Source organism: Theobroma cacao, chromosome 9, assembly GCF_053813885.1.
Source record: "Theobroma cacao isolate CCN51 chromosome 9, ASM5381388v1, whole genome shotgun sequence".
Lineage (NCBI taxonomy): Eukaryota > Viridiplantae > Streptophyta > Magnoliopsida > Malvales > Malvaceae > Theobroma > Theobroma cacao.
Window position 1 is genome coordinate 7,580,567 of NC_142647.1, and position 107,021 is coordinate 7,687,587.

The 107,021-nt window shown below is 33.9% G+C and overlaps 11 protein-coding genes, 1 non-coding gene and 1 pseudogene across 22 annotated transcripts; 6 read left to right on the plus strand and 7 right to left on the minus strand.

Annotated features, from left to right (window-relative positions):
- The first annotated feature begins 10,395 nt into the window (after positions 1 to 10,395).
- Positions 10,396 to 17,320, plus strand: NTMC2T2.1 (Calcium-dependent lipid-binding (CaLB domain) family protein). 2 transcript variants are annotated; one of them, XM_018127368.2, is made up of 12 exons: positions 10,400 to 10,754; positions 10,837 to 10,992; positions 11,100 to 11,220; positions 11,786 to 11,907; positions 12,601 to 12,702; positions 13,480 to 13,554; positions 14,444 to 14,523; positions 14,626 to 14,776; positions 14,890 to 15,120; positions 15,660 to 15,956; positions 16,282 to 16,395; positions 16,849 to 17,320. In XM_018127368.2, exons 1-12 carry the CDS (start codon positions 10,650 to 10,652, stop codon positions 16,993 to 16,995), a joined length of 1,701 nt encoding a protein of 566 aa, XP_017982857.2. In that variant the 5' UTR covers positions 10,400 to 10,649; the 3' UTR covers positions 16,996 to 17,320. The 2 variants fall into 2 exon arrangements, with proteins under 2 accessions (XP_017982858.2, XP_017982857.2); XM_018127369.2 differs by lacking the exon at positions 15,660 to 15,956 and having other exon boundaries at positions 10,396 to 10,754.
- A 186-nt stretch (positions 17,321 to 17,506) lies between these two features.
- PAP26 (purple acid phosphatase 26) lies at positions 17,507 to 25,038 on the minus strand. 4 transcript variants are annotated; one of them, XM_018127371.2, is made up of 10 exons: positions 24,878 to 25,038; positions 23,524 to 23,708; positions 22,735 to 22,935; positions 22,355 to 22,466; positions 20,861 to 21,087; positions 20,147 to 20,285; positions 19,723 to 19,943; positions 18,949 to 19,070; positions 18,641 to 18,802; positions 17,507 to 17,902 (listed from the first exon to the last, which is right to left on the minus strand). In XM_018127371.2, exons 2-10 carry the CDS (start codon positions 23,695 to 23,697, stop codon positions 17,827 to 17,829), a joined length of 1,434 nt encoding a protein of 477 aa, XP_017982860.2. In that variant the 5' UTR covers positions 23,698 to 23,708; positions 24,878 to 25,038; the 3' UTR covers positions 17,507 to 17,826. The 4 variants fall into 4 exon arrangements, with proteins under 4 accessions (XP_017982860.2, XP_017982859.2, XP_007013583.3 ...); XM_018127370.2 differs by having other exon boundaries at positions 23,524 to 23,719; positions 24,878 to 25,037; XM_007013521.3 differs by having other exon boundaries at positions 23,524 to 23,800; positions 24,878 to 25,036.
- Positions 25,039 to 29,262: 4,224 nt separating this feature from the next.
- Positions 29,263 to 30,698, plus strand: LOC148760668 (uncharacterized). Its single transcript, XM_088809360.1, has one exon. The coding sequence runs from the start codon at positions 29,361 to 29,363 to the stop codon at positions 30,540 to 30,542; it is 1,182 nt and encodes a 393-aa protein (XP_088665486.1). The 5' UTR covers positions 29,263 to 29,360; the 3' UTR covers positions 30,543 to 30,698.
- Positions 30,699 to 34,676: 3,978 nt separating this feature from the next.
- On the minus strand, positions 34,677 to 38,884 carry TOC90 (Avirulence induced gene (AIG1) family protein). Its single transcript, XM_007013524.3, has 3 exons — positions 38,570 to 38,884; positions 38,160 to 38,297; positions 34,677 to 37,449 (listed from the first exon to the last, which is right to left on the minus strand). The coding sequence occupies exons 2-3, from the start codon at positions 38,290 to 38,292 to the stop codon at positions 35,189 to 35,191; spliced, it is 2,394 nt and encodes a 797-aa protein (XP_007013586.3). The 5' UTR covers positions 38,293 to 38,297; positions 38,570 to 38,884; the 3' UTR covers positions 34,677 to 35,188.
- Positions 38,885 to 44,524: 5,640 nt separating this feature from the next.
- On the plus strand, positions 44,525 to 48,202 carry LOC108663216 (mRNA-capping enzyme subunit alpha-like; annotated as a pseudogene).
- A 2,109-nt stretch (positions 48,203 to 50,311) lies between these two features.
- On the plus strand, positions 50,312 to 55,507 carry LOC18588844 (putative transporter C405.03c). The gene is made up of 8 exons (XM_018127726.2): positions 50,312 to 50,579; positions 51,822 to 52,220; positions 52,630 to 52,847; positions 53,088 to 53,158; positions 53,242 to 53,343; positions 54,625 to 54,742; positions 54,834 to 54,969; positions 55,193 to 55,507. The coding sequence occupies exons 1-8, from the start codon at positions 50,499 to 50,501 to the stop codon at positions 55,253 to 55,255; spliced, it is 1,188 nt and encodes a 395-aa protein (XP_017983215.2). The 5' UTR covers positions 50,312 to 50,498; the 3' UTR covers positions 55,256 to 55,507.
- Positions 55,508 to 55,824: 317 nt separating this feature from the next.
- LOC18588845 (ubiquitin C-terminal hydrolase 22-like) lies at positions 55,825 to 61,584 on the minus strand. Of its 3 annotated transcripts, none has more exons than XR_001929520.2 (4): positions 60,061 to 61,584; positions 59,755 to 59,879; positions 56,854 to 57,881; positions 55,825 to 56,541 (listed from the first exon to the last, which is right to left on the minus strand). XR_001929520.2 is itself a non-coding variant. In XM_088809607.1 (4 exons), the coding sequence occupies exons 2-4, from the start codon at positions 60,921 to 60,923 to the stop codon at positions 57,091 to 57,093; spliced, it is 1,779 nt and encodes a 592-aa protein (XP_088665733.1). In that variant the 5' UTR covers positions 60,924 to 60,964; positions 61,075 to 61,584; the 3' UTR covers positions 56,660 to 57,090. The 3 variants fall into 3 exon arrangements, 2 of the variants coding, with proteins under 2 accessions (XP_088665733.1, XP_017983214.2); XM_088809607.1 differs by lacking the exon at positions 55,825 to 56,541 and having other exon boundaries at positions 56,660 to 57,881; positions 60,061 to 60,964; positions 61,075 to 61,584; XM_018127725.2 differs by lacking the exon at positions 55,825 to 56,541 and having other exon boundaries at positions 56,660 to 57,881.
- A 3,691-nt stretch (positions 61,585 to 65,275) lies between these two features.
- Positions 65,276 to 67,692, minus strand: ARPC3 (actin-related protein C3). Of its 3 annotated transcripts, none has more exons than XM_088809608.1 (5): positions 67,454 to 67,692; positions 67,012 to 67,094; positions 66,779 to 66,887; positions 66,425 to 66,571; positions 65,276 to 65,832 (listed from the first exon to the last, which is right to left on the minus strand). In XM_088809608.1, the coding sequence occupies exons 2-5, from the start codon at positions 67,012 to 67,014 to the stop codon at positions 65,690 to 65,692; spliced, it is 402 nt and encodes a 133-aa protein (XP_088665734.1). In that variant the 5' UTR covers positions 67,015 to 67,094; positions 67,454 to 67,692; the 3' UTR covers positions 65,276 to 65,689. The 3 variants fall into 3 exon arrangements, with proteins under 3 accessions (XP_088665734.1, XP_017982014.2, XP_007013592.2); XM_018126525.2 differs by having other exon boundaries at positions 66,425 to 66,694; positions 67,470 to 67,690; XM_007013530.3 differs by having other exon boundaries at positions 66,425 to 66,694; positions 67,454 to 67,689.
- A 3,204-nt stretch (positions 67,693 to 70,896) lies between these two features.
- On the minus strand, positions 70,897 to 74,632 carry MGD2 (monogalactosyldiacylglycerol synthase 2). Of its 2 annotated transcripts, XM_018126533.2 has the most exons (8): positions 74,002 to 74,632; positions 73,120 to 73,292; positions 72,467 to 72,628; positions 72,229 to 72,370; positions 71,907 to 72,131; positions 71,762 to 71,824; positions 71,594 to 71,668; positions 70,897 to 71,483 (listed from the first exon to the last, which is right to left on the minus strand). In XM_018126533.2, the coding sequence occupies exons 1-8, from the start codon at positions 74,317 to 74,319 to the stop codon at positions 71,223 to 71,225; spliced, it is 1,419 nt and encodes a 472-aa protein (XP_017982022.2). In that variant the 5' UTR covers positions 74,320 to 74,632; the 3' UTR covers positions 70,897 to 71,222. The 2 variants fall into 2 exon arrangements, with proteins under 2 accessions (XP_017982022.2, XP_088666476.1); XM_088810350.1 differs by having other exon boundaries at positions 72,229 to 72,628.
- A 4,336-nt stretch (positions 74,633 to 78,968) lies between these two features.
- Positions 78,969 to 79,042, minus strand: TRNAR-UCG (transfer RNA arginine (anticodon UCG)). The gene has a single exon. It is a non-coding gene; the product is annotated as a tRNA-Arg (tRNA).
- A 1,756-nt stretch (positions 79,043 to 80,798) lies between these two features.
- On the plus strand, positions 80,799 to 84,990 carry LOC18588848 (uncharacterized). Its single transcript, XM_007013536.3, has 3 exons — positions 80,799 to 80,979; positions 81,893 to 82,251; positions 82,492 to 84,990. Exons 2-3 carry the CDS (start codon positions 81,905 to 81,907, stop codon positions 84,758 to 84,760), a joined length of 2,616 nt encoding a protein of 871 aa, XP_007013598.3. The 5' UTR covers positions 80,799 to 80,979; positions 81,893 to 81,904; the 3' UTR covers positions 84,761 to 84,990.
- A 3,548-nt stretch (positions 84,991 to 88,538) lies between these two features.
- On the minus strand, positions 88,539 to 92,028 carry LOC18588849 (uncharacterized). Of its 2 annotated transcripts, none has more exons than XM_007013537.3 (4): positions 91,748 to 92,028; positions 89,980 to 90,023; positions 89,493 to 89,763; positions 88,539 to 89,132 (listed from the first exon to the last, which is right to left on the minus strand). In XM_007013537.3, exons 1-4 carry the CDS (start codon positions 91,803 to 91,805, stop codon positions 88,843 to 88,845), a joined length of 663 nt encoding a protein of 220 aa, XP_007013599.3. In that variant the 5' UTR covers positions 91,806 to 92,028; the 3' UTR covers positions 88,539 to 88,842. The 2 variants fall into 2 exon arrangements, with proteins under 2 accessions (XP_007013599.3, XP_017982069.2); XM_018126580.2 differs by lacking the exon at positions 91,748 to 92,028 and adding an exon at positions 91,624 to 91,645.
- A 6,159-nt stretch (positions 92,029 to 98,187) lies between these two features.
- LOC18588850 (pyrophosphate-energized vacuolar membrane proton pump) lies at positions 98,188 to 103,673 on the plus strand. Its single transcript, XM_007013538.3, has 8 exons — positions 98,188 to 98,587; positions 100,267 to 100,841; positions 100,943 to 101,322; positions 101,407 to 101,493; positions 101,576 to 101,906; positions 102,416 to 102,826; positions 102,967 to 103,026; positions 103,128 to 103,673. Exons 1-8 carry the CDS (start codon positions 98,326 to 98,328, stop codon positions 103,332 to 103,334), a joined length of 2,313 nt encoding a protein of 770 aa, XP_007013600.3. The 5' UTR covers positions 98,188 to 98,325; the 3' UTR covers positions 103,335 to 103,673.
- Positions 103,674 to 107,021: the final 3,348 nt, after the last annotated feature.

The following is a 107,021-nucleotide window of genomic DNA, read 5'->3' on the forward strand; positions in this document are numbered from 1 at the left end:
GTTTTGGCATCGACGGTAGAAACGGAGAAGAGAGGGAGTTGGCCGGCGATAGAGAGCAAAGAGAAGTCGTCGATTGGTGAAGGGGAAAGAGAGGGGACGATTAAAGCTAGAGAGAAAGAGGAGAGTGCCGCTACTAGAGAGAGAAAGTGGGGAATGAAAATGAAGAGAGAAAGAGAGAAAAATGGGTTAAATACCTAGGCTTTGGGTTTCAAAACGGTCCCGTTTCAAAGTTAGAATTTTTAAAGGGGAAAGCGTCAAAACGACGTCGTTTCGAATGGCTTTGCAGGCACCAAACGATGCGTTTTGAGTTCTGCCTTGTGGGCCTCAAGAAGCAGGCTGGGTGTAGTAGATTTAGGCTTCTACGGGCCACCGAGTTGGGCTAATCCGAGCCTAGAAAGGTAACCCATTTTCCTTGGTTTGGGCTCATTCCAATTAATTTTGGGCTAGTCCATTTTATTAAATAAATTACAATTTTTGGTTGTCATGATTTAAAATATATTAGGAAAAGTTATTCACATATGTATATATATATTATGAATGCTTATATTTAATATTAGAAAATAAAAAAAAATAATAGTAATAATAAAAAATAATGGTAAAAATGCATAGTTTAGAAGAATATATATATATATATATAATAAGTAAATAAATAAAAAAAATTCATAATAGATTTAGTTTTTTTAAAAAAATAAATAAATAAATATAGTAATAATGATAAGTAAATAAAAAAAATGAATGAAATGATTATTTGAAAAATTTCATCTAAGAGAGGTAAAGAGTCGCCTCTTCTAAGTGGGATTTTTTGAACGCGAAATTCGAGATGAATTTTCACCGAAGCGTCAGGATAAATCTGAACTCCAAACTTCAATACCCATTAACTCCAATAATTGTTGCTAAAATAATAATATATATTGAGAAAAATAAATCTACATTTAAATCTAAGTTAGTGTAGTTAGTTAATTAGAATTAAGTTAACCATTAATTTAATTAATTGTTTATTTGATTAAAAAAGGAAAATAATACATAAGATGGAATATTAATTCACTATGCTAGTTAAAGAATATAGATTTAGATAGGAAACTCTAAAAAAATCATAATAATAAATAATTAATAACAAATAATACTAAGTATATAAACAAGGTGATAAATATTTAAATACATAATTTGGTGAATTATGAACCACCTAATTCAATAAACGCGTGCATGTAGACATCAACATTTTATCCTGTCATAGCACGTCACATTTATCTTGCAAATGGTGCGGGAGTTCCGATGATGGGATTTCCCCGAAGAGCTTGTAGAGACGAGTTTTTCTGGGGATATCTCTAGGTGAGAAAAATTTCGAGACTTCACCAAAGCGTTGGGATGGTCTTCGAATGATTTTTCAATAAAAGATTATTGGCCCCATTATTTAAAATAAACAAGTCATGACATCATTTTACGCTTGCATCACGTGCATACGTAAAACCGAATAAAAGACTCTGTCATTTTAAATAAAAAATTTAGTTAATAAGTAAGGAATAAATCAAAAGTAGGCTATAATAGGATAACTTAAGATTAAATGGTATCGTTCATGGAACGGGGGTCACGGAGGTGCTAACCCTTCTCCATGCATAACCGCACTCCCGAACCCATCTCTAAAAAAAATGTGGATTAGTTCCCGTTCTTTCGACGGACCTAAAATTAATTTAGGACTTCGTCGATTAGAATCGGATTAATAGGTGACCAATCACACCTAGATAAAAAAGATTGGTGGCGACTCATAAACAATTTAATTGTCGTCGACGTTTGGCGGACGAGTTCCCGAACCAGCACGTTACGATAGACAAGAGTTAAACGGCCTGCATAAGATAGGGATGATGCCTTTCATCCACTCAGTCTGCTTTTAACTTTATCAACAAGATACTTATAGATGTTAACACTTTTCTTGGCTTTCAATAAAGGAACTCCAAGATAGTTGCCCATATTTTCAGCATAAGAAAAGCCAAAACAAGCCATCAATAGATTAATTACCTCTTTGGATACATTCTGTGAAGAAAAGAAAGTTGATTTTGTAATGCTCACCTTTGCTCCTAAATAGGCACAGAAGTCGTCCAGAACGTCTTTTATTACCTCCATTTAAACTTCTGAGGCTTCTGTAAAAAGTATGAGGTTGTCAGCAAAAAATAAATGAGATAAGGTTGGTCTTTGTCTACTCAAACTAATCGATTTCAACATTTTCTGGTCGACAGCTTGTCTGATACCATGAGCTAGTCATTCTATGCATAGCACAAATAGATAAGGGGCTAATGGATCTCCTTGTCGCACTTCTCTCGAAATGGAGAATTTATCCAGGTGCCTCCCATTCCATAATATTTGAGTGTTACTATTGTTCCAACTCCTAATGAGAATATCAATAATAGTATTTGGGATTCTAGCTTCCACGCGTGAATCATAGATGAATTCTCACCCCAGTTTGTCGTAGGCCTTCTCCAAATCAATCTTAATTATCATCCAACCCTTTCGTCCATTTTTTTTTTTAAAAAAGAGTGCACTGCCTCTTGAGTAATAATTATATTGTCGACAATATGTCTCCCGGGAATAAAGCTAGTTTGCGTATCCTCTATCAATAAGCTCATATACGGTTTTAATCTATTGGCTACCACCTTCATCAAAACTTTAAGAGCAACTGGTAATAAGTTAATGGGTTTGAACTGTGATACATGTTCAGGAGCCCCAGTTTTGGGTACCAAAACAATCAAGGAATTACACATACTATGACCAATCTCTGCGCCATTAAAAACATCATGTATATATTCCACTAGCTTTTGTCCGACCATTTTCACTGTGATTGAAAGAATAAGGCGGGAAAACCATCCAAACCTGATGTTTTAAGGGGTTTCATCTTGAACAACACTTCTCTAACTTCCTCCGTGTCAACCGGATGTCTAATAAATTCATGAGCTTCAACAAGTAAAATGGAGAATTTGTCCCGGATAGGATATGGTGGGAAAACATTGCCTTCTTTAGAATATAAACTTTGAAAAAAATCCACAACATGCAACTGTAATTGCCTTTGATCATCACACCACTCATCATTTAAGATTTTGAGGCGTATGGTTTTTAGCTTGTAGCTTCTTTTCTTCACTCAAAGATAAAAGTATCTGATGTTATGGTCGTCGAACTTCAACCAATCTGCCTTAGATTTTTGAAACCAAAACGCTTCCTCTTGCTTTAACACAGTTTCATATTCCAAGCGTAAGTTGAACTCCAATTCTCTAAGGTAACTAGAAGATCTAAATTCAAGTGCTTTCTTTACCCCACTCAATCTTGCTAGCAGTCTTTTTTTTCTATAAAAAATATTTTCAAAAACCTATTTATTCCATTGTCTTGTTTTTTCAGAAAAATTCACCAAAACGACATGAATGTTACTCGAATTGTCCTATCCTTGCTTCACAAACTCATCAAAGCCCTCATGAATCAACCAAGCAGCTTGAAATTTAAAACTTTGTGTCCTGCTTTCAACTCGGGCATCTCTTGTGGAAATTAGAAATGGTCTGTGATCTGAGCCTACCCTTGGCAGATGATGAACGACTGCATCACTAAAAGCTAATTGCCACTGCATATTGCACACTGCTCTGTCGATTCTATCAGAAACTGCACCTTTTAGCCAAGTAAATTTAAGACCTTTAAATTCGAGGTTCATTAGTTCAAATTCATTAACCAAATTTTGAAAGTGCAAACAAGGCCGACTACCCCTTATAGAGCCTCTAGACTTTTCATGTGAAAATAAGAATGAGTCGAAGTCACCAGCTATCAACCATGGCTTTGGAAACAGTCCTGGCAAACCTCGTTAATTCTTCCCACAAACTGTGCTTGATAGACTGGATCAGATGACCATAAACAGCAGATAGATTCCAAGAGTTTCCCATTGGATGTTCAACTGTAATATGAATACATTGAGCATGATTCCTATCCACATCTATTTTGACAGCCTCCTACCAAAGTATCCAGATACCACTTGAAAAGCCATCAGATTTCATTATATGTGATCATTCATAACCTGTTGAATTAATCACTCTTTCTGCATTAAACCCGCTGATCCTTGGTTCCACCATAACAGCCATGGAACAGTTATTTGTTTCACAAACTCTCTAAACAAATTGACAAAATTATTATCCCTTGCACCTTGACAATTCCACACCAAAAAATTAAAAGACATAGATAGGAAATTAAGTGTACTGACCTTAAGTAGGCCGTAAATTCTCCTCCGTGTCATCACCCAAAATGGTCGAAGGCTTTTCAAGATCATTAATTGCAACGGGCTGTTGTATTGCTTCCACCACAGTATCTTCGAGGGCTAAATTTAGTCCACTATCTTCTAATAAACTGGACATTGCATTTGAATGCATTGTGGTGATTATGGGTTTAGCTCTAACCCATTTTGTAATCGACATACCTTGCAAACTTGTTAATATCTTCTTATTGGTAGTTTTAAAATCTTTCTCATGGATTGCGACCCCTCCAACTTTTGCGTTCCAAGTCATCAACTTACGTGTATGAAGACCTTTTTCCACCTTATTAACCACCATTGTTGCAACAATATGTTTGTTTGGATCCAGTATGCTCCTTTGAGGCAGTATGTCTCTGTTTTTTCTAGCATCGTTTAAATCTGCTTCATTACCTTTTAGCACCAGAGGAGAGATTCGTTTGCCTGTCGAATCATCCATGGGTGAGGACTCTCTCATTACTTCCTCACCTACCAATGCCCTTTGAAACAGACCATTATCCTCTTGGGTCACAACACGATTCTCTTTTCCTCCATTTGCCTGTCCTGCATTATCTTTTGTGCTATGACTTGTGTCTCTTAACTGATCTACTGTATTTACTTTCTTGTTAAAAGATTCAGTCTTTTTTTTTTTCAGCAAAATTCTACTTTAAGGTTTGTTTCCCTGTTGCTATACTCTGGTTAGGAACAACGTCCTCTTCCTCTTTATCTTTTAGGAGCATAAAGCTCGACCCTTGAGTTTTTTGCTTACCACCATTCTTTTTCCGTGGTTGATACTGCCTGCCCTCTTCATACCTATTTTTACTCCTTGACACCAACATCCAAAGACCAAAAGGAGAAGGTTCCGATTATGCAACATCTCCTTCTTTCGAACTGTGAGTTGTTGCTGGTTGTTTACTATTCTGTTAAGGATAGACCTCCTGAACATGTCCATAAATCCCATAATTGAAACAAACCCTTGGTAAACCCTCATATTCCACCTGTTGCGGTCGTCCATTAAGAAAAAACCTCGGGCATAGCTGTTTTGAGTGATCAAGTTCAACAACAATATGAGCAAATTTTCCCTTTTTTTGAACATCTGTGTTATAATTTATCTTTATCAATAGATGCGATCTTTCTCAAAACTGACTTATGGTATAAATGTAATGGCATTCCAGGAAATCTAATCCAAGTTGCTATTGTCGTAAAATCTTGCATCTCTTTGTGGTAGAAGGGAGACCAAGGTCTCACAATCAAATATTGTCCCTGCACCATCCATGGCCCATCCAGTAATGCCTTAAGGTAGTCCTCTACCAAAGATAAATTAACTAGAAAATTCTCTTCATCAAGGTCGACCACTTTGTATTGACCTTTGAGTAACTATAAGGAAATAATCCTATCACAAAGCACCCTGTAAGAAATAGGATGGCCTAAGAGGCGAACCACTACTGATCTTTTCCATTTTCTGGCAAGCTCATGTCGTCTCTGATCTGAGATATCAAGGGAAGGTTCACCCTCGCGAGTCCTAAATGTGTAATCCGCATCACGATCCCGCTCAATCTCTGATGGGTCACTCCCAGAATCTTCCATGTTGGTGTCTTCCAATCCGATCTCACCTTCTGAATCCCTGTTATCCTCCGAAAATAAGTCTTCACCTTCATATGACATCAAGACATCCCAGAAGGAAAGATTATGGTGAATCCCTACTTGATCCCTTTCCTGTCCATCCCCTTTGATTCTTACTTTTTTCCTGCTCCGATCATCAAGAATTGGAGGGGAAAGAGCCTTGGAAAGTAAACCCTTGGTGGCTGCTTGCATTTCTCTCAATGAAAGGTATTTGTTATTAATTTATAAATACTTGTGTATGTATATAAATCATAATTATAGTAATTTAATTTTAGTTATATATTTATTTATTTATAAATCTGTATTAATATAAAATTATAAGTTATATATTTTAAATTATATAACTTATATGTTAATATTATAATATATAATAGTAAATATTCTACATATTAATATGCTATAATTATTACATTTTAGTAATATTTCGTAATATAAAATGTTATGAATATATATATATATATATAATTGTATAAACATGATATATATTTAATTTTTATATTAGTATTATTATAAGTTATAATAAACTTTATTTATATAATTACACTTAATAACCTTATTAATTATTACCTTAGTTTTTATAACATATTGTTTATAATTAATTATTATTTATACAAACTTTAATATAAAATATTATAGTATATAAGTTGTGTCATTAATTATATATATATATAATAAAGTAATATGTTATATATATACATGTATTTAATTTATAGATAAGTACTACTATAACTTATAATAGATTTTATTTATATGATTACACTTAGTAATTTTTTTAGTAATCGTTTTAATTTTTATAACATATTGTTTATAATTAGTTATTATATATACAAACTTTGATATAAAAATTAAAATATTATAACATATAAGTTGTGTCATTAATTTCACATATATAATAAAGTAATATATTATATATACTTATATTTAATTTATACATAATTTGTATATATTATAATTATAAATGAAATTTATAAGTTTTAATATTATAATTTATTAAAAAAAGTAATAAAATTTTAGTCTATTGATCCAAAACCAAACTAATTCTATATTTGATCTACCTTTTAAAAATGTTTGATCCACTTAGTCTTTAAATATGGTAGTCTAAGCCACCTAATTCACTAATTTACTCAACCCTACCCGCAATCCAGTCGCAATCATATATGTAATGTGCTGATTAACGTTGTAATATCAACTAATCATGGCAATTGTGCCGCTTGATCAAAAAAGTGATTTCCTTGTTGAAAATATGCTTAAAGTAATCTTAATTTGAGGAGCCATCATGCGACCAGGCGGCTATTATCAATTTTCTAACAATTTAAACAATTTAAAGGTTATTATGAAGTTCATACTTCGCAATAAGAAAAGTACAAGGAATTTTCAAAAAAAAAATACAAAAAAAAGAAATTGGCAAAATCGAATTTTGAAAAATATCACGGACGAATTTAATTAATTTTCTTGTAATTTTCAGTTCTAAATTGAATTCAGTTAATTTTCTAACTCATATGGAAGCCATGGGCTTGTGATTTCGAGTCATAATTTGGGTTTTTGATTTCAATTTCAATTTCAATTTCAATTGTATTAACTTTTTTAGTGGTAGAGAAGAAACAATTTGTTAATATCATTGGGTGGCTATTACCATTGTATAAGGGTTTATATATTAATCGGTTGGATATTGTTTTTTATAATAATGGAAATGCGCAACATAGAATTGTTTGTCTTGAAGAAATTAAAATCACAAATTTGGCCTTATTGTGTTTGAAGAGACACCAATAAATTATTCATTAAATAGCAAGTATACGTGCTTTTGTTATAGAGTCATCTTCTCGATATTCACATGTGAATTTTTTGCATTTCATGAACAAGAAATATGCATGACTCATATTATGTAATTTACAAATTGTTTTAAGGTTTATTTCTCATTGATTAAATACTTTGTTTATGGCAAATATGAAATAAACATTATTTGAGATTACTTCACTTCAATTAATGGAGAAGTTATATAATTTCATAGTAATTTGTTAATTTGATGGAATTAATGTCTCATATATTCCATGACTTGGACACAAGCTTTATAGTTGTACGTGGAATCATGATTGTTCCTCAAGGCATGAACCATGGTGGTGATGGCTTTAGTGTCCCATGATTAAATAAAGTCACAATTAATTTATCCACCACATAAATTGGCATAAAAGTCTCCAAAGGAGGCTTTAGAAGCATGAGTTTACTAAAAAAATAATAATAATAATATTGAGAGTGATTACATTTGATATATTACTCATTTATGTATACTATCATGTTAAGTCGAGATAAAAGTATTGAATATTTATAAAAGATATATCAAGGTAATATATGTTTGTCAGTAATCTTTCTCTGAGGGTGGATAGTCGTGGTGACAATCAATGTCAACTAGGGCAAATCTAGGATTTTGAATCAGCCAAAAAATGAGGACCTTTTTTATGACAAAATTACGAGCAAGGCAGCTTCTCACTTGATTCCATTGCCCGGTGTGTATTCACCTAACAATGCACTTCAATTATAATTATTGTAATAAAAAAGAAAACCGAGAAGACAGGAAATCGTACGTTACCATCATTGTGTCTCCAACCATGCTGTCCAGGAATTCAATTCTTTTCATGACGGTTAGGCAGTGGCCGTGTGGGGATTGCTAATATGAGTTGGCAAAGTTATGGGCCTTGCGTCACGAGTATCTCACTGCCATCAAATTTTGGCAATATAAATACAGCAACTACTTCTATATTTGACATGTGTTGTTCAAGAGTTATAACGTGCATCTTTGCTGTGATTTCGACTAGGAATACAATATCCTTTCGTTGTGCCACTTTAACCCAAATTGTTAATGATGATATTTCACTTGCTGCTGTCGTCCCAAAAAGTAAACCAGAAAAAGGATAATGGGAGGATCGATGAATGACATCCCTGTAACTTTTGTCCCAATGATGGAGGCTGGATTCTACTGGGAAAGGCATGGGGTGAAAGACACTAACAAATTGGTTAAGAAAATAAATTAAAAACTAAGGAAACCAAAGGCAAACTTAACTCCTTGGGATGATGGGCTGAGGTGAAGTGATCATTTTGGCCTGATTCCATAGGATATATGACAGCAAACAGTAGCCTGCCCCATGCCTAGATTCACCCCAAATGAGAACCACGCAGCTGGGCTTCAACTCAACTCAACTCAAGGCCTTCTTTCCATTAGCTGTAGACCTGTCAACATGGGCCACCCCGGCCCTAACTCTTATGGGTTGAGAAAATATGATCCGAGCCGGATCAGTTCATTTTTTAAATGGGCTGTCAAATCCCCAACCCAGCCCACCCCTTACTAGCCCATGGGTTGGGTTGGGCCAACCCATTTTTTATTTTTCAAAAAAATTCATTCTTATAATTTTAGTTAATAAAATTTCTATTAATTAAATTATTTATGATTTAATTCATTAATTAAAATTATTAATTTGATAAGTAAAGATTAAATACATTAAAATATATAAAATAAATAATATTATTAATAATTAAATTATTAATTTTATATAATTAAATATATAAAATTATTAAATTAATTAAAATTATTTTTTTAACCCATAGGGCTGGCTCGCTCCAGCCCACCCCAACCTACTAATTTGGTGAGCTGATCCATCTAGGTCCGATTTAAATATGAATCTAAATTTTCATGATCCAATCCACTTCATATGAAATAAAAAATGAGCTGACCCAATGGGTCAAACTCATTTTTACAGATCTAATTAGCTGTTTAATTCGAGCCCACCAAGCCAATTAAACAATTTGAGCAAATAGAAAAGGGAACCTTCGAAAAGAAAAGGCAGGAAATCTAATTTGATCCACATCCCATCAACACATCGAACGTCCAGGAAAAAGGTATGTATCATTTTTTAGGTATCGTAATCCGCACCCTAATATTTGATAATATAATAAAATTTTATAAATATTCAATTAATTTTTTAGATTACTATCCAAATATCTTATCTTAAAATTATTACTCGAATTCTTCTTAAACCCGTGACTGTTAATAACTTTATTATCAAAACTTAATTATAGAAAGTTCTAATTTTATTTAATCAAATCAAATAATAAAAAGTCTTGATTAAAGGATACCCATGAAGTACACTGTTGACGCAGACTAATCTTTATTATTCATAGTCATCGTAACAATATGTAAAAATATAAAAACTTTTAGGTTTCTTTTTAATAAATCAGAAGAGAAAAGTTATCTTTTTAGTAGTCTAAGATAACACATTCAACTCCCTATAGAAATAAAATTAGTGGAAGCAAAAGAATACACGGATTATTATCGCCACATGTCAGATTCAGCCAGTTTAAAAGAAAAAAATATAGGGAACAATTAAGAACAAAACCAACCTGGGAGACCCCATCAAAAATCCAAAGCCGACGTGTCGCAGTCTCATTGGTAAACATGGGCTAATAAGCCAAAGCACCGCACACCCAAAAGGATCGCCTTTGTGTCGGCAACGACCTTTTCACTCACATTCTTGCATCCATCCCACCCGATTTCTCCGCCCCCCCGAATCTTATTAAAGTCTTAATCATCCATTTGTTGCCTTAATTTCTCAATTTTGCTACTTAAGCCCCTGCTAAATCCTCCACTATTAACCTTTTTTTCTTTTTTTTTGGGAACTTTTGAAGTTTCTCCATTATTGCACTCTTAGACGAAAAGAAGAAAAATAGTAGTAATTCTTTCTCGTCCTCTGCAATTCCAATCTTACAGTAACTTCTCTCTCTCCGTGAAATGGGCTTCATTGTCGGACTCCTGATTGGTCTCGTCGTCGGCCTTGGTATTATCGTACTCTTTGTTCGGTCCGAGAACTCCCGATCCAAGCTTCGAAATGAGCTCGTTAGTTCTTCTACTTCCTTCTTCTTCGAATTTCATTTTTACTTTTTCTTTCTATTTTAAAATTTTTTTGTTGGGGTTGCAGGCAAAGATGGTGGCTGCTTTTGCAAGAATGACAGTGGAAGATTCTAGAAAGATCTTGCCGGCACAATTCTACCCTTCTTGGGTGGTGTTCTCGCAGCGCCAGAAGCTGAATTGGCTTAATCAGCATCTTACGAAGATCTGGCCTTACGTTGATAAGGTAAAGCTTTTGTTAATGAATAAAACAGAGGAAAAAGGAAAAGGAAGATATTGACTTTTTTCTTTTTCTGAAAAAATAAAAGTCCTCTAAATTTGGTGTTATTATAGGCAGCATCTGATCTGATAAAGGCTTCGGTGGAGCCGGTGCTTGAACAATATAGGCCGATTATATTGTCATCACTAAAGTTTTCCAAGTTTACTCTTGGCACTGTTGCACCACAGTTTACGGGTTAGTTCATGGAAATGATTTCTACATTTTGAAAATTTTAATTCTTATATTTTCTTATTGGGTTACCGTTATTTTTGGGTTTTGAATTGTTAACGGTCTTTCTTAATGCCATTCGTTGTTGCCATTTGAATTTTATGGATGGTGATTAATTCTAGCATATGACTAAAATAAAAAATCAATTTAAACATAATTGTTCTACATGAAAGCAAAATCATGTATTTTGTTATTGATGAAGATTATTTTTAATAAATTTCAAAAATATTGTTTGCTTTTGTTTTTTGTTTAAATCAAAGCATACTTTTTGTTCTTTTTCTTCTGGAAGCGAAGGAAAATAGTAAAAACCAAGCGGAGCCTTAATATATCCATATTAGGTATGAACAAATTTAGACCTTTCTTCCTCTTTCTTTTTTTTTTTTGGGGGGTGGGGGTGGGGGAGTGGGAAGTGGGAGTTGGCCTCAAAATGATACTTTTCTGGGTGAATAGCCGGATGAAGATTCTAAAAATTGGTTGGGTCTGTAGAATTTTGATTATCTTCTACTTCTTATGAAGCAATGTTATTCTTTAGGAGTGAGTATTGTTGAAGATGGAGCTGATAGTGTTACAATGGAGATGGAAATGCAGTGGGATGCAAATTCAAGTATAATACTTGATATCAAGACTTATCTCGGTGTATCACTACCTGTGCAGGTGATTTCTGGCTTAGTTTGCATATTTGCTATGGTTTCTCGCATGGATTCCCATTAAATGTGCCATTTAGATTTATGTATCGTTGCTTCTAGAATAAAGAACTACAATATTCTTCATCCCTAATGTCAGAAATTTGTTCTATGTGTGCTCTGCTGCCAAATTTCTGGTTTGCCATTGTTAATCTTATTGAAGGGTTGTAAAACATGTGCCTTATCTCCTTGCTTTATTTTTATATAATGTGATTGGAAGTATAACTTTATTGAATGGTGATCCTAAAAACTTCAGTGTTTTGGGCATTTGTTGGGTAGTAATCCAAGAGTTTGATCACTAAGAGAAATACAAACCAAGTATGTGTAGTATTTTGGGATCTTTTTAATATGCCTACAATCTAGCAGACATTGGTTTGTATGTATCAATCAATGTCCACTTACATTCCTAGAACTATTTGATAGTAAATATTTTGTTGTTGGGAAATGTTCCACCCCTCGCCTCCCGTTTGGTATTGCATGAACAACTATGCTTGTAAACAGCTCAAATCTTGTGATATGGTGAACAAATTGTATTCTTTTTTATTGAGGGTTTACTTATCATTGGCACTGGATTTAAGCTTACATAACAGCATCATGTCAAGTTGTTAAGCTTTTTCTCCAGAATGACATCACTTGATTTTAATTCCATTTTCCTTTGACTTAGGTGAAAGATATTGGATTCACTGGAGTTTTCAGGTTTATATTTAAGCCACTGGTGAATGAGTTTCCTTGTTTTGGAGCTGTTTGTTTTTCTCTGAGAAAAAAGGTACACTATTTCTTTCCAATATTACTAGTCAGTGCATGTTGAGCACACATGTTTACCGATAGAGAATGAGCTTCAATTGTAGGTGTAGAAGGAAATGTGATTGAGATGCAAATTTACTTATGTACTTTGGGCTATAGACTTATAGTGTATCAGGGAGGTATGTGATGCATATAGTATTTACCTGAATGCAATTTATGTTGTAGTCCTGAATGTGATGCTCAAAGAATCTGATGGAATTTTCTTACTGGTTTGCTATTCAATTAATCATTGAAGTAGGTTTATAACACTGAACAATACAATTGTCCTCACTCAATACATAAGCAGATCTTAGTTTTGTTGGTTTCCTTATAATACTTGTAATTGGCAGATTGACTCATGTTTCCGGTCCCTGTGTTTTTTTTGCAGCACCCCACCCCCGACCCCCCCCCCCCCCCCCCCCCCCCGCCCCCCGGACTCTTTCCAAGATGGAAAGTTTGCAATAGTGCTTAATTTGATTGCTAAATAGGAACCATAAGATTGCTGAGTATAAAATTCTTGGTTAAAACTGATGTATACCCATAGCTTCTGTTGAAGTTTGTATTCATGATATTTAGAAGTGTATTTGTAAATAACAGCAGTGGTTCCAGTGGAAGAAAAATTTATTATTTACCTAGCCTACTGAAGGTGTAATATTTCGCCCTTGCATGCTTGGTTTAATTACACATACACTGCACACTGGCACCAAAGATATGCAAGCAATCAATATAACTAGGTGAATATGCATCTTTGGCCTTGCAGAAAAAGCTGGATTTCACCCTGAAAGTTATTGGTGGTGACATATCAACTATTCCTGGACTTTCTGATGCTATTGAGGTATGTGTGACTTTTGACACTCAACTATTTTACTACATTCAATAAATGATTTTTTCTGTTGTATCAATCACCTTCAGAGTTTCTTCAATGATCTTAAGTTTTGCATTAATGTTGCCACCGAGCGAAACTTTTTGCTTCTGGAGAGAATTTTAAATTTCAGTTCGAGATTTTCACTTTTGGTTTTCATCTGCTCAACATAACACAGTATCTTAGAAATTTAGTTTGTAAAACTTCTTAACATGCTAAGAAATATGACATACCTTGATACAAGGATGACTCCAGAAAGTTATAATTGTGCTGAGATTCAGGCCAAAGCTCCCATGTGCAGGGATTAGGTTTTAGATGCATCAGCTGAACTAAATTACAGCAAAAAGTGAAATTGGGGGCAGGTGGAAAGGAGAAAGCAATCATAATACTGACTTGTGAGTTCTTAAACTGTTGGTACGTTACAGGATGGTCTCTAGCACAAAGGAAAGAGATCTTAGTGCCATGATCATCAAGTCTCAATGGACCGATGAAAAAGTTAGGTAGTTCTTTTATTAGGCATTTTATCATGTCCATGGTACTTGTTGCTAAGCATGGTATGGTGTAACTTGCTTTCATCTGAGTGGGAATTTTTTGAGAATTTCCCACCAAGATTACCATCTCTTTGTGCTGTCAAGGATTATGTTACTAGTGATGATTATATTATGGATGCTGTATGGCTTCTCTTAAATTATTAGGTGTGCTTACTCCTGGACAAGTTAGTGATTGATCTATCACATAGGTGTCCATTATTCGCATGGCAATGTACACTAAGTTTTTATTTTTCAATGCTGAGAGATGGAAGGTGTTATTAATATGTCAAACAGATTTAAGTTATGTGCTTATTATACTGTTTCCCATACAGAGCACAATACGGGATGCTATTGAAGATTCTATCATGTGGCCTGTCAGAAAAATTATTCCCATTTTGCCTGGTGACTATAGGTATCTCTCTCTCTCTCTCTCTCTCTCTCTTTCACTTTTCCCCCAACATCTAAGGAGTGGAAGGGCTGATGGTTGAAGAAGCTAATGTCTTTCTATTTGCAGTGATTTGGAGTTGAAGCCAGTTGGAATGTTAGAGGTGAAGCTTGTCCAGGCACGTGACTTAACAAACAAAGATATCATTGGAAAATCGGATCCCTATGCTGTATTACATGTACGCCCTTTACCTAGCAGAACAAAAAAAAGTAAAACTATTGTAAGTCATCCCTCTCCTCTTTGCTTCCTCCTTGTTCTTTCCTTAGAAAAGAAAATTTGTTTCAAATATTTTCCAGTAGGTTTAGAAGAAATGTTTTGTTTTTTTTCCCCCAGAACAATGAGTTGAATCCTATTTGGAATGAACACTATGAGTTTATCATTGAGGATGCAACAACTCAGCACTTGGTGGTAAAAATTTATGATGATGAAGGGGTTCAGGCAGCGGAGCTCATTGGATGTGCTCAAGTACAGCTAAAGGAACTTGAACCTGGTAAAGTGAAGGATGTCTGGTTGAATCTGGTTAAAGACTTGGAGATCCAGAGAGATACTAAGTACCGGGGAGAGGTGAGGACGTTGATTACCCTACTTTAGTAGAATGAGATTCTTGCATTTGTGTGCTTGCATATATGTTTTCAGCTAAACTGAATTAAGGGAAGGGAAATTAATTTTTAGAGTAGCTTTTAATTCTTTCAAAGTGTAATGCCTGCAGTGCAGGTTCAAAGTGCTATTCATGCAAGTGCTTGGCCTGGTCTTTTCATAATCAAACCTCTTTAATAAGCATACTTTATTGGAATTCAAATCTGATTTCCTTGTATCTTTCTTCCCAATTTACATCAACATGTGTTCCTTCCATGATGGTTAATAAAGATATTTCAAACCTTTAGGAAGCATTTTCTTTGGTACTTTGTATCTGCCTGTTGTGGTTATAGCTCACTTGTTTGAAAATCAATAGTTACTCTCTCACATAAACTCATTCATTCAGTTATAAGTTATAATTTTCTTATGCTGTATTTTCTTAGGTTGTTTATCCTTCAAAGAAATTCTGTACTTGTATAAAATTATGGTATTTATGTTTTGCTTGAAATTGTTATTTTGGTTTTTAGGTGCACTTGGAGCTCTTGTACTGTCCGTTTGGTACAGAGAACAGTTTTACAAACCCCTTTTCCTCTAACTTTTCAATGACTTCTTTGGAGAAGGCTCTTAAAAGTGGAGTGAATGGAACCGAAGTTATTGAAAATGAAAAAACAGTCACACAGAAGAAAAAGGAGGTTATTATTAGAGGAGTACTGTCTGTGTCTGTGATATCTGCTGAAGATTTGCCTGTTGTAGATTTAATGGGGAAGGCTGATCCCTATGTTGTACTCACTATGAAAAAATCAGAGGCGAGAAACAAAACTAGGGTAAGATTTGATTGCCCAAAGGTGGAAGTTGTTATCCTTCTTTATTTATTTGTTGATTTGGTGGTTAAGTTGACTACCATTTAGCCAACACGTATCTTTGTTATTTTTTGAGTGTTTTAAAGGATTCTTTTAGTTATGATTTCCTTAAAAAGGTCACCTTTTCTTGGACTTCCTTTTTGTTTTTGTCCTTTTGCTCTGCATAATATTATAGCAAATTGCGAGTTTTAGCGAACCATTCTAGGCTCTTCTATGCATCTATTAATTTTTATCTTCAGGAATGGGGGTATAAAGGTTCTTTGGTCCTTATAGTTGTTTTCTTTGTCAGGTTGTGAATGACAGCTTGAATCCCGTTTGGAATCAAACTTTTGACTTTGTTGTTGAGGATGGATTACATGATATGCTTATCCTTGAAGTCTGGGACCATGACACTTTTGGGAAGGTAAATTATTTGCTTTTACTGTTAAATTGTTCTCTTTACCTGTCATAAATTTACTAATCAGGCAATGTAGTAGTATATTTTAAGCTACTTCCTTCAGTTAAATGGGTTTGAAGGTTGGGGTGATGGAATCCTTCTTCCTTGGGGCCTTTGGATGCTAGATTGCATCATTTTCAATGCTTTATTGGTAGTTATGAAATTAGATTATTTGATTTTGAGTTTCTATGATCAATTAACTGTTCCTCTTTTCTTTCCTTTTTCTTTTAGTTTTGAAAATGAATCACTTGATGATTTCTTGACACTGTATACTTTGCCATTTGGGTTTGGCTGATGTGGTTGGGGTGAGAGTGTAAGTGAATTGGGGTATAAACTTTACATTTGAGCTAGCGTGTGCAGGCACCAATTTCAAATTTTGGTAGTATATGCTGACATAGTTTTTGTTTTTCAATCTTGCAGGACTACATGGGGAGGTGCATTTTGACATTGACTAGGGTTATACTGGAAGGGGAATACAAAGATAGCCTCCAGCTAGAGGGAGCTAAATCTGGAAAATTGAATCTGTACCTCAAGTGGATGCCACAGCCGATTTTCCGTGATTCCTAAGTGATCCGAAGGCAAGTTCTGAGTTATAATTGGAGAGAGCCAGGTCTGCATATTTGAGATTGCAACTCCAGTCAATGCCAAAGCCAGTTTATTCTGATTCCTGGGTTGGCCATATTCAGTATCATAGAAAGTGAAACATAGCTCTGAGAGGATGTTGTACCCACCCTGCCGATACACTGGGTAAGGTATTTATGGGAGCTAACACTTAAAAACTGTGTACATAAATTATTTAACGGCTCTAGGCTTTGTGTAAAGTTTTGAGTTTTGGGATACTATACCAATCTTTACATGAGAAACTGGGATTTGCCCAAGGCTTTAGCATGCAGAGTGGGATACTGTCACTCAACTTTTTCCTTTGCCCTTGTTTTCCCATCAAAGTAACGATCTCTTTTGATCTTACTGTTGCTTACCAGTTTCCTCCGAATGTCTGATGCAAGCCGCAGGTAATCCACCAAGCATTTTGCGACAAATCTTTACTCGATGTCTCAAAATCTCTCATGTATAACTCATGTAGAGCAAGCAAGCTTCCTACAATCCTGTTTATTTTCAATGGAAATGTGAGCAAATGCAAAAAAAAAGTTTACCCTTCTCGAATGTTACATAGAATCAAAGTAAACCACCCCAATTCTTGAATAGTGATTATTTTAGAGATTTTACTACAGTTTCTCAACTTATTAACCATTTCAACGTTACATATTCGAGCACGAAGTAGAAGAAGACGATCACTCCATGCATCTCCAGTAAGGTGTTTGCATTTCATCATTGTTGGCATTTTCATCTTCTTACTGAAATTACATCAAAGCAATCATGGCAGAGGTGCTAGTTATCTTCTCAATAAGAAGCAATCCGCCCAAGCCCACTCCTTAAATAATGCTTCTTCAGTTTTCTTCGTCTCAGATTGCTTGACCTGCAAGAAAAACCTCGTCTTGTAAATTCAATAACATATCTGCACCTCAAAATTTTGTAATTGTTTAGTTTTTTCCCAGTTTTCTGTGGATTAGATTTCTATGTAACCATGCTGCTAAGAAAGCCTGAGAGCCTAAATGTATTGATACTCTTAACTTATTTTTCCTACTGTAAATTTTTTCCCAGATGCAAATATCTCAATAAGCTAATAAGTCCATGCAAATGCTCTAAAAATATTTAAATATTTAGTTCTAAGAATGCTTCATGTGATTGTTCAACTTGAGCAAAATTAATTGATTTTGATCATTAGTTCTGGGTTTCGCTGCAGACTATGATGCTTCCTCATCTAACATACAGCCGTACACAAATTAATATCTCTCTGACTGATAAATCAAAATGATGTGCATATTTTTTTTTTTTCAAATGGACTACAAGGTCCCACTATAGCTAGTGTCAATAACGATGACCAAAACCCCACAATGTGTGAACAGAAGTATAGATAAAGAACTAGAGTTTTGTCCATGATTTTGTGCTTTTGTACACTCTCTCTGTTGCAAATTGAAAAATCCATTTATATCAGAAAAAGGTGGTGGTTGCAATCTTCATGTCCCAAGTAACAGATAAGATGGGAACCTAGCTTGTGAATTCATGTAACTAATGAGGTTGACAGGTCAAATACCATAAACTTGCATGTTGCACCACCGGCTAACCAGAGCAACAAATGGTTAATTGTACTTACCAGTACTGATTGTGTAATACAAACGAATCAGTTGCCACTTTTTTCCCATCATCATTGCGGTTCCAGTGGTAGAATGCATGTGTCCTATTTCTGATCTCCAGCGTTGAATGGCCATAACTGGCTTCTCGGAACGCAGAATACTCTGGTTGGGGATCTCTAAATCTACATAACCGAAAAACATGTGCTAAAAACGATGAGGAATGTTGTTACTTATGGATTAATTGTAAACGAACTGTGAATCATCATTGCTGTTATTACTATTGTTGCTTTATGCAGGCAGAAATTTTCAAATCTCCCATCTGACTAACCTTCCTGCTAGACCTTCTTGATTTCCACCATCTCCAACAGTGATGTAAACAGGAGCTGATTTGTCTGGTACGGGGAATCGTTCTCCACTTGATACATTGTACCTTATATTTGAGATTCGATACTGAAAGTTCAGCAGGAAAAAGTATGAGCATTCCTTTCAGAAAATAAACCACCAACTATAATAAAATATAACCATATCATGTGAGAACATAGTAGGTATCACTCTAGAGTTCAGTATCAGTATGATTATGAGGGCTCAATGTCGCTATTTCAGAATTATTAATGTTTCAATCATGACAATCAGAATGGATTCCTCTCACGATCCAGACTTCAATGAAATAGCCAATTTTTACTTTTTGAAAGAAAAATACTGGAACTTGTGGTTTTTAGTTCCAAATTTCCAATAGAGAAAAGAGCTCTCATTCATTATTAACAAAATGGAATTTATAAAGGCTTTTATCTTTCTTATCATTTTAAAATAAACATATAAATAAAATAAATATCTAAAACAAATGGAGTCCCTGATTGGCTTATTTTTCCATTGGAAGGAAATTTTGAATTATTTCATGCAACAACTTGCCCGAATTGAGTTGTTTTATGACAGAGGAAAAAATTCCAAAAACTTAATTTTACTACTTTGACAAAATTATCTTCAGATAAACATCAAATTAATCATTTAAAAAAAATTTACCTTGAAAGAGTTGGATAATGCAAAATAAAAGTAATGATAACAAGGAAAAATGAAAAATGACATTATAAGGAAAGAACCATACAGATCTTTCATAAGCATGAACGTGACCAGCAAAGACTACATCAACTTTGTGATGGATGAACCATTCTTCAAAGACTGCTCGCATGCTTTCACCCTCCATGAAATGTGCTTCATTACTGTTGTAGATTGGAACGTGCATAAGGACAATGAGCCAAGGGGTCTTCTCCCTGTCAACCCTCTTTAATTCTTTGCTGAGCCACACCCACTGAGGTGTGTATTTCACTGTTATGAAAAGGATAAATCAGGTCTGATGTAAGATGTAAAAAAGACAAGAAAGAAGCAACTGCCCTCTCAGAGGAGAAAATCCTAACTGAGCACTGGGGTAATAGAAGGCTAAGCCAATTAATCTTGAGAAGAGGACCAGAAAGGTCAGGATGCTGAATAGCTTATGAATATAAACAATTGAAGAGGACAAGAAAAGGTACCAAATGGAGAGTAGCTGGATAGCACAACTATATGAGCAGATGCACGTCTAATAGCATACCACATAGGGCTGCTGCTTTTACAAGCCAAATAAGGTGTAGGGTAGCGATGGAGATAGGATTTAAAAGGAACAACTTCATCCTGCACATGTTTTCAGAATTTTGAAAGTTAAGCACCAAACAAGAATGATTATGAATGTTCTACTGCAAAGAGTGAGAACTTGTAAATAGTGTCGTAGCTTTGTTAGACTTCAGTAACATATTATAAATAGTGTCAGCTATGCCATAACTTTTAATATCAAGTCAAGTGCATCTCAAATGGAATAAAACAAGAAAGAGAAGACCTTAAATATCTTCTTCTGGTTAGCTAGCACATAGAAAATCAGCAGTCAGACTTTTAATAGATAAATATGAGATGAGATCTAACAATAATAAAACCAAAATGTTGATCTAGGGAAATCAAAGAATAACCTTGAATCTTCTTTAGGAATACTCTAGGCTTATAAGTTGAGAACAATGGACACCAAAACAATTTTGGCCAACATGGTTGCTGATGAAAAATGCTTCAGGTGGCATGCAAATACTATTACGCATTGCATAATCAGAAGCAGCATGTAAAGTTGGGTGAAGTTCATAGTAGCAGAAAATAACTTATGATTTTTTGCAATAATATGTTACAAGAGAAACCTCAGCAGTAATGCTTGTTCAATGCTTTACCATGTAAGGCATGTATTCTATTTCATGATTCCCAGCAGCCCAGATCCAAGGCTGATATGCAGTACTTCTCTCAACAAAGCGACCCCATGAATCCCACCGTATACCAACATCATTATACTGATATCTATCAGCATATGCAAGATCTCCTACAAACAAGACAGTCTGTGCTCCACTCTGCATGTAATGCTCTAGGGTGGACAATGAATTATACGTCTGACCCAAATCACCTGCAACATATTAAAAACATTTTAATCAACATAAATTCAAGAAAATGAAATGGTATAGAAGAAACACATAAATATGAGTTCATAAAAAGACTTGGCATCAAGAAAGTATGAAATTATCTGATCTAATTAATGTGGATTGAGTTGAATTTCCACAAAAGATGAGAGAGAGACCAGAAAAAATCTGCAGGTATGGCTGATTAAGAAGTTGAATAAGATTAAATGGTGAATAAGGATTTGTGCAGCCAATTTAACTAGTTGGGATTTTAAGCTTCATGGAGCTGACTTCAATTTTCCTATTGTCTTGCAATGTGCTTTTTTTACTTGTTTTCCAGCATAAAAGATAATATTTGTCTTATCTTCAATAAATTACCAAAATTTTCCTTGTCACCAGAAGTAATAAGAGTTCATATGTAGTTGAGCATTTTGTTTTTTTAATCAATTAATGAATTCTAATACACTAAAAGCAGTATTTCTTTCAAAAGTGGTAATGGGCACTTTGCTAATTCTTTTCTGGTCATGATTCAAGAATAACTCTTGGTATAAGCTTGGCTGTGTTTTATGTGCATGCATAAATGATCTTTGTGTTCTCATCCATCTTCATTAGTGCTTGTATGTATAAGTATCCAATTTCTATTCATTTGAAACCAGGAACTTGCCTAACATCAAAACAGCCTGATTCAAGTGAGTGACAGGACAAAATAAAGGAAAGACTGCGGGTATAATTTTAGGAGGGGCAGCAGAGTGGGATTCCTTGTCATTTTGTTGATGTTTGCCAGGGGTGTGATGAAGAAACGTGATGATTCTTGAAGGGGTCAGAGTTCATTTAAAGGTCGATTCTTTCTAGTAGAAAATTTCTTTCCTTCTTTTGAAATTTAGTATGGGTTTTATGGTGAATATAATTGGTGAAGAAAGAGGCAGATAAAGTAAGTGGAAGTGGGATTTTTCTGCTACAGTTAAGAATTTGTGGGTCAGAGAAAGCATTAGCCATTAAGGGGGCATGAAATGTAAACATGAATTTTTTCACAAAGGTGAAAAAGAGGGTATTGTAAGGAACCATAAAAGAATTAATGTTTCGTCATCTTGAATGGATGAAAGAGAAGGAGATTTTGAGCAATGGCTTTTGGCAATTTGGCCCTTTTTTTTCCCCGGCCATGTGGGTGTTTGTTTTTTTTTCTCCCTTCTCCAGACTATTGCTTCTCAAAAAAGAAAAAAAAATTAGTGACTGAAAATACCCATATTGCTTTAGATAACAGAGGAAACAACTCACCGATGATTCCAAATTTGTAAGGAACATCTGGACCAATCTCTGGAGGTGTTTGAAACCAAAATTCTCGTGCGGAATCACCAGTCCCAATCTTGTAATAGTACTTGGTGTCATACTGAAAACAATAAACAAATGATTAAGCAACAAATTTCTTCCTGTCACATTTAGTTAACGACACCAACTATAAGTTCAAATCCAAACCCATTCTTGTAAGTTTGGAGTAATACAAGAGCTAAAGAATTAATTCCTCTGTAGAAAAAAATCCACACATACACTGGCTGTAGAATAAGCTGCTAATAATTACTGGCAACTAAGAATATCTTTCCATGTTGAAGAAGTTAAGCCATTAGTGAAAGTATTACTTTCCCAATAATGATTATTACCTCAAGGCCATCAACAAAAACATGATGAATGTAGCCAGAATTGTATTTGTAAAAGGTGTAGTTTGTCATCTTCCCGTCTGCAGTAAATTCATAATTTTTCTCTGATGTGCCATATTGTACTTTGCTGGGCCCTGGTTCATCAGCTGTGACCCATGAGATAATCACAGCTTTTCCATCATAGTCCCCTTGTGTTATATGCACCTTCAGTTGAAATAACATGCATGTTATAAATAGATGCACAAAGGGATTGGAATAGAAACCAGCATGAAAAGACATAAATGGTATAATGCCCTTGTGTAATTGGGAAAGCATGCTTCATGAGGACAAATTTTGTTGAGTCATTATCAGTGAACAACACAATCTGACAGAAATAATGCATAGATTCGTAATGAAGCCCGCATGTTCCATAGATACAATACGTGTCTGCCTAAACAATTATTCTTGAATGATGGTTCCCTTAATTATCTCAGAAAAAAGGGTAACCTGAAAACTACTTGATACCTAGAAAGAATACAGTCAGTAACAGCAAATGACATGCCTCACAAAGTGGGAGAGCATGGTATATCCAATGCTGTAAGTAGTGAGATAGAGAATATGAAAGAGGAAAACAATCTTCAGTCTTTATTTTTTATTTGAAAAAAAAAAATTGCTCATTTTTGCACTGCCTGATTCTTTTTACAAGCCCAGGTCATGATGATTGATAAAACAAATAGCACTGATGAAGACATATGTTGATAAACTTTGTCTAGCAGCATAATATATGAAAATAATACAAAAAAAAAATCTTACTTGTTGTGGTGCATTATGTTCATTGGGAACTGCAAATACTTCATTATCAAGAGGGATGTCAACCGATGGCCACTCATCCCGAATGAAAACACTTGTGATACCAGCATTCACATTGTTCACAGAGTTCAAGAAAATGAAGGATGTGAATAAGAGTAGAAACAGCAAAGACTGCATCCTAGTGACCCCTGGCATGATGCTTGATCAATCAAACAATAAACATATGGTTTACACCATCCAAGATTAAACACCAATGTACCAAAAATACAAGAAGCAACACCTGCAATTAACAAATACTATTATAAAAAAATTTGACTACATGTCCCAGTCAAGAAGGTTTAAAGTTGCATAATACATTGAAAACAAACCACCCTGTATGTGCTCTAATCCATACATTTAGAACAAACAAAAAAAAAGAACTTTTTTCACTTTTGGAAATTGTTGAAGTAATGAAACAAGATATTATTGAAATATAGGAATAATCATCAAAGGAGCAGAATTTTGTGAAAATAGTTGCTTCTGTTTAAAACTTGCTTGTTAGGTTGTGTGGAAAATCCAGTAAAATCATGACACGACTTAAAAACATGGTGGCAAATACTCTTCAATCAATCTCCATTCTCTACAAAGGAAAGTTGCCAAACCACCCTGCAAAGCAGTTAGAGTCCAACCCATCAAAAGGGGCCTTGTTACCGCACTACTCCCCTGCTTCCATCAGTAGTAGATGACTGATGTTCAAAGTTCAGACCCTTAAGCTAAGTATTATAGGAGGAGATAAAATGGAGCCAGAAACCGAAGCATCTGCTAATAGTCCTCATACTCAAAATTTTTGTCTTGGCTACAAACTAGTTGTTGGCTATCATGGTTGCCATTGCTTTACATAATCTGCAGGTGGCACTAAATCCACTAGGGAACAACTACCTTCATTGGACTATATCAACACCCATCTTCATTTCACACCAACTGTCTAACCCAACAAAGTTCACCAAAACTGCTACATACCCTTTGTCAATAAAAACATCATCTCCTCATTTGAAAACACAAATAAAGTCAAACCATCACAACATACAGAAACAGATAATTGCTGAAAACTATACTCATAGCATCATTGATAAATGGAAAAAAAAAAACTCCATTAATAAACATTGGAAACTATCTACAGATCATTATCACATCAATGTAATAGAAAAGGGGGAAAACTACAAGATTCGGCTAATTTGTTTAAACTGAAAAAGACAGTTACTTTTTAATTCTAACAACAACCCAGAAAAGATCGCCAATTAGAAAAAGTAAAGATCAGAAACAAGAAGAGCTCAAAAATCAACATTTCATTCAAAAAAAAAAAGAGAAAAGAGAGTACCTTTAGGAAATCGTCTGAAGAGGTGAGTTTGAAAGGCAATGATTGGAAATTCGTAGGGATCAGCTATTCAGCTTAATAATGTCCATGGCTATGGCTAAGGAGGAGGGGATGGCGTGGGTTAGTAGGAGACAGTATGGTATGGCCTAGGTGGCGTACGTCAGAGATGACAGTTTGTCGTGTTGCTTTATCGATTGCGTGTTCTTAAGGAATATTCTTCTGATTGACGAACAGTGTACACGTGGCTGTAAGATATTGATGAATGTGTCGGTTGGTCCCACATTAGGCACGTGCCAGTCAGATTAAAATTGATTGTTTCATTGTCATTTTTGGTGAGAATATAATATTTGGCATTACTTTTTATAATACGTCTTTAGTGTTCTTACACCGTTAAAAGAAAATAAGAATAACAACTCGAACAAATATTGAAAAAAAAATCAAATCCATTCATAATCTTAGGTTGTTTTTATTTTTTTGATAATTATAAAATACTTTTTGGTACCATTATGTATAATGTTTAATTTTATTTTTTATAATAATTCTGTTAGATTTATTTTTAATTTGGTAAAAATATAAATCAATCCAATTTGAAATAATTCATATTATCATTAATTTTTTATTTGAATTGCACAGAAAATTTGTATTTCAAGACAAATTTTTCTTTTATTTAAACAAAAATAAAAAGGTCAAAAATCAATTAATTGAATTGAAATTGAGCAGCTAAATTTTGGTTTAATTTAACTTTTAATTTTTACTAAAGTCTTTTGAAATAGTAGTATTTTGCTTGGTGACGTGGTCGTCTATCCAAGCCAATCCTTGCTCGAGGATAAAGGATAAATTAAAAAATATACAACGCTTGACATTATTTGGAGGATATTATTTGAAAAAAAATCATTTATATGCAATTAGGAATGAGGGTGATTAATTGAGTGGTTTAATTGGTATGATCTATCATATTTAAAGACTAAATTAATAAAAAAAACTTTAAAAATTGATTAAAATTGACTAAATATAAAAAAAAAAAACTAATCAAATATTGAATTGATTAGATTAGTTCGGTTTCAGATAAAAAATCAAAATTTTATTGTTTTTGTAAATTATAATATTAAAATTTATAAAATTCATTTATAATTATAAAAATATGATATGAAAATTTGTAATGAAAGTATATATTTTATATAAATTTAAAAATAATATATAATATTATATATAATTAGTTTGTCTTTTGGTCAATTCAATTAAAAAATTTTAAAATTGAGAATCGACCAAATAAATCAATTGAACTAATTTTTTGGACCAATTTGATTAAATTATTTTACTCAAATCGCATTTGATTAAATAAAGTCATTGATCTGGTTTAATTCATTAGATTTGGTTTTTATTGAAATTTTCAGTTGTTAAAACTCATGAATGTTTAACAACTTAATAGAGTATTTTGAAAACTCGGTTTTAATTATTCATATTTATATTTTCTATTTTTAAAAAAATCGGATTTCAATTTTTAAAATAAAAAATATGATAAAGAAACTAAAACCAGTTTGTAATGGGCTTCGTTCGGCTCGATCTAAAATTTGATGGGCTGAATTCGAAACCCCTAATCTCGCCCAAGTGAATCTTCGATACAGTTCGCCTCACCCAAATAATGGCGGGAGCCTTCAAATTTAACTCTTTAAAATAAAGGGCTATAAGCAATTATTATTGGATCAAATGTTTATAATAATTTGATCATTTAAACGATATTTTTTGTCAATAAAATTTTGTTTCAATGGTAACAAGAAAGATTTGGAATTTTTAGATTTCAGATTCAAATCTTATTATATATTAATTAATTCAACTTTATATTGATTTTTATATAATTTGTTTATTATCTAATTTTTTTATGAGTATACTACTTTTTAACTGTGAGTGAAATATGTTCTTGTAATATACATAAATTCATAAAAATAAATATATTTTTTGGGAAAAGAAATACTTGAACCTTCCTATCAAAATTGCAAATTTCATTTTGAATCATTTTATTGCTCTCACGAGCAGTACTCCAGCGGTCTGAATTGAAAGAAGTAGAGACAACTTTGTTCACATCAAAGGAACCTTGTATCAATTTAGACAGCTGGGGAACCTTGTATTCCTATGGCGAAATGCACCCTTTGTCAAGTCTTATAATGAATAGTATGTACCCAACGAAAAAAACAAGTCTCATAATGAACAATGAACACCCATTTCCCTACATGCTTGGCAACAGCAGCACAGTAGGTTGCTCTTATTTTTTGGCATGCAAACTTTCAGCCAGAGAAGTGAAAGACCAAAACCTAGCAGCCACGGATTTGGGCTCTTGCCTTTGTATAATGTCGACTGGACAAAATTAATAAATTCATCTGTCAAACCCCACAAACACAGAACAAATTATTAAATTTGGAGTTTGGTCCCCATGGAAATTCATAACAAAGAAGAACCATTTTCTATGCTAAAAACAAAGTATTTTATTGACTTATTCCTGCTCCAGGATGCTTAGATTCGGATATGCTAAATTAGCTCCATAAAATAATATTATATTATATCATATAGTATGCCAATTTCCTTGGGTTAAGTCATCAACGGGTTTGCATGAGATGAAGGAGGAGTTATTTATTGGAATCAATTGGTCAAATGATCAGTGATTTAAACATGTTCACATTTCTTAGTTGAAGGTGACTAAGCATGGAATGAAATTTAGTTTTTCATATATTAACATTTGGCTTATTGACAAATATACAAATATTTTATTTAAAATGTCAGATTTGGATTTTTATTGTAAAAAGAAAATTCATCATAGTACTTATGGAGATCATTTTCTCCTAATAAATTAGGTTATAATAGATAATATGAACTTCGTTTGATGCTAAAGACATGTATTTTTCCGTTCAAAAGAGTAAGTTAGAATTTCTTCTTCTTCAAATTAAAAAACAAAACAAAAATAAAGAAGATAAAAAAGAAAGGTAAAAATGGGCATTCATATTTCTGAATCAGAATTCCCTAATAAATGTTAATCAAAATATCCAACTATTCAATGGATTTTGACTGATGACTTTCCAAATGTTGTATGGGTTTTGATCCAAAAAATCCAAACACTTCCTTCTTTAATAGGAAAATAAAGAAGCACCAAGATCTTATCTTATCTTTTATTTTTTTTTCTTTTTCCAAATATAAAACAAAATTAAACAGGAAATGAAGAAAAAGAAAGAAGGAAAGAAAAAATAGAGGCCACAATTAAAAGAACGATAAACCAATTATATCATATTCCACATTTTCCACAAGTATTCATCATTCCTAAAGGCATCAAAATCCCAGTTTGCTTGCATAACCATAAATCACCAAACCATTCGGACCCACTGATCAATCAACGGGTTACGCACTTCCCGGCCACGTACCATATTCAAGTCTGTTAATCTCGTTTTAAAAATATATTTTTTTATTTATAAATATTGATATTAAACTATATAATAATAAGAGGCAATCTCTTTCTCTCTCATTAATATTATTCATTTATTTCAAGATTCTAATTTTCAAAATGATGATTCTAATTCTAATCATTCATATCTTTATTATACCTTGTCTTTTTTTTTCCTTTTTTACAAATAGGAAATTATACCTTTTTAATATAATGAGAAAGTTAAATCTTTAACTCTCTTAACAAGATATAATGACCGTTAAATTTAGTTTGTATTATTACATTACGACATTAGTTTGTTGAACAAAAGTTATCTTTTTTCGTTAATATCATTTTTATAATTTTACGTTATGTATTTAATAAATTTTTTATATTAACAGTTTTTATTGTTAAATTTTTAGTTTTTACCGTTAAGATTTAAGATTTAGAGTTTACAAATTAAGATTTTTTTTGTTGATAATATAAAACAGGTAACATGATGTAAAATTATAAAAAGAGTATCAAATAGGGTATCAAAATAAAGATATAAAATTTTTATTCTAATTTGTGAGTGCCTTTTTCATCTTCAATCTAAGTGTTCTCAAGCATTAATCAAGTTTAAAACACCAAACCTTTTTTTCCAGTCCAAACTTTGAGTTGGAATTAAATTAGTACTTAAGAATTACTTAAGAAAATTAAGATTTTCCAATAATTTTTTTGAATATTCAAGAAATGCCAACTAATTATACAATGTATATTAGGTAGGTGAATACATTAATTTCACATGTATAATAATTTGATAATTTCAAAAAGTAACAATGGTAATACAAAATTTATTTCCATATATATGGATTTAATTTAATACTAATTTATAATAATCAAGAAAAACAAAAGAAAATCACAAAGCACACAAAGCGGCTCAAATTCGGAGGCGGTCTTTCTGGCATACACCATATAAATAGAGAAAACCAGGACTGGTCGTTGGGCTCGTTTCTTAGCGCTCTTTCTGCTACTTCCAAGAAACTCAACACTTCGTCTCGATATATATAACATAAAAAACCATCCATTGCTCGAGTAGCCATGGAAGACCCATCATCCAAGGAAGATAACCCACGAGTTCTAAAGGTTCTCGAAGCTCTCAAACAAGCTTCTCACGAGTTACAAGCTCACCCAACTTACAAATCGGCTAACTCCAACTCATCCGCCATTAAAGCTCTCCTCGAGCTTGAAACTGAGTCCGATTCAATCCTCTCCAACGATCCACATCTCTTTACTCTATCCCAACACCTCGCGGACCTCAAAACCCACGTCGAAACCCTGAAACGAACCCGTGGTTACGGACTCAGGAGCTTTTTGACTCGCCGTGTCTCGACTCACTCCATCTCCCGAGTCGCCGGTTCGATTGAGTCCGAGATTCAAGCCTGGATTGACCGTGAGAGCATCGAGAGCTTGATAAAGGGTTTGAAAGAGCCGGGGAAGAACGAGGACGAGTTGGTTCGGTTACTGACCCAGTTCGAAGACCGAGTCTCACAAGGATTTAATTGTGAGTTACAGAATTTAGTCCTAAAATCGAAAGCTTTTTCGGTTTTACAATCGGTCCTTTGCGATCCGAATTGTTCGAAACGGATACGGGAAAGCGCAGCGTTTTGTGTCGCCGCTTTGATTCGATTCAACAAGGATGTTTTTGTCGGGCAAGTGAATATGGGAGGTACAATTCACGCGCTTCTGGACATGAGATCAACCCATTCTCTGAAAGTTTTGTGTGAGTTGATTAAATTTACTAAATCACCATTTGTGGATGAGATCGTGTGTAATGGGGAAATTCCCGAGATTTTAACTTTGTTGGAAACCAAGGATTTGGACATGAAAGTTTTGGCCTTTGATTGCATTCTTGAAATTGGCTACTTTGGACGCAAGGAAGCTGGAGAAGCACTGCTCAAAGGAGGGTTGATAAAGAACCTTGTGGAGTTGCAAAGGTCAGAGCTTGGCGGGGATTTGATTGAGATGGGGAAGTTTGAGGCTGAGAACAAGGAGATTGAGGAGAAGAAAAGAGAGAAGAGAGAAAAGAGGTTCTTAGAGAATCATCCATTTGCAAGCTGTGTGGCAAGGTTTGCTGTGCAGTTAGAGGTTGGGGAAGGGTTGAGGCAAAGAGAGAAAAGGGCTTTTAAGCTAGAGATTTTGGAGAGAGTTAGGGGAGCATCTATTAGTGATGCTGAGGCTGCTACAATTATTGCTGAGGTTTTGTGGGGGTCTTCACCTTGATCATGTTTTGTTACTAGAATTCAGAGGTAGTTATTTGGTTTTTTTTTTTTTCAGTGATTACTAGTAAATTTTTTGGTTTGGTTTATAGAAAATTTTGTTATGTATGTAGTGGTGTAAATCAATTGTTTATACAAATTGAATTCTATTTCTCTGTCATATTGTTTTCCCTTTCTTTGCCCAACATTTTTTGGTTTGGTTTGGTTTGGGCTGAGAAAGAAAGTTTTAGTTCCAAAACTGGGATCGGGGAAGCATTTTCTTTTTGATTCTGTTTTTGGGGTATGTCGAGTTGAAACTGCAATCTTTTGAGCCAGAATTGTGGGGCATCCATTGCCATCACCTAAGCAAATCAAACGTGGGTGAGCTTTGGTAGTTGAGGGTATTTGAGTTAATTTCAATCAAAGAATGGTTTTTTAACTTGTTCTTGGAATACCCGTTTCTACTTTTCAGATGAAAATTGTGCGTTTTGTGCCTCCAAAGGGGGGTGTAAGAATCATTGCTTTTGGGTAAAAAAGTGAACCTTTGGTTATTGCATGTTGGTGCAAGAAAACGGTCTAATGATGGGGACAAAGAAATGTTTCAAGTTTATGCTATGAACGTCATATTGAAGTCAGATTCCTTGTGGAATAGTGATATTTTGAGCTGGAATTCTGATGTCCTCAGCACTTACGTTTTCAAATACATCTTTTTCTCATTTTTGTACAGGCAAGCATTTGTTTTATACGTAAGCCGCCAAAATCGTGCGTCGATTGTCGATTCCTTGCATAGCCGAATCACATGTATTGTTAGTCAATTTCTTTAACTTTAACTTAACCCTCCCTTTCCCTTCCGCGTTGACTAATTTCAACTTTCTTATTACTAATTGAGATCTTTCTCGACAAGGTGGTTCTGGCTGTTAAGGAAGACCATAAAGTAAGAGTTAGATTCACGAAGTTTTACAGATGGGAAAAGATAAATCTTTGTGACACACACCATTTTTTCTTGGGGGGTGCTTTAAGGTTAAACAATGGAAAAGTGGTTGAATTTCAACAATACTATATTGGGTTCGGCTCATTCCCATTAAATCCTCAAATTCCTTAAAAAAAAATTGTAAAAAATAACTCTCTCTATAAGCTTAATTTAAAAATATCTTTTATTATAATTTTTATTATTTTTAATTAATTTTTGACATGATTCGACAATAATATCTTTTAAATAATTTCAGACAAATTAAAATGATTTCGGTTCTCTTTATCTCGAAATTCAGACAAAAATTTTAAAATTAAATTTCTCTTTCTTGTCAAATACTGTCTATCTTGCTATCTCAAAGAACAGAAATGATATCAAAGTATGTATTTTAGGTTCTTTGATTTATTAGTTTATTCATAAAACTTTAAAATTGAGAAGTTGAAATTGATTAGACATATCTATAAATTCGAACACTATATGATTTTGACAACTTAAACCTAACTGCGAGCATGTAAATCAATTAGTTATTAGGTATTGCATTATTGGTTTTTAAGCATTGTGTCACTGATTTTTAGATATAACAAGAATGATTTTTAAATATTGTGTGACTTAATTATTGTGTCTCTAATTTTTAGACATTACGTGAATAGATTTAGACATTACGTGATTGATTTTTAGGTATTTCATAACTTATTTTTAGACAATGCCTAAGTCACACAATGCCTTACTAACTAGTCAAGCAATACCTAAAAATAGGCCACGTAATGCCTAACAATTAGTAATGTAATGCCTAAAAACTAGTCACAAGTCACGTAATGTCTAAAAATTAGTAATACAATGTCTAAATACTAGCCACGTAATACTTAAAAATCAGTTATGCAATACCTAAAAACCACTAAAATTACTAAATTTCATTTAACAAAATCAACAACTTCAAACAATACACTGTATTCTATTTAACAATATAATCAACGAATATGCTTACTTAGCAAAGAATGCTCAAAATACTCAAAGGTTTTTTTTTCATGTATCAAAAACTACTCCAAAATTCTTAAAAATGTTCAAAACCTTTAAGATGATGTTTGATACTTTACAATGTAATGTGATTGCAAGCAACGTGATTGTAGGGAAAATAACATTACAATGTTTGGTATAAAAGCAAAATAATAATAAAAATACAGGGAATGTAACATTGCAACGTTTGGTTTACAAGTATTTTATTGAAAATGTTATGTTAATTTTCAAAATTATCCATATTTATTAAAATACAATTTCAATACACTTGTATTTTTTATTATTAATTTTTATATAATATCATCTCTTAAATATATTTTTAATGTCATGTATTTTATTTTCAATTCTTGTTATAATCTTATATATTTTATTTTTATTTCTTTAATATATTTTTTATATTATATATTTTATTTTAATTTTTTACCTATATTATATAAATTTTAATTTCTTATATTTTATTTATTTTAATTTCTAATTCTTATATTATATATTTATTTTAATATTTTTTTATTTTAATTATAACATTACAAAATATTTTTAATAAAATAATAAAGTTGAAGGGTAAAAATGTTTTTAATAACATTTCAAAATGTAATGTAATGTGATTGCATTGGTTTTTAACTGTAATCACGTTACATATCTTGGCTATAATATGATTGCATTGTAATCTTATATTATAGTAGTCTATTATAAAATAAACACTATAATATAATTTAATTTGACACATTACAATAAATGTGTTCTTACTTATCTTATACCCAACGTTACTTAAAGATTTTTTTCGTGTATCAAAAACTATTTTAAAATATTTAAAAGTTTTTCTTTTCAATAAAACAAACTTTAGAGATAATAATTTAACGAGAAAAACTCAAAAGATATGAGTTAGTTTAAAACGCGAATATAAATATATGAATTAATTTAATTAAAGATAATTTTATTTAAATTAATTTTTTAACTAAAAATAATTAAAATTATATAACAAACTATTTTCAAAAAACACCTTTATCGGTATTTTGGAGAAGAACCATTTTTGGAATCGTAGATCACGATGATGTTCATTGTTCAGTGAACGTGGCGGGTGCACAAAATTTCTTGGGAAGATGCCCTCTGACCTGGAGGTTTATCATGGGTTGTTCTTGATTCAGAAAAAGAAAAAAAAGAACACATTGCAATTTCTAGAAAAGTGAGATGACAGGTCTAAGGATGAAGATTACATCAGAAATGTTGGCTGCTGCTGGTGATCAGTCGGTCTGAAGCTCATTCAGGTTCTGTCAACCTACAGATGAGATCCCACCTGCACAAACGACAAGAAATGCCAAATGGCCAATGTCACACAAGGGCCTAATAACCAGTTACTGAGTTATTAGTAAATTGGAAGAAGAATTGAAACTTAATACGTCCTTCCACTTGGCAATGCCTGTACGTACGGATTTAATTCTTCTTACTAATCATCACAAATTCGAAAGAATGGAAACATGACAGAAATAAGAAAACAAGCTGAAGTGACAACGAAAGTGGATTAGGATTCAATGAAGATCATCACTCTCTCCTCACCTTGACAGATGGGAAAATTCAAGAGCCCGGGATTTTGAGTGATGGGATGCATGCTGATATTTGCGTGCTGTGGAGACTAGTTTGTCCGTTATGTGGCAAAGTTAAGTTGTTTCCAGAAGAAGCATACGCTCAATTATTGCAGGTAATGAACAAAACGACATTGTCTCGTGTTTGTTCTATCTTCTCTACTGGCTCCAACTCTTCCCCAACGTCACTGTACTGAGAGTTATGGTTGCACAAGTATTGTTTTTACTCTCTTGTTTTTTGTTTCCAATATCCTTTTTGTTACTATGATTTTCTTTTTCTTGTGGTAATGATCTCTGTAATTGCTCAACCCTAGGGAGGTCCGTTTTGCCTCTCTTCTTCCATAAGAAATAAAGGATTGCAGGTGGCAAACGTTAGGTGCCAGCTAGTTAACAAAAGATTAAAATCAAAGCCTACAAAGAACATTTCAACTGGAGAAATGTATATAGAATAGCTCATAATAAAAATCTAAAACTGGAGAAACAAAATTAACCCAAATTTCTAAAGGTGTCAAGTATCAAATTTCAGGCTGGCACATTAGCCATTGCATGTTTAGTTAAAGGAATCTAAGGTTCCCAAATTCAGGAAGAACTCAGCTTAGTAGCAATATCACAATTTAATAAGTAAATTTAACATGAAAAGGTCCACTAGTTTAGAAAGACCACTAAGAAAAATTATGTGTTGGCATTTAATACAACAAAATCTAGCTCAACAACAATTTCAACCCTTTAGACCAAAACAAATAAAAAGGAAGAATTTTGGTCACCCTATTGCAACTATTTAGCGTTTTCCCATGAATCACAAAAATTTTTATCTCCGGTGATTCCCTGTACAATTATTGCCTCGATTGACACCAGCCTCTGCTGCCAAGCCTGGCAGCTCAACTGGGTACACAAATGCTATGGACTCCTCAAGGTAGCGGAGAGACCGAAGTCAACACATGGTCTTTCTCCCATATTTCTGAATTAAGGCATTCAACAAAGTGAGACTATATCCGGAATGACCTCAAAAAATCCTGCATACTATATCATCTGTTTGGATGGAAAGACTATTCCAGATATAAACTGCTTTCTTGACCAGGCTCTCTCTCAACAAGGAAAATCTAGTGCTTAACCACCCTCTAGTGCTTCAATGTCTCTATTTTCCTTTCTACGCCAAAGGGCCCTAAAAATTGAAAAGACAGCAACCAATGCAATCTCAACATGCTCAGAGCTAGCCATCTTCACACAAACTTGCCCCATTTTCTGGCTATTTATGTTGCCACTGACAGACAGCCTCATGCCTCGCATTGGCCTGAACTCAGACTGGAAACCACCACCAAGTACTGTCTCTTTATTAAAGGAGAGAGCTGTCATAGTGAGGCTAACACTGTCATTTCTCACAGGGTAGTCCCTCCCTCTAAAAGTAGCTTCAAAACTCCCACCATATGCCACTTGTCCAGAACCCTCCATTCTTCCAGCATTCAAAACAAACTTCATTCTCTTCCCCACCGATATGGCATCCTCAAGCTTAGCACCAACATAATATTTGTTCCCAAATGATGTGAAAGAGACACCACAATCAGTGACATTGTGCTTGAGGCTCCTCAGCTTTGCATTGCTTTGAACAGTATACATCAGATCTTTACCAGTAGACTGAAGATCAAGTCCTACAGAATAAGTAGGCCCCACAGGATCTACATATGCAGCAGCACATTCAGATTGAATACTGAAATCATGCTTGTCCTTACTCATCTGTCCTGTAATTGAAGCAAAAACATTCTTCTTCACTTCCAGAGCTGTCTCCAAGTTTATACCATCAAAACCAACATCATGATCCCATCCATGGGGATCAAGAACAGGTCTCGCAAGCCATTGGTCATTTGTGACAAGACAGCGATATCTGTGTACTGGGCAATCTGAGTCAAAACTTGGAGGGACTGCCATATCTGGTAATGGTATAGCCTCTGGAGATACCTTGTCATTAGCATCATCATCACCTGCAAAGCTTTTCTCTTTGGAGAGCTTGCTCTCCTTCTGTCTTAGGTTCTCTTCCTTCAACTGTTTTTTCAAATAAAGAGTCTCTCTGTAGTCCAGTTCATCAAGATAGGCTCTTTTCTGTGATTTAGTCAATTTTTTAAATTGAGACTTTGTCAGGATTCGAATTGAAGGCAATTTATCGTACTCCTCTTCTTCTTCCACATCTGAGAGTAGAATCTCATCAACTTTGTTTTCTGGTTCAGCTGGATGTGAGACTGACCGATGACGTAGAAAAGATGAGAGAAGATGAGGCAGAGAAGGCAACCGGCTGTTACTTAATGGTCCTAGTTCAATGCTGTCTTGAAATTCCAAGAGGGTGTTGGCATCACCAAGAACCTTGGTACATATGCATAATAACAAGAATTGGGATTTCCAAACCTGTCCATTTGGAAGTATATTTTGCCCCATGATATTTCTTTTGCACTGAGGGTCATTCTCCACTAAAAGTACAGGGTTCTCAAGCCTTGAATCAGATACTGCCTGGTGTATATATTGCTGCACCAAATCTGTGCAATGGTTCACATATGATTCATAACTGACAGGATACCCATTGGGATCTTCGGGAAGAGTAGGAGAAGAATGTGTCATGACAAGGATGGTGTTAAACCAAATGGCACTACCAAAAACTTTGGTCATAAGCTTCAAAAGGGGGAAATCACTATAACCCATGTTGATGAGGTCAAGCCGCTCAAAATATAGAACAACGTCTGGAGGGGATCTTCTAATGTATCTCTTCACGGATAGCATAATCTTCCTATTTCTTCTCACATTACTTGTAGATGAAGGTAAAAAACCTGGGGTATCAATGAATGTTATCTTAATCCCATTAACAGTTCCCACAACCTCTCTAATGCAATCAGTGGCAGGATGAAACGCATTGGTCTCAGTTTTTGGTTGATCAAAGATAGAATTTATGGTTGCACTCTTGCCAACGCCTGTTTTGCCAAGGACAAGTATTTTAATAGAGAAATCTAATTCTGGCAGCCCAGATGCCTCCTGTTCTCTTGCAATTCCTTTAGCTCTTTCATTTCTTAAGTTCACTCTTTTCAAATCTGATTCCCCTGCTCGTATCAAAGTTGCTAGGTGCATCCTATATAAAACTTTGGCCACCAGAAGATTGTCATGAAATTGCCCCAACCGTTGGAGAAGACGCAAGAATTTTATCTGGAGATCTTCAACTTTTGCCAATGGATCCATCTTTTTTCTATAAGGACTGTCATCTGACAGATTAGAATCTTCAACTAGGATTTGCTGCTGCGAAGTATAAGGGTCATTATCATGAATACAACCAGAAGAGCATGATGTATCAGGACGCACTGACAATGCCACCGAACTGGTGGTGTGAGATGAACCTAATGAAAAACAAGACAATATGCCCAATCAGTTACAGAATTTATATAATCTACTGTGGCCATATTTTAATCAACATGAACCAACTTTAGAATAATAACTGGTTAAAAGACAAACTTAATGAGAGATCCATGGTACACCTCTAGTCATAGAGGTTGTCAATTTCCACATCAAAAGATTACCCAAAGCATTATAAATTAAGTTTTAATAAAGAGTTGATCTAAGCAGAGAAACTCCTAACTATCAATCTGCCTAGTAGTCTGTAAAATAGCTATATCATATCACATTTTTGTTTTTGTCCCTTTTTTTTAAAATTTTAGTTTGCCAATTTCAGTGAAGATAACAAAGCTTCCTTTTCCTTTTTATTCTTTGTCTCTATGTTACATTTATTTCAATATGCTTCTGATTTCGTTAATTTAATAGTTATTGTTTTTCAGCAAACTGCTAAATGTCAATAAGACAGCTACTAGTAAGCAACTTTCTGTCTAGATAAGATCACTCTATCAAGTACTAAGTTCAAGTATTTAGTAATTTACTATAGAGTTTAGTCAATCCCTTGAAACTAGCATATATGCCATAGTGCTTATATCACAAAACTATGTATACCCACTTTCCCAAATTTTACTTCATGAAATTTGGTGTATGAAAAAAGTCTTTTGACTACGAGGATCAAAGTTACTAAGCATACATTGAAAAAGGGAGAAGCTGATACCTTGATCATCATATTGTTCCTCTCGAGACGAAGGAGCCTCGGGAAAGAAACCACCACTGCCGGACAGTGGTCTAGACGAGTCCAAAGACTTGGATAGTATTTGAGTGAAAACCCAGTCTCTAATTCCCTTCATCCTTCCTGAAATTTAACCAAAAAGGGCTCAGCTGATCGCTTATGCCTCATGCTAATACAATTCTTTCAAGCTGGTAATGGTATGAAAAATCCTCACCATAAATCATAAGCTTAAATCAATATATCAATAACTCGAGTATATTTATATTAGTAAAAATTAAGGAATAAATTCAATTGGTATAAAAATGAGAGCATCAACAAGAAATAAAATAACCATTCAATCACAGCAACAAAGTCTCACAGAAATGTAAAAAAAAAAAAGCAAGGTAACTTCATACCTTAAATAAACCCAATTGAACCTTAATAAATCCAAATAAAACAAAATCTCCCGCTAGCATGAAATGGAAAAGCAAGTAATTCGGATTGGCAGGGGCAGCTCCGAGATGGTGGTATCGGGCTTAAATCATTCCAATTTATCTTTTTCCTTCTAAAATTAAAATAAAAAGTTTTTCTCTAAAAACGAGAAGAGAAAAGAAAGAAGAGGCTGAGGAGGAACAAAAATCAGATAAGACAGACGGAGATGGAAGATTTGCCACTTTTTTGTTTCTTTCTTCTATCGATTCTCTGTCAATCTCATGTTTCTCGCCAAGTTTCGCCCTAGGCCCGCTTCCCCCTCAAAAAAATATTTTTTTTTTCTGGTTTGGGGCGTTTTTGCTAATCGAGTACGACCGGGACTACCGTGGTCCACGAGACTGACTTTGCGATAGGTGTAGGTTGATCATTAAATTGACACGTTGTTCACGTGGATGGAGGTGGATGTTTTAAAAGAAAATTAAATATGCAAATAATTTTTAAATCATATAAAAGAAATTAATCTAATTTTATTTTTTTATTACATTCAAATAAATTTTTAAAATTTTATTTTTATAAAATAAATCATTTTCACTACTGTCAACTAATTTTTGTTAATTAATGGTACAATTAGTAATTTTTTATATTAAATTATTTATTATGTGGCATGTTGATATGTTATTACGATAGTGTCAATGTCACATTACAGATGACATGATATAAAAAATTATTGACTTAGAATTAAGTTTTTTCCTTTTCAAATATCTAAAAATTATTATTAAGGATTTAAAATAAAAAATTTTAAAAAAATCTAATTGTTTCCAAACTAATTACTATATTGTTAATTGAAGCTACATTTCCTAACAACAAAAACCCTAATTCAACTTTTTCAATTCAATTAAAGCCATTGTTGTTCAACTGAAAATTAATGTAAAGAAATCTAGAAAACTTAAAAACGATTTTGAGAAGAGGAAGAGAAAAAGGTATAACACACAAAATTTATAATACTAAAACTAGTAAAGATATATAATGTTGTTCTACAATGAAAGAAAGTTAGATAAGAAGAGAACATTCTAATTATAAGATACATTGAGTTTAGGGAATGTTGAAGAAATTGAAAATTTTTTTTTACATAATTTTATAAATTAATGTATTTATATATTTTATTTTACATAATTAGTTTGTATGTAATTTTCAAATGTTTATTTATTTATTGTACATTTTATGGTTATTTATTTAATTATTTATATATTAATTTATATAATTATATATGCTTTTATTATTTATTATTTATTATAATATTGAAACTACTTATTATTTATATAGTCAATTATATATAGTCATCTATTAATATTTTAAAGGAAAGAGAAAAAGGAAATACGAAAGAAAAGTAAAGAAGTGTGGCATTTATGTATTGTGTAAGGATATGTTTGTCACTAAACTATAATATAGAGGACAAAAAAAAAACAAAATTTAAAAAAAAAATAAAGAAGAAGTGAAATTAGGTCATTAAGCGGAAGACCCATCCACCCGTAGTGCGATTGGACACTCCACGGTAGGTACGAGCCAATCGTGCCACACCAAGCTTTGTCAGCATGGTGTTGGCACGATTGGCCCCAAAGGGTGCCAATCGCACCACAATGAACGCGTCAAACGAGGCTTAAGTTCGATTGTTTTTTGATAATTAAGTTATTTTCTAAATTAATTTGAGTTTTTAGTTTAGTTTTAATTTAAATAATTGGGATTTGTTTCATTGATACATGTGTAATTATTTTGAATAGGACTGAATCATGTTATCAACTTATCATCATCTTTAGTTTATAATTTTAGTTATTATTAGCATTTTTTTTACTTTTTTTTTCTCTTTGGCTAAAAGATTAGCAACATTTTGAGTTTTTAAAAATGCAATTCTTTTTATTTTAAAGTAATTTTTTGAGTGAAGGTTTATGATGATGAGCTTATAGTGTCAAAACTACACGAAACAAAATATGGAAATAGACGTATATGATTTTGTTATGAATTAAATTAAATTTAAATGTATCCAAAAATAGGTGTACTAATTTTTCAATTAATAATCCCAGATTTTATTTTTCTCCCTTAATTATTTTGGTTAAAGCGAAGGACGACCATATTTTTGAATTTTGACTCAAACCACATTTTAAAACTTTTGATGTATTTATGTCTAACTTGCTGATATAATTTCATGAAAAAAAAGGAATCCAATAAAAATATTTTTAAAGACAGTAATAATATTCCTTTTCTCCTTTCAACTTTCAAGTTCAAACTACTGGAACAAAACTACTCAAATTGGATCTCTTCCCCGTTGTGTGCATGCGACCATTCCTCTTGTCTTTATATTAACTTGCACAATTTATGAGTCTTCTTTTTCTTACGGCAAGGCTTGCATCTGTTGGCTTTCCCACAATTTGCAAGTATTCTTTCTCTTTAAGACAAGGGATTGATTTGTTGGCTTTCCCTAGTTGCAGAAAATTTTTGTTGTGTTGTGTTGTATCCCCTAGGATCTGGAAACCTTCAATTTACTATTGTCCGGGATTGAAGAATTTGGTTCTGGCATAAACGTCGAAGACTACTTATTGGTTTATTTGGGACAGATTTATTTTAGTATGGACTTGGATCCTTCAGGTGAAGAAAGCCGAAAGACATCACTGAAAATTAGTTCTGGAAAACTTTGTTGCAATACATTGATTGTTTCCATTGGAGCATGCCCTAATCTAAAATGTCAAAGATTAAAACGTATATATTTTGGTTTAAAAGAGTTTATAGAAAAAGAAAAAAATTCTTAACAAAGTTTTTAAAACAAAAATAAAAACAATCTTATTCAACTTGGCTATCCTGCATCAAATAGAGGCCTGAAAATACCCTAACAACTCCAATTACTTTCCATGATGGATGGTCTTGAATAACATAGAATGTGTTAGTGAAGAAGAGGCATGAACTCTTTGTCTTGGTCTATTCACTCACTAATAAGAGATTAAAGTTAAAACTGGGAATACATAAAACATTCTTGAGTATCAGTTGAGGTGTTATTCTAACTGTTCCTATGTGAATAACAGGATCTCTACCATTGTTTGGCAAATGAACAAAGTGATCATTGACTAGCTTAGCTAAAATGAATCTGACTAAATCTGTCTAAAGAATGACAAATGTGAATTGTAGCATCAAAGTCCATGATCCAGTTGTCTTGTTTAATCACAAGGTTACTAACATGTTTAAAACTATATGTTAAGTTATTTGGAGTATTGAAACATGGATGATTAGAGACAATATTTGCAAAAACAGAGTTAATCAAAGATGGTTTGTTTTTATGACTCTTTGGTGAAGAAACCTTACCATCATTGCAAGTGACCTCATTCTCACGCAAGAGTTCCATGAGCTTGTTAACTTGTTTTTTGATTGCTGAAAATTGGGACACAAAACCATTACCAGATGAATCATCTTCTTGTTTTGACTGTATTCCATCCAATTGACTGTCATTCAAGCTCATAACACTGTTTGCCACAACCTTTCCTTTCCTGAAGTTTGTCTTAGTCTTAGTAAACTGAAAATCTTTAGGAAACCTAGCCAACCTATAACATTTCTCCTTGATGTGGCCCTTTTTGCCACAATGTGAACACAGTAGGTTTTTTCTAGCTTTCTTGCTTGTATCACTAACAGTCAACATAACTGATGATTCTAAGGTAGGTTGTGTTTGAAGCATCAAACTCCTCAAAGTTTCCTATCTTAAAACTAGGCTGTAAAGTTTATCTAAACTTAGTATAGGGTCTAGCAAAATGATCTATGACCTTAGAAATTTGAAAACCATATCCTTCCGGTACTGGTCAGTATATCTTTTGAAATAGTTTGCATTGCATTTTTCACATTCACAATGTGGTGGGAGTTTAAAACTTCTCAACTCTTCCCAAACTCCCTTAAGTTCTATAAAATAAGCATCAATAGTCCTTAAACCTTGTATTATGTTCCCCAACATGTACTAGAGGTTACAAACTCTAGCGTCATCTAGTTGAGTAAAATTTTACTTGAGAGTATTTGAGATCTCTATTGTTGAATCCTATAAAATATTCTCAATGCTATAGGCTGTGTGATGGATTCTAGAAACCATGCCACCAATAGGTTGTTACATCGAATCCAAGAAAGGTAAATAGGATCTGCAGTTTTAAGTTTTGGTATTGTACCATTGATGAACCTTGTTAAGTATTTAATTGACAATGCCAGTAAAAATGATCGACACCAAGCCATATAATTGTTTGTGGTCAATCTGGGGGTAATCACAACTAATCTTGGGTGATTGGTGTGGTGTAAGCAATAAAGGAATTGTGAAACTGCAATTGGAGATATTTGTGATCTCGATTCAATGGAAGTTTGTGAGATTTGAGGTCTAGATTTAGTTGGCTCTGACATGATTCACCAAAGAAGCAGAATATCAAAATACAAAGAAAAAGAATGATTCAACTTACTGACAAGTTGAAGAAAGATGAGTGATAAAGGCTATAACAAAGCAAACAGCCATTATGAAATGTTGTGATTTTCCCAAATCGACCTTTGCATGGTCTTTAATGACTCTAATATCATGATAATTAGAGAAAGGTAACATAGAATATGTTTGGGAATGATTGATTCATTCACTTCATCGTAAGAGTACAAGGGAAGGCTTTATATATAGAACCTTCACAAAGAAATAGGAAAAGGACAAAAGTGCCTAACTAACTTCCATTTAAAAGAATGATTAACAGTAACTTGGAATCTTGTCCAAAACGGTGCCGCTCCACTAATACTGAAATGTTCACTTTGTGCATCTTTTTTTCTCCCTTCTGTCTTGTATCAAGACGGTGCGATTCAGGCTTTATTTCTTTTGCCATTTACCAACAACTTCAATTCTTGTATGTTGGAAACCTGTTGTACTTATTTTTCTACTATTTGGATTTCTATTCTTTATGATCTGAGTTGATTTTCTTGGTTAATAAGACTCGAAGAATTATGTTGTTGTTCATCGTACACATGGGCATAATCGAACTAGGTTTATGATTGGTATTTATCTAATGCGTTTTCAACCAATGATGTTTGCCACTCAAGCTATAAACATTCTCTTAAACACGTCCTATTGGAATTTATAAACTAGATTATATTGATGGTTAGATCCATTTTATAATGAAACAAAATCTGGAATGGTTGCCTGTCCACTTCCTTAATGAAAGGATTCTCCTAAATTGAATCTTAATGGAGTCCCAAGTGCAGCATTCAATTGAGAATCATAAACTAGATGCAAGCAACAATGATAAATGATGATGTTTTAGGAGATGACATATCATTCGATTAAATGAAATCACTCATTCTACAAAATGTTGAACCTAAGGGGACGTTTGATACTTTACAATGCAATGTGATTGCAAGAAAAAAAATATTACAGTTTTTGGTATACAAACAAAATAATGATTAAAATGTAAAGAAAATAACATTGCAGTGTTTAGTTTATAAGTACTTTGTTGGGAATTTAATGTTAATTTTCAAAATTACCCGTATTTATTAAAATACAAGTTTAACATATTTGTATTTTTTATTGTTAATTTTTATATAATATAATCTCTTAAAAATATTTTTAATGTCATATATTTTATTTTTATTTTTAATATAATTTTTTATATTATATATTTTATTTTAATTTCTTTTACTTGTATTATATAAATTTTAATTTCTTATATTTTATTTTATTTTTTAATTCTTATATTATATATTTTATTTTAATATTTTTATTTTAATTATAATATTATAAAATGTTTTTAACAAAGTAATAAAATTGAAGGGTAAAAATATTTTTAATAACATTACAGAGCGTATTGTAATGTGATTGTATTGCAATCTAACATTATAGTGGTCTATTACAAAATAAACATTGTAATATAATTTAATTAGACATATTATAAGAAATGTACTCTCACTTCCCTCATACCAAACGCTACCTAAATGTTAAAGGATATGAGAAGTTTCTAAGGTCACACCCAGTTTCTCTCAACAGGGACAGTTTTCAACTTCTGAGGTAACGTTACTATATATTATGCTACTTTGAAAGCTAATGGGACACGGTGTGTGATGCTAATAACTGTTGATGGATGTTACTTAATTGATAAGAGTTTTAATTTCCAAAAAGTCTAGATAAGGTACCCTTGCAGTTGCAGTAAGATCAGGATTTATCATTATGCACTATTTAATAGACAGATGGTAATTGATACGTTGCCAAGCTCACAAAAGAGGGAGAGAAGATACCTCATTTATGATATCATAGCTAGCAATTCAAAGATTGTCATGGAGAAACCATTCTTTGAAAAATGGAACATGCTTGGAAAAGAAGTAATTGAGCCACGAAATAAGGATCGTAAGAATATTTGCCAAAGCAATAATTCTCATTACAGGTGCAAAGAAAAGATTTCTGGTCGCTTTCTATTGTGCCATAGATTTCAAAGGAATTTATCCCAAAGCAATCTTATGAAGCAAATGGTCTTATTTTTCAAGGCCAAGACGATCCTTACGTTCCTTGCACTCATGAATGTCTTCTCAAGTGGAAATTTGCTGAAAAGAACTCAATTGACTTCTTATTTGAGGTGGGTATTGTTGATGATGATTAGAAACTTTTCCTCCACGAAAGTGGGAGAATGAGGCTGATGGAAAGGCATAAGGCTGAATTCATGAATGGTTCAAATCCTTGTTCATACTCTAAGATGAATATTAAATGTTATTGGGACTCCAACAAACTGGTTTGGGTCCATATATGGAAGACGACTAATAAATCAACTCCCAATGATCTCAACACCTACAAGAAGGTGATGCATCGCATAAAGCATAACATCATCGAGGAAATTGTATTAAAGGAGATAAATGAGGTCATTTGCTTGCCTAAGTATATATATCCCGATACTTACCTACATAGCTAAAAATTTTTCAAGTGCTAGAATTTAAGGCAATCTGATGCTTATTGTGCTACTTATTTCAAGATTTCAATTGTCAGAAGTTGGCCATAAACCTATTGTAAAAGGGTTCTTTTGGTTAGGGAGAGAGCATGTGTTGCGATGAGTGAATCGGGATGCATTAAAAGCGACAGAGAGGAAGACTAGAGCAATATTTGAAGTGTAAGTGCTTTAGGTGGTAGGTGATGAGGGATAAGAAAAGGTGGAAGAAGCGACAAATTACGGCCAATGGGAAACCCTATGTTGGAAACACTCCTGAGCACCTATACACTTGGAAAACCCTAGGATGCTTTTACGTTTAAAACACCCCTGGGTGTTTCCATGCTTGGAACACCTTAGGCGTTTCTATGTTTGGAACACCTTTGAGCGCTTCTGCGTTTAGAATACCCTGGATGTTCCAAGCCCTAGATGCTTCCATGGTTGGAACACTCAACACTTGGAATACCTTTAGGCACTTCTGTACTTGGAACACACTTAGTGCTTTTGCTCTTATAACGACCCCAGGTGTTTCCGCGTGTATAACACCCTAATGTAATTTATCTCTAACACAATACCTTAAAATAGTTAGCCAAAATTGGGTATCTACACCTACTTATCTTTAGTCCTCCCATTTCTTTTCCCTGTTGACAACTAACTGTTACTAAATTATTAAATTTTCCCAAAAAATACAGAGCATGCATTAAAAACTAGCCTGACAGTTCTCAAAAGTTTCAATCTAGATAAAGCAACAGTAGTGTATTACTTCTTTGAACACCACATTAACAACCATGGTGAATTCTCCTTTACTGATTAGAGCAACAGCCCCTGCGAAAATTGCCAAAATGGTGGTCACGTGAGAAAGTCCACCAGTTGGGTGGTTTAAATTCAATACCGACGAAGATGCTAGAGGTTGCCCAGGCTTCTTGGGAATTGATGGAGTTATGAAGGAAGATAAAAGGGCTGCTAAAGTGGCCTCCCCTAAAATGGTAGGGTGGGGTGATGCAATTTAATGGAGGTTCTAGTGATATGATAGGCCATAGTTATATTTGTAGCATCTTCTTATGCTTCAATGGGTGGCATTATTATTGAAAATGATTCAAAAAATGTTGTTACTTGGGTGGAAAAGCTAGAGTCTTCTCCTTGGAAAGTGAGGCATTAGTTCTACAGATCAAGGCTCTTAAAAGAAAGGTTCGAGGATAGCAGATAAGGCATGTCCCAAGGTCTAGCAATGAAAAGGCAGATTACCTTGCTAAATGGGAGTGGATAGAACAAATGATTTTTTGTACATGTATCTTTTAACTTATGATTAATGCTTGAGGTACATGGGGGATTTTCTTTAGGTGCTTTTATGCAAAGGGTTGTGAGTGCTAGTTTTATAGTTTTGCTGTCGTGGAGAATTTCTTTCATGCTAAGATCGTTTCTCATTGTTGGAGGAAGGGCAGATTTATTCCTGTTAGAGGTGCTATGCTTCTAAGCATGGGTGGATGCGGATGTGTCCATGCCATCTAGAAGCTACTAAGTGTGCAGGGAGTTGTAAGAGGGGAAAACAGCCCAAGAGGTCCTATTTGCTTCTTTTACTTGGTCTTCATCATCAATGGTCTTATGCCGGACAACCGATTCGGCTCTTTCACATGTGTTCTAGTTGATGTTCATACCTTTTGAATCAATATTTTTATAAATAGGGAGCTAAAGTGCTATGAGGTATGTTTTGATGTATAGGGAATTGACTTTGGCTGTTTTTGGTAAGCCAATCTTTTGACAGTATTCTTACTGTTGTTTATCAGCTGAATACTGCTTCTTTGTATGTAAAAGTAGACCTGACAATTTGTGTTTTCTTGTCGTAAACGTGTCAGACACAATTAGACACGAATTACGTTAAAGCTAAACACGAACATGACACGTTTAATATTCGTGTCTTAAATTTAAAACACGTACATGTATACGTTTAATAAACGTGTAACACGACACAACACAATTAACACGTTTATTAAACGTGTCAATATACGACACGACACGATTAATAATACGATTAACACGTTTATTAAACATATCAATATACGACACGACATGATTAATAACACGATTAACATGTTTAACACAATTAAATAAAAATATTTATAATTAAATATAATTTTAATATTTAAATTTAAAATCTATAATTATAAAAATAATTATAACAAAACAAAAATAATAATAATATCAAATATAATAAAATTTAATATAAATAACATATGTAAAATTCATTATCATATAATATGATAAAATATATCATTAACATCTAACCTTCAAATACAAATAATATAAAAAATCATTCATAATTTTCAGTCGTAATATTTACATTATTACCTTTATAAAATTAAAAAACTTACTAAAATAATTGTTTAAAATTATTTATATAAGGTTAAAATAATCTTTAACTATTAATTTTTAATAGGTTAATAAGCATATCACGATAACACGTTTAAACACGATAACACGATTAAGTAAATGTGTTTAAACGTGTTTGTCGTGTCTGACATATTAAGACACAAAATTTTTCGTGTCTTAACGTGTCAAACACGATTAGATACGAAACACGTTAAAACTAAATCCATAACCTGTTTAACCCGTATCTTCTCGTGTTGTATCAAAAATTATCAAGTCTATGTAAAAAGGTTTCATTGATGCAATGAATCAATTAATTTTTTTAAAAAAAATATATTATCTATAACATATATAAAAAGAAGACCCAAAAATATTTTCTCATTTAACCATGTGGAAGGAAAGGAAAAAAAAAATAAATAAAGATCCGAGTGTAATGCACGGGTCATAGTCTAGTTTCTTTAGAAGAGCAAACCTCCGGAGTCCTGTCTGACACCAGGCCAATGCTACTTGTAATGAGACAAAATATAGTACTTTCGTTCAAATACGAAGCAGCCTCTTTCAAATTCAAATAAAAGCCGAACAGCCCAAAAGAACTAAACCCATGACAGGAAAATCTAAAAGAGGCAAGCCCAGCAGAAGCAACAAGCCTGAAAGGAAAGCAAGCAACACAACAAATTAATCGACTACTGTTACATGGTCAAAGACAGGACAGCTGACTACGTGTAGATAACTAGACCTAGCTATTGCCCTCGACAGATTTTCACATGAATTCTTGACTTTTTTCAATTATACTAGTTAAGCGAAACACGACATTAGCACCTATAATCCCACAAGGCAGTTGTTTTCGAAAACCAAACTTTATCTCTTTCTGAAAGTGGAACAGCCTCGCACACCAACATTTTCTAAGTTTACATCTCTGTCTCTTTGACTCAGTTTCTCACTCATGTCGACTGCTAGCTATTTCTGGCTAAGATTAATCAATAATCACCAATTATTGATCGTATTAATTTTAATGTAATCTTCTCTATACATTTTCTCTGCAGAATCTGTCCTAAATAGGAAAAACATAAAAATACAGCAACCACTCGAACAAGGTCATGCTTTTATATAGAAATGATTATTTATGTACATAATGGAAAAGGAAATGGTGGTTGGAATATTTCAATTTTATTCTAACATTCTCCATTAATGAGTGCTGAGATATTAAAGGCAAGAAAGCATAATCGAACTTTAACACGCACAAAAATAAATGATGTTGGTGTCTACTGTACCAAGATCCACGAAACGTGAGTTTGACACTTGCCCTCAACATGACACAATTGATATGTTGAGCAAATCTTTGCTTTTCGTGTTGTCCTGGACCCAACATGACAAAAGGTAATGGATGACGTGGAGGGCTTTGGTTGGATGCTCTTACATAATTTCCAAAACCTATAATAAATGCCCAAACAATTAAAATATCAATTCCGTCACAATATAAAACCAGGGCTTTTCACAATCTTTGGCAATCCTTCGTTATTGGACAATGGATGTATTAACAATTAATATAAGACGAAGCATTTATATTGTGTAACATGAATTTCTACTTCCTCAACGTATTTCTTCATTTATTTTTTCCTTGATGTAAAGTTATGTAGGTATACCTTATATTTTTAGGTAAGCTCGATAAGAATGTAAAGATTTCCTTTTTCTCTCTCTCTCTATTTTTCCTTTTTGTCTTATTAGTAATTAATATATACAGATGAAAAGGTCAAAATGACTTGCTATTCTACTGAATATAAACAAATTAGAATTCCCAGCACCCCATAAATAAGGTGGAGCAGTCCATTTGTTCTCTTTCAATATTGGACAAATTAGAAAAGATGACAACTTAACTCTTCAATATTTACTGTTTAACTTATTGCCATTGCCTCATTAGCTAAGTTGATTCCACATGAATTACGTACCAATTTTTGTCTAAGAACCAACTCAACACATCAATACACAAATATATTAGATTATATAATTATTAATTATAATTATAATTAGAAGTGGAACCTAAGTGGGGTCGATTCAGAATTGGAATAGATTCTCCAATGATATGCAATTAAAAGTTTAGCTTGAAAATCTTGGGGTTTAGTGCTAAAGTATAATTATTAAAGACCTAAAACTTTTCTTTTCAAAGATTGAAGTGGGTGCAATTAGTCACCCCACTGAAATACAAAAGTGGCTCTTCCAATGAAAAATCCTAGTACTAATGGCCACTATCCGAATAGTAAAATACCTATTTTACCATATTATTGATATTATTCCGTCATTATTAAAATTAAAATGAAAATTGAATATAATGCCACGATCTTTGTTGTTGGTGCAACTGAACCGACCAGTTGCAGAAAGAATCGGTGCCACTGCCCACGCCGATAGTGAGACTGTGACAATGAAGTAAAACTCATCGCTTCCCTTTGGTTTTCCTATATATAATTACGTTTCCTCAGCTGCATTTGCCTAGGCTAGTTTGGACGTTAATGTAGGGAAGAAAATTAAAAAAGAGGTTTTTTTTTTTTTTTTTCCAAAGAGTTTTGCATAGACAGAAGAGTGAAGGGAGAAGAAAGAAACGATGGGTTGGAAATATAGGGGAGGTTTGCTTTTAATTATTGGTGTTGTAATCATGTGGGTTACCTCTGCAGAGGTCACTCAGGTTAGTTCTGATCAGATTCTTCTCTTCCTTCTCACATGCTTCTTTGTTTTCTTCTCTTTTTACTTTTGCAATAGTTTTATGTCGAGTTGTCGACAGAATTTCTTGGATATTTCATGTTTTTATATGCTGTCTTTGTTTTTGAAAGTTTTGACGTCGAGTGGTTGATGAATCTTCCATCTTTTTGGGACTTGGTTTTCGACACTGGCAGTTTGTAGTTTCGTGGTTATCTTTTGTTGCAAAGATATGAGGGATGATCATTGATAATTTATCATAATGAGAACTTTTGTGGGGTAGGTGTAATCCACCCATCATGTCAATTTCTTAGCCATCACCAGGCTGAAATTAAGAATTTTGACACAAAGAGTTTCAAAATTATTCCTAGCTAGGTTGGAATTTGTTAATGTTATCTTGACGCTATCTCCGTTGCTTCTCTGCTAGGAAGTTGAGGTTTAATGATTAATCTGTTGAATCTATGGATCAATATCATCATGTTGCAGTATGTATTCGTTCTTATTTCAAGCTTAGCGTAGCTGTCTTTAGCGTACACACCAACCATCATTGAAATTAATGTGAAAACAGTGAAGACCTTTGCCTATAAAGATGTGTTCATGTTGTTTAAACTGGTTCTAAAGTCAGAAAATTTTTATGCTTAATTTGATGATAAGCAAGAATTTTCTTGATTATCTAATTCATATCTTCCACTGTGTTTGACAGTTTGTCACTATGGGTTTCTTCCTATACTTTTGGATTCAGTTTTTTTTTTCTGGTCATATTTTTAACTTCGCCATTGTTGAAACTGATGATTTCATTTCATCTGCTTTGTTTGCTAATGGAATTGGGAGGTCTCCTGGTTGCTCCTGGGATCTTCGTTCTGGGCATCAGGTTTTCACCCACTTGCCTTTTACCTTCAAATCTTTTTTCTTTCTTTCTGAATGGTTTGGTCTTCTCCTTCAAGCTCATTTGCCACATTGTCCTATGCTTAGCTTTTATCTTCTGATATAAATATCACTATCAATAATTTGCATTCACTTTTAATTTTTATTAAGTTATTAGACATTTTTATGCTAAGATGTTATTCTATCCCAGTTCAGGAGTACAAGTTGAAGATCATTTTCTTCTTACTAAAATTGAATAGTCCATTTTTTTTTTTCTCTTGGAACTTGACTAGTAAGATTCTGTTCTGACGCCATTACATTTTCATTTTTACTTTGGAGTTTTGACATTACTGGTATGTTTCAACAGGGTGTGTTTGAAGACTATAGGCATCCGTTTGCTGTGACATATCTTGGAACCTCTCTTTTGGCACTTTATCTGCCAATAGCATTCTTTAAGGACTGGTTAGTAAAGCATCTGAGAGGTCGCTCTTGTAATAGTACCAAAGGCCCAAAAGGGGTTGACAAGTCCTCTGTAGAACTAAATTCTCCTGTAAAACCTGATGACAACCATGGCAATTTTCAAATTGAACATCAACTATCAGTGCCTGATCAGTGTGTCTTAGACCTTTGTATTAAGGAGGAGGGAAATCCCCTGGTTTCTAGACACAAAGATATTTTGGAAGAACCAAAGCGAGTCAGAATGCTTAGTGCAAAGGAGATTGCTGCATTTGGCTTTTGCATGGGTCCTATCTGGTTTGCAACAGAGGTGTGAATGAAAAAGTTGTTTATCTAATATTCTTTAGCTGGTGTTCAAGTCAAGCATTTGTCTTTAAGCATTGATCATCAAATTTGTTGAAGCCAAAATTTTAATTAGCAAGGATTGCCGTATATTTTCTCTTCCAGATTCCAACATCTCTTTGTTCACATTTCCATCTATGCTTCCACCTTTTATATATGCATCTGTGCGTGCCCCTTTTGCCTGGTTCTGCCACCCATCTCTTTTAAACTTTCATATGCATAGATGTGCTCATTTCATGTAAGTCAGCCGGCCTTTGCTGTATGAGAAACATAATCCCACTGAAATACAGTTGATCCACTTCAGGAAAATCTGGGGCTTACATATTTGGTAGAAATACATTATTGAAGTTCTTTCTAATATTATTCATTGTCTCCAGTATCTTACGAATGCCGCACTCGCAAGAACAAGTGTTGCTAGTACAACATTGTTGTCCTCAACTTCAGGACTTTTCACTTTATTAATTGGGGCAAGTTTGGGTCAAGACTCTATTAGTACAGTGAAAGTTGTTTCAGTTGTCATTAGCATTGCCGGTGTTGCTATGACTACACTTGGAAACACATGGGCTGCAGATGAACCAAAATCAGGCATTAACAAGTATTGTTTTCCTCCACCTCATTTAGCTGTGACATGCTACCATAATTTAGCTTGGACTATTAGCTATGCTAAGGTTATAAATGGGCTAATTGTACGCTTCTATAACTTCTTTTTGCCCCTTTTCTGAGGTGGGGGGTGGGGGTGGAGAAGTGGGTTGCAATTGTTTTCATGGTTTTATTTACTTGATATATGTGTAGCATGTTTTCTTAGAAGCTACTTACAGTTTCCTCCTTTATTTAGAAGTGGGAATCAAGCTCTTCTAGGAGATCTTTTTGCTATCCTCTCAGCTATGTGTTATGGACTGTTTACAGGTTTATACCTTCACTTTCATTTGAATCATATTAGAGTTTTTTTTGATAAATTACCAGTAGAATACTAAAATCATAAGTTGCAGTTTTGCTTAAAAAGTTTTCTGGAGAAGAAGGAGAAAGGGTAGACATGCAGAAGTTCTTTGGCTATATTGGATTGTTTGTTCTTGTTGCCCTTTGGTGGCTTGGTAAGAGCATATTGCTAGTTAGTTTATCATAATTTTTCTGCTCTGCCATATATGTGTTTATGCATTCGTAGTGGGACTGGACCATATGCCTTTCAGCAGGCTAAACTTGAACAAACCAACACCACCACCAAAATCCAAACAAATGAAAAATTTTGGCATAGTTATTATATTCTGTTTTTTCAGATTGACACTGTGGAATAAATTTATGACTTGACTGCTAGGTTTCTTCTCCCCTGTTCCGATAGGCTTGTTAAGAGATGTGAAATAAACAATAGACATTACTGTTTCATCTTGTTCCTGATAGTTTGCAACTGGATATAGTCAGCATGGCATTCTAGGAACTAGTTTAGACTATGCAAAGCAAAATGATGGAATCAATTGCCAGTGGTAAACCACTATTGGAATGATCTGATGTAAAATATGAGATATGTGACCTTGTTGTAGGGGATCACTCCAAAATGGGAAAAAAAAGTTGTAAGGAGTCATATGTCCATGGGACATTTGGAGACCTAATACACTAGTGGCTTTGTGGACATTCATTGTTGATTGCACTAATTTCAGAACAAGAAAATTTTCTCTTTGGATTTGAAATAAAAAGGCAAATTGGTAGCTAGTGTACTGAGATTCTGGGCTGGAAAAACATGCATTTCTCTCTTTTAATGGTACCTGAGATGATGGGCATTATAGGCATATTTCACCTTGGACACAGGTTCTTATATTGCATGCTTGGGATGGTTAAGTCAAAACTTCTCTTGTACTACATTCATTGGCATCTGAAGAAACATAGAGAAATTCAGCATTAGGGCATTTATGAACAGTGTTTCATATACTCTCATTGTTCAAGAAGAAATGAAGTAGATTCTATGTTTATTTACTTCATTTTTTAAAAGCATGATATATCACAGGTTGGCAGTTCAAGCTTTTTGTTTGCAACTAGGAGAAACTAAGAATCCTCCAAAAGTTGCCTGGTTTTTCGAACTATAGTCTCACTTAGAAGCTGTTAGTAGATCCTCAATCTGCAAAAAACTAGAATCGCCTAAGGGACATATAGCAGTTAATAACTATGTATATATCTTTTTGCACTCTTTTTTCTTCTTCAGGCTATGGAGCTGTTTTGGTAACTTTTTAAGCATTTTATAGCCACTAGTTCGATGAATTGCTTTATATTGAAAGTAGCCAATATTCTTCTAACAGCTTCAGTAAATGCTCTCTTAAAGTTAGATAAAAATTGGACACAACATCTGCATTGTGTATGACTTGATGTTTCTGAATTCTTTCCAGCATGGCCTCTGACTGCCATTGGTGTCGAACCAAAGTTCACATTACCTCAATCAGCTAAAGTGCAAGAGATAATCCTTGTAAACAGTTTTGTTGGGAGTTTTCTATCTGACTATTTCTGGTACGCGAATACAACAGTCTAACTAAATTTTCTGAGTTATGAATCTGCATGTTTTTTAATTCCTTCAAGTCAACATCTATCATACTTACAGGGCATTAGGTGTTGTCTGGACCTCTCCGCTGGTAGCTGCACTAGGCGTTTCACTTACCATACCTATTGCAATGTTGGAAGACATGCTAATTCATGGTCAACAGTATTCAATAATCTATATGATTGGATCAGCTCAGGTATATGGTTAAGTAGCAATATTAAATTCAAAAACTTGTCAGCCCATCATCCTTCAATTTTTTTGATACACATGAGCATCTGACCAGATAAATATTCAGTTAATTACTACTCCAAGACTTAATCAAATTGATCAAGTATATATTAGTTTTGATCCTCCAGCTTATGGACATTGCTGCATGGAAGTCCCTTGCTTAAGAAGGATCATATTGTGATGTATTTCAGGTATTCCTGGGATTTCTAATAGCTAATATTTCAGACTGGGTATCAGAGAAGTTGAGATGGTAAAGCTGTAATTCTCCACCAAAGGCTATACAATTGGCCCAACCTTAATGATGCATGGCCCCCTGTAGACTACGTATGTAGTAGTTTTATCATCTGATTTTGCTGGGCCTGCAGAAAGGAAGTCTATTATATTGTGGTATGTACTAATGTTATGATGTTTCCTCACTTGTTGGCCTTTGGCTCTCTTTTTGGGGTGGCAAACTGAATGAAAGTTTACGTGTTACACAATGACAAATTGCACAACTTTATGATTTAGGTATTGGGATAATTATATACAAATCAGTAGATCAAATATTGTTGATGAAGTCAAATGGATGTTGTTTAGTGAATATTATGGGCCTTTTTTATTGCAACTTGTTCCTTCTCTTTTGGTATGTCTATTGCCCAACCAGAAATGGGGTCAAACTCGTAATAATCGCCAAGAAATGAAGCCCTTGGATTATTGAAAATTGATTGTCTTCACTGTGATATCAAAGGGAATCAAAACAGAGTAATTTCGGCAGGAGCAATTCTCCGAGCATGGAAGAGATCATCTTCACCAATCCAACTCCAAGCAAGGCTCTTTGATCTCCTTGTATTTGTATATGACGATAGAGTAATAAACAAGATTTATTTCCTCCTACATCTTTGCCAGAATCTTAACCTTCTTCCTTACCCATCTTCCCTGTCCCCTCTCCTGTTTCCTATTTTGATTTCTTTCTTTGCCTCTCTACCTTCCCATGTCGAAATCTGTCTCTTCCCTTTCTCACCATATTACCCATCTATCAGCTGAACTTACTCCCTTTAGTAGCTTTTGCTTTAATTTTTACTGTACTCGCTTCGTAGTTAATGGTCATTGAATTTTTTTACCGTGGGATGGCCATAGATGTAAGACGTGTTTTTTATTTTTACCTTTCCACAGAGAGAGAGATAAGGATGGCTTTTACATATAAGATTACACAATAGCATTGGTAACACTTTTAAAACTCGATATGCTACTTCTCTAATTGCCGAACATATGAAACGTTTAACCTGGTTGATGGTTACAAATACAATTAGGGATCAGGAGTTGAATGAAGGTACCATCATCCATGCAGGTAAATCACAACCTTAGGCTTAGCTTTCATTGATCATTTAAAAAAGGAAATTGGTCAAAGACAAAGTGACCCCAGAGCTTGAAAACAAGGGAATTACCAGTTCAACCTTTACTGCTCTCGTAAAACGCATTGTACATTTTGGTATTTAAATAGTCAATATGTTTGAAGTGCCTGGTTTATCACTTATCAACTCTCCATATGCCATAGATGATCCTGCAATGAGAAGGTTCTTAGATTTAACTTTACTATTTTCTTTCCTGCTTTGTCATGACACAGACAAAAATTAAACCAACAGTCAGGCTCATGTTAAAGATGGACGAGTGCCTTCCCATTCAGAAAATGAACCTTAGCCTTATGAAAAAGGATAACTGTAAATCAGTCCGTTGGCAAGGATATGTCATGTGTGAAACAATTAGTAAACGATTTCAGATAGGTTTAAAAAGGAAAAAAAAATAATAAATCAAAAGGCCGACACTTGAATGAAAAGGGAAAAGAAATTCAGAAATCATTTTATGGAACCCATACCTTATAAAATTGATTTTCCTGAATATTGGAGTGCCTCAAAAATTTAGGCTCACTTGAAACTCCAATCTGAGTGAAGAGCAGCCCAGTCTTTTACCAATGAGCAGAGCAGCTTGACTAAACTTGTTTTCATGGTATACAAAACTAGGCATGGCATCTGATGAGTGATTCCATATTAACCACCTTCAAATGATGCAGCCTATCTTCGGCCCTATATGATTTGAATTAAAAACCAAATTCTCATCTCTGAACATCATATCCTGAGGCAGCTTGCTTTTCACTTGCTTTATAGTATAGCATCTTCTGTACATAAAACATCATGTACCCTTGTGCGGCTCTCACAATGTTCTCATTAACTCTAGTAATCCAAGCATCGTCACACTTGTACCATTGATTACTTAATCGCAAATAAGTCACATAATGGCCAGCATCTAATCTACCCGAGTGTGTGACGACAGCAAACAACTCAAATTCTGATGATAACTCATTCGATGCATCTTGTTCATCTGCATCAAAAGGGAAGATCCTGTTTCCAAATCGACTCCTCAAGATGGAAGAAGAAAGATATGGAGCCATGTCCAATGAAAATGGGAACTGCAGATACCGGTCAACCTTCCTCGACATCTTTCGTATTGAAGAATGTTCAAATCTTTTAATATGAAAGCACGATACCAATGGAAGCTTTCTTATGGACATCTGCTTAAGAGATTCTTGTCTCACCTGACACTTTTGGCAGAAAAATTTCTGGTCAGAGCCCAACTTCTCAGCTCTTGTAAATCGTTCTAAGCAACCCTTTAAGGTAGATATTCCACAGTTTTGGCTGGAGCCAACGAAATCTGCCTCAACATTGAAAGAATTGTGGGATTTTGTGGATGAAGACTTCCCAGAACCTCCCTGGTTTGGTTCCAAGTCCAGGGAGATATCTACACATGGATCATATGTTGTGGATGTGAAACCACAAGCCATACACATGACATCAGATCGCAGAATACCAGAAAATACTCTGTGTGCAATGCAACAATCTCCACTGCCTGCACCAGCAAGAAATGGGGTCATGAAAATATCCAATCTAGGAGATGTGTTATCACTTAACATTCTCATTCCTTTATGAAGATTCATTCAAACAGTTTACTGACAAACAATCTAGTTATGCGGGCATGCATTCACATTTGAATAACTGAAGCTGACTATATCTTAGTGAGAATGACAGAAAAAGAAAACAGCAACATGCTTCTACAAACATGGTATAAGGCTAACTTCGAATGGAAAGCAACTAGAGTCTCAGGTGTTAAATTTCAACTACAGTTAAGAGATAGCAATGAATCAAAATCCCTTTCCACCTTTCTTTACCAGAACCAGAACAGAGGATGCTAGTTCTGCATTCAACTTGACCAGAAAAAAAGGGAAATATACACAGTCAATGCAAAAACCACTGCATTCCAACTAAAGCTCAACAACAACTTAAACTTAGCATTTGTTACTTCTGTTTCGCACATTTAACTTGGATTTCCAATCCAAAGATCAAATTTCAACACACAAGAAAACCAGAAGCTGCATATCACAACAAAGATGGTTTAAGTTGTGACAACCTTGCAGATAACTAGCCCAAACTTCATCAAGTTCAAAAGAATCCGGATCTCTTCACCCAACCAAGGCATTTGAAGAAAGTTTATGTAGAAACAAGATGACCCAAAAGACAGAAATGGCTTTGATGCAGGTTGTAAAACTAAATCAACTCTCTCCTTTATTTGAGATCAGGATCAACTTTGTCAGAGGATAGAATCCTATACATGGCAAAGGGGAAGTAACATGAGAATTAAGTGAGGCGAGAAATTCCTATGATGAAACCAAGAGGCTAAGGAAGGTTGACTTACTGAAGTAAAGCACTTGACATCATCAAGCCTGCAGTCCTAAATCTGAAAGCACTTGTGAACTCCTAGGGCAAGAAAGAAGAGACCTAAACTCAAGCCCTGCAGTTAAATATTAGGGTTACTTCTTAATCTTTAGCAAAATCTTTGATGATGTTGATTCAAAAAATAAATACTAAAAACAGTAAAGCGAGGGACAGACGGATAGTAGCTGCTCATAAGAGAATCTTAGTTGGTTAATACAGCTGCATTAGTATAGCAGCAAGTTTTAGGCCAGGTGATTTGTGCATTTCACAAAATCCTTCCCCAATGATTTATTCTAATTAGTTAAACAGACTGCTTCTAATCTAGATTCACGTCTGCCTCTTGGTAACTATAATTTGGCCACTTAAACACTAAAACAGCAGACAATCCCATCCTATGCAGACTTAAGGTTCCTAACCAAATTTATAAATCCTAATTAATCTCCTTGCTGTACAATGTTCCAAGCCGACTGATGCATACAAACTTTTCTTTTCCAGAACGTCAACCTAAAATCAACAACTCAGCAAAGTTTTACCATATAATTAGGAATTACAGACAACATGGATTCCTAGTGCATGCCAGCAGTGATACCATTAATACATGATCAAATTCAGAATTAAGATAAATACCTTAGTGACTTTGTTGTTCTACACTACAAAAGAATTCGCATCATTTGATCAACCATAAACATAAAATAAGCTCCCACAACAAGAACCTTTTGAAGAAACTGACAAAAATGTAACCAACACTTATATTACCACTAGCAGAACAAATGTAGCAAATAGTTATATGTCATGATGTATTTCAGAAGACGTGGGCCCAGAATCAAACTCCTTAGATTTGGGATATTCTTAATCTACCGGTTACCATATAAATAAAACAATAGACCAATATAAACTCCCAGTATAAACATACATGCTCACTATGCAATTTCAGCGAGGGACAACACACATCCTAGAAATGCAACTTAAAGTTACTAAGACAACCTCGCAACAACAAGATAGCTAGTCACCTGGACTCTGGGACTTCCTTTTATCCTTCTCCACCTTTTCATGAATTCCATCAAGCATGGAAATGAAAAATTCATGGGCATCCTGCTGCTCATAACTAGCCAAATTTGCCGCATGTTGCCACCAACTGCAAAAACCTCACATCACATTAATCCCACAATTTTTTTTTACCCAAAACCAAATACTAACAACTTATATCAATAGAGTAAAAAAAATACCCAAAAAAAAAAAAGATAAAAGATTAACTTTTTCTTACCCTTCATATTCTCTGTCAAAATTAAAAAATTCACATTTGACCAAAAACTAACCTGTACAAGAACTTAGCTGGACTATAAGGAGTCCGATCCCCCGAAAACACAGCCGAAAACATCGCGTCCATATCACAAGCCAAACACAATCTTGAATTTTTAGTACCATTAAGAGCACCATTCTTTTGCTGACAATAATATCTGTTATGCCGATCGCTTAAGAAGTAGTTTCGCAAAGGCGGCGTATGGAGCAATGCTTGTAAAACTGAATTCATAAAGCAAGTATTCCCCAAATTATTCAATCCGCGTAATCCCCAAGGTAATTCTGTTGACGAAATCGATGAGGCATTGGTCGTGTCGTTGAGAGGTATCGAATGGTTTCCGATGATGACGTGTTCTCTTGAATCTGGGGCCCACGGGCGGTAATCTACTCGACGGCGCTTTCGTAGGTTTTCCGGCTGAGATCCAGCGATGTGGCATTGCATTCCGGTGGATCCGGAGGTGGAGGTGGTGGCGGTGGCGGTGATGGTTTGAGCGAGGACTACGGCGGCGTCGAAGTCGCGATCGTACACCTGGTCACGACACGCGCAGCAGAAGAGCTCAGCGCGGTCGACGTCGACTGCGATCTCGTGGCCGGGGATGGAAAGCGCGTGAGACGACGCGTGGGAGTGAAGTGGAGGCGCGTGGCAGAAAACAGCGGCGCAGGCGACGCACGCGTAGAGCCTGGGACGGGAGGATTCCTCGCACGTACCGCACCGGGGGACCTCGGAGGGTTCCCTCCGAATGGCGGCGCCGCCGCCGGGCGGCTTCACTCGGATGCAGTCTTGGAGGGCGCGAAACGGCTTGGAGCCGTTGCGGGAGCGGAAGTCGAGGATGTGGGGACAGGGCTGAGGCGAAACCTGGCCGCTGATCTTGGAAGACATGGTGGCGGCGGGAGACGATGATCGTGTTGGAAATGGAAACCCTAGATATGAAGGACATAAGGGTCATGGATCAGGGAAGGGGGAAGATCAACGGCTGAGATTGGTTGAATGAGAGTGAGGGAGCATGGAGAATAATGAGGATGAGAATCACCTTGTTTACTTATGTTTATTCTCTGATGAGAGTGTTGGGAAGTGTGGTTTGCTTGTCTGTTTTGAGCTCTCCTTGGAATTCAGATCTTGTCCTTGCTTGGCTTTTTCTACATATTTTATTTCCATAAAAAAATCATTAAATGAATTTAGATTTTACAAATTTTTTTCTATATATTATGTCTTTGATCCAAAAAAAGGGAATGATAGAAGAGTAAAGAGAGTGCAGAGTGAAGAAGGAATTCTTCAATTTTTTATTTTTTTTATTTTTTCTTTTCTGAAATGAGGAAAGAAGCAGAGAGCAGTGAACATTGGGCTTTCTTTCTGCACTTTGTGGGTGCTCCTTTCTTTTTCGGTTTTTCCAAAGTGGGAGATGGCAAAAGGAAAAGGCTAGGTATTTTTGATGGTTGAGATGTGTTGTTTTCTAAACCGTTAGATTCAGAGGCTCATGTGCGCAAGATTAAACAATCTTGATTTGGTGCAGATTGGATGGTTGAGATCTTTTTTTGTAACGAAGAAAGGTCCAAGCTACTGCATCCAAAAAGGCTGTAAGTATGTGGGTAAAATTAATTTGCCAAGCTAGAAAAGCAAACAGTAAAAGGAATTTGGTTCTCCTCTTTTGTCCAGGGATTCATGGCATGTTTCATGGGGCAGACGCTTCAGCTAAAAACTGTATTGACATGGCCACAGGCCTTCCCCTTCTAGCCTTTCAGTCGTTGGCCAATTTCTTTTATATTAATATATATTAATACTTTTTGAGTATAATTAAGTAATTTTTTATTAATATAATAACACCTCAAGCGGAGATGAGTCGAATCCAAGCTTAGATATCACGTTTATAGCTCGATCAAAGTTGAGCCTGGCCCTTGGACCTTGCACGCCACCCGACCCATGGACGTGTCCACCAACAATGACTTCATTTCTCAATTTTCAATAAAAAAAATATTAAGTTTACAACGCGGGAGATAATTTTTTAGAAGATTAATTGAACTAATTTAAAAAATTAATTAGTTTCGATTGATACATAAAATTTGAGATAAACAAGTCATTTATTATATATCAGAACTTATAGATTGAGCCAAAGCTTTTTGATTGGTATTGAACCATATTAATTCATTTGAATTCACAACCATTATGCATTTAATGTAAAGTATTAAGCATGGGTGAAGTCCAAAGATGATGCAAGTGATCGGTTAAAACTCTACATCCAAACAGAGTTGTCTAACTTTGCTTGCACTTTAAAATAAAATAACTCATTTATTAGCATTAATGAAACTTGTTAATTTAATTATCAGTAGCTAAGAGCTTGATTTTGTCATTGATTTCGTTCTAGTACCACAATTTCAAAAGCGCCAAAAGCATATGCTTTAAGGAATTTTCCCTTTTCTTTCATGGGAAGTAAACTAAAACAAAAATTAAGGGGGGACTGCTCCTCTTCTCGTACTTTAGACATCAAAACCTTCGCTACAAAGCTAGGCTTGTAGCTGGAAAAATCTAGGAGATTTGTCGGTAAGGAAAGAAAAAGTACATTGACCCACGGGAGTCCGTGCTTTAAATTAGACATTTCGTTGCTTGACTAAGGCGCACGTGTAGGCAACCTCTTATCGAGGAAATTGTCACTGGGACTTTCCAAACAAGTCCTTGGACTACGGAGAGGGAGTGGAGACTGCATTTTGCTTATACGGGGATCCCAAATTCGAAAAGAGTATTTATTAATTTTGTATTCGTCTTGAAATTTAAAATTATGTGATCTGATATTCAAATTTTACTTTCATTTATCAAATTATATATTTTACTGATTTCGTTAGCATAAATTGTGTGTGATCTTATTACCGTATCTACTAAGATTAAAAATGAAAGTATGTTATATTTTTTTAATTTTATTAATAGAATGTGTTATATAATAAAAGTTAAAATGTTCAATTTTTTTAAAAGTTTAATTATAATTTTATACAAATTTATTAATTTTTTAAATAAAAAATTTACTTCAAAATAAAATATTTCGCTAAACATATAAATTTAATTATTAATCAACTGTTTTGGTTAATTTAATAACGTGATAATATTAAAAATATATTTTTTATTTTTTATTAATTTTTTAAATAATTATTATATAAATTATATTTTTTTCAATTTTAAAATGTTTTCTCTCTTTTACAAAAAAAAAAATCTCTCAATCTTCTTCAAGGGAAAAGAGCACCGATTTAATGTTTCTCAAAGGAGGGAAGCACTAGGATTGATGCTCTCCCAAGAGAAGGGAAGAGAGCACCGATTTAATGCTCCTCAAGGGAGAGGAGCGTCGAGATCGATGCTTTCCCAAGGGACTGGAGCACCAAAAAAGGAGCACCAGATCAACAATCCCCTCCCTTAGGAAGCACTTATCTTAGGTTGGCTAGTCAACGAATGAGAGCATCGTCGATTGACCACATTATTTGAAAGAGAAAAATAAGAGAAAAATGATAAAGAGCATTTTAATTTTTATTATATTTTATATTAATGGTATTTACATTTTTAAGTTTTATTGTCTATTTCAAAAACTAATAAACTCAAGCAAAATTTTAGTTAAAACTTAAAAAGATCTTGGTATTTTATTTTATAATAAATGAAAGTAAATTTTGAGTACCCTATTACATTTTTAAAAATTTTAAATATTAAATTGAACATTTGATTATAATTCGATATCAAATATCTATAACCTAATATTAAAAAAAAAAAACCTCAAATGAGCTCCCCAATGATACCACGTGTGGGCCTGGTCATTAGACACGTGGATGCAAGAGAAGGCTCTTATGAGGTTTGTTTTTTACAAGTTGCATAGATGGAGTGGGTTATTATGAAAGTGTTGTTACGAGATTTGGCTTTGGACGGATCACATTATTGGTGGCCAATATGGATGGTGAATGGCAATTAACAAGACTTGCTAGGTCAAATTCTAATATAATTAAGTCAATCCAAAAATGAGACGAAACTAATGACATCATGAGTACATAATGCAAAATTTATATATCTTATTCTACAATTTATGAAACACTGTATTTGGAAGTCTCTAGTTTTTAATCTGCTGTGAGGTTTTCCATGTAAGGACTAAAGTTATTATGATTGATGGATAAGTGTACGGATGAGAAGAAGAATGTAAGTGGGTCAAATTGGGTGAAATGGACCATCAATCATTTCTGCAACAATTAGTTACTAAAATCTATGCATGTTATAGTTATTAAACAAGTAATCCAGCCAACCATCTGCAAATCACATGGCTCCAATAATTTCACTGGGCATGCGAGGATGCCCATTGCTCCGTCATACTAGTCATTGTCAATGGGGGAATCAGTGACATGCCTCCAAAAGGTGGCTAACCCACCAACCAGCCTCAATAATTCGGTTGTGCTGTAGGTAGGCCAGTTTTGCTGGAACCATTATCGTCATCAAATCATGCGCAACCACCCTTTAACAGACATTTCACTCAGAGCTGAGGGAAAACAAAACCAGTTACATTCTTTTTCTAGGAAACCCACATGTTTTCATGTAACATCTTTACTTGTTTTGGCAAATTCGGAAGATTGCATTCATTCATCCTTTCTGCTTCCCCCAGGATGTTCCCCTCTACTGTTCAAATCCACTTTTGTCTCCAAGAACAGAGAGGATAATGTTTTTTTGACAGAAACTGAAAAGCACACATCCCCTACCGGCCACTGATCATGCTCTGGTTGATATGACTTGGTTTGATGGTGGCTAAAAGCCTGTCTCCAATTAGAAATTTGAGAAGCAGAGCACAACCAAGATAGTAGCCACGTGCCAAATTAAGGAGCTCAAAAGAAAAACAGCTCAACAGCTTCTTGCTAATTGCAAAATTGTGATGGCTGCATAAAAGATGAAATTTAACCACTACTAGTGATTAAGAACCTCTTGCTTGGAATGCTGCAACTACAACAAAATAAGGGCTAGTATTGGCTTTCAAGGCTAGCAATGTTGGTTGAGCCTCACTGCTAGCAATGAATGAGAGTCTGTCAATATTTAATGTCATCAACAGAAAAGAAATAAGGAGTCAACTGCAAGAATGAATCCTCTTAAGAACTAGTACTTGCTAACATCACGGCCAAGATGGACATTGTTATAGCTAAAGGCAGCTTAAAGACCTGTTAAAAATTTTCACATGAGATGTCATAAAGTGCTCTGATATGCAAGATGACAGAACAAACATTCACTCATAGCAAAAGCTAGAGCCAAAAATTGATTGCTTAAACAACATATAGACCAGCTTGGAGTCCTAGGCTTTCATGGACTTTGAAGCCTCAAAGAAGGAAATACATATGTGGTAATGGAAGATGACCTGAGAACTAAGGGTGTGTTTTTACATGCCAGAGGAAGCACTTCCATAATCCTCAGCTCCCATGTTAACTCATAACCAAGCTTTATACCAGCAAGCAGGCTATGACGCCAAAGTGATGCTTTTTCTGCTCGCTTGTCTCATGAAGCAATGAAGACAACAAAATACTAATTTCCATCAAACGAAATGTACAAGTTAACTTCGTTACAGACATTCAAAACATATAATCTTTTCACATCAAAATTCAGCATGCTTTTACAAGTAACTTTTCATTGGATATACAACAGTTATTTTTTCATGAAGCAATGTTGTTCATGAATTTCCTTTTAGCAAATGCTAACCACCATTTATTTGGAGTTCCATTGGGCCTATAGGTGACACTCAACAGTCTCCCACTTGTTTCTTCTCTTATTTGCTTTAGATAATTCCTGAGCAGTTCTGCATTTAAGAAACTAACAAATTATACAATAGCAAATTATCAAAGCTTCAGTAGTCAAAGCAGCGAATATCATCAGAAAGGATAAGGAGCTTTCATGTAGCAGACAGAAACCAATAGTTTTACGAAATATTATAAGCATTGCAAACTTCCTTCAACATTTATTGTGTATTGATCAAAGCAATATTAGAAAACAAACAGAGTCAAAATTTTTTGTTCATCAAAACAGAGGCTTTTAAAACAACTTGATACAATCATGGCAAGAATGCTCTTTAAACAACTTGATCCCCTCAAGTTAAATCAGCATAAATTCAAGAATGACATCAAATTGTTAAGCAAAACTGTAATGGTAAAGAAGGAAGTGCATTTGATTCTCATAATTCTCAATCGTTTATGAAAAAATAATTCAAGTTATTGTTGTGAGATAAGTAAAGACAAAAACAACAAAAAGATTATGTACAGAGAAGCAGCTGAGTGACTAAAAGGATATGGTACTGATACTTTGGACAAGTTTCACAAATAGCCAGCATTTCAATATTCTATGTGACATTTAATGCACTACAAAATGGAAAAGAAAAAAGTAGGGAGATTTGCCTGCTTCCTTTTGAGACTGTGGAAGCGCAAAGAGCCCTGGGAAAGGAAAACCAGATTCTCCAGGCACCGGAACCTTTTCCAAGCCCAAGTTAATGATTGCCTTGGTCCCTTCAGCCAAGGTTCTACAGCCTTCAAGCCTCTTCAGAGCTACATTTATATAGAAAGTCAAATATATAAGGAGCTTATCTGCAGGGCTCTTAATATCAAAGTTTCTAAAGAACACGTTGGCGCGAAAGAATGTGATCGCCTCATCAACAATATCTGTTCTATCTGCAGACAACCATCTTGAATGATCAACTCAAGAATAAGAAAAGAACATAATACCCAACGAAGCTGATAAAACATAAATCCAACCTTGATCTGAAACAGGAGCAGGACCCTTTATATGACTTTTTAAAGGAAGTAAAGGGCAGCCACAGGCTTTAGTAATTCCTTCCTCATCAACAAAACTAGAATGATAAACCTGCCATATAGCAACTATTTTTAAGCGAATAGGAACAATAAATATCATAATTAAAGCTATTAAGAAATACATACATAACACAGCAGAGGAAGGGAGGGGTAAGGAAAGAGATTTATTGGGATACCATTTTCGTTGAATTCCCTTTCCAAATAAACAAAATCAAGAAATTGGATTTGCCCGAGAAGGAGAAAGGGCAACCAAATATTTCTGCAGAGAACAACAGAAGAACACCAAATTACAATCAATGGTAATGATTTTTCCACAAAAGTAAGAAATTTCCCCATCAAAATTATCAAAAAGAAAAACAAAAACTATGAAAGTACTAAATTCATAGTTTTGTAACATGGCAGTAAGAAAGACCTGAAATATTAAGAAAAAATTAGCACAAACAAATTACAGAAGCCATGAAATGCAAGATTAAGGCAAGGCATTATAGTAATGGGAAACCCGATCCGTTCTGTATAATGCACAAAAAGATATTAACATATATATATATATATATATATATATATATATATATATATATATATATCTATCTTAGGGGTCAAATAGGGAAAGAAATATACCAGCAAAATTCCTTACAAGTTTTCTGGTTGATATTGACAAACAAAGATGAACCAGGTTGGTGTTGTTTCATGCAATCATAGGGTGGAAATGGGGGAAAACCAAGAAAAAGCAAAAGATCGACCAACTTACTGCCAACGGACGCTTTCAAGTTTAACTGGGTCCTTGACGCCTTAACAACGGCAAGTCAGCAATCTCGTGCCTTTGCATTGAGCTCAACTAGTTAGCTGGGCCGTTGTGCTCCTGTCTGCCGAGACCAAGAATGAAATGATAACCCCGAAAACTAATACCCGCAAGAAAAAGGCCTTACGCACGCAAGATTGCTCGCAGGCCCAGCACGGTTTTAGGTACGTACCAATTATTAATTGTACATAGAAGTCTCCATTTTAAGTATATTGATTCTTAACTACATATGATTTCTATGGGTTACACTTTTATTTGTTTTTGTATTTACATGAATTTTAGAGGATATTTGAAAATTTTGACACTTGAGAAAGATGGAATAGAGGTAGTCAAATACCCTACTTGGGACTTTTTGAAACTACCGACCGAAGGGGAAAAGAAGAGAAAAGGAAAAGGGAGGGGGCCACCGTTGGAAAGGCCTAAGCCGACGATGGCTACAGTGTCAGGGACCAAGGAAGGGAAAGAAGGTTTAAAGAAAGGGATTGGTTAGTGGTAGAAGATGAAAGAACCTAAAATGAAAAAAAAAATTAATAATAAAAAAAGCTTCTATAGTTAGGGTTAAGTTAGAATTTTACTATAGATCAAAACTACATCGTTTTATTGAGTAGAAAGAGCCAAAAAAAAGACTTGGGCCGGATCAGTTTGGGGCCAAATCCAACCACAATTGAAGTATTTCCTAACCCATTGTTTGACCTTTTAATTTTTTATGCATTGATTAAAATTTAAGAAATTACTTTAAAAAATCTTAAGAATAAAAAATAAAATAATTAATTGAATAAATTTAATAATCACTTACCAAAGTATTGGGGGATCCTAAGATTATTTTTCACAAAGTGAAATATTTCTGAATAATTAGAAAAGCATAGGATTATAAAGTAGTGATTAAAATTGAAAATAATTTACAAAATTTCATTATCAAAATTAATAAATTTTAAAAAGTGTAATTAATATTTATTTCATTTTTAATAAGTTTATGATATAAATTATGTAGTTTATGAATAATTAATTTTAATTTATTACATTTTCTCAATTTAAATTTTATTTCATTTTTAATTTGAATGATCATAATTAAGATATACAAGAATTAAATCTTTTTGAAAATTAAAAATTATTAAAATAATAAATTTTCTCTAACAACAAGGAAGAAGAATTTTTTTTAAATGTTAGTATTTTAACATAATTATCTTTAATTTATTATTACTACTATTATTTATAGTATTTCCAAATTTAAGATTACTCCTTTTACTATTATTACTATTATCTATAATATTATTCGAACATATTGAAAAACTTTTTGTACATTTTGTATCAAACTATTTCTTTACATTTACAAAACATCGATCAATGTGATTAAGCTAAATATATATATATATATATATATATATGGTATTTAGTTTTATTTTTATTTTTCTTATTATATGTTATATACTTTTGTTTTGATTGTTGTTACGATATGTAATACTATTTACAATTATTAACATCAAATGTTGAAAAAATTTTACAAAATTCACATCAATCAAACATTTAAAAAAATATGATATTAGTATAATAAATTTTTCACTCGTTGTAAATCTCGTTGCATAGCGTAGATATGTTCCTAGTTACTACTTGAATCTTTTAGGCATTTGACAAAGGTTAATACTTCAAGTTTGATATCATAATTATTATGTCTCCAAGGAAAGTATAAGGTTTGATATTTAAGTAAAGTGAGTCTGCTATACAAAGTGAAATCCTGAGCTTGATTCAGCTACTATATATACTGTTGCTCTCCTTAGGAGATCATGAAATGCTTACAGGCTTGGTCAATAATCAAGCAGTCGTTGTTGCCAGAAACACAATGAAACTAACTGTCAAAACGAAACGAATGTAAGAATGGAAAAAGAGAGAGACAATAGATTGACATTGAGGTTTATGGAAGCAATGAATTTTCCTCATATAGAGTCAAGAGAGTGGCTGGCTAGGGTTCATCGGGTCTACTCATGTCACATGGCTTTGCATGGGTGACAAGTGTTTGTGTTGTGTGTTGGGTTATATCTATAGTACCATACACAGCACGAGGAGGGAATCGACCAAAATTCTGCCCGAGGCAGTTTATGAGCTGGCCTGGTGGTTACTTGGTCACGACAGTTGTACTTGTTGTGTATCTTTAATTCATACCCTTTGGAGTTATTAAGTATTATATTGCCTTCCCAAGGTAATACTACGCTACTAGTATGGCCAAAAATGAAAAAAGAAGAAGAAGAAGAAGACAGGGTGCTTCAAGAATTGGTCCCTCCATGACCAAAAAGAAAAAGTATTTGTCCAACGTCGAAGCAATCTGTTTGTCGGTGTTTCTCGGAAACAAGTTTTTAAACCCTTTCGAACACTCAGTTGGGTGAGCAAGTCTCAGGTGGAGTTACTCTGACTGTTTGATATCTGTCTGTTTCTGGACTTAATTTAAGGAATTTACCAATTTAACACGGGGTTCATTTCACAACTGATTCCTGTAACAAGAATTGGATCAAAATCAAACCTCTCTGGTGGACCTTTCCATATCCCTTCCCCCTCACATCGCTCCACCAGGGCAACGGTGATGAGTCAAAACAGTCTGGCATCACACCACCAACCAGACACAAGCACAGGCACACAACTCGGTTTCTTTACGCTCTTTATCTCAACTAGGAAAAACTGAAAAACTATACAGCTCATACCAACTTGTAGGCCATCAAGCTTTTTAGGCACATCTCACACCATGATAGGCCTTTTTCAACATGATTTTCTTTCATCTTTGTTAACTTTTTAATAAACAGTCAAAACAACCATTCCCTTTTAGTATCAGAGTCCAACGACCTCAAAAACATTTTTCCTCTTCTTGGGTTTTCCTTATTATGTCACTGTTTTCTCGGTAAGCTCCCTATTAATACTATGCTATTTACTTCAAAGGTATATACACCATTCCATTGGTAGTTGATTCTTATTGGTTAAGAGTCTTCAATGCCTATTGATAGTCATGGAAGTTGACCTGGCAAAGCAGGGGATACACGGTTCTTGGCTTTTAAGAGCTGCCGAAAGAAAAAAAGGGGAGTGATGTTGATTTATACCTCTAGCCAATCAATTCTTATAGGAAAGCTATCTTTTCATGAATAAGATTTTAATTTGCCTTAACTTAGAAGGAAGCTTACAACAAAAGTCATTCCGAGTCTAGCAGACATTTCATTTTACACTTAAACAAGAGTCCTTAGGTAAGACAAAAGACCAAATATTAATAAGAAAACTAACGCCATTTAAGGGGGGAATAGAAACAAAAACCTTGACCATTGCTACATAATGAGTTTACAACAGCTTCAACTTCCACATACACCTAACTTTTCCCATATGTACCCTAAATAATGCCAACCCTTCAAAACACACACAGCTTTTTTTCTTTTCTGTTTTTTTTTTTTTTGGATGAACTTGCAAAACTCGGAGCTTGTTTCAGCAGAATTTTGCGGCTCTTTTTTGGTGTAAAAAACCTCTGAGGCCAAAGAATGATTTAATATTAAAGCTTACCTGTACAGAGCTTACTAGGGAACAAATCTTAGTTACATTAGAAGATGTAGACGCTATCTATTATATTAGGCTTGTGAATGATGATGTCAACACATAAGGAACATTGGCTAGGGGCCCTCTTTGGCAGGCAAGCTCGTGGATATCCTTTACAATATCGAATACGGCCTCGGGTTGTGCTAGTTTAAGAGCATTTTCTGACATTCTCTTGAGCTCATCTGTCTTTGTGCTGAACCATTCAGCCACAATTCTAGCTGTTTCCTTTGGACTTCTGGTGAATACTCCTGCTCCATTGTCTACTACATAAGGTACATTACCCTTTTCCTGCAACCCACAGATGAAGGGTAAATGCCAATAATATAGAGTTAAATTAGAAACTATTAAAGCCATATCGTAACCGATCCAGTTACCAATAAAAAAAGTTGGTTACTAACCTGTCCTGGAATGTAGTCATTGAGAACAATTGGAAGCCCCCTTATCAAGGCCTCTGCAATGGTACCTGGACCAGCCTGCAATCCATAGAGACAGATTAATCTAAGCTATTTACATTAAGAAAGAAAATGTACAAATACCACAATCTAAATTGCAATTCATTTTCTTACTTTTGTAATTATGCAGTCACAAGCTCCCATCCATTTCTCCATCTGAGTCTCAAACCCTCTGACCTACAGTGAAGGGAAAATTTTGTTTAAGGAGTGTTTTCATTTTGCTTATATGTAATAAGTTCAAGTAGTAAAATCAAATTACCTTTACTGGGATCGTCCATTCCTCTGATTCCAATGTAGAGACAAGGGATTTGTTTCGGCCACATATTATGATTAATTGCCCTATTGGTTTCTCTTGATCTTTATCATATAGTGATTCTCCAAGAGCAATGGCCGTTTTCTTAACAGGGCCCATCCCTTCACCCCCTCCCATTAGCAGAACTGCAGGCAAATCGGGATCCATCTCAAGCTCTATCCTTAAGTCATCCTACAAAAACAAGAAAGAAAAAGGTATTACAAAAACCAGAACTCCCTCCAACTAAAGCAAGCATATAGATGAAGTGTTTTGTGTCTACAATCGTCACCTTAGAAAGAACTGCACGGGCAAATGAAGGCCGAATAGGCAGACCAAAAACCTGCATTTGGGACTCCTCAAGTCCATCACACAATGCCCGCTTGGCAACCTCCTTTGACGGGCAGTAGCATCTATTAACCCCAGGGTGAAACCTGAACAGAATTCCAATTGTTAAGATATTCAGTGGCTTGCTACATAAGGCACATGGATATGACAGAAATTCCAAACTTAAGGTTTTGTCAACTGACCATGTCGGGTGGCAGGTATTGAGGTCTGTAATTACAGTGACAAAAACTACTTTCTTTTGAAGGCCTTGCCATTTAAGAACCCAGAGAGGAATGTGTTGCATTAACGGATGCACACTAATGATAATGTCCGGCTTGTACTCCATGAGGCCAGCCTCCACCTCTCTTCAAAGACATTAAAAAAAAAGTTAAAAGTAAGGCCTTGAATCCAGTCATATTTTTATCAGTAAATTCAAACCCACTTATGTCAACTTGTCAAGCTTCAATTTTAAGAAATGATTTCATTTTGCTTGAACAGAAAACAACAATGCCAACAATCACTTTAACTTCCATCAGTTTGATTAAGCGCAAGTGGCCAAGTGGGTAATAAAGAATTCTCTTTCGTCATAGAATTCTCTAGAATAAAAGCAAAAGCATAATCATCAGTGAAAGTGAATAGAGAATCCTGAAGACCTCAAAACATATAATACTAACTGATTATTGATATAATAACAAGACTCAAAATTTTATTACATCTTGGTTACCAAATCAGGGTACAAAGGCAACACTTCCCTTTTTATTTATTTTTTTTATTTTTTGCATCTTGACCTACTTGAATTCTTCAAGTTATGGTGAAAATGGAAGATGAAAAAGTATAGTAAAGATGATTAACCTACTTGGCATAATAAGCAGCAATGGCAGCAAGATAGCAGCTATGTATCCATTTAGGAGACGTGCTGTGAAAGGCGACTTTCCAGAGTTGTACATGTTTCACCATGAACTTGTAGGACCTCTCCATGTCGTTCAATGGCCAGCCTGTATACTCTTTCCAAACATCTTTCACAATTATCTGAAGCAAAAGACGTCATCCGGAGGATCGTGAGAAAACCAATTCACAGGAAAGAATGCTTAATTTAAAATGCAAAAAATCATGAAACAAAATATTATATAGCTAAGGAATCACATGTTATGTGTTTATAAGATGCAGAAAACCAGACTTTTCCAGATTTGGGATTTGGAGCAGAATTCAGATATTAATATAGTTGGAGGAAAAGAGGAGAAATTTCCAAGAACATAGACAGGAAAAAGGAGAAAAGGGGATAATCAAAACAAGGGGAAAAAAGTTGGGAACATGAAGAACATCTTATTTCTTTTTTGTTGCTGAACAATTGATTGCAGAAGCCAAAATTCATTTACTGGGAATTAAATTGGAAGATCTAGATGAACTAAGGTTGGATATATATTGAAAAACTGGACTTATTATGATTATTATAAAGAAGTAGAGACAGGGGACAAAACACAGAAAAATCCAAGAAGAAGAAAATTGCTTGATATTGACAATTTTGCATTAGCTCTACATAAAACAAATTCACAAGGACACAAAATATCATCAAAATCACTCATAAACATAACAAATAAAAACTTGCAGACAAGAATTATTTTTTCTTAGAAGCATTGGATCCTACAATCAAAAGAAAACAAAAACACGAAAGAAACAAAACTAAAACAAAAACAATACAAAAACCATGAAAAAGCAATGACAGAATCAAGCAAATTACCCTGTATTCATCTCCAAACTCAATCCGGAAGGCATCACGGATGGCCTCAGCTGAAGCTCTATGGCCACCACCCGTATCACTCATGAGAATCAGCACATTCTTGGTTCTTTCAGCACCCATCTGCATCAACTGTATGGTCCCATAATCATCCTCGTATTCATCCTCACTCTCATAAGAACACCTCCTTTGATGACGATGATGCTGATGATGATGATAATGGCCGCTGTTGCTGCTACTGCTATAATTCCCATAAACTCTCTGCCATACCTTCTCTGTAATGGAAGCAACCTTCTTTGGCGACGATACTTTCATCACCATGGCTGCAGACGACAAAAAAAAATGTTCCAAAAATAGAAAGCAAGATATCAAGATACCAAAATGAACCCTTTTGGAGTTTAACGGTTTTAACTGTCAACTACCCTTTTCCCGCCACCGAAAAATGGGAGTTTTCCGGTGGAGAGAGAGGGAGGGGAATGGAGGTTTTGGCGAGAAATTTTGATGGCGTAGAGAGAAGGAGACAAGCAGAGGAGAAAAAATAATGATGTTGTTTAAGGTTTATGTTGAGTACAAGTTGGCAAAACGTGGAGGGTTCATAAGAAGCGCGAGGAAGTTACAATTATTTTTGGAGGAATTTTTTAGGTTCTGACGCTTGATAGGTGGGGTTTTAATCAATTTATAACCGTCAGATTCGCATTTTGTTTGGGAATGTTCGAATGATGAGAAGATTCGAATCTTCACTATGTTTTATACTTTTTTTTTTTTTTCAAATAGTAGTTTTAAAAGGCGTTTTCTTTTCAATATTTTATTTTAATACAGTAAATCTTTGTTTTTATTTGGTGTCCCTCTATTTTTGGGTATTTGAAATAAATGGCAGCTGTAACTTGCAAGACATCTATTTGGTCACTAGGATTAATGTATATTTTATTTTTATAATCTTTACCCAAATCACAATTATTATTACGTTAAATTAAGCTCAAGTGGCACGTTGATTGAAGAGATTGAAGTTTTAAGATGTATATCTAACTTAGAACCAATTGATAGTAGGTGAAGATGTCATTTTTATATTTAAATTTTCAAAATATTCACTTTTGTATTATTATTTTACTATTTTTCTTCACGTGTAGAAATAATAAACTTATTATGGGATAAACTATTACTAAAAAAATAATAACGTAAAAGCCATTGCCCGCTTTGATATCAAGTTAAATTTTTAAAAATAATATTTAATTTAAAATCAATTCACAAAAAGTGAATAGATTCTTTTTCAATATCATTGATTACAAGTACAAACAAGTTCTATTTATTTATTTATTTTTGATACATGTACATATAGTTTTTATTTACTAAAAGATAAAGCAATTAATTATTTAAGATGTGATTTTCATTTTCTCAACGAAAGTAATATTTCGAGAAAAATAATTTTATAGTAAATGTATAATTTGTGGTCGCTTAAAAATAAGACACTTTAACATCGCAAATTCAATTTTAAGTGTCACAAACAAAATGTTTTAATATTATACAACCCAATCATTAACCAAAAAAAAGTTAGATACAATCACATAATTTTAAACTTTTTTATCCTATTTTATTTGTGTAAATTCTCATGTTGGTTCTTTGGAAAAGCTTAGTAAACATTTTAATTGATTAGATTACGTACTCTCTCTAATTTTTCCCCTCCTTAGAATTGGTATAAAGTAGGATATGCTTTGGAATTTAATTTTTCCGTCTACTTTTTCTTTTTGGTGCTGACACTTAATCCTTCAACTTTAGTCTAATTAGTTACATCATGTCACCGAAAAAACGTTTTTAGTGACAGCAAAGTACCAAATCAAACTTAGTCTAATGATAGCATTGAACCCTATGCCTATTTTCAGGTCTCTTTAACCCATACCAAACCCCTCTTTTTTTATATAAATTATTTACTCTCTCTGTTCGTAATTTTTTTTTCATTGACTTTCACGTATATTAAGAAAAGAATTTTATTTTCGTATATTCCATATTATCAATTTCAAATTTTTATAACATTAGTGTACAATACATTTTAATGTCAAACGTAAAAATAAAAAATAAAAAAAATCAATTTGAAATATAGATATATGGAAAAAGTAAGAACTTTATTTTGAAACATTTTAAAAAAATAAACAAAGAAAATGAAATTGGAAGAGTATAATTTTAAATATTTAGTACTGTTAAGGGTGATTGAGAAGATTTAGGAAAAGAGAATCCTTAAATTGATTCTGCCTGCTTCACAATGATGGCTTATAAAATCTTGAACCTCCTTTAAACAAAAAGTGCTCAGTTTATTTTAAGTTCATCTATTCAATTATCGTAAAGGGAATTACTTTATACATTGTGAGTGAAATTTTTAAATTTCAAAACGAGATTAAAACATTAATACATATTTTCTTAAAATTTAATAAATTAATATGATAAAAAATCAACAATATTATAACTTTACTTGTAACATATAAAAACTCAACGAAGATTTATAAAATAATAATTCAATAGGTTTTAGAATTAATATTTGTAAATTATACTTGCCTATGCAATCTCATCAAAGACAAGTTGGAGACGTTAAAACCTTTATGACTTAACTTATGATTGGGATGGCCTTTACTTAGAATGAATTTGTAAAAGCAAGATACCTGCAGCACAATCCAAATAATTAGAATAGAAGCATTATTGAATTTAGATTACTTAGAGTATATGAATTCTTGGACCCATAACATTACTTTAGGATAAAATTTAAGTTCCAAGCTCCATACTCAACCTCAATTCCTTCCTATATCTCAGCCTTCTGTGATGGTGAGACCACCTATGGCTATATATCACTCCCTGGGATGGCTGCCTTGAGAATGATTTGTGGAAGATTGAGATGCACCAGAAATAGACCTTTTTCTGCTGGCCTTGAAAGCAAACAGTAGGAAAGAGTTAGAGATATGTGGTGGGGAGAATTGATATTTTGGGAAATTCCACAAACCATATAATTAAGGGGACAATTTGATTCCAATATTGGAGTGAGGGTCGAAGCAAGTTGAGGTGGCCGCCAGGGACCCAGTCAGCCTTTGATGGTGTGGAGAATTACATTTGGGATTTAGCAGCACAACGTTTACAAGCATCTTCTTTTGTCATTATTTACTAAAATATGTGTATTTACTAAATCTTAGCACAATACTAAGTAAAAAATAGTTTTGGTCTATATTAACGTGTAAACTTCACTTTTATATTGTCAATTCTGATTTTCATTTTTTCGTCTAATTTAAAATAATTTTTTAATATAAAAAATATATCATGATTTAAATTTGAACCTAATTCCATTCTTACTATATTGAGATAAATTTAAGTGATTTTCAAATTTAAATACTTTATCTTGATTTTCTTCTTCTTTCGCCATTTCCACTCATACTTTGACATGGTAATAATGGAAAGAACTAGAACTAGAGATTGTTTAAAGTGTTCCAATGTGATATGGAATCAAATATTATGAATCTAGGTCATTGTAAAAAGAGTTCTTGTGATAGGGAGAGGAAGCGTTGCAAACAAGTAAAAGGATGCGTCGGAGGTGACGAAGAGGAAGATTGGAGCAGTTCCTGAAGTACTGAGTGTAGTGGCAGGTAAAATAAAGTAAAAAGAGAACTAAAGAGTAGAAAAGAATTAGAGAGAGAATTTAGAGAGAGAAGCTCTCAAGTTGAGAATCTCTCAAGTTGAGAATATGTTAGCTTTGAGGGGAAGAGCCCCTTTAAATGAATTGTGAGGCTTTATATATAGTGCTAAAAGTGGCGGTTACTCAAGTATAAGCTTTAATGTGCCTAATAAATGACATTATTATGAAAAACATAAATGTGAGTAACCGTTACTGTAATTAGATTTATTAAGACTTATTCTCAAGTAAAAAGTAATAGAAAATTTATATACAAGAAAAGGTACAAGAGAAGAAGCTGTACGAGAATAGGTACAAGAGAAGAAACTGTACGAGAATAAGTACAAGAGAAGAAGCTGTACATAAATAGGTGTACGAGAATAACGTAAGAGGGTGAAATACTTGTACTTCAAGAAAAAGTTAAGAGAAAGACCTCTTAACTACCTCCATATCTGAGCCACAAAATCAAACTCTTTAGAACATCTCAAGATGAAAGCAACCCATGAACCCTGTCACTTATTCCGAGTTACTTTCACTGTCACCCAAGTGAAATGGTTATTTTATTCAAAGTAGCTATTCTACTTGTATTAGTTGTTTCATATAGAATAGTGCTTTACTTATTCTAGTTGTTCTGCTTTAAGTAGTACTCCACTTGTTCTAGTTATTTTGCGTGAAGCAGCGTTTCACTTATTTTAGTTATTCTGCGTGAAGTAGTACTTCACTTGTTCAGGTTGTTTTCTGTACAATATTATATTGTAATATAATTCTTTAAAATAACAGTATTAACCAAAATCAAGTATCCACAGTCATAAACCCTTAAGTTGAAAAACCTTGGTGTGGCACAAAAAAAAAATAGAATTGTGATTGAATATTCTATTATTCTAAAATAAAAGGGTGGTTCTCTTCTGGGTTCTCTTTACTCACCAGTTCTCACATGGCTACCCCATTGTTGAACTCAAAGAATAGCAAATCAATTCATCGTATAACTCATCTGTTACTTCCTCCATCCTACGATTAAGCTCATTATGTTCCAAAATTCTCTTACTTGAATAATAAAAAAAAAGAGGACAAATCCTATAATTTGAAAGGGTGAACGATATTTTTCTTTAACTTTTTTTTCCAACCACTATGACCCACAAATATCATTAATTACTAATTGAGGATAATTAAAGGAACGAAGGGGAGAAAGATTTGGGCTTTAACTGGGCCTCAAAGTACTGTCGCCGAAGCCCAATAAAGCAACCAAGGGGAGAAAGATTTGGGGTTTAACTGGGCCTTAAAGTAATGTCTTCGAAGCCCAAAAATAAAGCAGGAGTTAGAAAAGAACCGACCACAGTGGGAGTCGAACCCACGACCTTTTGATCCGAAGTCAAACGCGCTAATCCACTGCGCTATGCGGTCTTGGATGCGTAATTGGGCTTTTAAAATAAATAATTACGTTGAAGGACATCGACTTCACCCTCAATCCTTCTGGTTAAATCAGGTAATTCGGTTTATTTGTTGAATGATATAGTTGATATTTATATGAAAAATAATTTATCCACTAAATATTAATTTTATAGTTTGTGTGTGTGTGTGTGTGTGTATATCAAACTCTAAAGGCATTTCTTTATATTAGTATTTGTTTTCAACTACATTACATATGTATTTATAACACTAATTAATAAATTATTTAATACTATTAGATTTATTGACAAACATTTTTTTAATAAAAATCATTCAATGCATTATATTTGTTATTTATAAAAATATTATTAATATTTATAACAAATGATACTATTGAAAGCCATTTCATGTGGGTAGAATTCTTATTTACATATTGGATAAATTTTATTAATATTTACAATAAAAAAAGATTTAAAATGATAATTCAAGAAATATAATGAACAAATATCTATGTTTTTGTCAACCAAAAATTTTATCAATATTGGTGCTTCTATATATTCCAATATTTGTTGTTATGTTTAAAATTATATATAAATACAAATATTTTTCAACTGTAAAGTGTGAAATATAAATAATTAAATTTGTAATATTAATATATAAAATATTCATCACTATTAAAATTAAGAAAAATATTTTTTAATAAAAATCATTCAATGCAATTAAAATTCATTAACAAATTTAATAAATCTTATTAATATTTATAATAAGAAATTAAATTTCAATCTTTGTGTGATATTACTACTTATAATTATAAATATTATTTATATAATAATTAAATATTAAAAATTATTTTGAATGATAAATCAGCCTAATAAAAATATAATGAGTACCGGTCTTTGTGAGAGGATACCTCTTTAGCCACGATACTTTATCCAACTCGAGTTTTTGAGTAGTGCCGGAAGAGTATAGAGTAGAACTTTTTATTTTGAGTTATCTTTAACTAAACCGAAGAATTTGGTTTTAAATTTTGGATTTTAATTTTATTTGTGTTTTTTTTAAATTATTCATGTTTTATTTGAATAAGATATCTTAATTTGTGTTTAATTTTTATTTAAAATATAAGATTTTTTTTATAATTGGAGAAAAGGGGATTCGATTTAGACAGATGATCATACACCAACTAATTAGCCAAATGATCGGGTGCTATTTAAAATATAAGATTAAACAAGACAAAATTCAAATTTTGACATTTTTATTTGCATTATAAAATCTATTTTTAAATATTATGAAATTTAAGAGATATTTGATACGAAAAAAGTAAATAAAATTTTTTATGAAGTGATTGATAAAATTATATTATAATGTTTGATAATAAAAAAAATCAATATAATATAACATTATATTGACTTTACATTATAAAATTAATTTTTTTTAATTAATTTCGTTAAGTAAAAAAATTATATATCAATAAATGAATCGAATGTTTAAATGTTAAATTTTTTTAAAATCAATGTAATATTACTTTCTCATTATTTGGGAAAGTAATTTTGTAAGAGTAAAATGCCAAGCTCTTTCTCTTCCACCTAAACTAATATAATTAATTAATGAATTTAATTATTACTTTAAATTACCTTTATTAACTAATTAAGCAGGGCATTTAGCCACGTGTTCCACTCTCGGGGAAAGTCAAACACCGTACGTGCATCCACAAGTACTCCTTACTATAACATGTTCCGATATTATGGTTTCCTTAAATTCCAAAACAACCCCTTCAAGTTTATCCCTGTTCCAGTTCCAACCCTAACCCCGAATTTCCCTATTCTATTTTCCATAACACCCTTCCTCTTCTTTACTTCGATAACCCACTCTTCTTTTTCCTAATTTCTCAAAAACCCCCAAACTTTAGGGTTTCTCCCCTCCTCCGACTCCAAGCCCAGCACTTGCTCAATCTGGTAAAATTCCCCTTTAAACTCTCTTTAAATTTATCATTCAATTTTCTCTTTTTAAATCTAATTGTTATGTTTTTTTTTTCTTTTTGCATGCATTAATTAGTTTAAATTATTTTAATTCTTTTGCATGCAATGGGAATTCTTGAAGCTTAGTGGAAAATGTAATTCAGTTTATCGTTTAGATTGGTGGTTATTTGTTAAAGGTTCTTGCTTTTGATGGGTTTACTGATTGGATGATCATGACCGTTGGTTTGGTTGACTTTGTTTAAAATTGTTTGTCTAGCTGACTAGCAATGGAGGACATTGACCCATTTGGTTTTTGGCAGCTTTTTCATCTGAAATAAGCTTACATTGACAACGCATTTTAGCTGTTTATTTGTTTAACTTTTAGTACTTATTAAAAATTATTGGTTAACTATGGGATGTTACTTGTAAATATAAGTTTTTAGTAAAAGACATTCTTTTTGTCATGTTGTGTATCATATGTTTTTGTTACCAATGGTAGAGATTGTTAAGTGGGTCCAATGGGTTAATGGTTAAAGACAATGTGCTCTGCTATGCTTTTGAGGAATACTTCGATGATCAGTCAATTAAAACATGTGTCTTCCACTTAGTTAAGCGGAGAAGACTTAACTTTCTTGGACTCTTGGTTCTAGCTAAAATGCCAACTCTTGTGTATCTGTTGTATGATAGGGGAATCTGAAAATTTCTATCTATTCTGTAATGTCTGGGTTGATATCTCCATAATCCATTACTTGCCTTTCATGCGGTACTGATATAATGATGGTTGTAGGACCTCTCTGTAATGATTTTAATATTTGGCTTGGTAAAACAAGTTGTATGGTTAAAAGCAGGTAATTTATCTTTTGAGTTTATGTAAAATATTTTTAAAATTTATTGCTCATTTGATTCTCAGAAGTGATTTGGAATGGCGAGGGGAAAGCTGATCTTGATTTGCCAGTCTGGTGGTGAATTTGTGACAAAAGATGATGGATCCTTGTCATATGCTGGAGGAGAGGCACATGCCTTAGATATCAGTCCTGAGACAGCATTTGATGATCTCAAGTACAAATTAGCTGAAACATGTAATTTGGAATATAAATCTTTGTCCATCAAGTATTTTCTCCCCGGAAACAGGAGAACTCTAATTACGTTGTCTAATGACAAAGACCTGAAAAGGATGTATGATTTTCACGGGGACTCAGTGACTGCAGATGTTTTCCTTACAGGGAGAGCAGGCTTTAATCGTCTACCTTTTGACATGCATGCGAACAGGTAATATCTCTCTACCTGCAAATATTAGTACCTCCTAAAATTCGTTGTTTTTCTACTTTTTAGTCGTATTACAGTATAGGTGAATCGCGTTGTCATTGCATCAGCAAGCAAAATGAGCATGTGCTGAAAAAATCCATGTTCTTTGATGAGTGTGAGTGTGCCTCAGTATTGTTGTGCATATTGATTAGTCGTGGATTTTGCAAAATCCAAGGTTGCCTTAAGATCAGTCATCACTTGCAGGCAAAGTGGCAAAACCCTAGCCGAAACTGTGACTACGACGGCAGCTTTTCGACCTGCTGCCACTAGTCCTGCTACATACAAAGTTGCACCTGGCCTGAAGGATGTTCCTGTTGCTATAGCAACCCCTTCTGACTCTGCAAAAACTGTCAACTCAATAATCCGAAGTCCCACCAGAGCAGCAATTACCTCAAAACGTACTGCCCATAGCATTGCTGATGGTCTTTTTGAGGTTAGCGTTGCTGATGGAACTGCCCTTAGCACAGATATAATTGATATGAGTGCTTCTCCTGCTGATACTGTTAAGAAACGAAGGCGCACTGCCTCCTGGAAAAGTGGTGCAAATGGTCTTACCATTGTGACTGTTGCTGACAATCTTGAGAAGGGAAATACTACATCCCGGAAAAAGAATGCCAGGAATCACAAGCTCACTGTGGTAGCTGATAATATGGAGCAGCATATTGAACCCTGGGTAGATAATGCAGATTTTGACTTTGCTCTACAGGACTCTAGTAATGCTTCACCGGAGAAACTGGTTGCCTCATGGAAAAATGGCATTACTGGTGAAGGCCAGGATTTCAAAAGTGTGGTGGAATTTCGTGATGCTCTGCAGAAATATGCTATTGCACATCGCTTTGCATATAAATTAAGAAAGAATGATACTAACCGCGCTAGTGGCGTATGTGCAGCTGACGGCTGTCCTTGGAGGATTCATGCATCTTGGGTCCCATCTGCGCATGTGTTTAGGATTAAAAAATTGCACAGATCACATACATGTGGTGGGGAATCTTGGAAGACTGCTACGCCGGCTAAAAATTGGCTGGTGAATATCATAAAGGATAGGTTAAGAGATAGCCCACATCACAAACCAAAAGAAATCGCTAATGGCATTCTTCGTGATTTTGGGCTTGAGCTGAACTATACACAAGTATGGCGTGGAATTGAAGATGCTCGGCAGCAACTTCAGGGTTCATACAAAGAGGCGTACGGTCAGTTGCCTTGGTACTGTGATAAGATAGAAGAGGCAAATCCTTGTAGTTTTACGAAGCTTCTTATTGGAGATGACAGAAAATTTCAGCGTCTTTTTCTATCTTTTCATGCTACAATTTGTGGTTTTGAAAGTGGTTGTTGTCCGCTTCTTTTCCTTGAGGCCACCCCTTTGAAATCAAAATACCATGAAATTTTGCTCACAGCCACTGCACTTGATGGTGATGATGGGATTTTCCCAGTTGCATTTGCTATAGTAGATATTGAGAATGATGAGAGTTGGCGTTGGTTTTTGGAGCAGTTGAAATATGCATTGTCAACTTCTCGTTCTATAACCTTTGTCTCTGATAGAGATAAGGGATTAATGAAGCACGTGCTAGAAATATTTGAGAATGCTCACCATGGTTACTCAATATACTACTTGATAGACAGCTTCATACAAAACTTGAAGGGTCCATTCCATGGGGAAGGGAGGGCTTCATTGCCTGGAAGTTTCTTAGCTGCAGCCAGAGCAGTCCGACCTGATGGGTTTAGGATGTACACTGATCAAATAAAACGGGTTTCTTCCAGTGCTTATGATTGGGTCATGCAAAATGAGCCTGAGTACTGGGCAAATGCATTTTTCAAGGGTGAGCATTTTAATCACGTAACATTTGACATTGCAGAGTTATATGCTAACTGGATAGAGGAAGCACGAGAACTACCCATTATACCGAAGGTAGAAGCACTAAGATGTAAAATAATGCAGTTGATGAATGGTTGTCAAATGGAATCAAGTAACTGGTCTACAAAACTTACTCCATCTAAGCAGGGGAAGGTACAAGAAGAATGTGCAAAAGCATGTGGTCTAAAAGTATTATTTTCATCCGATACCCTTTTTGAAGTTCATGATAATTCCATTAACGTAGTGGATATTGATAAACAACACTGCAGTTGTGCGATGTGGAAGCCAACTGGGCTTCCTTGTCGTCATGCTATTGCTGTCTTTAACTGCACGAATAGGAGTCTATATGATTATTGTTCAAAATACTTTACAGCTGATAGCTTCCGATCAGCATACTCTGAGAGCATAAACCCTGCTTGCACCATTGCTTACCCCAGTGGAAATGAAAAAGATGCAATAGAAGATTATGAGCAGATAATTCCTCCATGCACCTCACGGCCACTGAGCCAGCAGAAGAAAATTAGGCGAACCAAAAGCCAGGGTATTATCAGAAGATCAGTCTGTTGCACTAGGTGCAAAGGAGTCGGGCATAATAAGGCTACATGCAAGGAAACCTTATAGGGAGTATGTACTCCCTCTTGTATGTATCACGCTGTACAGCTTTCATGATTACGTTATATGTTCCCACTTCCTTTGAATATCATCACGATGGGCTCTGCATTTGCATGGCTAACGTGTTGTGTTATTCAAAGTTGCATATATGTCTTTAGGCTAAATTAGTTAGAATTTGAACCAATCTTACCATTGTTTCTAAAACCGATTTTGAAGAGCAACTAGCCATATTTCTGAAATGCCTCCTGGGTATCTGGTTTCGAGTTATTAAGAATTTGAATAGGTTGTAGGGGTGGATCAGGGTCAGGCTTAAATGCCTTCAACCAAATGGGTATTTGACTATTTGTTCAACTTGCACTGGGCATTTCCTTTTAATTCCCCTCAGAGGATGATGGAAGCCAAGATTTTCATTAACCTGAGCTAACTCAGCTTCATACAAGGCTTGAAACCTAAGAACAAGCATAATGCTAGGAAATCTGGAAATGGTTGTAATCTTTAATCATCTATCCTCCATCTGCTCGATAAGGCAGTGAATGCCGTTTGGGTAGGTTCTTGCCATGGTTAATTGCGGTGGAAAATGTTATTTAGTAGCATTTAGCTGGGTTCGGTTACTAGTATTCCTTTCATTCATTAATGCCACTGTAACTCTTGCTTGTGGTAAAGGAACAGTCGCGGACATTTTAGTAAGAGGCAAATGCCCAAACCCATTTCTAAACCCAGATGCTGTATTCTCTATAGTCAGGACCAGTCTCCACTTCCATGCAGCCTCTACATATGAACGACGCTTCTTAAAAATGAGCTTTGGATGGCTCTTTGTGCCTTATCTTTTACTTTCTAATAAAACTTTAAAAGTGAGATTTAGATGGCTCTTGGTGTATTATCATTTTATGATTTTCAATAGAATGTAACGCCAAGTATTAAATTATTGAAAAACATATCATTATAATTATTGTTATATATAAAAACATGTCTTCCATCTTTAAAGGGTTGCTTTGAATTAAAATGATCATAAATGGTAAAAGATTGTTTTCACAAATCATTTATTTAGACTATTAGATGGCAGAATTTGTTTCAGATTATTGGTTTTTTTTTCTATGCAAGTTTTACTTTTAACTCTTTTCGAACCGTATATATAATCTCCATGGGCAACTAGTGTTCATATATCAAATCATGTCAAGTACTGTGCTACATAGTTTTACTTAACCTAAGGGCCATTGTTGATTTTAAAATCATGCATTGCCTCTGAATACAAAAGTCGCATGTATTTGTTGGAATTTTGTTCTACTGGGACACACTATTTTGTTCTGTTGTCATAAACCATACAAACCTAGCCTTTGTAAGTATCTTTGATGGGGTTATATTTCTTTCTTTTAGATGGATAATAATTCTTTGCATGCAGCAGTTATCTGTGCAGCTGCTTCCGTAATAGCTTTTGGAAGTCTTTTTGTTGAAAGACAGAGATCTGGGAACAATATATCTATTGATTCTAGTGTCAAGATCAAGAAAGAGAGATGTAAATTGACAGTGTTTTTATACGGAGGTGATGCCTATTATATGAACCAAATGAGGATGAGATCAATTGCATTTTTAAGTAGGAATAATTTACTAAAATCAAGTAGAGATGTGTTTGTGAGAGAGCAAGTGACTATATTTTTGCATCTAATTGGTCATAATGTAAGATTGCTAGTGATTAGATCAAGATATTTTAGAATTATCTTAAAATTAATATTGAAATACTATAAAGATATGATTAAGTTATTTTATGATTCCCTTCCGCTTGAAATAGAAAATAATCAAATATTTTATTCATACTTTAGAATACGGATTAATGATAAAAATGATTTAGGCAAACAAATTTATGAGGACAAAGAGAAGGTATGTTACATATATATTTTTCTAAAGCTTTATTCTATTATTTTCATATTATATGGTAGAAAATTAAGTCTTTGTTTAATAAAATGAAACAAACAAATTCAAAGCATGAATTTTTTTATCAACAAAGAGACTGACATGTACAACGAAATGCCATTAATTGTTTGAGAAAAATATACCAATTGATAGCTTCGTTAAATCTTTTGCTGATATAAAGTTGAAAGAGAACAATGGAACTGCCTCAATTGATAGCTTGTACACTAGGAAAATGAGGTTGATGAAGAGGTCAGACGTGGACAACATCTTTACCAATTGGAACTTCACTACCACGATCACATCGCAAAGGGCATCACAGTTCCACTGTTGAAGATGACAAACTTGACAAAATGTCAAAACGATTGAGAGATATTGCCTTTGATGTTGTGGCCTTTTATGAGCAAGTGATGAAGATGGAAGGGTTGGATGAGGCATTTCTTGCCTTTGCTATTTAAGGTAAAAGGTATTCACGGTCGAGAGTGCCGACTTTAGAAGAGAATTTCTTGTATCCTAGGGATAACAATTAAATTTTATGGTTTATGTAAAGTTTATTGGTTAGTTTTTAGATGATTTTAATTACGTAGAAGGATTATTTGTGTATTTCTTTTATTTATTTATATATAATATTTTAAATGTTGAAAAAAAATCTTTTCAATGTTTATTTATTTATGGTTTTATGGTGAAAACTTTTTTAAGATAGTCTATGGTGAAAAAATATTTTTTAAGGGTAATTCAAATAATAAAAAAATTATTATTTTTAGTTTATCTAAATAATAAATATTATTAAATTTTCTAATAAAACATCATTTATAAAAAAAATTAAGAAGTTAATTTTCGATTACCAAACATATTCACTATTGATTGTTATTTAAGTTCACTTTATCTATGCTATATTTCTTTAACATATAAAACAAAAAGAAAAAGAGAAGAAATGTGTCCAAAAAAATATAGTGAAACCAAAAAATATTTGGACCGGGCCTGAATCACCTACACCAAGCCCACGTAATTTAAAATCACTCTATTTCCTTATAAACTAGGGTTTGTTTGATAATCAGAAAAATAATTTGGGGGTGAAGAATTTTTTTTATGTAAAATATTTTATAAGAAAATTAATATTTTCTGTTGTTTGGATAAACTGTCAAAAATATTTTTTATTATTTGCATTTTATGAAAAATATTTTTCATCATCACTGAAAGAGTTATTTGGATATTAAAATAATAAATAAAAATTAAATACAAAACAATTATGTCATTTGATTTTCACATTAAAATTAAAAATTGAAATAAAATTGAAAAAATTAATAATGATATTTTCCAAGTGTTAACCACATATTATAATGAAAGTAAGCTCCAATTTTCAAAAAAAATTTCATCTCATCACTTTTTTACTATAGCACTATAAAAATATCAATATTCATCAATTATATAAAACATTCAGAACCTATATTTATAAATGTATATTCATTAAATAACAATCATCGAAATTTTTTTTATTATAATTATTAGTAAAATTTTTTTCATTAATAAATAAAAATATTAATAACATTGAATGGTTTTATTAAAAATATTTATTTAATTTTAATAGTATTGAATAATTCAAATATTAATATTTTAAGTTAAAATTTTTTAAAACTGAATATTGATATATTTTAATTTTTTAATATTTTAAATTAAATACTAATATTTATCAAATTTAATATGCTAAGCTTAGTATAATAACAGTTTTTCTTTTCTCCAAAAAAAATCTTACGCTTCACACAGACCTATGAGTATTTTTCCTGTTCGATTAATAAAATATTTTACATTTAACATTTTTTAAAAAATATTTTACATCAAAACAAACAAACGAACTCTAAGGATAAATAGGGATGGTAAGGCATTGAAAATAATGCATAATTTTTATGATAACCCAAACTAAGAATAGCGAGAAGTGCTGCTCCTTGCCTGCCAAGTAAAAATGGTTTAAGATACAGGCAGAGCATTTTCGAGCCTTTATGGCTCTCAAGTGGCTGTAATACTTGCAATATAATGCATGGTTAAGATCCTAATCTGTAAAACTTCAGCTTAGATCACAACAAACCGCCTGCATTTTATGCCCTTATTAAGTATGCCATATTTCTTCTAGAAAATTAGTATGCTAAATGTGCCCACCTCTGTACAATCACTCCTTTCTGCTAGAAGCATCAAACTTGTGATAGTGAACCCGAACATAAAGGACATGGCGGGTCACGCCTATCCTCAAGGCTTGTTCTCTCTTCCAAACAATCTGCATGATATACATGCCCACAAACTAGAACTGCCACGACAGAGAATTCACCAGAAGCCAGTGCATTTCCAAGTAAATAAGGTTTCCGTTTCAAATGCTTCTGACATATGCCACAAACAATCTTCACCTTGTCAAGTGATACTGCATCCATCACCAACGAACTAGACATTATTCGCTCTGGTCTGCTAAATGCTTTTTCCCTACCCTCTGCAAAAATTGGAAAACAGAAGTCAATATGGCAAAAAACCATAAGCAGAGGATGTTGAAAATTTTATGCTGCAAAAATGATGAGACAAAAAATGTAAGTTTAAACTAGCACCATTTCATTGAAGCTCAAATGATTCAACTCTTTAGTTATCTAAACAGTGAAAGAGGAGAAAGAACATGACTTCCTGAACTTTTGCTGAGAGTTTGATTCTATAAAGTTAAGTTTGGTATGAGTCCAAGTATCTTGTCTTACAATTTGTGTAATGATCTTGATGAGATAAAAAATTCATTTCCCAACTGTCACATTCTATGGAAACATAGAGATTCTTGGCATGAAAACCAGTAAGAGTTGCATACAACCTCCATGGCGTCCAGACTCTGGGCTGTAGTGCGCAAACTTGAAGGGTAATCTGTCATCATGTAAAGGACTAAACTTGCCATGAGAAGTTGATGCATTAGCAAGGCTGCCAGAATTCCGGCGTGAGTAGTGATGGCCATAGTAATGGCGTGATCGTTTTAGAAATATGGAGCGCCCAAGATTGTACTGGCGATTAGCAACAGAAGAGTTGGAATTAAGCAGCTTCACAGAATTATCTCCAACATCCACGCCAGCATCCAAATTCAAAGATTGCTATAGAATAAGGAGAAAAAAAATAACGAAACAATGCAGACAATTCAGTTGACAAAGAGATGATTAAAAAAAGAAAAGCACAAAGATACCTAAGAACTATTCTGACCCACAGTTGAATCATATCCAATTTTCGTCCATCAGGTAAAAGATGTATCAAGATATGTTAGAAATGAGGAGAAGAACTATTTTCAAAAATGAATAAAGGAAAGAACAAACCTTTTTGGATAATAATTCTGTTCCTGAAGAGCACGGCATGTCGTCTGCAACATTCAATATAAAGCACAATGAGTATTCACATTCTGATTGTTGACATCTAAACGGGAAGATGTTCTTAGCAATTTTCACAGTATCAGATTATTAAACTGAAGATAACAACCAAGTCCTCCGTTGCATGAAGATATTTCTTATTCCTTGATTTGAAAGCAACATGACCAAATCTCATCATGACACATCAAGATAGCAATCCTATGCTAAACCAAAAATTGGGATAACAACTCAGAAATAAATGTAGCAAATTGCAGAAGCTAATGCGAACATGGTACACTTAAAGACAAGTAAAAATAGAAATAGAAAATAAAAAAAAAGCGATAATTTCCATTTCCTTTCTAACACAAACAGGAGCAGATCAACTTAATAGCATATATAGAAGGCCTAGAGGTTGAAGAAAATAAAATTGAGGTTCACTTGTTATGATTCAAATTTGATGAACCTGTAAGGAGGATGTTCAAGCACAATGGTTTTCTACATTCAAGGGTATGCAAATTGCTTAGATGCTACCATGTATACACTCTCAATCTAGAGGTCCTACATTCAGCAATAAAATGTCAAACATCTTGAAAGGCATACATGAACCTAGACGGTTTCCAATCAAATAAATCAGAGAACAAAATTGACAAAAGGAATATGTACATAAAAGTACATACCACATAAAAAATTAAGAAGAAGAAAAAAGGTAGGCTTCAAAACTGTTTAAGCTATTGTAAACTATATAATTCCATTAGTCGTCCTTGCCAATAAAGGTCAAGATTAGTTATTCATAGCTATAATAAGGTGGCCTAACAAGGCTAGAGCAGTTCAAATGGCATAGGCATAAAGTGGTTTACTGACAGTAGAGAAGTTGCAATGTCAGTCCTGAATATAACTAAAACTGAAAATTTGTGGGCCAAAGAAGTTTTAAAGAGGCAGGCGTAGAGAATATAATCTCGCAAAAGCATATAGCCACTTTACCATACAAACTTTGCAATATTTATCAACAGAATTCTCTAAGTTTCACAATAGCAAGTAGGATGGTATGATCAAAACACAATAAAATTAGGTCATGACATAAAAGGGGAAAGAAGCCAGACTGAGCTCTGTCCTTCAGAAGATTCTAGGCAACAGAACTGATCATTGCAAACAAAAAAAAGAAAAGGTTGGATAGCAGAGTGCTAGGTAGCAATTAATTAAGTAGAAATCAGAAGTACATCAACAAAACTAACCAAGCAAGGGACTGCATTATATCAAAATACAAGCATTGATTGTCCAACCTATTTTCTAACAAAATGAACCTCCCTTCCTCTTCATATCTCACATTGCATAAAATCCCAGAAATTTACTCAGTACCCCATATCAAATATTCACATCAATAACAAGCATTTCCAGTGTCAATAAACAACAAGAGTAGCTTAAATTAGCAATTCAATAAATTAAAACCAAGAGGTATCAACAGAGAAAACAAGAAGCAAAACGTTAAATAATCCCACCGACTAACAAAGTGACACAGATCAAATATAGCGGAAAATAACTAAAAAGAATAATAAAGAAAACACTTAAAAACAAAACTGGAAACCCCAATTCTTAAAAAAGCAAGAATAGACATACTCAATAATTATTGCACCGAATTCTTACAAAATTGGCCAACATTATTCATGCACCCAAATATCTCTTTGTTCCAAAAGTTTATAGAAACAACAAATAAAAAAAAAAAAGAAGGAAAGAAACGTACCCGAAGAAGAAGGAAGGTCGAGATTGTTAGGTTGGGAACTTCTCTTTCTCTTCCCCATAATATTAAATTCAGACAAAGAAAAAAAGAAAGAAACAAAATATAGTAAATTATCCAAAATTAAAATGGTAGAGAAAGTTTTTTGGGAAGTAACATTCAACGGCTGGGAAACAATAACCCCAAAATTAATTTAAAGTGGCTTTATTTTTTTAATATTTTTAAAGGATTTTTGGGTCATTTTTGGGTTTTGGAACTGTACGGTCAGTAAGATTGGTAGAGAAAACAACAGTTCCGTTTGTGTTCTTTTTATCTTTTCTAAGGTGAAAGGAAAATGTGAGACGAAGAACAAAAGAACACGTGGCAGTAACTGAGATCCAAGCCCGCAGTCTCTTAGGTGTCCCATGAAAAAATTATACCCTTAATAATAATAATAATAATAATAACAATTTATTTTGACAATAGAAAAAGGTTTTATATTCGAAATTTGCTACGCATGCTTTATTCCTATGATGAATTTGTTTTTGATTAAAAGATAATCTTACTTTAATTTGAATGTTAATTAAGTTTATTTAACGAAATGTGTTAGGTTGTGCATTCGTTCAGGAATACATTGCTCAAGAGAAGAGGCTAGGAACAACCGAAAGCTGCTCGTTGGGCCTCTAATCTCTATTTGGGATTTGCTTTGTTTCCAAAAGTAAAAGGCCCATAAAAAATAAAGACAAAAGACCGAATTCAATTAATATGGGAGCAAAACAACACCTTGGACACTTTGATTTTATGCTCTCTTTGAAAAGCAGATTCTGATAATTTTCTTTTTCAAAGCAAAAATGCGAATAGAATAATTGCAAAGAAGTGGACAGAGTTCATCATTTTTCAAAACTCAAATCCCATTGCTTTTGCTTGGCGGGCTAAAAAGGAAGATGGCCCAAAGCAACTTTCCTGGCTCTATCCAAAGAGAATTTTGCCTACAAGCATCACCTCCTTATCCCAAGTGGGAGTTTGTCACACGTCTAATGCCTTATGGCTAATCTAAACTTTTAATACTTATCTCTGTCTTTAGAAAATTGCAAAGTATGTATATGATTCAACTTATAGTAGTCCAATATAATGAAATACCATAAAGTTAATCCCACCTAATCGCCACGATATCACAACATTTTTAATATCATTTATTTATTACTCTTTAAGCAAAGAATATTCATGTATTTATGATAATGCTATCTTGTCAACGTATTCATAATAGAATAAAGGGGTTTATGAATGTAGTTGCCGACATATATGTTAAAAAACCATTATAAAGAAACAACCAAATCCTCCCTCCTTTCATGTTTGCTCCCTTTTAACATAAACAAGGCTGGCACCAAACGGTTTTGTTGTTTATTATTTTTAAACAACAAAATAATATTTGCCTTTATGTTCAACGTCGTTCGCACTTGGTGCTACTGCTCCTACCTTAAATAATATTTGCGTGCAGGTTTTCCCAATTCTAAAAGAAGCACAACACACTGGGGATTCCCAGAATTAATCTGGTATGGATGAAGCTGTCATTGGTCTATATGGCATCGATTGGGACAACGTAAGAATGTTGTTTCAGAATATTAATCTTATAGTGAACGTGACGTATGCCAAGGAGTTTGTACCATGGGCTGGCTTTGATAATGTTCGATCGAGAAAATGAATTGTCCCATCATTCTATTCAATCATTATTTTAGGGTGATTACATAGGCCGGCTCATACTTGATTATCTTCCCAACATTACATTCGTATCACATGGAACCATTTGGATTTGTGAGAGTTTGATCAGGAAAACAGATTAATATTAAAGAAATAGGTAAGTGTTTATTGCTTGCAAGGCAATTATGTTAACCGCTGAAACACCAGGTTTGTGGTGCGTTCTTCAGTCAATTAAGTCTTTGACGTTAACATTAATAAAAAGGATGGGCAAATGGACAACTTGACACTTAATTAAAAGAAAGAGAAAAATCACGCTAACAAAAAAAAATAACAAAAGGGATCTTATTTACATTAATCTATATATATTGGCAGTTACGCTAATATCTTATGGATTTAGCTTGACTTTCTACCAATTTCAGAAGGATTTTCCAAGTGCTGAAAGGAATATTTTAAATTTTTTATATGGAGAAAAAAAAATGATGAAAACTCCACGTTAACGACATTGAAAAGAACGTACCTTTTACTTTTTTGGAGCTAGAGAAAAAGAAATTGTAACTGCTTGGAAACGATCAAGTATTGTACTTTTCCTAAAGGACCCGCATGCCGGTGGCTAGTGGGCCTAAATTTTTACATCAAAAACCGAATGTACCTTTTAATGATTCGCATATATGTACATATGAGTCGAAAAGAAGCAACCAGCCTTGAGTGTCAGCAAGGAATAGAAACGTGAAGAAGGTCATCTTTCAACAAAGCTTTATTGCAAAATGACTATAGGCTATAAGCACATAATTGGGAGAAATAGAGAGAGGGAGAGAGGGTCCATAGATACCATATCATTTCAATAATAAGACAACCCTAAAATTTCATATTCAGACAAAAGCAATTGGATCCGACTGATTTTGGCCCGTTACTCTTCTCTAGCTAAATGTCACTGTTACTAAATCAAGGGTATTTATCTCTAAATTGTCGTTACCTTATTAGCAATTAAATTTGAGCCATACAAAACCGGATAACCCGTGTTGAAAAAATGGGATCATATCGATAAATCAGATTAGTTGATTGAGATTGAGAATACGTGGTTTATTCGGTCCAATTAATGGACGGACTAAATTGATTTCTGTGTTAAAGTTTTATTTTTATTTTTAATTTTTCTTTTTGCAAGTGATAAGATTTGAACTCTTGCCCTTTTAATTATTAATTAAAACTCTTATTACGTATCAAAAGTAATTTTTATATCTATTTATCATATATTTAAAACAAAAAATTATTTTTTAAAGAAAAAATAGTTGAGATGAAATTAATTAGTTAAATCAAGAATCGATGACACAGTCAGTTCAATCTTGATACTATTTTTTTTATAAATCCTACATTCTCTTTTTAAATATTCGAATTTGAGATTAAAAAAAAATGAAATTTTAACCAAAAACCAATTACTAGAATTGAACTAAAATTATAATAATAGAATGATTTTAGAAAAAAAATTAAGTTCAAGTTGTAAGTTTTTCTTGTAAATAATTTTGTTTTGCTAATCCACGTTTTTAAAAGCATTTAGGCGGTGTATTAATTTAATTTTAAAAAATAACCATTTTAGGCATCAATTTTGATATTTAATGTAAAGATTCTTTAAAAATACCATTTGAATAAGTTCTTTAAAAACATTGTGGTTAGAATTTGCCTTCGTCGTTTAAAAAGAGATAAATTAATAATATGTTATGCTGGCAGCGCCAATAATTAGTTAATATAGTATTATTTCTAACAGTGTTGGCAAAGGAATCACCAAATATTAGCACAAAGCCAGGCTGGCCTTGGATCCCTGACCATGGATTGCTTTGTTTCATTCGCAGAACTAGCCAAGTAGACCCACCAGCACCAGTTAATGATTTTACTTCCAGTCCTCGGTTAACGCAGAGGCTTTGTTGAAGTACAAATATCCCAAAATAGAAGCCGAAATAAATAAAAAATTACAAGTACTACACTCTTAAACAGTAAGACTAGACATGCACCCTGGCAAAGGACAACAACAAAAAAGGTCAGATCTGGAAATTGGGTGAGCCCGTGAGGCGTTACGCACAGAGGCGTGGGGCTAGAGCCGATGGTCCCACAGTGACCAGTGATCAGCCATGACAACACAGTCCCAACCAGCCAGCCAAACTTCACTCTCTCCCCCGACCAAAGCTTCCCCTTTTGCCTGTTTTGTTTTTTATTTATTTTTTATGCATTGTCACGCATTATTTTATTGGTGATGAGTAAGGTCCAATAGGGACCCAACGGTTACCTTCTCTCTTTCTCTTCGAAGATGGCACGACAAAATCCGTAATTTGAAGTTGTAAGCGTGAGTTTAATTTTAATTTTACTGAAAAGGAATGTTTAGCTTTTTTTATAAGACTATTTGAATGCCTATTCATTCAATGCGAGAATATGAATCTTTACCTAAAATCTGATTAATATCTCTGACTATAAAATAATAGTAAACCAAAATATTTTAAGAGAGAATCCCATGTTTAGAACAAGTGTGAAGATCATGCTTCCCTGCATTTGTGGAGTTTATGCGAAGTGTTTGTCAATACCTTTAGCATGGTTGCGAATTTGGGAATCATGTGCTTTGTTTTGAGGTTAATGGGCGAATTTATTTAATATGGATTTTATCACTAACTTCAGTCTCATAAAATTGAAGCAAATCACACGTCTATAAAGGATATTTTAAAGCCTGCATGCCTAGTGCAAATTTGTTTCACTAACTATTGAATTGTTGTTCATTTTTCTTCGTTCAATTTTACTTTTACATGAGATTAAGGGATTGATTCTAATGACAGTGATATATTAACTTTTTATTTACTTTTCAAACTTATATCCTTTCAAACATCTTAATCTTCCTCACAGCATTTTTACAATAATTTCAAAGGATATTATTCCATAAGAATTCCTCGCCACATTCGTAGAACATACTTTTCCTCAGCTTGAACTTTTATTTGAACCGCAGCAGTAGTGGTTGGCCGAGGGAGGGAAGCGTTGCGTTTGATGCGAAGAAAGTTCAGATTTCGAGAGTGGGTCCATGCGAGGTTCTTCGTGTTGGCTATGAGGCTGCCATCCATCTGCGTTGGGTGAACGGTCCTGATCTCCTCTTCTTAAATGTTTGGTGGGGCCTAAGTTTTTTTAACGTTACATGATTGATAGCATCATGCAAAAACAAAATAGTGAAAACTCCCATACCACAAATTTAACCTTCCTAAGAAAAACTAAAAAAAAAAGTTATTTGTTTTTTAAAAGAAAAGAAAAGCCGATGGAGGCACTCCATGCGTCTAAAATGCGCCCTTGTTGGATTTATCCGAATCAACGCCACATCGTCAAACTCCAAAAAAAGCATAGGAAAAGTTTCTTCGCAATCAGGGAAGGGCAAACCCTAGACAAAACAACATACTTTGCGTTCATTTACGGAGACGATGTCGTTTTCATTGCCTTGTGTTGTCCATGTGAGAAATTTCCTTGCCTTAGGAAAGTTCTTGCCAAATATAAATATATATTCGTTGTATTTGGTCTATAATTTATTGTAATTTTGACAATTAATTATTATTTAATTTTTAATTCAATGAGACAATGACTAGATCAAGCCACTGTTTTCCCCTCATTTAAATACGTTCATATACATTTTGTGTGCAATATTCTTTGCTAGCCAAGATAGACCATCCTACTTATATTGCTGTGAAAGTGAACATTAATGTAATAGTCAATTGTATCGTAAATTGTTTCTTTTATTGAGAAAATAAATTTGATTCTTTAAATAAGAGATACATGTATATATTATTAAACTAAATACTCAAATGTGCAAATTAATTTTTTAAATATAAAATCAAATAATTAAAAATAAAATTTGTTTGTTTTCCTCTTTTGCACAAATATTTTACCATATTCTTTAACTAATATATATATTGAATAGCCTTACATTTAAAATCTATGATATTCTTTGACTATATCTTTGCAAACTTTAATATGTTTCTCACTCAAATTTTTTTTTTTTGCAAATTTAATCCTGGCTCTTTTTTTAAATGATGTATGTTAATCTTATTTTCACACAAGTGGCAACCATTGTTATCATCATTATATCCGAATTACCACACGCTAATAAGTTATATCTAAGACAATTATTGAGAAATAATCATGAAAATTTTTTGGAGCAAGTAATTGCTATCAAGTCTCATACTTTACGTTCCAAATTTACAATAATTGCGACAACAATAAAACCATATATATTTACTTTTCTTTAAATTTCTTAACCAAAATTTAAAACAGGTTAGGCAATAATCATTAGTTTTAACTGATTTTATTTACCTTGAAGTTTAATTTTTTCTTAAAAAAATATTTGCAAAAATTAATCAATTTTTAAGTAAAATATTAGAGGTGAACTACATAAATATTGACGCGTTAATTAAGGTAATTAGTTTAAAAAGTAAAGTGGGAACTAATTAACATTTGTCAACATATTTAATTACATTTCAAATAAAAAAATTGAACTGGTAAATTGTTTTATTTTAAATTCCCACATATAGTCCAAAAAATTAGTCAAAAATGACAGTTATTTTCACTGGTTAAACGTTGCAGCTAAACTTTTATACTCTCTCTCTCTTACTCACCATACTTATCTGACCCTCCCAACTAAAGAGATCTGATTCTTCCATTTCTTATAATTTACAAAAAAAAAAAGACAAGAGAAGAAAATCTTTATTTTCACACTTATTTTTTTTCTTGTTTTCCACCGCAAACTTTTTCCTGTATATAAAATCTCATTTCTCTCCCATTTTCCTCTCACTGGAAAAAAAAGGACGCTTCTTTTTCTTGTTCACATTCACACTCTCTCTCTCTCTCTCTCTCTCTCTTCACTTGCATTTCGTTTCTTTGGGAGGGTGGTAATTATGGGGGCTTCGATTTTGCCAGATCTCGGAGCCGAGATCCTGATCCCGGTCTGCGCCGTGGTTGGAATTGCCTTTTCTTTCGTACAATGGGTTCTCGTTTCCAAGGTGAAGCTCTCTCCGGGTCGAGACTCGGGTTCCCCCGGGAACAACGGTGCGGGTGCGAAAAACGGGTACGCGGATTACCTCATTGAAGAAGAAGAAGGTCTTAATGACCATAATGTTGTTCTTAAATGTGCTGAAATTCAAAACGCCATCTCTGAAGGTTGTTGCTCTTTTGCTTTCTTCTTTTAAAGGTTTTTGCGATCTGTCTTTTTTTTTCTTGTGAAAAATTGATCCTTTTGGTCTTATTTTGATTTTTTTATGTGGGGTTTCCGTCATTTATTTTGGGGTTTTTTTTCCTGTTTGCATGTCTGAAGTACCTAACTGAAATGGTTTTTTGAAGAACGAGGTTATCTTTTTTTTTTTGCGAAACGTTTTTGTTTTATATGTTTTGAGAGTTTAGATCTTTTGTTTCTCATTGTGTGTGTGCGCGTGTTTTTATGTTTGGTTTGTGGAGTTTTTGGTTTGTCTGCATAAATTTTGGTGTTGTGTAGTGAATTATTGCTGGGGAAGAAGAAACAGTTTTGGAGCACGAGGTTTCTGTTTCTTCATGTATTCCTATGTTAAAGTATAAGTATTTTTTTTAATTTTTCTGATATGTATTTACTTTATATTGAAGCCATGAAAAGCTACATAATGTGCAAGCTGTCCTAATTTTATATATATATATATGTATGTATGTTTTTATTTATATAATATGTGCTTCAATGAATGTTTTCTTCAGATCGAGTATAGGGGATGGGGGGAATCTGGAGTTTGGACCCACGTGTATTTATTAAATATATCTCACAATCAACATTGATTAGGTTGTTGTGTTATTTTTCTATATGCACATTGAGAATATAATTGAGATCTAGGCCTTTCTTTTTTGGGTTTTGAATTTTACGTTTTGTAGCACATGGATTATGCATAATGGCATTGAAAGACTTTGGACATTTCCTCATAATTGCATGCTTGCTATGAAATTTCTTTTCCTACTGATTAATAAGCGGATGGAAAGTTGAACGCTGATGCTTCCTGGATTGGATTGTCATTGTTTCTTTATTTGAGATCTTGTACCCTTTTTGTTGAATTTGAACCAGATCTGGAAGTCTTACTTTTATATGGGGCCTGAATTAAGTTTCCAGTGGCCAGAACTTTTCAATTTGTTTACTCTGAAAGCCTTACTTAAAACAGATATAAACGTTGGATGATTCAATTATTTTGTCTTAAGTATATGTTTAGTTTCTTTTTTTTTTTTTACTGTTTCCGTAACATGTAAGTTATATAATGCAGGAAAGACTGTCATAGTACAAGTTGATTTGAGGGAATGATGCACTGTTTTAAGATATGATATGCTTAACACTTTATTTCACTTTTGGAAAGCGGGATGCTTTTGAATCATTTCCATGCTTCCGAGGCTGTAACATACTGAGTTTAATTTTTGGTGGACCATTTCCTTGTTTGTTTCTGCTGTATGGCAGATTTAATTATTTCAATCTTTTTTTTTTGTAAATTAAATAATAGAGTTATTAAAATGCAAAAATATATTTAGATCTGTTACTTTTTAATTTGCTGTCAACAAAATGTTATACTACAAAGTACAAATACTTTTCTTTTAGAAAGAGAAATTCTTTCAATTCTATCTGTTATGTCATTGTTTCTGGTACTTTGCCCCGAATAATCAAGTCAGAAGAAAACAAGAAGACTAAAGCTTGTACTATAGACAGTGTTCCTGACAATATGCTTGTGTAACAAAGGAGTAGGGGCTTTTATCTAGTTGTGCTGTTTATTGCCTTTTCTCTTGGTAATTCCTGTAAAGACTTTCTCAGTTAGCTAATTTTGGGATTTATGAGTTTACAGGGGCAACCTCATTTCTTTTCACTGAGTACCAGTATGTTGGCATTTTCATGGTTGCTTTTGCAATCTTGATTTTCCTTTTCCTTGGCTCGGTCGAGGGTTTCAGCACTAAGAGCCAGCCTTGCATGTATGACCAATCTAAGATGTGCAAGCCTGCTCTTGCCACTGCTGCATTCAGCACCATATCTTTCTTGCTTGGTGCTGTCACTTCAGTTGTTTCTGGCTTTCTTGGGATGAAAATTGCTACCTATGCAAATGCTAGAACCACTCTGGAGGCAAGAAAGGGAGTTGGAAAGGCATTTATCACTGCATTCAGATCTGGTGCTGTCATGGGTTTTCTTCTTGCTGCAAATGGCCTTTTGGTGCTTTACATTGCCATCAACTTATTCAAACTCTACTATGGTGATGATTGGGGTGGTCTTTTTGAGGCGATCACTGGTTATGGGCTTGGGGGATCATCTATGGCTCTTTTTGGCAGAGTTGGTGGAGGAATCTATACCAAAGCTGCTGATGTAGGTGCTGATCTTGTGGGCAAGGTGGAAAGGAACATTCCTGAGGATGACCCTAGAAATCCAGCTGTAAGTAACATGTCTCTATGAATATGTTTATCACAACTTTGAATTCAGAAAACTGAGTGGTTGTCCTCTTGGGTTGTCACTGAGTTGCTTCCTTGTTTCAGGTGATTGCTGACAATGTTGGTGATAATGTTGGTGATATAGCTGGAATGGGATCTGATCTTTTTGGCTCTTATGCTGAATCATCTTGTGCTGCACTTGTTGTTGCTTCCATCTCTTCTTTTGGCATCAATCATGAGTTGACTCCAATGTTATATCCTCTAATCATCAGTTCCGTTGGTATCCTTGTTTGTTTAATCACCACTTTATTTGCAACAGACTTCTTTGAGATTAAGGCTGTAAAGGAAATTGAGCCATCATTGAAGCGTCAACTTATCATCTCCACTGTTCTCATGACTGTTGGAATTGGCATTGTTAGTTGGATAGCTCTTCCATCTTCCTTTACCATTTTCAATTTTGGAGACCAGAAAGCTGTGAAAAACTGGTGAGCTCTTATTGCTTCGTTTTGAGAAATATCAAGAGTCATATGCTTGCATTTGGAGTGTGTAACATTGAATTTCTTCTGCAGGCAACTATTCTTATGCGTTTCTGTTGGTCTTTGGGCTGGCCTAATTATTGGATTTGTAACTGAGTACTATACTAGCAACGCATACAGGTATCCATTTTGGTAGCATTAATATCCTTTACTTGTCCTTTATTATCATTGATTTTGACACGTTCTTTACTTTCTGCTGCAGCCCTGTGCAAGACGTTGCTGATTCCTGCCGGACTGGAGCTGCTACTAATGTTATTTTTGGCCTTGCATTGGGTTACAAGTCTTGCATTATTCCTATTTTTGCTATTGCAGTCAGTATTTTTGTTAGTTTTAGCTTTGCTGCTATGTATGGCATTGCTGTTGCTGCCCTTGGAATGTTGAGCACCATAGCTACTGGATTGGCTATTGATGCCTATGGTCCCATCAGTGATAATGCTGGAGGCATTGCTGAGATGGCTGGCATGAGCCACAGAATACGAGAGAGAACTGATGCTCTTGATGCTGCAGGAAATACCACTGCTGCTATTGGAAAGGTTTGAATTTTTTTTTACAAAAATTTGCTTGCTTAAACGCAAGGCTTTCGTTCTTATCTGTTTTTAGTTGATATGGCATAACAGTTGAGAAGAAGGTTTTTTTGTTTGTTTGTTTGTTTTGGTTGGCACTGATGTCTTTGGTGATATTGAATAATCCATTGGTCCAATGAAGCAGGTCATTTTTGCTTTTATTTTTCCAATCCTTTTACTTTATTTAAAATTGAAATTTCTTTTTCTTAAGAGTTATTCAATTTCTATTTTACTTACCTTTTTCAACGCATCCTGTCTCCTTTAAATTTAATTTTCCATGAGTAATTTTTTTACTCCTTGATCGGCTTTGATTTTTTCTGTAGTTTATAACTGAGAAGTAGTTCTCTTACTAAAGCCACAGACTGTAGTTGCAATTTTTGCTTGATTTAGCACTTGTGTGTCTGCTTGAAGGAAAACATAATCTTGTTGTTGTGTTAGTGAGTTAAAGGTATTCATTTGAGCACTGCATTTCTTTCCAGGGTTTCGCCATTGGATCAGCAGCCCTTGTGTCTCTTGCCCTCTTTGGTGCCTTTGTGAGCCGTGCTGCTATTTCAACAGTTGATGTGTTGACCCCTAAAGTTTTTATTGGTTTGCTTGTGGGTGCAATGCTTCCTTACTGGTTCTCTGCTATGACCATGAAGAGTGTGGGAAGTGCTGCTTTGAAGATGGTTGAGGAAGTGCGCAGGCAATTCAATACGATCCCAGGTCTCATGGAGGGCAGTGCTAAGCCTGACTATGCTACCTGTGTTAAGATTTCTACGGATGCTTCCATCAAAGAAATGATCCCTCCTGGAGCCCTTGTTATGCTCACACCCCTTCTTGTTGGAATCTTTTTTGGTGTGGAAACTCTCTCTGGTGTCCTTGCTGGATCCCTTGTCTCTGGTGTGCAGGTAATGTTAACAAGTCCTAATATTGTGTATTAACAGCCTTATGATTTGGAATTGCATGTTAAATTCTTGAGATACTGCTTGAGGTGTTTCATACAGAAGGTTTCATCTTAATGTTGTTTCTGTTTTGGTAATGTTTGCAGATTGCTATCTCTGCATCGAACACAGGGGGTGCTTGGGATAATGCCAAGAAGTATATTGAGGTACCAATGATTTGACTGACTTCCTATTAGTTACTCTTATGATTGACGTTTTGAAAGTAAATGTTCTGTATTTATGCTCTGGATTTTGTCGTGGAATGCAGGCTGGTGCTTCAGAACATGCAAGATCTCTTGGGCCCAAAGGATCAGATCCACATAAGGCAGCTGTTATTGGTGACACCATTGGGGACCCTCTGAAGGATACATCTGGGCCATCATTGAACATCCTCATCAAGCTAATGGCTGTCGAATCACTTGTCTTCGCTCCCTTCTTTGCTACACATGGTGGGCTTCTTTTTAAGATATTTTAAGAGAAGACAAAAGATGGGCTAATGGTCCACAGATTCCAGCTTCTACGGGTTCTTCTCTTCTAGTTCTCCTTTTGAAGTAAATTTAGTTTGTAGCACATTTTGACTCTAGAGACCATATCCTCTTTAAGGTCAAATCGGCAGTGAGAATTTTCCCTTGCAAAGGGTTGACAATGACATTGATGATGATGATGATGATTCTGGTCAATCTAGAAAAGAGTTAAAGCCCCATTGTTACTATTATTACTTTTTGTTTTTGTGAAGAATGTTTTTGTTGCCCTCGCTCAACTTTGTTTTCTTGCTCTGATATCCATTGTCATGCCTGGTTGTTGTTGGCATAAATCTTGGACTCTAAATGATTCAAAGCATGGATTATTGAAAATTGCAGGAAAAAAAAAAGGTGCTCTTTTGATTTGTTATCATTTTGTTAGGCATTGGGAAAGTTGTGATGAAGCTCAAGCTTGGTAGAAAGTCGAGTACAGAGATAGGTTAATTTGCAGCCTTGCATTTGAGCAACGCAAGGTAACGGAGTCTGGGCAATGAAGAAAAACAAGTAATGAGCAAACTTTATCTATCATTGCTAAGAAGGTATTCTTACTTGCACAATAGTTTGTCTCATGGATGAAACATTGACAGCCCAAATATAGGTGTAGCTAAAGTCTATGTTATATTTGGTAACAAATTAAGTTGCAGCCATCTCCCTAGAAATATTTGCCCCCACAATCTCGGTTATCGTCAACAAAAAACAACAGTATGAGTTGTACAACAGTTGTCCAACTGGAATGAGTCATTCTGCATTTACTTAGGGCCAAGGACAACCTAAGTTAGAAATCTAAAGGCCATGGTAATGACAGAAGGACAGGCCATGTAGGAGAGTGGATCATCATCTTCATTACTATTACGTTAATTTCAAGGATTAGGTTTTAATCCAACTTGCGTGACTTTCTTCCAAATTAATACTTGCCACTAAGTTTGACTTGAAAATATAAATTCGTGATAAATGGTATCAGAGTAGATTCAAATCTTAACTGATGTGAGACTCTTACGAGATATCAAGATCGAGATCAGTTGGTGAGATAAAGTATGAGATGGAGTAGGTCTAAGTATTCACATATCAAGTATGTATTTTGAATTGTAAATATGTGCCGGTTATAGTACCCACTTGCCTAATATAGAATTGATAATTATTTGTCCTTTTTTTTCCACACCTATTCAATTTCATAAATATTTGAGCTATTCATGAAAAGTATCTTTTAAATGACATTAAATAAATGAGTTTTTTTTGTTCTTTATTCTCTTTGTTTTTTCTTGAAGAAATAAGCTAACCCCCTTCAAAGAAAAAAAGATGGACAAATGGAAAAGTGAGGAAAGGGTAGTTAAAGTTTGGGGTTGCCATTTATCAAAGGTGGAGAACATGATATTCATGATTTAAAATATTTTCTATTTGGTTTGAATTTATTTTTTATTCGGTTTTGAATATTATTATATATATGTCTATAATTAATATGTTAAAGTCTTAAAAAAAAGATGTCTGCAACTATTAAACAATTTCAAAATATTGTAAAATGATCCAGATATATTTAAAACAAACATATATTAAACTAAAAAATTTCAAATACAAACCAAGATTAATATTTATACAAGTTTAATTACATATAAAACGATATGAGATGCTATTATTATTTGTAGATGTCCAATTTTGATTAATTATTATTTTTTTAAATATTATCTTATAGTATGAAAACAATATGGAAAACAAGTCTGTAATGTCAGAAAAAGAAGAACATGAGCAAGTTAGTTAAGTATGAAGTTCAAAAGGCTAGAGGATTCATTATTCTCAAAATCGGAAAAGCTATCTAATTTTTTTGGCAACTTCATCTTCTGATCTTTCAATTAAGCCATCTGTGAATCAATCTCTTTTATCTCAACTTACATGCTGGGTTTGTCAATCTTTGTCATAATGTATTCTTAGGTCTTAGCTATATAAGTATTAAGACATTTAATCTAGCAACCGGATTTGAGGATATTTTCCATGGGCGGACTTACATTAATAAATGTGATGTCACATGACATCACTTATTCAATGACAGGTCCAAATTTTATATTTGTTATACTACTTATGCTAGAGTTTTTATGTAGTTAATGATGGTAATAAACCTATTAATTTTTTTACAATTTTATAAAGAGTGAAATAAAAAACTCCAAGTCAAAGTAGATTTATTAAAGTGTAATTTATATATTACTACTTGAATACTGAATTGAAAAGGTAAAAAAAAAATATCCTTATATAATTTAAAATTTTATTAAAAAAGTTAAAGCTAAACTATTCTCCATCCCTATTCAAAAACTCAAATCTTACTCTTGAAACCAGTAGTGACGCTTCTTTTTCTCGATCTTTGATTGCGTTTTGCACTCTTTTAAAACAACTCATCTCTAGGTTTCCATTGTAAATAATTTTCAACTAAAATTAAGTTTTTAAATACTTCATTTCTAAATTTTTTTGATTAATTTGATAGTTTGGGTTCATAATTATAATTTAGCTAATAAAAAATAGTATTCTATGTCAAATAATATCTTGAAGCATTAAATGAATGTACTGAATTTACATTTTCTTTAATTTAATATTAAAACTTCTAGTTTATGGATTTTAACATATTTATATTTTTTTAATTATTATTATTTTAATTATGACACCATTCAAAAAAAATTTTGAGCCCGCCTTTATCATTTGACTCACCTTTTGCTTCAAATCCTAATAAGATATGTCTACCTATGGGGAAAAAGCAATCTTTAACGCATTGCCCAAGATGTCCATAATGGCTTTATTTAGGATTCTATTATTAAAAAGCCAAAATTTATCTTCTACTTTATAGATACGCTCTAAAAGCTCCAAGTGTTGTGACAAGACTAAAATATCATGAAAGTCTTCCCAGTGAGTGTCAGAAGCATTATCTCTACGTTCTATCACCAAAAAAGACGACACACCGTAAGTGGCAAGAGAAAGCATAACAATACTTAAATAAATACTACTTAAGTTATTCGGAGTACCTTTGAGAGAGGAAAAAGCATCGTAAGTTTTATTTGAAACATCATCGGGGGAAGAAAAAACATTGCAAGTTATATGCAGAACACTCTTAGGAGAAGAAAAAGCATTGCAAGTTACATTTGGAACACCTTCAGGAGAAGAAGAAGCATTGTGAGTAGTATTTGGAACACGTCTCAGAGAAGAAAAAAGATATTGAGTAGTATTTAGAACACAAAACATTGTAAGTAGAATTTGGAACACCTCTTGGAGAAGAAAGAAGATTGTGAGTAGTATTTAGAACACAAAACATTGTAAGTAGTATTTGGAACACTTGCAAAAGAAGAAGAAGTAGTCTAACTATGCTTAGGAGAAAAAGAAATGTTGCGAGTAACACCAAGGGTAGCATAAACTCCAAGGTTGTTTTGAATGCTTCAAGTAACTCCAAAGGTTCCACAAAAATGGTACTTGCATTGTTATGTTGAGTTATTCCAAAGCCAAAATCAAAATACATGTTACCTTGAGTAGCCCTAAGAACACTTTAATAAACTCTAGTAGTGGCGTTCACATCATCACCAACATTTTTCACAGTAGTAGATAGAAAATTGATCATATCTATTAGACTTTCTTGTATTGTATTACCTTTCACTCCTCTTCATAAACTTAGA

Coding starts and splice junctions, on each gene's coding strand:
- NTMC2T2.1 (XM_018127368.2), top strand. CDS start 10,650: ATGGGCTTCATTGTCGGACTCCTGATTGGTCTCGTCGTCGGCCTTGGT. Junction 13,555..14,443: donor GACTTTCTGATGCTATTGAG/GTATGTGTGACT, acceptor TTTCCCATACAG/AGCACAATACGGGATGCTAT. Junction 14,524..14,625: donor ATTTTGCCTGGTGACTATAG/GTATCTCTCTCT, acceptor TTCTATTTGCAG/TGATTTGGAGTTGAAGCCAG.
- PAP26 (XM_018127370.2), bottom strand. CDS start 23,715: ATGCCAGGGGTCACTAGGATGCAGTCTTTGCTGTTTCTACTCTTATTC. Junction 18,803..18,948: donor CAAGAAGGTCTAGCAGGAAG/GTTAGTCAGATG, acceptor TCGGTTATGTAG/ATTTAGAGATCCCCAACCAG. Junction 17,903..18,640: donor GTATTACACAATCAGTACTG/GTAAGTACAATT, acceptor TTTTTCTTGCAG/GTCAAGCAATCTGAGACGAA.
- LOC148760668 (XM_088809360.1), top strand. CDS start 29,361: ATGGAAGACCCATCATCCAAGGAAGATAACCCACGAGTTCTAAAGGTT.
- TOC90 (XM_007013524.3), bottom strand. CDS start 38,292: ATGAAGGGAATTAGAGACTGGGTTTTCACTCAAATACTATCCAAGTCT. Junction 37,450..38,159: donor GGAACAATATGATGATCAAG/GTATCAGCTTCT, acceptor GTTTTTCATTAG/GTTCATCTCACACCACCAGT.
- LOC18588844 (XM_018127726.2), top strand. CDS start 50,499: ATGGGTTGGAAATATAGGGGAGGTTTGCTTTTAATTATTGGTGTTGTA. Junction 53,344..54,624: donor TGTTGCCCTTTGGTGGCTTG/GTAAGAGCATAT, acceptor AATTCTTTCCAG/CATGGCCTCTGACTGCCATT. Junction 54,970..55,192: donor ATATGATTGGATCAGCTCAG/GTATATGGTTAA, acceptor GATGTATTTCAG/GTATTCCTGGGATTTCTAAT.
- LOC18588845 (XM_088809607.1), bottom strand. CDS start 60,923: ATGTCTTCCAAGATCAGCGGCCAGGTTTCGCCTCAGCCCTGTCCCCAC. Junction 59,880..60,060: donor CCAGCTAAGTTCTTGTACAG/GTTAGTTTTTGG, acceptor AGGTTTTTGCAG/TTGGTGGCAACATGCGGCAA. Junction 57,882..59,754: donor AAGGAAGTCCCAGAGTCCAG/GTGACTAGCTAT, acceptor TTGCTGGTGCAG/GCAGTGGAGATTGTTGCATT.
- ARPC3 (XM_018126525.2), bottom strand. Junction 66,695..66,778: donor TGCTCCTGTTTCAGATCAAG/GTTGGATTTATG, acceptor GGTTGTCTGCAG/ATAGAACAGATATTGTTGAT. Junction 65,833..66,424: donor ACAGTCTCAAAAGGAAGCAG/GCAAATCTCCCT, acceptor TCTTAAATGCAG/AACTGCTCAGGAATTATCTA.
- MGD2 (XM_088810350.1), bottom strand. CDS start 74,319: ATGGTGATGAAAGTATCGTCGCCAAAGAAGGTTGCTTCCATTACAGAG. Junction 72,132..72,228: donor CCCGTGCAGTTCTTTCTAAG/GTGACGATTGTA, acceptor TTGTTTTTGTAG/GATGACTTAAGGATAGAGCT. Junction 71,669..71,761: donor GTGACTGCATAATTACAAAA/GTAAGAAAATGA, acceptor TATGGATTGCAG/GCTGGTCCAGGTACCATTGC.
- LOC18588848 (XM_007013536.3), top strand. CDS start 81,905: ATGGCGAGGGGAAAGCTGATCTTGATTTGCCAGTCTGGTGGTGAATTT. Junction 82,252..82,491: donor TTTGACATGCATGCGAACAG/GTAATATCTCTC, acceptor CATCACTTGCAG/GCAAAGTGGCAAAACCCTAG.
- LOC18588849 (XM_007013537.3), bottom strand. CDS start 91,805: ATGGGGAAGAGAAAGAGAAGTTCCCAACCTAACAATCTCGACCTTCCT. Junction 89,764..89,979: donor CAGAATTATTATCCAAAAAG/GTTTGTTCTTTC, acceptor CTTATTCTATAG/CAATCTTTGAATTTGGATGC. Junction 89,133..89,492: donor AGAGTCTGGACGCCATGGAG/GTTGTATGCAAC, acceptor CAATTTTTGCAG/AGGGTAGGGAAAAAGCATTT.
- LOC18588850 (XM_007013538.3), top strand. CDS start 98,326: ATGGGGGCTTCGATTTTGCCAGATCTCGGAGCCGAGATCCTGATCCCG. Junction 100,842..100,942: donor ATGACCCTAGAAATCCAGCT/GTAAGTAACATG, acceptor TCCTTGTTTCAG/GTGATTGCTGACAATGTTGG. Junction 102,827..102,966: donor CCCTTGTCTCTGGTGTGCAG/GTAATGTTAACA, acceptor TAATGTTTGCAG/ATTGCTATCTCTGCATCGAA.